This window comes from Triticum urartu, chromosome 4A (assembly GCF_056163025.1).
Source record: "Triticum urartu cultivar PI428250 chromosome 4A, HENAU_Tu73, whole genome shotgun sequence".
NCBI classification, from domain to species: Eukaryota; Viridiplantae; Streptophyta; class Magnoliopsida; order Poales; family Poaceae; genus Triticum; species Triticum urartu.
Window position 1 is genome coordinate 368267954 of NC_141876.1, and position 144179 is coordinate 368412132.

Consider the following 144179-nt stretch of genomic DNA (forward strand, 5'->3'; position numbering starts at 1 on the left):
GCGGGCTAGATTCAACGGAAAACATCCAAGACTCCAAACCTTCGAGTTCGGAAACTCCTTGGCCCCTGAGTTTCAGATTGGCTAAGGATTCGGATTCAATTCCACCCACCCACCCAAACATACGCGATCTATCCCAAATTAGGCAAGAGCCCGAAGAAACTGTACACCATTACTGGGCCAGATTCCTCCTGATCATGAACAGGATAAAGGAATGCCGTGAGGAAGATGCAATTTCATTCTTATGCAATAATTGCACGGACAAGGGCATCCTCAACGCCATAAGTCATCGCGAAATTACACGCTTTGCCGACTTGGTGTCCATAGTACGAAAGTACTGTGCGATGGAAAGCGCCTGGAAAACTGAAATAAAATTTTGGGATAATCCGGCCCTGAATACAAACCAAGTCCGAAATAAAAGGGTGCATTATCACAATTCACCCGGGTTAACTACCAAAAAGCAAAAGCCCTCTACAGGGCAAGGAACCGTACTGGAGGGATGGCTCAATGGACCCTGCAAAATTCATAGTATAGCGGACGCAATACCAACGCACAGCCTTAGAGCATGTTGGATACTCCGGCAGGTGGCCAAAACTGGTGAGGATCTACTCCTCCCAAAAACCGCAGAGCACCATCCCGTGGACAACAATGCGGTGTTAACGGTCTTTGAGACCTTCGCGTCAAATAATAGACGCAAGCGAACACTCCGCAGCATAGCCGAAATCTGCCACGTAGCAGAAATAAATCCTTGGAGTGACACGACTATTACCTTCACCGCTAGGGACGAACCCAAATTCTGAACAGCCCGAGCACCAGCCGCACTGGTCCTCAATCCAATCGTGGACGGCTTTCGACTCACCAAGGTACTCATGGACGGCGGCAGCAGATTAAACCTCATCTATGAGGAAACTCTTCAAAAGATGGAAATAGACTGGAGCCGCATTGAGCAAAGCAGCACAACCTTTAGAGGAATCATCCCCAGTCGGGAAGCACACTGTGCTGGAAAAATCACACTAGACGTGGTATTTGGCACGCTAGATAATTACAGGTACGAAGAAAGTACATTCCAAGTGGCCCCGTTCATCAGTGGATATCACGCTCTATTAGGGCGGGAGGCGTTTACAATCTTCCAAGCCGTACCCCATTACGGGTACATGAAGCTCAAAATGCCCGGGCCCAACGGAATCATCACTCTTGTTAGTGATCCGGACATAGCACTCCGCGCCAAAAATAAGACAGCTGCACTGGCCCTTGAGGCACTATCCGAGGCCCTAGCGGCCGAAGAACTAACTGCGCTGCGCTCCACGGTGAACAGGGACGATGTGATACTCGATAAAAGATCCAAGTCCACCTCCTTCAAGCTGGCAGATGAAATAGTCGAATTCCAAGTCCATCCAACGGACCCTACAAAAACAGCTTCGATCGGGGCACAATTAAACCCTGATGTCGACGCCGCACTGCGAGAGTTCCTACGCGAGAACTAGGACATTTTTGCCTGGCACCCTTCGGACATGCCAGGAATCCCACGCAGGCTGGCCGAACACAGCCTAAATATCCTAAAAGGATTCAAGCCAGTCAGGCAGGCTCTTCGACGTTTCTCCGAGCCTAAAAGACAAGCCATGGGAGAGGAACTAGCCAAGCTATTGGAGGCCGGATTCATCAGAGACATAAAACATCCGGACTGGCTAGCAAACCTGGTGAATGTACCAAAGAAGGACAAATCCTGGCGCTTGTGCGTCGAGTTTAAGGACCTAACAAGGCCTGCCCAAAGGATCCCTTCCCCCTCCCCCACATCGATCAAATCATCGATGCTACCGCAGGACACGATTCATTGTGTTTCCTCGACGCTTACTCCGGCTACCATCAAATCAAAATGGCAGAGCCAGACCAAGCCGCAACAGCATTCATCACACCATACAGCCCATTCTGCTTCAACACAATGCCCTTCGGGCTAAAAAACGCTGGTGCAACATATCAGTGCATGATTCAGACATGTCTGGCAAACCAGATCGGCAAAATAGTGGAGGCATACGTGGATGACGTGGTCATTAAAACCAAGCATGTCGAAACTCTAGTAGACGACTTGAGGATCACATTCGACAACCTCCGAACATATGACATCAAGGTCAATCCGGAAAAATGTGTTTTCGACGTACTAGTCGGAAAGCTCCTGGGATTCATCATCTCCATTAGAGGCATCGAAGCTAATCCTCCCAAAATCCGAGCGTTGTCACAGTTGGCTACCCCAACAGACCTCAAACAAATACAAAAAATTGACTGGATGCGTGGCGGCTCTAAGCCACTTTATCTCTCGCTTGGGAGAAAAGGCATTACCCCTTTATCGCCTCCTCCGGCGCACCGAAAACTTTGAGTGGACGGACGCCGCCATGGCCGGACTCAACGAAATAAAAGCCATATTGGCAACAAACCCAGTCCTGGCCGCGCCAAACATTGGCGAACCAATGCTATTATACATTGTGGCAACTCATCAAGTAGTAAGCCAAGTGCTCGTCGTTGAGCGAGAAGTGGACGGACACAAATTCCCCCTTCAAAAGCCGGTTTACTATGTGTCCACTATCCTTACTCCATGCAAATCACGGTGCCCGCATTATCAAAAGATAGCGTACGCAGTATTGATGGCATCCCGGAAGCTGTGACACTACTTTCAAGAGTGTTCGATAACGGTAGCCTCGGAAGTACCACTTAACAATATTATAAACAACCGCGACGCGACGAGACGGATTGCCAAATGGGCCATTGAACTCCTCCCGTTCGACATAACTTACAAGCCACGGCGAGCTATTAAGTCGCAAGTTTTGGCTGACTTCGTCGCTGAATGGACGGAAGCCGAACTCCCTAAAGAGTACAACACATATTCAAACTAGATCATGCACTTCAACGGCTCCAAAATGTTGGCCGGTTTGGGGGCTGGCGTCGTTTTGATGTCCCCAACAGGAGATACCGTTCGATACGTATTACAGATAATGTATACGGACTCCAACAACGCAGCCGAATATGAGGCCCTTCTACATGGTCTCCGGATGGCAGTATCCATGGGCATTCAACGCCTAGAGGTGCGCGGTGATTCGAACCTCGCGATATCCCAAATAAATGGAGACTTCGATGCCAAGGATCTGAAAATGGCAGCTTATCGCAATGTCGTCCTAAAAATGTCAGCTCGGTTCGAGGGGCTCGAATTTCACCATGTGGCTCGGGAAAACAATCAGGCGGCGGATATCCTCGCCCGCATCGGCGCAAAACATTATGTGGTACCTCCCAATATATTTCTGGAACGGCTCTTCAAGCCATCCGTAGCATGGGAAGGGGACACCGGTCACAACAGTCCGGACCCGACAAAAATACCTATAACCAAACTCTCTGACGCAATCGGAGGCTCCGCCACCGAAATAACACAATCAGCCCACAAAATAATGGCCATTGTTGCCCCGTGGACAGAACCATTCCTGACCAACTTAACTAGACAGGATCTTCTAGAGGACCAAAATGAGGCATGCTGCATAGTGCGGCGATCCAAGGCCTACAGGGTCCATGAGGGAGAATTGTACAAAAAAAGCGCTACCGGAGTCCTTCAACGGTGCATCTCCGAAGAGGAAGGGCGGAACCTTTTGGCAGAAATTCATGCTGGACTCGGCGGTCATCACGCCGCAGCCCGGGCTCTTGTAAGCAAGGCCTTCCATACAGGATTCTATTGGCCAACGGCCCGGGCAGACGCACAGGACTTGGTCCAATGTTTCGCCGATTGCCAGCTCTTTGCAAATCAATGCCACATGACACCCACCGCCCTCCGAACAATCCCCATTACATGGCCCTTTGTGGTCTGGGGGATTCACTTGGTTGGACCCCTTAAAGGGGGAACCCACAAGAAAAAATACTTATTGGTTATGGTGGATAAATTCACCAAATGGATAGAGGCCAAACCAGTTAAAACGGCCGAATCCAGACAGGTGATAGATTTCATATCCGGGGTTGTACACCGTTATGGCGTCCCCCACACCATCATCACTGATAACGGCACGAACTTCACGGCCGACGAGGTAGAACTCTGGTGCAGCAAAATGGGCATCAAGCTCGATTATGCTTCAGTCTATCACCCACAAACCAACGGTCAAGTCAAACGAGCAAATGGTCTTATAATGAGCGGCATTAAACCTAGACTAGTGCGCTCCTTAACAGAGTCTAACACACACTTGGTAGAGGAGCTCGACTCCGTACTCTGGGGGCTGCGGGCCACGCCGAATCGTAGTACCGGATACACACCGTTTTTATGGTGTACGGCGCACAGGCAGTTCTGCCCTGTGACATAATTCATGACTCACCTCGAGTGTGCATGTACGAAGAAAGAGAAGCTGAGCTCGATCGGCAGGACAGTCTGGACACCTTGGAGGAAGAGCGCGACGTAGCCAAAGCTCGTTCTGCATTTTACCAGCAACAGGCTCGCAGATACCAAAGCAGAGAAGTACGGGCCAAAACTTATAACGTTGGCGAACTAGTTCTCTGGCTACCGGATAAGAAAAAGAACAAGCTAGAGCCCAAATGGGAAGGTCCCTTCATCATCGACCAAGTTCTGGCCAGCGGAGCGTACCGACTGCGGGATGCATTGACTAGTCGACTCGAGACGAACCCATGGAACGCAGCCAGGCTCCGAAGATTCTACGCCTAGCACCGGACTTTATGTTAGTCCTGTCGGCGTTCTGGGAATGGGGGTCCCCATACTTGCCTGCCTGTGGCCTGCGGCGTGGCTCAAAGGAGGGCCCAGCACGGCCTGTCTTCACCAACAAAAACCCAAGACCCTTGCAAGGGGCCAAGCCTCGCGGGGCGGATGACGCGGAGCTTCCTCAAGCACAACCTCGTCGGGCTGGATCACGAGGAGGCGGAGAGATCAAGGTGGGGTACCTCACGAGGTGCCCGTGACGCAAGCCATGACGACTCAGGGCGCCAGGCGGGTCCCAGCCCGCGCAGCGTCCGCCTTCCCTCTTTGGTGCAAAGGGGGCAAGCGCAACCGCGGAGTACTGAAGCATCAGGCAAAGGTTGCCATTTCGGTGCAACAAGACCAAGACCAGGAGGACTACGAGACGGAGGTCACCGTGGAGCCCAAGACGGTGTCATCACCAGAGCTTTGCACAGGCGAAGACTGCTTTTGTCAGGATAGCTGATACTTGCTGTCCCCCTTCAAATTAGCCCGCCATTGTTGGCACCCTTCCCGCTCAATATTTGGGGAGAGGACCAGGGCCTCTATAAATAGGACTAGCCACCCCCAGGTTAGAGGGGATCGAGAATCAGCCAACCCAGAAACAAGTGGGGTCGAAATCAGGGTCGGTCAGTTGGAGGAAAGCAGACAGAGAGAGAGAGAAAGGTGACTGAACTCCTCCGAGCAGTTCATCCCCCCAGCCGAGAACAGACCCTCGCGAGGTTGTTCTCCCTTGTATTGTTCATCATCATCAGCCCAAGAGGCAATCCACCACACCACACACTGGAGTAGGGTATTACACCACAACGGTGGCCCGAAGTAGTATAAACCCTGTGTCTCTTGTGTTGTTCTTTCCTTAGTTTAGATCGTAGCATGGCGGAGGGGTGCAGGTAGGTAGGGGGCAAAATCTCCACGCGCACCCCAGTATTCAAACCTCACGGGTCTGCCGGAACCCGAAATCCGACATTTGGCGCGCCAGGTAGTGGTGCGCCGGGATTCGTCTTCCACCGCTCCGTGCCCCGTCGCGTCGTCATCTCCATGCCCGGCGACCAGGAGGGCAACCCAGACCCATGGGCGGCATGGCCCGCCCGCGTAGAGCCGCTCGCCTCAGGCGACCCCGTGCCCCAGGTAGCTCGCGGTCCGCAGGGTGCTGCGGGCCGCGGGCGATGCGGACAGGCTTCGACATCTCTCACACCGCGGCAGGCGCGGTCGGCAGCAAGGGCCTCCAATCACGCTGTGACCACGACACCGTGCACCTGCCGGGAGCAAGCGAACTCGAGGGTCGCGCTCACAGTGGCCCGAGAGCTGCTGCAGTGCAGACTGCTGGAGGGCAGCCGCGACGTGCTGCTGGAGTGGGTGGCAGAGCTCCTGGGTTTCGCCGCCTCGGGGGCTCACCCCTTCTGCACCCAGCTCCCATCTCCAACACAGGGCGGCCCGCGCGGGGGCCCCCTGCGCGCCCGTGGGCTCCAAGGCTACTCCATCACCAGCGAGGCTGTCAGCACCGGACCGGCGGCGGCGCAGCCCCCGCTCCTGGTCCGCGAAGAAGAAGGGCTCGACGCGACCCGCGGCCCTAGTGGACAGCCACGCTGCCACCCCACGGTAGGCGCGTCAGGCAGGACCGCGTGGCGCAGAGCACTGCGGCGTGGCCTTCGGGGTGGCGGCGCCAGAGGAATACGTGCCCCGCTTGATGGACCAAGGACACTCACACGAGGGCGAACCAGGCTCGCTCCTCAGCCCAAGCCGGGGGGACGAGGCGCCAGAAGCTGAGCCCTTCCAGGAGTCTCGGGACGGTCCCACTGGGCATGCTGGAAGCAACGATTATCGGGTACCGCTAATTCTTAAGCAGGCATACGCTAACCATGGATCGCAGGAGGTGCAGGTTGCCACAGCGGGCAGCTGCCCCGCTCCCACAGCCTCCTACCCCTCGGGAGGAGGGCGCAGGGGGCTGCAGGAGAGGGGCAGGGATTCGACATCACCACCGCGGCGTTCGGAGCAAGGTGTTCTCAGGAGGTAGGCCCTCCGCTGGGGAGGTGCCCCAGGGCCTGCCCCCGGCGGAGGACCCGTGGTCGTCGGGGGAACCGCTGGCGACCGCTCTACCCCATCGGCGGTGTCCTGGTTTCCGGTCGTCGTTGATGGCACTAGAGTGTGGCGCAAGGCGGGGCCCTCATCTGGCGATATGAAGCAAGGCCAGTACCTGTGAAGAAGGCCCAGTGCCTGTGAAGCTCGCCGCCCCATGACACTCTCACGTAATAATGAGTGGGGCTGTACACGCCCCGGAGTCTCAGGGGTGCTGGCCTCAGGCCCTGGAGCTCCCTCCCATGCCCAGTGGCAGCACTTAGCTTCGCGCTGGTGAGAAGACGTCCAAGACTAGACTAGGTGCCGGACACGGCCTTTTGTTTGCTTTCGTTGCTCTTCCCCTTGGTTTTCGCTTTCCCCCGCTGGATTCAAGTTGGATTCGAATTTGAGATTTGCGTGTGTTCGGGGAAGGGGTGCTTAGTCTCGTTCGAGCAATTTCTTGCGTTTTGGTTACCACTTCGCCTCAGCCGCCTCCCCTCGCGAGCCCCTCGCGAGCCGGGTCAGGCCTAGCTTGCGCGCAGCCCAGACTGCCGCCGCCGCGTCCTCTCAGGAGGGTGTTTTACTGCAGATCCTACGAATTCAATCAGGGGACACTCAGGACACCACAACCCCCCGCGGGCTGCCTTAGGGCCAGCGCGGAACAAGGGTATACTAGCCGACCAGCGCGTCGCTTAAGCCAGCCACTTGGCGTGGGCGCATGGACGATGTAGCTTCTACCGATATGATAAACACAAGTTTTACATGAGGGCCCCCCCCTCCAAAATGCTCTCACAGTCATCAGGCCAAAACCTGAGTTCTATTCATGCAGGGTAAGGAAGAAGGAATGATGTAAAGTCAGTCGGACGAATCCCCCAATGCGTCCTTAGGAGCACCACCTGAGCCGTTGCTGGCGTCGCTGAACTCACCATCGCTGTCCGCGTTGCCGCCAACGGCGTCAGGGCAGCCCATCGCGCCGCCCTCGTCGGCCGCCACGATCGCATCATCGTTGTCTGAGGCGAAGGCCCTGATAAGAGCATCCACATTGTCCTCCACCCTGTGCGCCAGGTCGCCTCGGACAGCCTGGGGGACTAGGGCGATGGCGGCATCAAAATCAAAATGGGGATCCATGTTCCGGAGGTGACTGAAGACGCAGGAAAAGGCGCGCCTGAGCAGGGCGTGGCTCCTTTCCTCCACCAACCTGTCAGCCCTGGTCGACCGCGCCTCCTGCTGCGTCACCACATCAGTGAAGAACTGGAGATTGCCCGCGTAGTTGACTGCGTGCGGCTCGCCGACGGCCTCCTTGCAGATGTTGCCCAAGGCCGCGTTGGCTCTCTCCCGGAGAGTGGTGAGCATGGGGCCGTGCTCATGGTCCAAGATCCGCCGCTGATGTATCTCGTCCGCATTCTGACGTGGGACGGCCTCAGCCTCCTCCACCCGCTGGCGAAGAAGGAGCACCTCATCCTGGGAGGTGTTTAACTCACCTCGCGCCACCTCAAGGGCGGCCCGGGAAGCATCGGCCCGCCGCGCCGCCTCCTCCAGCTTGGCCCTCAAGGTGGCAGTCCTGCCTTCAGCTTCGGCCCGGATCAACCCCAGCCTCTCTTCGAACTCATGCTCGAGGTTCAAATGTGCCATCGCCACTCGACGTCTGACCTCCTCTAGGACGCGGGCTTCCTGTGCAGCAACATCATCCTCCGCCTGCGTCACCAAGCGCTCCCTCATCTCCAGACGCTCGTACTCGCGGGTACGTTCGGCGGCTTCCAGTGTCAGCGCCTCCTCACACTTCTGGAGCTCTGCTGAGTCGCCAAAGGCCACCTTCATCGACGCGAGGGCTGCCTCGTGCAGCTCCACCTGCTCCTCCAGCGAGTGGCACCAGGCCAGAAGCTCTCGAGCCCGCTCCTCCGCAGCCGTTCGCCGCTGGTCAGCTTCCTGAGCCTCCTCAACAGCCCGAGACCGGGCCTCCCAAGAGGCCACAAACGACGCCTTGGCCTCTACTTCATCAAGATCACGCTGAGGGTGCGCAAGGGCGATGGCACCCTCCAGCTCACGCCTCTCTGCAGCCAGGCGCAGGCCCTCGGCCTCAAGGCACGCGTCCTCATCAGCAAGCTCCTCGCCAAGCAGGCTCACTGCGTCAGCCGCCCTTCGAAGGAATCCTTGGCGGAAAGCGCGACGCTCCCGAGCGCGCTCGAGCACGTCTTCCACACCATCATCCTCCCCAAGAAAGCGCCGGGGGCCGCGAGTCAGCACTCCCCCTCCGGGCTGGGGGCTGGGGGCTGGCACCCTCGTGACGGGCGGGCACGGTGCGTCAGAAGCCCGGCCTGGGGCCAGCCCGTCCTCAGGAGAAGAGCGCAGGAAGCGCCTCAGCCAATCGCAGTTCACGACCAGGCGAGAGGCCCATGGCAGGCTGGCTATGCCACGAGAAGGCCCGCGAAGGAGGATCGCAAGGTGCGTGGGGCCACAAGGGCTCCGCTGCTCAGAGCGCTCGAGGACAGTGGAGGGGGCGAAGCCAAGGGGGACGGCTCCTCGGCCGTCTCCGCAAGCTCGGCTGGAAGGGGCCTGCGGAGCAAGGGTCAGTACAAGTAACAGAAGGATCGGGAGCCGGGAAAGGAGAAGGCTTACTCATCAGTGGGGAAGTACTTCCTACGCTTCAGCAGGCGACAAGGGTAATCGTCGCCCAGGGCCTCCCTTCTCTTCCGGAGAGCCTTGAAGTTCACGCGGAAGCGGCCCAAGAGTTGGGCGCATGGATCAACCTTCAACGAAGACAGAGCGTCAAGGCGATCTGCGGCAGAGGCGCCTGCCTGATGTACGCTGCCAATCACCTCCCCAAGAGACGTAGCTGGAGCCTCAGGGGCCACGGTCGCAGGCACTGAGGGCAGCTGCTCGCCACCCTCAGCCTCAGCGGCACGGGCCCCAGGAGCTGCTTCCTCATGAGCCTCGCCCGGCGCTGTCACCGCGCCGGGAGCCCCCTCGGCCTCTGGCGCCTCGTGCCTCCCTGCTCCGCCATTCGAGGATGAGTCGCCCTGGCCGACTGGAAGGGCAGTCACCACCACTGGGTTCTCGCGAGGCCCCTGAAGGCCGGCGGGGAGCGGCCCCCACTCATCAAAGACAGGCATCTGCTTCACAAAGTCACCCCTGCTCTAGCAGAGGTACAGCAAGGCCCCTCCCTGCCGGACGCTGCCGGGGTTGGGGTCCCCAGCCAGGGTCAAGAGCGCCGTCCTCAGCACCTCGGGACTCAGGTCCTCTTCCTGGAGCCTCATACGATCCTCACGCCCGCGGAAGGCCCACATCCGGCGAGAGTGGCGTTGAAGAGGAGCAATGCGGCATAGCAGGAAATCCTTCACCACCTTGGGTGCTGTCACGCCAAGCGACCTCAAGAGCACGAAGCGGTGCCAGACGAAGACGAGCCGGGGGCTCTCAAGCATCTCCTGGCCCCAGCCTGAATTGGGGACAACAGTTGAGGTCGGCTCCAATAGCAGGGGGCTGGGCACCCCTGCGTCCACATACAGCCACCGCTCGCAGAACCCAACCGCGGGCAGGGGGAGCTTGAAGTCAATCCCAGAGGCCGCCGTCTCAGGCGCGGCAACGAAGCTCACGCAAGCCCAGCATTGGGTAGGGTCGACAAGATGCAACGAGAAGAAGTGGCGCAGCAAGGCAACCGAAGGAGGGATGCCCACCATAGCTTCGCAAACAAAGACGAAGACCGAAAGGAGGGTGATGGATTCAGGACCCAGATGCATCATGTGGATCTGATAGTGGGAATGCATGGCGTTGAAGAAATCGGAAAAGGGGGGAACCAGACCCGCTCACAGGGCGTCGGCAAGATACGGGACCTTGGTGGCTGTCCTGTCGATGGAGAAGTGGGACGCGGGCCAGGCCGTCGTCCTCCCGCATTCATTGAAGATAGTGGCCAGAGCCAAGCTGACCTTGCCCAAGCCCTCGGCGGGGGCCTCCGACGGCGGCGGGCAAGGCGGAGACACGGGTTTCTTCCCTCTCCCCTTCTTAGTCGGAGCCATGGCGATGGGAAGGGGGGAGGGAGGTTCGAGATTGAGTTGAAAACAGAAACCGGAGTTCGAGCGGAGGAAGGACAGAGGGTGCTCGAGCGATAAAAGGGGAACAGCTGTGTATGACTACGGGTCCGCCTAGCATGGCGCAAGATAAGGAGGGCGTGGGGGAACAGTGCCGCCCACGTCCAATCAACCGCGACGCGGTGCCCAAGGCCGCAGCCTGTTAGGGCCCGCGGCGCTTCGCTCTTGCCCTTCCGCCTCCCTACACGGACAAGCCCGGGCGCGCCTTGGGCCCGGGGGCTACTGTCGGCGTTCTGGGAATGGGGGTCCCCAGACTTTCCTGCCTGCGGCCTGTGGCGTGGCTCAAAGGAGGGCCCAGCTTGGCCTGTCTTCACCAACACAAACCCAAGACCCTCACGAGGGGCCAAGCCTCGCGGGGCGGACGACGCGGAGCTTCCTCAGGCACGGCCTAGTCAGGCTGGCTCACGAGGAGGCGGAGAGATCAAGGCGGGGTACCTCACGAGGTGCCCGTGACGGAAGCCATGACGACTCAGGGCGCCAGGCGGGTCCCAGCCCGCGCAGCGTCCTCCTTCCCTCTTTGGTGCAAAGGGGGCAAGCGCAGCCGTGGAGTACCGAGGCATCAGGCAAAGGTTGCCATTTCGGTGCAACGAGACCAAGACCAGGAGGACTACGAGACGGAGGTCACCATGGAGCCCAAGACGGCGTCATCACCAGAGCTTTGGACAGGCGAAGACTGCTTTTGTCAGGATAGCTGATACTTGCTGTCCCCCTTCAAATTAGCCCGCCATTGTTGGCTCCCTTCCCTCTCAATATTTGGGGAGAGCACCAGGGCCTTTATAAATAGGACAAGCCACCCCCAGGGTAGAGGGGATCGAGAATCAGCCAACCCAGAAACAAGCTGGGGTCGAAATCAGGGCCGGTCAGTTGGAGGAAAGGAGAGAGAGAGAGAGAAAGGTGACTGAACTCCTCCGAGCAGTTCATCCCCCAGCCAAGAACAGACCCTCGCGAGGCTGTTCTCCCTTGTATTGTTCATCATCATCAGCCCAAGAGGCAATCCACCACACCACACACTGGAGTAGGGTATTACACCACAACGGTGGCACGAACCAGTATAAACCCTGTGTCTCTTGTGTTGTTCTTTCCTTAGTTTAGATCCTAGCATGGCAGAGGGGTGCAGGTAGGTAAGGGGCGAAATCTCCATGCGCACCCCAGTGTTCGAACCTCAAGGGTCTGCCGGAACCCGAAATCCGACAAGTCCCCTCCCTTTGTCCATTTTCCGCATATGCGTAATCTGTCTTGTTTCCCTTTCTTTATTTTATTTCTTTAGGCCTCCAAGGGTCACCTTGTGCCTCACTTGTACATTATAGATATTCTAGCCGCACTCTATACACCTGGGGGCTTCTTTCATAGGAGCTTAAATTATTCACCTGGGCATCACGCCCAACACATGTGTTATACTTCCGCATGTACCTTTTTTCACCATTATATGCATCGATATGACTTAAGTTTTGGACAAGCTGGGTTGCCTGGCTCTTGTATTTATGCCCTACGTTCCCGTTAATTCGGCTAGGGCATAAGGGGAGCACCTCTGCGATTGTTACCGCTGGGTCAGGCGGACGTGTACCTGAGACTGGGTGAAGCTGAAAGCTAGCGTTCTTAAGAGAATATTCGGTCGGTGAACAAAAGATGACTTTTATTTACAATCCATATCTGCCCCGTGATGTTTTTTCTGTGCTTCTTGTCGCAGTCTGGACATGCACTTTAGGGCATGCCTACCCAAGGAAAGGAACCCTTAACGGAACTATTCTCTCTGGAAGATGTTTCTTACTACCCATGTAATATAACATAACTAGTTGGGCACTTGTCTGATAAAGCACTCATGACCCCTAAGCCTGGTCTCCACGCATGAACCGGTTCTTACATAACCGAAAGGGTATTCGGATACACTCTGGACTGTCAGGTCCCGAGGTTGAAGCAAAAAGGCCCGCCACGACAAACGATCTACAATCAGGCTAGAAGGCATCATACATGTCACTTTAAAATTACATAGTCAATTTGACTGGTTGAATTCCTCTTCAATGCCATCTAATAGGCTGTCTAGTCTACAGTCCTGTCGGGAATACTTGGCGGCTAATTCTACTTGGTTGTACACTAAACTGACAGGGATCTCCTTGCCATCAGGCCCCACAGGTCCGACTTCGGCCATGTGGTTCGTGTCAGCCTTCGTGTACCGTGTCTTCACCATTGCCCAGGCTTCCCTGGCACCCTGACGGCAGGCCGATATCTTCCATAATCGGAAGCGCCGCCGTGCTCCCTTTAGCCTTTCTGCAAGCTCTCCAAGCCCTTCGGGTATGGAGACAGACGACCACAAGGCCTCGGCAACGCCTTGCATCACCTGCCGAACTCGTTCGTGCAACTGCGAGAGCTCGGGAAGAAGATCACCCGTCGAACCAGGCATCTCTTCGGCAGGACGACCTGTAAGCATACCTACAAACATAACTTTGTCAGCCAGCTTCCTCGCCGAACTCTTTTTTCAAAGTTCATTCAAGCACTTACTGAATATGCCGCGTCGAAGCCGTCGATTCTCCTTAACAGAGTCCGACAGTTGGGCACGAACATCTTTTAGTTCCACGCCCAGCTTAGTGTTGGCATCTTGGAGATCATTCTTCTCATGCCTCACCCTCGTCAGCATGCTGTCACCGGCCTTCAGCTCGCGTATGAGCTGTTGCTTATCCGGATTTACTCCAGCGTCATCTGCAATTTTATCGTCAGATCTGCGTATACGCCGCACTCTAATACGATACTTATCATTTGAAGGATATGTTACCAGAGGGGGTCTTTTTGGGCTCCCCCGCTGCGGCTAGTGCGGCCTGCAGTTGGGCCTTGAACTCTTCCAGCTCCTGGGACAGTTGAGTATTCTTTTCTGTAAGAACCTGCATAACAAATGATCCTTAAATCTGTTATCCTAACTGTTTCAAGTCTCAGGGGCTGCTGATATATATAATCATCAAATTTTCTCACCCGTATGTCTTTTACATACTGCTCCATGGCTCTTGCTAGACCATTTTGAGCGACACGGAGGTGCGCGTCTCCCGAGTTGAAGGCATCCAATGCCTCTTGGGAGAAACAAGCGTCATGAAGAACAGTCCGGTGATGCATGTGGTTCATGGCACTTTCCACCTCGGAATGGATGGCGGACAGTTTATCCGCATCCTCTATCGGAGGAGCACCCGGCGCACGCCTTGTATTCGTTCCCGCCTCTGAATCCGGCCTTGGAGCCTGGCTTGTGGAGGCGCGATTGGTATCCTCTCCGGGTATAGTCCGCCGAGCTCTCTTTTTCCTGAAAAGAAGGCATGGGCATTAATATACCTCCGCAAATAATGTCTTGCAATAAAGACGGCGCGCCATACCACTGCGCCAGTGCCTCAATCCGGAGTGCAAATCTTTTCAGCTTGCCTGGCTTTGCGGCCCCTTGTTGGCTAGTTGCCACAGGCTAGACCTTCTGCCCCGAGGACCTCCCCTACAAAACACGGCTATTATACGACAGTCAAAAAGCGCAAGGACGGATCCCTTTTTACGTGCTGGGACTTCGGTCTCAGTCACCTGTGAGGCTGGAACTAGCCCAGGGTAATCGTCCGTAATGGCCACCAAGGCATTGTCATTACTCCGTTGGTAAAATACCCCATCGATCAGCTCCACAGATATGTCTGGATCCTCCTGGGAGGCGGGGTCAAGGGACCGTCCGGGGTCCTCGGGTTGCGGAGGAGGGTTGTTTATCTCCTTTACTGCCTGGCGCAGCTCCTGCGATAAAATCGCTGGAATAAATACTTAACTACGGGAATACGAAATGGATGGGCAATAAAAAGTCTCCGCTTACCCCGCTCGGAGGATTGTACATAGAAAATCCGCCCTCCGGGTTGACACGAAGGAATTCCTCCTCTTCTCCCTTGTACAAATTGGATAAGATCTTTATTAGATCGGCAGCTGATCCCGGCCCTTTGCGGCCGTGGCCAGTGGCGTCATCCTCCCCGTTGAAATCCCACATGGGGTGGCCTCTATACTGCAGCGGCTGCACCCCTCGCATGATGCATGTGGCCATGACCTCGATCATGGTCAATCTGGTTCGAGCTAAAAAACTTATCTGGCTCATCAGGTAAAGAATGTCCTTGTCATCTTCCTCTAGGGAGCTCCGTGGATGCCAGCTCCGCGCTTCTTCAAAGGGGCGTTGTTGAACTCCGGAAGGCCGATCCGAATAGGGTCCGGGAGGGGGACATCTTCTATATAAAACCATTCTGAAGGTCAGTCTTCGGACGTCTTCTTCGGGGTCCTGGATAGGTATTCGGTCCTGGCAATACGCCACACTTCGGCTCCGTCCACTTGATATATTGACCCCTTCTTAGAACGGGGCACAAGGCAGAACAACTTCTTCCACAGAGCGAAATGAGCCTCACAGCCCAAAAATAACTCGCAAAGGGCTACGAATCCCGCGAGATGCAGCAGGGAGGCAGGCGTAAGGTTGTGCAACTGGAGGCCGTAGAACTCCAGAAGCCACCGGAGAAACGGATGAATTGGGAATCCGAGCCCTCTTACCAAATAAGAGACAAGGCATACCCGCTCTCCCTTGGAGGGATTGGGACGGCTCTCTGCTTGCTCTCTGCCATTGTATGTGGCAAGCCCGGCTTGAACCGGGACCAGGTACGCTGGGGGAAGAAATCCCTTGGACTGAAGCATCACCAATTTGCTGTGCGGGACGGAACATCTCTCCCAATCTCCCGGTTTGGAGCTAGGGGTGCGAGAGGAGGAGATGCGTCGACCGGCCATGATGGAATGGATCTCTGTCGGGTGCGCTCCGATGAAGGCTCGCCAGGGGGGATAGTGTGATTTGGATTTGAATCCTCGTCTTTTTAAATAGGCGGCTCATTCACATAGCTAGGGGGGTAAATATGAAAACATCCTGGCTCTTCACATTCGCTCGACACGTGGAAAGTGGCCATTATTGGGCGTGGAATCCGAGGAGTACAAACATTCACAAGAAACCGGACATTATTTCAACAGGTACATAGAATTTGGAGAGGAACCCGCCTTGCAATGCCGAAGACAATACTGCGCGCCGGACTCGTCGTCATTGAAGCCTGGTTCAGGGGCTACTGAGGGAGTCCTGGATTAGGGGGTCTCCGGACAGCCGGACTATCTCCATTGGCCGGACTGTTAGACTATGAAGATACAAGATTGAAGACTTCGTCTCGTGTCCGGATGGGACTCTATTTGGCGTGGAAGGCAAGCTAGGCAATACGTATATGGATATCTCCTCCTTTGTAACCGACCTTGTGTAACCCTAACCCTCTCCGGTGTCTATATAAACCAAAGAGTTTTAGTACGTAGGACATCAATCACAACAGACAATCAGACCATAGGCTAGCTTCTAGGATTTGGCCTCTTTGATCTCGTGGTAGATCTACTCTTGTAACACCCATATCATCAATATTAATCAAGCAGGACGTAGGGTTTTACCTCCATCAAGAGGGCCCGAACCAGGGTAAAACTTCGTGTCCCCTGCCTCATGTTATCATCCGGCATAGACGCACAGTTCGGGACCCCCTACCCGAGATCCGCCAGTTTTGACACCGACAAGGTGACATTGGAGTATCTAGGTGACATTAGGGTTTTGGTTGATTTGTATCTTAAGGTGTTATTTTACTAAGAACTCTAGGGCTGTTTGTGACACTTATAGGAATAGCCCAATGGATTGATCGGAAAGAATAACTTTGAGGTGGTTTCGTACCCTACCATAATCACTTCGTTTGTTCTCCGCCATTAGTGACTTTGGAGTGACTCTTTGTTGCATATTGAGGTATAGTTATATGATCCAATTGTGTTATTATTGTTAAGAGAACTTGCACTAGTGAAAGTATGAACCCGAGGCCTTGTTTCCTAGCATTGCAATACCGTTTATGCTCACTTTTACCACCTGCTACCTTGCTGTTTTTTATATTTTTAGATTACAAAAACCTATATCTACCATCCATATTGCGCTTGTATCACCATCTCTTAGCCGAACTAGTGCACCTATACAATTTAACATTGTATTGGGTGTGTTGGGGACACAAGAGACACTTCGTTATTTGGTTGCAGGGTTGTTTGAGAGAGACCATCTTCATCCTACGCCTCCCACGGATTGATAAACCTTAGGTCATCCACTTGACGGAAATTTGCTATTGCCCTACAAACCTCTGCACTTGGAAGCCCAACAACATCTACAAGAAGAAGGTTGTGTAGTAGACATCAGTGCGCTGAAGCTTTCCTTTCGCTGCTCATGGAACGCGAGCTCCTACGGTACAGGCCGGTCGACGACCTCTACGAGGACTGGTTGGACCGCATCGCCGAGCTCGTCAGTGCCGCTGGAGGCTCTCCTGCACCATATCTCTCGCTGCCTCGCCCAGCTCCGGCCGCGGGCGATGTAGGTCACGGAGCGCCTCCGCCGCCTCCGCATCAAGACGGCGGCCTCATGCCGAGACGCGCAGCTCACGGAGCACCACCGCTCCTCTGCATCAAGATGGTGTCCTTGCCTCAAGACCCGCGGTCCCGCGGCATGATCCACCGCACCGTGTGCCCGCGCACGAAGAAGGAAGCTGCCAAGAGGTTCCCCGGCCGCAAGAAAATGCTCGAGCGCTCCCAGCACCACCACGACAAGACCGCGTGCCACCTGTTGCAGCGGTGTGCAGATATCAAGGGCAAGCTCCGCCCCTGCAGAGGGCCCCGGTGGCCACCGCTGGCTGCCGCGCCTTCACTCCCGAGCTGCGTAGTGTCGTCTAGATAGGCAAGTTCAAGCCGGATCTGCCTCCTCGCTACGACGGCATCCCCGATCCCGCGGAGTTCCTATAGCTCTACGAGCTGAGCATCGAGGCGGCCAACGGCGATGAAAAATTCATGGCGAACTGGTTTCCCATGGCTCTCAAGGATGGCGCTCGCTCGTGGCTCCTGAACCTGCCTCCAGGCTCGATCTCCTCCTGGGGTGAGATGCGCGACCGCTTCGTTGCCAACTTCCAGGGCACTCGCGACCACCCTCCAGCCACAGGTGACCTCTGCCGCATCAAGCAACAGCCGAGAGACACCCTGCAGAAGTACATCCAGTGCTTCAACATCGTGCGTCTCAAGATACCCAAGGTGACGGACGAGGCCATCATCTCAGGGTTTTCCGATGGCGCCTGTGACATCAATATGAAGGAGGAGGTCGCCATCCACGAGGAGCTATGCACGACTCTGGAGTTGTTCAACATAGCAACCAAGTGTGCAAGAGCTGAGGAGTGGCGTCTCTCCCTCCTTGAGCTCTCTGCCGCAGACCCAGAGGAGAAGAAGGCCAAGGTCATGGACGTGAAGCACAAGGGAGTGGCCGTACTCGTGGCAGAGCCAGACACAAAGCGCGACCGGGACCTCCCCGAGTCGCCCAAGGGCGGCCTTCCGTTCTGCGCCTTCCACAACGTGCGCAGCCACAACACCAACGATTGTCAAGAGCTCAGGGCCATTCGAGATGGACGCTTCGGTCGACGCCCAGAGCACAACAACCGGGGCTATGGCCGAGGAGGAGGACGAGGCGGAGGACGTTGGGATGACCGCGGCCCCCGCCAGGAGTGGCGCGACCAGCCTCGCGAGGACGCCTGGAGGGACCAGCCTCACAAGGACCATCCTCAGGGCAATCTTGGTCTCCCTCCGCTGCCGCCACCACCAAGGAGGAACGACGACCACCATCAGGATGTGGGGCTGGAGGCTTCCAGGAGCCGCGCACCATCGCTTGCATCTTGGGTAGTGCTTAGGCCCCGGCTTCCCAGCGCATCTTCAAGCAGTTCTCTCACGAGGTGAATGCAGCCCTCCCCAAGCTCGAGGCCATGCACCCACTCAGATGGTCCAAGTACGCCATCAGCTTCAGCTCGGCGGACCAGCTCAAATGCGCGGCGACCGCCGGCGTCCTCCCGATGCTCTGCTCACCCATCATCAGCAATGTCCAAGTCACCAAGACCCTCATCGACGAAGGCGCAGGGCTCAGTGTCCTGTCCGTCGAGACGTTCGGCAGCCTCCAAGTGCCATACGACCAGCTTCAGCCCACCAAGCCTTTCTCAGGAGTGACCCATGGCTCCACCACCCCGATAGGGCAAGTTCGCCTCACTGTCACCTTCGGTCAGCACGACAACTACCACACCGAGCTCATCGACTTCGACGTCGCCCATATCCGTCTTCTGTGCAATGCCATCCTCGGTTACCCAGCGTTAGCCAAATTCATGGCAATGACCCACCATGGCTACAACGTCCTCAAGATGTCGGGAAGCAGCGGAATCATCACAGTCCCCCGCGAAGAAAGAGACATGGTGTGCTCCCTTGAGCGCGCCTTCCAAGCCGCGGCAATCGAAGACCCTGACAGCGAGGGCGTGCAGTACCCTCCTAAGGCCACACCTAAGAAGAAGCAGCTACTCCGCACAGGGCCTCAAGGGGGCGGCACCTCTAGCGGTGCCACATCAGGATCGGCACCCGCTCCTGGGGCACCTCCCTCCCTCACATAGGAAGGCGCGCCCGGCGCCCTCCTCCGGCAGGGCTCGGGGGCTCTCTTCTGGACGGCCTCAGACCTGGCCAACATCACGAGGGAGGCGCTCGGGCACCACGTGGAGGCGTGCTTCGTGGCATGTTTCCCTCAGGAGGGCACCGGGCGAGGAGCGCCCGACGCTCAGGAGTTCATCATCAAGGCCACTCAGGAGCTTCACGAAGCAAGGGCAATAGGCAGCGACCGCCACCCACCTGGGCGAGGGTGGCGAGCTGCGCGTCTGCGTCGACATCCTAGGGATCAACATGGCCACATCTCAGCAGCGCTTCTGGCCTTCACGTGCTGGCCGGTGTGAGGGTCCACCACACAGCTACGTTCGCATGCCATTTGGCCTGCCGAGCATGCAGCCACCTTCTAGTGCAATCTACGGAGCATCCTGGCGACCCAGGAGCCAAGGCATCACGCGGTCCTGGCGAAGATGGAGATGGTCCTCAGGAGGCCACCTAAGCCCCCAGAGCCTCCTGAGACTCAGGGTCTCGACGGCTCGTGTGGAGCGACTTCTTCAGTGCACGCCTTCAGCTACCCCAACGCTCCTTCGACAACAAAACGAGGTGACATTTTCCAAGTCCATGCAGCTGGGAGTGCCCCTCGGGCTGCATTATTCCTAGGTCGCATGGGCATGTGCCTACGGCGTGTATCCTCCTGCATCTTTAGCTTACCCTACTGGGGGCGCCCCTCGGGCTGCATCATCCCCAGGCCGCCCGGGTCCGACCCAGTGGCATGTATCGTTCTTGCATTTACCCAAGCTTGTTTGATTTCCATGCATGAGTTATTTATAGTCATCACATGCTTGATTGCCACCCACCGCGGTAGCCATTCACGCCGGCACGGCGCTTGTGCTCGGGTCCGTCCCTGCAACACTAACAAATCTAAGCGGTCGAGTTCTGGCTCGCGGCACGCCCGCGCACATCACCTCACCAGGCCCTTAGTGCCTTAACCTTCTTGCGGAGTGACTAGTGGTAGACCGGCAATCGTAGTGGCAATTTATGTCCCTCCTCGCGCTAACCTGCAGGAGCCTCCTAAAGATAGCAACAGGCGGTACCGTGGGCTCCCACTTCTCCCATGCAATTCGCTTGCACGTTAAAAGGGGGGCTCCTGAGCTTCACGACTCAGGAGACCTTACAGGCACTCCAGCCCTCACCCCCTAGCCTCGACCATGCCACCGCGACCTTGCATACCAGCGGCGGCTGAGCTCGCTCGAGGGCCGAGACCTGAGGACGTAGAGCACACAGAAGAACGGGCCAAACCTGGCTACACTACGGCCGTGGGCACACGAGTCTGGCGCAGCACAAGTAAACAACTCCGGACTACCAAGATAAGTTTCGCACCCGGGTCGGCCAAGCTGTCGGATTTTGGGTTCCGGCAGACCCTTAAGGTTCGAACTCTAGGGTGCGCACGGAGATCTTTCCCCTACCGACTCGCGCTTCTACGGCTCGCAAGAAATCTAGGCTGGGAAGAAAAACACTCAAGGGACACGAGGTTTATACTGGTTCGGGCCACCGATGTGGTGTAATACCCTACTCCAGTGTGTGGTGTGGTGGATTGCCTCAGGGGCTGATGATGAACAATACGGGGGAAGAACGGCCTCGCGAGAGGTGTTCTTGAGCTGGTGCGGTGTGTTCTACTCGGACCGGATCTCCCTCTCTCTTTCTCTTCTGTCTGTTTCTCTTTTTTTCCTCTCCTCTTTTCTCTGGTGGTTAGTCCTATTTATAGAGGCCTTGGCCCTCTTCCCAAATAATGAGCGGGAAGGGCGCCAACAATTGGCCACTTTGTAGGGGAACATCTAGTACAAGTTATCCTGACCAAAGGTGGTCTTCGGCTGCCAAAAGCACTAGTGATGACGCCGTCTTGGGCTCCATGGTGACCTCCGTCCTGCTGCTCTGCCGGTCTTGGTCTCGTTGCACCGGAATGGTATCCTTTGCTCCCTTTGCACCGAAGGGGAAACAAGGACATTGCGCAGGCCGGCACCCGCCTGGCGCACGCCTAATCTTGATCGTCATGGCTTGCGTCACGGGCTCCTCGCGAGGCACCCCTACCTTGATCTCCCTGCCTCCTCGCGAGCCTGCCTGATGAGGCTGCTCCTGAGGAAGCCTCCTATCGTCCGCCCCGCAAGGCTTGGCCCCTCGCGAGGGTCTTGAGTTTGAGCTGATGAAGCTGGGCCGCACTGGGCCCCCACTCGAGCCACGCCGCAGGCAGGCAAGTCTTGGGACCCCCGTTCCCAGAATTGAGACAGTAGCCCCCGGGCCCAAGGCGCTCCCTGGCTTGGCTTAGCAGACAAGCGAAGGGGCAAGTGCGAAGCGCCGCGGGCCCCAATAGCCTGCGGCCTTGGGCACCACGTGGCGATTGATTGGACGTGGGCGTCTGCGCTTCCCCACGATGCCTCGGCAACCACTCGACTTGACAAGTCCCTGCATGCAGAGAAATGGGTCATAATTACCTGCGATCGTGGTGGCTGGCGGTTGGCCTTCTCCGACTATAAGTACAGGGTCGCGTGAGCCTCGTTAGCTTATCCCTTCCTGCTACTCCTTTCCTTCTTCTTCCTCGTCCTTGCTTCTCCCTACGCCAATGGCATCGATCCGCCAGTTTTCTGCAGAAGAGAAGGGAAAGCCCCCCCCCCCCCCCGAGAAGGTCCTGACCCTCTTCCGCCGAAGAAACGGCTAGTTCCCTACCGCTGAGATGAGGGTGCTTGGCAGGAGGCATCGAGGCCCTGGTACGAGCGGCCGCCGCCTGGGTTTCCACTGCCCTTGTACGCCCAAATCGAGGGCCCTGGGGAAGAGGGCGTCGAGCGACACCGACGGTGCCGCTGCCGATGCCGGCGAGTCACGGTGGTGCGCGTCGTTCCTCCTGGAGTCCACGCCAAAGGGCTCCTCCTATGAGCTCATGCTTCACGCCGCCATGCCCCCATGCTCTTGGATCCGCCTTCCTCCCTCCCTCGCCTTCGAGATGACACCGAGCGGGTCTCTGGAGCTTTGGCTGCAGCACGCCAACTGCAGCACCCTCGCGACCGTAGCGGAGGTCACGGTTGTCGCTCCGGGCAAGGTCTACATGACCCGGGGCTGGGGGTGAGATCGCCCGGGTCTATCGGACAGAGGGTGCCCTCGTAATTCATCTTGAATACGACGGCGCCTCACTGATGTTCTTCAAGGTCTTCGATGCTGAAGGACGCCGGTTGGAGTGCTGCCCCAAGGAAAGCGGCAGGGGTATCGGACTGGCGAGGACCTGGCCCGCCCATCGGCCCTCCGGCAGCTCTTCAGGCGGCAGAAGAGGAGCTGGGGAATCCAGCGGCTCCCCTGAGCTTCTCGTGACTCCCGAGAAGAGCGACGACAGCTACGAGCTTCCGAGCTTGCGCCGTGCTCGGAGTAGGGAACTGCATCGGGCCGCCGATGCCACTGATCTGGGTGGGGTTGGCGCCAGCGCCGGGCAGTCCACTGTTGATGATGGCGTCGCTTGCCGAGGTGCAGGCAATTAGCGTTCCTTAGGATTAGCACCTTTTGTTCCCTGCGAGGAATCGAAGCAACACCCCGCGGGGGTATGTAAGGCGCCTGCCATGTCTTTTGCGAACATTATATCCCTAATATGAATCGATGCGAGATGCTTGTCCTGTCCCGGATCAGCTCCTCCTTTCTATCCTCACGAGGACTTAGCGCTCTACGCTGACAGGTCCCAGTCCCCAGGCAGGCTTCAGCTGTCGCTGGTATGCCAGGTCGCGATGCCGTGGTCAAGGCCAGGAGGTGAGCGGCCCGAGGTCCAGTAAGAGCCCCCGAGTCACGATGCTCGGGAGGTCCCCTTTAGCGCTCGAGCAGCCCTCGCTGGGCGAGAAAGGAAGGCAACGTCGTCGTGACAGAGCTGCACTAGGCGAGGGTTTGGTGCTGCGTTGGTCCAGCTCTTGTAAGGGCGTGACTTATCTTTTGAGTTTGGAGTAGTTGTTCGACGGGGCGCCCAGCCCGAGTGGCGGTAGCTGAGGTGCTGCTGGGTTAGGTCCTCACGAGCTTCTTCCCACTTCCCCACACTTTCCTTAATGCTCTACATCCTCAGGTCCCGGCCCTCGAGCGAGCTCAGCCGCCGCTGGTATGACAGGTCGCAATGCCGTGGGTCAAAGCCAGGGGGTGAGGGCTGGAGAGCCAGTAGGAGCCCATGAGTCACGATGCTCAGTCGCCCCCCTTTAAACGTGCAAGCGGTCCGTGCCGGAGAGAGGGAGAGATAGCCCGCAATGTCCCCAATGTTGCTCCTGGAGTGGTTCCTGCATACCAATCATAAGGAGAGACAAGATCTGTCGCTACGGTTGCCAGCCAACCATTGGTCGCTCCAAGGGAGTGATTGGGGCACTGAGGGCCTGGTGAGGTGGCGCCTTGCGGGGCTGCCGCAGCTAGAGCTCGACCACTTAGATTTATCGATGTTGCAGGGACGGACCCGTACGCAAACGTCGTGCCAGGGCGAGCGGCTCCATGGGTAGATGTTAATCGAGCAGGCGATTAGGTCAGGTATGTTAAGTACGATGGAGCAAATCCGTTTCAGGTAGATGCGGAAAAAGTAGACGCCGCTGGGCCAAGCCCGAGTAGCTTGGGGATGATGCAACCCCAGGGGCGCCCCCAACAAGGCAGGTAAAGACCGTAAGCAAAACGGATACATGCTGCAAGGACGGACCCACGCGACCTGGGAACGACGCGGCCCTGTGGGCTCTCCCAGCTAAAAATGCAACTTGAAAGATGTCACCTGATGCCGTTGAAGATGAAGTGATGCCGAAGAAGTGGGCGCCGCGCGGTGAAGACGTCGACCCTGACGAGCCCCCAGGCCTAGGAGCCTCGGGAGGCTCCGGCGGCAAGGGTAGGTCTTCGAGGGCCATCTCCACCTCCGCCAGGAATGCACAATGCCTAACCTCATGAGCCTCCAGAATGCTCCTCAGCAGGCGCTGATGAGCGGCGACCGCGTTCGGCAGGCCGAAAGGCATGCGAATGTAGCTGTGAGGTGGACCCTCACAACGCCCCACGTGCGAAGGCCAGAGGTGCTCCTGAGACGCGGCTCGGTTGAGCCCTGGCACATCGATGCAGACGCGCAGCCCACCATCCTCGCCTGGATGTGAGGCCACAGCGGGCAAGCGGCGGCTCCCGCGCATGACTCTCGAGTCCTGTAGCTCCTGGGTGTTTCCTGTGATGAACTCATGAGGGTTTGGTCTTCCATGCCTCGTACCTTCTTGAGGGAAACGTGCCTGGAAGCACCCCTCCAAGTGGTGCCCGAGTGCCTCCCTCGTGACCTTGGCAAAGTCGGTGGTTCTCCAAGAAAGAGCCCCCGAGTCCTGCCTGAGGAGGGCACCGGGCGCACTTTCCTATGCGACAGAGGGTGGCGCTCCCTGAACGGGCGCAAATCCAGATGCAACACCTCCGGAGGCGCCTGCCTCCTTATGGCTTGGGCCAGGCGAAGCCTTCTTCTTCTTAAGGGTCGCCTTGGGAAGTCTTCCGCTCCTGTGATCTGGATCTTCGATTTCTGCGGCTTGGAATGCATGCTCAAGTGAACACACCGCATCCCTTTCCTCACAGGGTACGGTGATGACTCCACCACTTCCTGGCATCTTGACGACATTGTAGCCACGGTGAGTCACTGCCATGAACTTGGCTAGGGCTGGGTACCCGAGGATGGCGTTGTATGGCAGGCGAATGTGGGCGACGTCGGAGTCGATGAGCTCGGTGCGGTAGTTGTTGCGCTGCCCGAAGGTGACTGGCAGGTGAACTTGCCCTATCGGAACAGTGGAACCATCAGTGACTCCTGAGAAAGGCTTGGTCGGCTGGAGCTGATCATATGGGACTTGGAGATTGTCGAACGTCTCGACGGACAGGACGTTGAGTCCTGCTCCGCCATCAACGAGGGTCCTGGTGACCTGCACATTGCTGATGACTGGGGAGCAAAGCATCAGGAGGACTCCGGCCGTCGCCGCGCACTTGAGCTGATCCGCTGAGCTGAATGTGATGGCGCACGCAGACCACCTGAGAGGACGTGTGGCCTCAAGCTTGGGGAGGACTGCATTCACCTCACGAGCAAACTGCTTGAAGATGCGCTGTGATGCTGGGGCCTGGGCGCCACCCTAGATGCAACCGATTGCGCACGGCTCCTGGAAGCCCACAGCCCCCTCGTCTTGATGTTGGTCTTCGTTCCTTCTTGGTGGTGGCAGTAGAGGAGGGAGGCCTGCGTTGCCGTGTGGGCGATCCTCACGAGGCTAATCCCTCCAACCTTCCTCGCGAGGCTGGTTCTGCCAGCGATCCTTGCAAGTTCGGTCACGCCACCCTTGGCAAGGGCCACGGTCTTCACATCGTCCTCCACCTCTTCCTCCTCCTCGCCATAGCCCCTGTCGTTACGCTCTGGGTGTCGACTGATACGCCCATCTCGCACGGCCCTGAGCTCTTGGAATTCATTGGTGTTGTGGGTGTGGAGGTCATGGTACACGCAGTATCGGCTGCCCTTGGATGACTCAGGCTGATCCCTGCCTCGCTTGGTGTCTGGTTCCGCAGCGAGCACAGCAGCTCCCTTACGCTTCATGTCCTTGGCCTTGGGTCGGCAGCCAGGAGCTCAAGGAGGGAGAGCTGTCCTTCCTCAGCCCTTGTCGGGTGGTAGGTGCGACATAAGCCAACTGGTGGCTTATCATTGTGGGAGCCAGTAAAACATCGCCGGTGCCTGGAAACGGGATGAGGCGAAGACATGCACGCCGGCGAATCTTACCCAGCTTCGGGGCTCTCTATGGAGATAACACCCCTACTGCTGCTCTGCGGGGTCTGCGCACGGTCACTAGACGAACAAGTAGCTACACGATGCTCCTTGAGCTGTTTGGCGAGAGGAGGAAGAAGGGCTCTGCTTGCTCTCTTCTTCTCCCTACGTGGTGTCTAAAACTAGCAGGGATCCATCCCCTTTGCATGGGTGTCCCGAGGGGTTTCTATAAGCATACCCCCCGGGGGTACAATGGTAATCCGGCTGGGCGTGGGGCCCAGCCGTCTGTGTCTTCGCTCCCCGGCTTCTGCGCCGACTGCTGGGGCCCGCCAACTGGTGAGTCCCGCCGGCTGCCGGCTCCAGGGTCGACAGGCAGGCCCCACTGTCCAGGGCCTTGTCGGTGGCTAGTTACTGTTGTTCAATCTTGGTGACGAGGGCTTCGCCGAGGTAAGCGTGGCTACAGTGCTGCCGTCCGGCGGGCGATCACTGTAGCCCCTCCGCGTCTTGTCTCCTTAATGGGGCATCTTCTTCGAGGGAGGTGGCAAGCCGGCTGTGGGGAGCCGGCTCTATCTTGGGCCGACTGGGGGAGGTCTGGCCGCCTTCGGGTGTCTCTCTGCCCGAAGGGGCCCACCGCCCGTGGGCCATACTGGCAGCCCGTCGTGGATGACATCAGGGTCAACGTGGCAACAGTGCTGCGCCGGACGGGTCATGGCCACCCGTACGGTGCACTATGCCAGGCGTGCTCCGGGATTCAGGGGTGGCCAGCCTTACTGTAGCCATGCCCCGTCACATCGCCGTTATGTAGGTGCAGACTCCGAGGGTACGATCTCAACCGCTTTATGGGAGCCGGCTCCTTGGAGTCGGCTTTCTCGCAGCCAGCTCCTCGGAGCCGGCCCTCCCGCGGCTTTCTTCATGAGGGCTGAAGTCGGGCCGCCTTCCGATAGCCGGCCTGGGAGACAGCCGGCCAGGGGAAGGCGGCCCCATGTCTTGGATTCTTGAGAGCCGGATCGGCTCGTAAGTTTTTCAGAAAGGCCAGGGGGAGCCGGCTAGGCTACCCGTGGTCACTTACTCTGACAGTAGTCCCCGAAGCTGAGCGAGCTTCGAGGCTGATAAAGGGACAAGAAACTTGGTCAGCTTCCTATCATGAGGGGCCGACTTTGCTTGCGCGCGCCGACTTCGGAGGGCTCCGTCTCTCGTAGGCGGGAACGCGGTCGACCTGCGAGCTATCCACAGGCTATCCTGCGGGCCACGTGGCAAGGAAACCCTGCCAGTGCACGAACGGGACGGGACGCCGCCGCAGGCCCGGGCCCACCACTACTAGGCCTCGGCCCGACCGTGGATCTTCTGCGGCCCATGCGGACCGCTCTCCTTCCCGCAGCGATTTTATTATGCCATTAGGGCGTAATAATTGCGGGACGTGGGAGAGTGGGCACAGTTGATCCCCACGTTCCCCCACGCCACGCCCCCTCGGCTGCGCTGTGCGGTCTATAAGTAGGGGGAGGAGGGGGAGCGGCAGAGGCTCGCACGCTCTCCCTCGCTCCGCCCCCTCTCGTCTTCCTTCTTCTCCTTACGCCACCGCAGTAACTCTTTGCTGCGCCGTTCCGCTGCCGCATCGTCTTGCATCTCGCCGTGCTGCCCCATGGCGCTGTCAAGCTCGTGGGATGGCTCCAACGTCCATGAGGACCACGTCGCGTTCCTCCGCCAGACGCGATGCCTACCCGGCGAGGACTTCGTTCGGGTTCGTCTAGCGCCGAAGAAGGAGGTTTCGCCGGCACCGGAGGAGGGCGAGCGGGTGATCTTCCGCTCGCACTGTCTGCGCGGCTTCGGCCTTCTGGCGAGCGGGTTCCTCCGAGCCTTCCTCGAATTCTACAACCTCCGGCCGCATCACCTCATGCCCAATGCGGTGATGCTGCTGTCGGCCTTCGTCACGCTGTGCGAAGGCTTCCTTGGGGTCCTCCCCACGCTCGAGCTCTGGGCGGAATTCTTCCAAAGCAAGCTCGGCACCGTCGTCGCGGGCGTGCCCGCCCCTTGCGGAGCTTTTATCGCCATGAGGCGGGCGAGCGAGAACAACCCGTTCCCGCCCATCCCGCTGATCCAGTCGGTGAAGCTCTGGCAGAAGTCATACTTTTATGTGAAGAATGTCGCGCAGCAAGGCGACTACGTCAACCTGCCGGCTTATGAAGCCGGCCCGCCGGCTGGGAGGCGACCTTCGTGGAGCTACCGGGCCAGGTCGTTGTCTCAGGCCGGGAACGCAGCCGTCTCCCGGCTTCGGGTGATGATCCAGTCGGAGGGCCTGACCGGAGCCAACTTGGTGGCCGCCTTCGTGGAGCGTCGGGTTCTTCCCCTCCAAAGCTGGCCTCACATGGTTTGTCAGATGGGCGGCCGCTTCGACCCAAGCCGGCTGAGCACCAGGGAGATGCCTCATGCGGAGGTCTCCTACATGGTGAACTATATCTCCAACTGCAAGCTCGCCGAGGACTGGCGGTACGGCAAGGGGCCGTACTCTCGCGCCAACCCTCTGCCCGTCGTAAGTTCTTTCTTCTTTTCTTCCTTTGGTAGCCGGCCTCTGATCAGTCAGTTTGCCCCTAGCAGAACCCTCTCCTTTCGCCGACGACCGCGGCCGCAGGGGTAGAGCGCCAGCTCGTCCCTGACCACATGTTGGACGACGCCGATGACCCGGACTTGGGAGCGGCCTCCATGGAAGACGCCATCATGGGGGAAAGCGACGAGGCCGGAGGCGCGGGGCTCACGGCCGGCTTCGAGGACTGGCCGGATGATGCCGAGGTTGAAGTCGCCCCGCGCCGCCAGCCGGCGCCTGATCATCAAGGCGCGAGCTCGTCCGCCGCATCGGCTGCTGGCGGCGGCGCCCAGAAGTGCCGGGCCGTGTCGATCCTCTTCGGCAGCCGGCCGAAGAAGTCCAAGGCTTCCACAGCGGCGACCAAGCGAGATGAAGCGGCCGCGAAGGCGGCCCGCTTCCGCAAGGCGGTGAAGCAGCCACAGGCGATCTCAGCGTAAGTCGTCGAATGCTTGGATACATATTTTTTATTGTTCTTTTCGGTTGAAAAACTCTTCTAAACCTTTCTTTGCTCGCCGGACAGGGCGCCGCTTTCCCTTGAGTGGGGTCCGGGCGGCTCTGTAGTCGGGCCGACTGGAGGGTCTTCAGGCTCCCGCCGTGTGGATCCCCGCGCCGACCTCAGGGAGGCCACGGAGCATAACGCACGAGAGGTGCGGGAGGAGCGGGAGGCGGCGGAGCGAAGGGCTTCCCAGGCGACGAAGGAGCGGGCCGATGCAGCAGGCAAGGCCCAGGCGGAGGCGGTAGCTGCGGAGACGGAGGCGGAGGCTTCGCACAACCAGCCTCCGCTGCTAGCCATTCCCCTCCGCGCCGTGGCCCCCAACATTCATGTGCCTCCGCTGGAGGAGGTCAACCAAGAACCGCCGGTGATGGAGCGGAGGGAGGGGGCGCTGCCGGCAGCGCCAATCGGAGTGGGCCAAGGCGGCCAGTTGGCTGCGGCGCCAGAGCAGCCGGCTGGGGGTGAGCCGGAAGCAGGAGTCGGCCTCGAGGTGCAGCCGGCAATGCGCCGGCGCGTAGGGGGAGGCACCGCTGCACCGGAGCCGCACCGAGCTACGGATGCCAGTCGGACGGCGGAGTCCTTGGAGGCGGCCAGCACCGGCATGTCCGAGTGGACTCCCAGCGGCGGGACGGGCGAGCTGAATGTGGCAACCCAAGAGGTTCGGAACCGGCTTCAGGCCCAAGCCGCCTCGCTGCAGCAATACACCCAGGAGTTCCTTGCGACACGGGCCGTCATCCGGGTGAGTCTTCTATCTTTGGTTGTTTTGTTCCCTTGATTTCTTCTGTGGGGGCACGTCAGCGCACCCACTGGGTGTAGTCCCCGAGATTTGGGCCGACTGTTGAGCAGTCGGGTCGGATCTTCCTTTGACGACTACCTTATTCTCGCCTCCTGTCTAACCTTCCAAGAGTATCATAACCTCCGCGCTGCCGCCTTCAACTCCCAGGCTTAGGCGCTGGGTCAGAGAACTGAAGACCTGATCAGCAGCCGGAGTACGTACTTGGTTTCGTTCATCTACTGTGGGGGCGCGTCAGCGCACCCACTGGGTGTAGTCCCCGAGATTCGGGCCGACTGCTGAGCAGTCGGGTCGGATCTTTCCTGACGACTTCACCTTACTGGTTTTTCTTTTGTCTTTCGTGCTCGCAGAAGCCAATGCCGACTTAAGGGGGCAGCTCAGCGAGGCGCAGGCCGCCCTTCGCGCCAAGGAAACCGAGTACGACGCCCTGGTCTAGGAGCGTGACCGCCTAGCCAAGAAGCTGGTTGACCAGGAGGAGAGCCACAAGGCGGCTCTGAAGAAGGCGCAGGATAACGAAGCCGCCCTGAAGGCCGAGTTCGAGACTGAAGCGGCGGGCTGGGCTGAGACTAGGCAAGCGCTGAATGAAGGCTTCGGCCGTATTGAGGATTTGATCGATGGTAAGCCGCTTTCCTCGCTCCTTGCCTGCCCCTTGCCACCTGACTTGTGTTCTGACTTGAGCTGCTTTGTATTCTCTGTGCAGACTACTTTCCTGGCTACTCCGTCTTCACTGCCCAAACCATCGAGGCCCATCGCGAAGCGCGCCGGCAGGCGGGGGCTGAAGTCGCGCCGGACGCGAGTCGGTCGCTCGAAGAGCAACTCTTGGCGGTCCAAGCCGGCTCATCGTATGCTTCGCCGCCTCCAGCGCGCCGGAGCGCAGGTGTTGGCCGCCCTCTGGCCAAGCGAGACGATTCCCCGCACCCCGAGTCGGACAGCCGACTGGCTGGAGGTTGCGGTTGGCCGCTTTGAGGCCTGGAAGGCGTCGGCGGCCCGGCTTGGAGCTGGACGGGCGCTGGAGTTCGTCCGAGCTTGGTATCCGGGGCTGAACCTGGACCAGCTGCGCACCTGGCGGCTGGAGGCCGACGAAGAGCTAGCGGAGGTGCGGCCGGCTATCGCTCAGCGCGCATCAACAATCGCTGAGTGTACTGACATCAGCGTCTTCGCTCCCGAGATTAATGATGACGGCGTTGCCCAGCCGGAGGAGTGGTTCGGGCTGGACCCGGCGGTGGGTGAAGACTCGGGAGAAGAGATCGCCTCTAGCGACGAAGGCGAAGATGACGAAGGAGAGGAAAACGAAGACATCGAGCTGGCCGATGGAACAGCCAGCCAGCCTCAGCCTGACCGTGCCTCCAGCAACGAGGCGCGCGCAAGCGCGCCTTCTGCGGGAGGCGGTGATCATGGCGAGGTTCGCCAGCCGGCCACTCCACCAGCCGGCACTGCCATCTCCGCCGACCTGCCCGGCTCGTCAGTCGCTCCACCGGCTTAATCCGGCGTCCTTGTTTTTTCCTGCTTGTTGCCTTCTGAAAAATTTTGTTAAGCTTCCGCAGTTCCACCCACTGGGGTGTATCCAAACTATGTTGAATGTTGGCCTTTTGAAGGTCTTTTATGTAAATATTAACTTGTGCATGTTTGGTTTCCATTCACGTATGCGTTTTAGCCTTAGGCTGTTTCCTTTGCCGCCTTCCCCTTTTGGGGAGGCAAGTACTCGAGCTTTCTTGGATTGAAGTGAAGTGAATGGAAGCCGGCCGGCCGGCTACTCTGGTAGTCGGTCGGTGGTGGGAGAGAAACCGGCTTTTGTTATATTAGTCCATTAGTCCCTAGCCGTTTTTCGTGTGGGCGTCCTTTCCTGCCTTTAACTCTTGCCAGCCGGACAGCCGGTTCTTCGAACTGCGACTTTTGGCAAGAGAAGGCTTGGGTGCCGGCACACTACTTGTCTGACCGCGGGTAGGACTTCTAATATAACTCCAGTCGGCCAGTCCCCGGGCCGACTAGTCGAACCCGGTGCCGGACGGAACAAGTAAATGTAATGACAAGGTCATAAGCATGATACTCTTCATTCATAGATAAAAGATGGCAGTCCCCGAGCTCTCCTCGGGGGGCCTATTGTCTCGTACTTAGTACAAAAGTTAGCGTGATACATACTGCATTTCAGCTGTAAAACCTTCGGAGGAGGTTGGCGTTCCATGGTCGTTCCGACTCCTTGCCGGAGTCGTCTCTCTTTCGTGCCTTCGGCTTCTGCGCGTCGATCAGGTAGTAGGAGTCGTTGCCTAAAGCTCTGCTGATGACGAAGGGGCCCTCCCAAGGTGCCGAGAGCTTGTGCTAGCCTGCTGTTCGCTGGATCAGCCGGAGCACAAGATCGCCCTCTTGGAAGGATCTTGGCTTGACCTTCCGGTTGTGGTAGCGGCGCAGGCCCTGCTGATAGATGGCGGACCGGCTGAGGGCTAACAGCCGGCCTTCTTCCAGCAGGTCGACGCCGTCTTCTCATGCTTCCTTGGCCTCCGCTTCCGTGTACATGGTTACCCAAGGCGAGTCGAACTCGATGTCAGTTGGGATGACCGCCTCGGCACCATACACGAGGAAGAAAGGGGTGAAGCCGGTTGAATTGTTTGGTGTAGTGCGCAGACTCCAGAGGACAGCCGGCAGCTCATCGAGCCAACAGCCAGCTGAACGCTCCAGTGGTACGATCAGTCGGGGCTTGATGCCGGAAAGGATGAGGCCATTGGCTCGCTCGACCTGGCCGTTTGACTGTGGGTGGGCGACGGATGCTAGATCCAACCGGATGCCTTGCATCACGCAGAAACATGCCAAGGCTCCCTTGGCGAAATTTGTGCCATTGTCGGTGATGATGCTGTGTGGCATGCCGTACCGAGTTGTTATATCTGCGATGAATGTGACGGCAGTCGGCCCATTCAGCTTCTTGATCGGTTTTGCTTCAATCCATTTGGTGAATTTGTCCACGGTGACAAGCAGATGTGTCATGCCGCCGCGCGCCGTCTTGAATGGGCCCACCATGTCCAGTCCCCAAACGGCGAAGGGCCAAGTGAGGGGAATGGTCTTGAGTGCTGAAGCCGGCATGCGTTGCTTGGAGCTGAAGAGTTGGCACCCTTTGCAATGTTTAACTAACTCCTTGGCGTCATCCAAAGCAGTGAGCCAAAAGAAACCATGGCGGAAGGCTTTGGCGACGAGTGATCTTGAGGCCGCATGGTGGCCGCATTCTCCTTGGTGGATGTCTCTGAGGATTGCAATGCCCTTCTCTTGCTCAACGCATCGCTGGAGGACTCCAGTGACACTGCGCTTGACGAGTTCTCTGTTGACGATTGTGTATGCTCCGGCTCGGCGTTGGACTTGTCTTGCCTCTACTTCGTCAGCCGGCAGATCTTGGTTTATTTGGAAGTTGAGGATGGATTGAGCCCATGACGGAGCTACGACTTCTTCTATTGCCAAAACGGCTACTGCGACCAGGGCGGGCGGGCTGGGCGGTGAAATGCTGGAGTCGGCCGCCGCCTGTTGTGTTGGTGTAGTCTCCGGGCCGACTACCGCAGTCCCCGAGCCGGGTGAGGCAGTCCCCGGGTCGGGCGTAACTACGGAAGTCCCTGAGCCGCCTGCTGATGTCGTTGGGCCGACTATCGAAGTCCCCGGGTCACCTGCTTGGCTCTTCGAGCCGGACCCGGCCGCGTCGGGGTCAGGCGGCACGAAGATGGAATCTGACTCTGGAGACGGCTTGATAGACGAGGCGTTGTAGAGAGACGCGGGTTGGTATTGCTTGCCGGGTGGAGCCTATTCGAGCCAGAGCATTAGCTGGCTTGTTGTCGGCTCGCGGTACATGGAGGAACTCGCATCCTTCGAAATACCCACTGATGTGCTAAACGAGGAAGCGGTAGCTTGCCATATTTGCGTCCTTGGCGTCCCAGTCGCCGGATGATTGCTGGACCACCATGTCCGAGTCGCCATAACATAGGATCCAGCGAATGCCGAGCTCTTTGGCAAGCCGGAGCCCGTGTATGAGCGCCTCGTACTCGGCTACATTGTTGGAGCGTGTATCTGAGCTTGTTGCCTTTGGGAGAGGTGAGGACGATGCCGGCTCCCAAGACGGTGAGCATCTTGGACCCATCGAAGTGCATGCGCCAATGAGTGGAGTCGGGAGCCGGCAGCAGGTACTGGGTCTCGGCCCAGTCGACGAGGAAGTCGGCCAATGCTTGGGGTTTGATGGCGGTGCGAGGCTGGTAGAAGATCGCGTAAGGGGCCAGCTCGATGGCCCATTTCGCCACCCGTTCGGATGCATCCCGGCTTCCTATGATCTCGGCCAGCGAGGCGGTGCATACGACCGTGATGGGATGCTCTTGGAAGTAGGGCTTCAGCTTCTTGGCGGTGAAGTACACGCCGTAGCACATCTTCTGGTAGTGCGGGTAGTTCTGCTTCGAGGTAGACAACACCTCGCTCAAATAGTACACCGGCCTCTGGACCGGCTGGGCTCGGCCTTCTTCTGGGCGTTGGATTACGATGACGGTGCTGACCACCCGGCTGGTTGCGGCGATGTAGAGGAGCATGGGCTCTTTCTCAGTCGGCGCCACTAGGACTGGCGGTGTGGCCAGCATCTTCTTTAGCTCGTGGAAAGCTTGGTCAGCTTGGTCATTTGACTTGAAGTGAGTGGTCTTCCTCATGAGGCGGTAGAGGGGGAGAGCTTTCTCTCCGAGCCGACTGATGAAGCGGTTTAGGCAGGCCAAGCACCCGGTGAACTTCTGGATATCTCGAAGCTTGTGGGAATCGCCATTCTCTCAAGGGCCTTGATCTTTACTTGGTTGCATTCAATGCCGCGTTCGGAGACCAGGAAGCCTAGGAGCTGGCCGGCTAGTACTCCGAACACGCATTTCTCGGGGTTAAGCTTGATTTGGAACCGGCGTAGGTTCTCAAATGTTTCCTTGAGGTCTTCCAGCAAGGTGCCGCGCTTCTCCGTCTTCACCACAATGTCGTCTACGTAGACGTGAGCATTTCTGCCGAGCTGCTTGAGGAGACACTTCTGCATGCAACGCTGAAAAGTGGCACCAGCATTTCTCAAGCCGAATGTCATAGTCAGGTAGCAGAAGGCTCCGAATGGCGTGATGAAGGCGGTCTTCAGGCGGTCCGCCGGATCTAACTTTATCTGGTGGTATCCTGAGTAAGCATCCAAGAAACTCAACAGCTCGCATCCGGCCGTGGAGTCTATCACTTGGTCAATCCTTGGCAAGGCAAAGGGATCTTTGGGGCAGGCCTTGTTGAGGCTTGTGTAGTCTATACACATGCGCCACTTGTTCTTCTTCTTTAGCACGAGGACCGGGTTGGCGAGCCACTCTGGAAAGAAAACTTCCATAAGGAAGCCGGCTGCCAGAAGCCGGTCTATCTCCTCTCCCACAATCCTGCGTTTCTCCTCCGACAGTCGGCGGAGGGGTTGTTTGACTGGTTTGGCGTCTTCTCGGACGTGTAATTTGTGCTCGGGGAATTCCTTCGGAACACTCGGCATGTCCTTGGGGGACCATGCAAAGATGTCCCGATTCTCACGGAGGAAGTCGGCGAGCTCGCCTTCCTATTTGCTGTTTAGGTTTGCCCCGATGACGGCAAACCTCTCTGGGTGCTCGGGGTCAAGAGGTATCTTCTTCATCTCCTTGGCCGGCTGGAAAGATCCTTGGGCGTGATACTCCTTGGGATCGGGGGACAGGGCCGACTGCTTGCCAGCCATGGCCACGACCCGGTCCAACATCTTCTTCTCTTCAGCAATCACAAGGGACTCGGCCAGCCGGCTGCTGGCTGCTGCGCACTCGGAGGACTTCTTGTAATCGCCGGCTACGATGATGACGCCTTTGGTGCTTGGTATCTTCATCTTGAGGTATGCATAGTGGGGAACTGCCATGAACTTGGCCAAGGCAGGTCGGCCAAGCAATGCATGGTAAGGGCTCTCCAGGTCCACCACTTCAAACCAGATCGCTTCCCGGCGGAAATGCTCCTTGTCCCCAAAGAGTACATCAATGTTGATCTTGCCAATGGGGGTGCAGGACAGGCCGGGTACAATGCCGTGGAACACAGTCTGAGTAGGCATGAGTTGCTTCGTCTTGACATTCAGCTTCTCCATGGTGTCACGGTACAGGATGTTGATGCTGCTCCCGCCGTCTATCAGCACGCGGGAGAATCGGGCAGCGCGTCTGCCCGTTGCAAGGGTGGCATACAAAACCAATGCATAAGAGCCGGGAGATGGCATCACCTCTGGGTGGTCGGTCCGGCTCCAGCTGATAGGTTTTCCTAACCAGTGCATGTGCTCGGCGGGGTTGGCAGCAACCATGTTGACTTCTTAGTGCTCTCGGCGTTTGCTGCGCCGGTCTTCGGGCTGACTTGTAAAGATGATACAGGCGGCATGCTCGTCGGGGAACTCGTCGTGCACGGCTCCGACTGTGGGCCAAGCGGCCGGCGGCTGCGGAGCCGGAGGGGGCGGACCGGCAGGCGGAGGTGGTGTGAGCCCTTCGCCTTTAGAGATTCGGGTGAGCCAATGGCACTTCCGAGTTGTGTGGTTGGACGGCTTCGCGCCGCTGTGGAACTTGCACGGGGCGTCGAGAGTTTGCTCGTAGGAAAAGGCCGGCTGCCAAGCCGACCTGCCGCCCTTGGGATTCTTGGGCGCGGGCCGCCCTTCGGGCGGCACGTCTTCGACTGTGGCCACCTGCCGGCTGACCGGAGGCGGCGCGGGGCCCTTGCGCTTGTGGTCGTTCGAGTGTGGGCGTTGGCCGGAATCCCCAGCCGGCGTCTTGGGCGCCGGGTTGAGTACTTTCCCGGACGCGTCTACCCGGAGCTCGGTCTTCATTGAGGAGTCGGCGATGGCGTACTTGTCCGCTATGTCCAGAAGCTCGTCGAGGGTAGTCAGCTCGTCGTAGAGAAGCTTATGCTTGAGGAGGGTGCCTTCTCGGCACCCGGCTGTGAAGTATTCTATGGCTTGCACCTCGTGCACCCCTTCGCAAGAGTTGCGGAGCTCGGCCCAACGTGTGAGGTAGTCGCGAGTTGACTCGGCGGGGCCTTGTACACACAAGGAGAGCTGTCTGGGCTTGGGAGCCCGCTTGTAGGTGCTGGCGAAGTTGCGGACGAAAGCTTATGTGAAATCTAGCCAGCTATTGATGCTGTGTGGTTTGAGGCTGTTGAGCCAGGTCTGCCCCGTGCCCTGCAGCATGAGGGGCACGTACTTCACGGCAACACGCCTGTTGCCGGTGGCTATGCTTACCGCCGTGGAGTAGTCGATCAACCAATCTTCCGACTTCACGGAGCCGTTGTACTTGGGCGTGTCTCTTGGGAGCGAGAACCCTTTGGGGAAGGGCTCGTCGCGGATGCGGGGGCCGAAGCAAGGCGGACCGACATCGTCTTATTCTTCCAGCGCCGGGGGTCGCGCCAGGCGGTCGATCCGATGGCGGGCGTCGTTCTCGCTGACTCCTTCGCGGCGACCTAGCCGGCCGCTGAGAGTCGGATGCGCAACAGGCGGCAGGGTGGGATATCTCTCTCCACGGGGCCGGGGCGGAGGCGGGTTGCCCCGCCACTCCACGGCCCGAGGGTGGCCTTCTGCGTCTCGCTCGATGGAGATCCGGGTTTGGCTTCGGCTGGCAGCCGGCTCTTTCTCGCGCTACGCGCGGTCTCTACCCGCAGTCGGCGTCCGGGACATCGCGCCGTGATCTCGGCGCGGGGGAGGGCTTTCCGCGCGGGCGTCGGCTTCGTGCCACTGCACGGCTGCATCGATCAGCTGCTGGATGCGTCGGGTCATGTGGGGGAGTTCTTCGGCCCCCAGTCTGTCTAGCTCGTCTACGGCTGCCTGGGCGGCGCGAAGGTTTTCGAGTGGAGTGGCGTAGACTTGGCGGTCGACTCCTAACGTGTCGGCGATGACAGCGCCGCGCTTTCTGACAACATCGGCCCGGCTAGGCCCGCCTGGGGGCAGCGTGCCAAAGGCGGCGCGGTCGGCCTCGCGTTGGTGGGCCTCAGCGAGGCGTCTCATGGAAACCAACATCCGGCCCTCCGCGAGGAGGGCGAGGCGGCGAGCCTCCAGTGCTTCAGCGTCAGCGTCGGCCGGGAGGGGATGGACAAGTCGTGGACCGCTGTGTGTGGGGCGTCGTGGGCGCTCTCGTCAGCAGCGCCGTCGTGGCCGATGACCATCACCTCGGTGGTGACAGTGTCGCAGCCATCGGCTCGGGGGAGCGGGTCGTTGTAGATTGTGACGTTGATGGGGAAGGTGTCGAATGATGCCGTGTCGGAGTCGACGGGCATCGGATCGGTGGAGCCAACCGACTCCAAGTCCACCGCGGGCTCGCCGGAGACATGGAGCCGGCAGAGGAGGTTGAGGAGGTGGTCGGTGCCCGCGTCGGAGGTGAGCTCGTCGGAGATGAGGGTCTTGTCGAGGAGATCAGCGAGGCTGCTCGCTGCGCAGGCGTTGGTGATGCCTTGTAGCACGTCATGGCAAGCGCCATCGGGCGTGCCGGGCTGGCTACGCTCGCGGGGGAGGAAGAGGGTTCCCGTCCAGAACAGGTCTCCGGACGACGGTGCACCTGGCCCCACGGTGGGCGCCAAATGTCGGGTGGTAGGTGCGACATATGCCAATGGGTGGCTTATCATTGTGGGAGCCAGTAAAACATCGCCGGTGCCTAGAAACGGGATGAGGCGAAGACATGCGCGCCGGCGAATCTTACCCAGCTTCGGGGCTCTTCGTGGAGATAACACCCCTACTGCTGCTCTACGGGGTCTCCGCATGGTCACTAGACAAACAAGTAGCTACACGATGCTCCTTGAGCTGTTTAGCGAGAGGAGGAAGAAGGGCTCTGCTTGCTCTCTTCCTCTCCCTACGTGGTGTCTAAAACTAGCAGGGATCCATCCCCTTTGCATGGGTGTCCCGGGGGGTTTATATAGGCCTACCCCCCGGGGGTACAATGGTAATCCGGCTAGGCGTAGGGCCCAGCCGTCTGTGTCTTCACTCTCCGGCTTCCGTGCCGACTACTAGGGCCCGCCGACTGGTGGGTCCCGCCGACTGTCGGCTCCTGGGTCGACAGGCAGGCCCCACTGTCCAGGGCCTTGTCGGTGGCTGGTTACTGTTGTTCAATCTTGGTGACGAGGGCTTCGCCGAGGTAAGCATGGCTATAGTGCTGCCGTCCGGCGGGAGATCACTGTAGCCCCTCCGCGTCTTGTCTCCTTAATGGGGTGTCTTCTTCGACGGAGGTGGCAAGCCGGCTGTGGGGAGCCGGCTCTATCTTGGGCTGACTAGGGGAGGTCTGGCCGCCTTCGGGTGTCTCTCTGCCCGAAGGGGCCCACCGCCCGTGGGCCATACTGGCAGCCCGTCGTGGATGACATCAGGGTCAACGTGGCAACAGTGCTGCGCCGGACGGTTCATGGCCACCCGTACGGCGCACTGTGCCAGGCGTGCTCCGGGATTCGGGGGTGGCCAGCCTTACTGTAGCCACACCCCGTCACATCGTCATTATGTAGGTGCAGACTCCGAGGGTACGATCTCGACCGCTTTATGGGAGCCGGCTCCTTGGAGTCGGCCTTCTCGCATCTAGCTCCTCGGAGCCGGCCCTCCCGCGACTTTCTTCATGAGGGCTGAAGTCGGACCGCCTTCCGATAGCCGGCCTGGGAGACAGCCGGCCAGGGGAAGGCGGCTCCATGTCTTGGATTCTTGAGAGCCGGATCGGCTCGTAATTTTTTCAGAAAGGCCAGGGGGAGCGGCTAAGCTACCCATGGTCACTTACTCCGACAGCCCTGGCACACTTGGTCGCCAAGTTGAACAGCTCCAGGGATGTGCACAGGTCTTCATGGATTGCCATCTCCTCCTTCATCTTGATTGCTTCCTCAGTCACCCTGGGAATCTTGAGGCGAGCGTTGTTGAAGCGCTGGATGTATTTCTGCAGGGTTTCCCCTGGCTGTTGCTTGATGCGGCGCAGGTCGCTTATGGCCGGGGGCCGGTCGCGAGTGCCCTGGAAGTTGGCAATGAAGCGAGTGCGCATCTCATCCCAGGAGGAGATCGTGCTGGGAGCCAGGTTCAGGAGCCACGTGCGGGCGTCGTCCTTGAGCGCCATGGGAAACCAGTTCGCCATGATCTTTTCGTCTCCGTTGGCGGCTTCAATGCCCAGCTCATAGAGCTGTTGGAATTCCGCGCGGTCCGCCGTGCCATCGTAGCGAGGGGGCAGATCAGGCTTGAACTTGCCTATCCATGTGACGCTGCGTAGCTCGGGGGGTCAAGGCGCGGCAGCCTGCTGTGGCCGCCGTCTCCCTTTGCTGGTGCTGGGCCTGCTCCTGGTGATTACCACGCGCCGCCGCTTGGAGCAGCGCGGGGTCTCGGCGTGGAGGTGCGGGGACGCGATCTTGGCGCGCCGGTGCTGGGAGCGCGCGAGCACCTTCTTGGGGACGAGGGATCTCTTCGCAGCTCCCTTCTTGCTGCGCAGGCGCCGGACATGGAGGGTCTCGCCCTAGGGCTGCGCGCCTTGGAGCCAGGGCGCCTTCTTGGGGAGGAGGTGGCAGAGGCGCCTCCTGATCCTCGCCCCCTGCGCGGAATGGAGGGCGAGGCAGCAAGAAGGACGGGAAAGGAGAGCCCCCTGCGGCGCTGACGAGCTCGGTGATGCGGGCGAGCCAGTCCTTGTAGAGATCGTCGACGGGGCGGTAGTGCAGGAGCTCTCTTGCCAGGAGCAGCACGGCGTGCGCGTCCGTGGTGGCGCGACGGGCGTCGGACGGTGAACCGGCTGGAGTCAGTGACGGGGTTGCGGTGCGGCCCTCCCGCCGCACCGAAGGATGCTGGGATGAGGCCTACTGCTCGTTCCCCGCCAGGCTGGTGGCGGTGTTGGCGGCAGGCGACGGGGAACGACGAGGGCGTCCGCTGACGGGCGCTGTCTGGGCGACGCGGGTGGCGAGAGCAGCCCGGTGCTCGGCGCGAGCCCGACGAGCGTCAGCCATGGACACGACGGAAGATCACAGGCGAACAGCGGAAGAAAGATTCCGGTGCACCCCTACCTAGCGCGCCAAATGTCGGATTTCGGGTTCCGGCAGACCCTTAAGGTTGGAACTCTGGGGTGCGCATTGAGATCTTTCCCCTACCGACTCGCGCTTCTATGGCTCGCAAGAAATCTAAGCTGGGAAGAAGAACACTCAAGGGACACGAGGTTTATACTGGTTCGGGCCACCGATGTGGTGTAATACCCTACTCCAGTGTGTGGTGTGGTGGATTTCCTCAGGGGCTGATGATGAACAATACAGGGGAAGAACGGCCTCGCGAGAGGTGCTCTTGAGCTGGTGCGGTGTGTTCTACTCGGTCCGGATCTCCCTCTCTCTTTCTCTTCTCTCTTTTTTTGTTTTTTTCCTCTCCTCTTTTCTCTGGTGGTTAATCCTATTTATAGAGGCCCTGGCCCTCTTCCCAAATAATGAGTGGGAAGGGCCCCAACAATTGGCCACTTTGTAGGCGAACATCTAGTACAAGTTATCCTAACCAAAGGTGGTCTTTGGCTGCCAAAAACACTGGTGATGACGCTGTCTTGGGCTCCATGGTGACCTCCGTCCTGCTGCTCTGCTTGTCTTGGTCTTGTTGCACCAGAATGGTAACCTTTGCCCGATGCTTTGGGCTGCGCTTGCTCCCTTTGCACCAAAGGGGAAACAAGGACACTGCGCAGGCTGGCGCCCGCCTGGCGCCCGCCTAATCTCGATCGTCATGGCTTGTGTCACGGTCTCCTCGCGAGGCACCCCTGCCTTGATGTCTCCGCCTCCTCGCGAGCCTTCCTGATGAGGCTACTCCTGAGGAAACCTCCTGTCGTCCGCCCCGCAAGGCTTGGCCCCTTGCGAGGGTCTTGAGCTTGAGCTGATGAAGCTGGGCCGCACTGGGCCCCCACTCGAGCCACGCCGCAGGCAGGCAAGTCTGGGGACCCCCGTTCCCAGAACGCCGACACAAGCACCATGGCATAAGATTCCCACCTCTCACAGCCCTGTTGCAGCGGCGTCGCCCCCTTTCCCACCTTTAGGTAGCTGCTTGCGTGCTAAAGGGGACCTCGTGAGCATCGCACCTCAGGAGCTCTTACTAGACCTCAGGCCGCTCACCTCCTGGCCTTGACCACGACATCATGACCTGTTATGCCAGCAACGGCTGCAGCCTGCCTGGACACCGGGACCTGTCGGTGTAGAGCACCAAGCTGCCGCGGGGTTGGAAAGGGGAGACCGAGCCGAAACAGGACATGCGTTCGCAAATTTTCATAATAAGGACAATATCAACAAAAAAACATTACAGACCCTTTACACGCCCCCACGGGGTCCATCTTGATTCCTCGTAGGGAGTAAAAGAAGGAAGTTTTTAGGGGCCCTATCTACACGCGCCAAACGCCGCTGACGCCATCATCAACAGTGGGCCACGGGAGGCCGACGCCAACCCCATCTAGATCAGCAACGGCGGCGGCCGGATGTTGCGGCCTTGCTCCGGGCGCGACGAGAGCTCGGGGGCATGTAGCTGTCGTCGCTTGTCTCCGGAGTCTCGTCGGGCTCGGAAGAATTGCTGGACCACCATGAGTCACCACTGCCGCTGGAGGAGCTGCTGGCGAAGCCAGCAACAGGCTCGGCGTTGGCTGCTGCACCGTCCTGATGACCCCCTTCAGGGAAGCACTCCAAGCGGCGGCCTTCCTCGTCGAGACCTTGAAGAACATCGTGGAGGCACTGTCGTACTCCAAGTGTATGGCGAGGGCGCCTTCCACACGGCAGACTCGAGCAACCTCGCCCCAGCCATGGGTCATGAAGATCGTCCCTGGGAGACGGCTTCGACCTCCGCTCTAGTCGTCGGGCGGTCGCAGTCGGCATGCTACAGCCAAAGCTCGAGGAGGTCCCTCGGCAGCATCTCGGCGGAGAAGAACTGCGGGAAGCGAATAAAAGTGCACAGAGGCATCGCCGCCCACATCACGAGTTTGCGCGAGGAGTCCGCGGCGTGGGCTCTTGGGGTAACGACGTGCGTCACCACGGCGCGGCGACCACGGCCAAGGCGTGGGTGGCGCCGTTCACTGCCTCTCCCTCTGGAGCCCTCGGCCCGGGCGTACAGAGGCAGCGGATACCCGGGAGGTGGCCGCTCGCACCAAGGCCACGACACCTCTGGCCTCTTCTTCGGCGGAAGTGACTCAGGCTCGCGTAGCGGGTTTTTTCCCTTCTCTGTGGCCGAAAACCTCCGTATCGGCACCATGGTTGTCGCTGCTAGTGATGGAGCAAGGAAGAAGAATAAGCAGGAGGAGCGAAGGAAGAGATGGGTGACGGGGGCTCCGCTCCCCCCTTCCCATTTATACCCCAGGGGAGGCCAACCGTCGGCCTCCGCGATCTAAGGTAATAATGACCTTTTTTCGTCATGCAGCGGGGACTCGTCAAGATGGGCAGTTGCCGAGGCAGCATGGAGAAGCGGAGACGCCCACGTCCAATCAATCGCCACGTGTCAAGCGAGGCCGCAGGCTGTTGGGGCCCGCGGTGCTCCGCACTTGCCCCTTGCCTTCGCCTCGAAGCCAAGTTCGAGCGCGCCTTGGGCCCGGGGCTACTGTCAGCGTCATGCGAACGGGGGTCCCCAAACTTGCCTGCCTGCGGCCCACGGCGTGGCTCCACCAGTCGCCGTGTACGACCCATCTTCACTATCAAACACTCAAGACCATCGTGAGGTGGATGATGCAAGACCTCCTCGGGGTCTCACCAGGCTAGCTCGCGAGGGGCGGAGAGATCAAGGCAAGGGGCACCTCACGAGGTTCCTATGATGCAAGCCATGACGACCAAGGCCAAGCAGGCACCAGGTGGGCGCCAGCACACAGTGTCCTTGTTTCCTTTTTGGTGCTAAAGAGGCAAGCGCAGGCGCGGAGTCCTGAGACATCAAGCAAAGGTTTCCATATCGGTGCAACAAGACCAAGACCAGCAGGACGGCAGGACAGAGGTCACCATGGAGCCCAGGACGGTGCCATCACCAGAGCCTTTGGCCGGCGAAGACCATCTTTTGTCAGGATAGCTTGTACTAGCTGCCCCCCCCTTCAAATTGGCCGTTGTGGGATCCCTTCCCGCCTAATATTTGGGAAGAGGACTCGTGCCTCTACATATAGGACTAGCCATCATTGTAGAGAGGGGGAGAGACGATCTCATCTAGGACCGGATCCACTCCACCAAGGCCACACACAAACTCACGAAGCATAAGAGCACCCCTCCTGAGGAGGTTGTTCTTCCCTTGTAACTGTTCATCCTCGGTCCAAGAGGCAATCCACCACACCACACTGGAGTAGGGTATTACACCACATCGGTGGTCCGAACCAGTATAAATCTTGTGTCCCTTTGTTCTGGGAGTTCGACGCGCTAAGCCTTGAGATTGTGGTGAGGGCGCGAGTTAGAGGGAGGAGAGATCTTCATGCGCACCACGGTGTTCGAACCACAAGGGTTTTGCCGGAACCCAAAATCCGACAATACCCACGGCAAATGAAAATCAAATTGCAAAACTGAACCAAACAGTTAAATGGACAGCGGACCAAATGAAGCAAAATAGTTAACTGAACACGAGAATGCAGAATAGAAACATGTACTAGAAGATAAGACAGTTAACAAAACAAAGAATGCTTGAGAATAGTAGTAAGAAATGTAGCAATTGTTGGACAAAAGTGTTACCTGAACATTAATTTTAGAGGACCAAACTGTTAACTGAACATCAGATTGCATATTAACATTATAGAGGACAAATCACTAGAAGGCACTAGCAGTGGCCTTGAGAAAATAACATGAACTATATTTTAAAATAGATAACCGTGTGGCGGTGTCGACGGTGGCCTTGAAGATGAGGTGCTCCTCCAAGATCTGGCGGTCGACACGCATGGCTGCCATAGCGACCTCGTGCGCTGCTACCTCTTGAGCACTGCGTTGGATTTCCCCTGAAGAGGAAAGGGTGATGCAGCAAAGTAGCATAATTATTTCCCTCAGTTTTTTAGAACCAAGGTCTCAATCCAGTAGGAGGCCACACGCAAGTCCCCCGTACCTGTACAAACAAATAAGAACCTCGCAACCAACGGGATAAAGGGGTTGTCAATCCCTTCACGGTCACTTACGAGAATGAGATCTGATAGAGATAATAATGATAAGATAAATAATTTTGGTATTTTTATGATATATATTGAAAGTAAACATTGCAAACTAAAAATAGATTGGAAACTTATATGATGGAAAATAGACCCGGGGGCCATAGTTTTCACTACTGGCTTCTCTCAAGAAAGCATAAGTATTACGGTGGGTGAATGAATTACTATCAAGCAATTGATAGAAAAGAGAATAATTATGAAAATATCTAGGCATGATCATGTGTATAGGCATGATGTCCGTGACAAGTAGACCGAGTCCTGCCTGCATCTACTACTATTACTCCACACATCGACCGCTATCCAGCATGCATCTAGAGTATTAAGTTCATAAGAACAGAGTAACGCCTTAGGTAAGATGACATGATGTAGAGGGATAAACTCAAGAAATATGATATAAACCCCATCTTTTTTATCCTCGATGGCAAAAATACACTACGTGTCATTTCCCTTTTTGTCACTGGGATCGAGGCCGCAAGATTGAACCCAAAGCTACGCACTTCTCCCATTGCAAGAAAGATAAATCTAGTAGGCCAAACCAAACTGATAATTCGAAGAGACATGCAAAGATAACCAATCATGCATAAAAGATTTCGGAGAAGAATCAAATATTGTTCATAGATAGACTTGATCATAAACCCACAATTCATCGAATCGTGACAAACACACGGCAAAAAGAGTTACATCCAAAAGATCTCCAAGATGATCAAGGAGAACTTTGTATTGAGATTCAAAGATAGAGAAGAAGTCATCTAGCTACTAACTATGGACCCAAAGGTCTAAGGTGAACTACTCACACATCATCGGAGGGGCCATGGAGTTGATGTAGAGGCCCTCCGTGATCAATGCCCCCTCCGGCGGAGCTCCGGCCAGAAAAGGCCCCAATATGGGATCTCTTGGGTACAGAAGGTTGCGGTGGTGGAAATAGGGTTTCGTGGTGCTCCTGGATGTCTTTGGGGTATGAAAACATATATAGGAGGAAGAAGTAGGTCAGTTGAGCCATGAGGGGCCCACGAGTGGGGAGGGCGCGTCCAGGGGGTAGGCGCGCCCCCTGCCTTGTGGACTACTCGTCCGTTTCTTGACGTCCACTCCAAGTCCTCTGGATCACGTTTGTTCCAAAAATCATGCTCCCGGAGGTTTCATTCCGTTTGGACTCCGTTTGATATTCCTTTTCTACGAAACACTGAAATAGGCAAAAAACAGCAATTTGCACTGGGCCTTTGGTTAATAGGTTAGTCCCAAATATAATATAAAAGTGTAAAATAAAGCCCATTAACATCCAAAACAGATAATATAATAGAATGGAACAATCAAAAATTTAGATACGTTGGAGACGTATCATGCGCGCATGCGGACGCGTGCTACTGAGCTCCATGTTATACTGCATGCAAAATGGCTGTGGGTGGCGCTTAATTGGAGGAGGGGGCGGTGATTTCGGTGGAAGGTGTTGCGCCGTCGGTCGGGGCATGTGGGACGAGAAAGGAGGAGGATGGTGTGGGTGGGGTGTGGATTACCTGACCATATTGACGAGGCCACGGAACAAGAAGAAGGGTCAGCGGCAAGGAGCCGGTGCTGCAAGAAGAAGGGTCACTCGTGATGAGGCGGCGCTGCAAGAAGAAGGGTAGCCGGCGAGGAGGAGGCACCACAAGAAGAAGGGTCGCCGGTGAGGAGGCTGAGCTGCCAGTAAGGAGCAGTGAAGGTTTGAATTTGGAAAGCAAGGAGGAACAGTGGAAATGTGGCTTTTGGTGGGAGGGAGGGGGCGTGGAGATAGATATTTCCGCGGTGGCAAAAAAAATTCACTCGGTGCTACGAGAAACTGACGCGCAAGTTTGGTTCAAGCTGGGGCGGTGGACTGTAGGACAAAGCTTCCTGCGTAAGCCAGAAAAGACAGTGCGCCAAGATATTTTATATCGCATCCCACACGATTCTTTCTAGTAAACTGTTTGTGGTATACCTGATTTTTTAATTATGTTTTTAAAGACAAAATGGTGTGATGGAGGGAAAGGATGATGTTTGAATTGCTAGAACATTTACGTACAGTGAACATGCAACTAGTACATGAGTGTCGTGTTTAAATTTGGAATTATTCCGGGTTCCTTAGGCATTTTTATGCATTAATATAGTTTCTAGGCATTTAATGTGCATAATTAAAATTTGAACTACAAGCATGTGCTCCGATGCACCAAAGTTTGTTGAAAAATCACATGTGTGTGTCTTTGAGTGAATTTATATCTCCCATGCAAGAAATGGGAATGAAATTCAAACATGTGGGCATCGTGGCTCGGTCGGAAAGATTGAGAAACTTGGTCTTTTAATTCATGTAATCCAAAACACGCCTAAAAATCATGAAACTTGGCATGGTGTCATGACATGGCACCAACATGCTGCGGTAAATATCCTGTAAGCTTCGTGCAAACCGGAGCTTCCCTCAAGAAGGCTCGTGGTTCCAAGAGGGAACGTGTCACCTCCGTGTGCGAAACGACATACGTACACTGCCTTCTCCCGCCTTAATTTTTTTACACAGGAAGATTAGACCAAATAGAAGTATCATGCTAAATTTTGGAATTATTCCGGGTTTGTTTGGCCTTTTTTATACATTAATTGAGTTTCTGCGCATTTAATGTGCATAATTCAAATTTGAACTACAAGCACATGCTCTAGTGCATAAAAGTTGGTTGAAAAATCACATGTGTGTTTTTGGGTGAATTTCTAGGTCCCATGCAAGAAATGGGAATGAAATTCAAACATCTGGGCGTCGTGGCTCAGCCAGAAAGATTGAGAAACTTGGATTTTTAGTTCCTGTAAATCCAAAACACGCCTCAAAATCATGAAACTTGGCATGGTGTCATAACATGGCACCAACATGTTGTGGTAATTTTTTTGGCAGAATTGGGAGAAGATTTGGTGTAAGCTTGTTGCAAATGGAAGCTTCCCTCAAGAAGGCTCGTGGTTCCGAGAGGGAACGTGTCACCTCCGTGTGTGAAACAACATACGTACACTGCCTTCTCCCACCTTAATTTTTTAACACATGCAGATTAGACCAAATAGAAGTATTTCGTGCTAAATTCTGGAATTATTCCGGGTTCGTTTGGCATTTTTATGCATTAATTGAGTTTCTGGGCATTTAATGTGCATAATTCAAATTTGAACTACAAGCACATGCTCCAGTGCACTAAAGTTGGTTGAAAAATGAGATGTGAGTCCTTGGGTGAACTTCTAAGTCCCATGCAAGAAATGGGAATGAAATTCAAACATGTGGGCGTCGTGGCTCGGCCGAAAAGATTGAGAAACTTGGTTTTTTAATTCTTGTGAATCCAAAACACGCCTGAAAATCATGAAACTTGGCACGGTGCATGACATGGCACCAACATGCTGTGGTAATTTTTTTGGCCGAATTGGGACAAGCTTTGGTGTAAGCTTCTTGCAAACTGGAGCTTCTCTCAAGAAGGCTCGTGGTTCCAAGAGGGAATGTGTCACCTCCGTGTGCGAAACCAACGTATACTGCCTTCTCCCGCCTTAATTTTTTACACAGGCATATTAGACCAAATAGAAGTATCGTGCTAAATTTTGGAATTATTCTGGGTTCGTTTGGCCTTTTAATACATTAATTGAGTTTCTGCACATTTAATGTGTGTAATTCAAATTTGAACTACAAGCACATGCTCCAGTGCACCAAAGTTGGTTGAAAAATCACATGTGTGTCCTTGGGTGAATTTCTAGGTCACATGCAAGAAATGGGAATAAAATTCAAACATGTGGGCGTCGTGGCTCGGCCAGAAAGATTGAGAAACTTGGTTTTTTAATTTTTGTAAATCCAAAACACGCCTGAAAATCATGAAACTTGGCATGGTGTCATGACATGGCACCAACATGACGCGGTATTTTTTTTTTGGAGAATTGGGACAAGCTTTGATGTAAGCTTCTCTCAAACCGGAGCTTCCCTCAAGAAGGCTCATGGTTCCTAGAGGGAAGGTGTCACCTCCATGTGCGAAACGACATACGTACGCTGTCTTCTCCCACCTTAATTTTTTTACACAGGCATATTAGACTAAATAGAAGTATCGTGATAAATTTTGGAATTATTCTGGGTTCGTTTGGGCTTTTTTCTACATAAATTGAGTTTGTGTGCATTAGTGTGCATAATTCAAATTTGAACTACAAGCAGATGCTCCAGTGCACCAAAGTTGGTTCAAAAATCACATGTATATCCTTGGGTGTATTTCTAGGTCCCATGCAAGAAATGGGAATGAAATTCAAACATGTGGGCATCGTGGCTCGGCCGGAAAGATTGAGAAACTTGGGTTTTTAATTCCTGTAAATCCAAAACACGCCTGAAAATCATGAAACTTGGCATGGTGTTATGACATGGCATCGACATGCTGTGGTAATTTTTCTGTCTGATTTTGGAACAAGTGTTATCACGTTACATATCGAAAACACAAGTATTATTGAAACCGTGAGCGTTCTACGTACCGATTACATGCCGCCACGCGTCCGCTTCTTTTTTTGGCTAGGAGGTGCCATGCGGGGTAGCTATTTGAGGACGGGAGGCGTTCGATCAGACCCCTGCGCGTGCTCATCGGGAGGAGAGCCCTTTGACCTCTACCCACCGTGCACCTCCCTCCCAACATCTCCATTAATGGTGCCCGAGCCCTTGTTCTACGGCGTGCCTACATGTCTCACTAGACTGAGATTTAAGAGAGAAAAATGAAAATCTGAAAAGAAAGTTTTGCCCGGTTCTTGATGTAAGATCCGACAGACGTATATAGCATCGACTGCGACTTATAGCAAGCATGGACAATAATTTTCTTACATATTTAGGAACATAACTAAAATCCCTGCAAAAAAAAGGAATATAATTAAAAAAATCAACATGCGGCAACGCCCGAAATACACAAGGGCAAAAAAAGAAGGAAGACAACGATCTGGCTTGCTGATCTCTACTTTCTTGATGCGTCATTGCAGGCCGCAGGAACTAGTATCCGCAGCAAGCGGCGATGAGCTCTTTCTTGTCCTCAAGATGCTACTTGATAGCATCCATGGATTGCTGCACCAGCCTTCTGTGCTCGATGCGCAGCATGGCATTCTCATCCATAAATTTCTTAACGATGATGCCGGTCCTCTTCAACAAGGCAATGGTCTCCTCTTGCTGCTCCACACTTCCGATGATCTTCGCCCTCAGCAGGTTGCTCTCGGCCCGGAGCTTCGCACTGCTCTCATTTAGTTGCCAGATGACGCCGGCAAAAGAGGCTTTCATGTTGTCCTGCAACCTCGCCCAGTTGGAGATGTGATCCATCTGGCTATGGACGATTACATGCATGCACCTATAAGTGTCCTCGCCTACCCGCGAGACATTTTCCCAGGCTGCCGCGACACGGGAGGACATCTTTGCTACATTCGCGGTGCGGCGGGACATCTCTTCTGCTTCCGTGGCGCGGCTGGATTAGTCTGCCGCATCAACGGTGCGGCGGGACCTGCGTGCTGCTTCAGCGGCATGGCAGGACCTCTTTGCTGCTACGGCCACGCGGCGGGACATGCCGACTGAGTTCGCGGGGAGGCCGGACATCTTTTGTGCTTCCGCTTCCATGCTCGCATCTCTCTGGTGGCAATCTCTCGACCCAGAACTCACGCTGGCCATGGCTGACGCAAGGGGACGATGATGAATGACTTGTTTGTTTTTGTGGATGAGGAGTTGAGGAGGAATGTGCAGTCATCTTGGAGTAGTAGTATTTATAATCTAGTACTAATATGCTCCTAAATGGGAAACCATTTAGGTTTTGATCGGTGTGAACAGGTTTGCAATTTGCAATGTGATGGGATGCATGCTCAAAATTTAGTGACGCTTATAAGTGTGGCACTATTCTCGGAAGGCGTAACATGGGCACGTATGCCTTCTCGGCCATGTACGTGGCGTTTGCACCATAGGGAGCACTGCAATAGGCAATGTCAGCACACGTCTTATTCCAATAACCGTGCGCGCTTGTCATTACCATCGCACGCTTCTTTTAATTAGAATGTGTGTGTCCGTCTAGCGCACACATGTTGATCTATCTAACTGTTTCTGTTTATTGTGGCTAATCACAAAAGTTCATCCGTGTGATGTGTATGCCATCAATTGCAGACAAGATGTGTATGCCATCAATTGCAGACACTTTGATCTGGGTGACCCATTTCTATTCTTTTGCCTAATCACAAACAATTAATCCTTCTGAACCATATGCCCTCAATCGCACACACCTATATCTAGCTGCCCATTTCTATTATTCCTCCTCATCACAAACAGTTCATCCGAGTGAACCGTATGCTGTATATCGCACACGCGTTCATATGGCTGCCCGTTTCTTTTGTTCTGCCTCATCGCAAACAGTTCATTGAACTGAACCGTTTGCCCTGAATCGCATACGCAACTAAAATCTGAACCGTGTTTGATGGCTCCGCCATCACAAATGTTTTGCACCTTTTTTGACGGTTCTTTTACACCAACATTTGCAATTATTGCATCGCACACAGTGTCGTCGAAGGGTCTCTAATCATAGTGTCGCGTTAGCAGCATCCTGCAGTAGTGTTCCCATTAGTTATAGATGTTTTTGGAGGAACTTTTATGCATTATTTTGAGTAGAGTAGCAAATTTCACGTGGCCACGGGTATATCAAAATGCAGGGCCCATGCATCATTGCCTTTCGGTCGAACCTACGTCCACAATTTTTTGTACGTATATCTCCACTGGTCCCTGAACCTAAAATGTTGCCTTGTTCCCGTCAAACCAAGCGGCCCACACATATTAAGGCGTCGACTCAAACTCAATCCCTCTCCCGTTTACTATGACGTGGCCCCGCACGCCGTGGTACTCCTACAAACCCTACCGCCGCACGCAGCATCGATTTTCTTCAAGAGGACGAGGGAGATGCGGATTTGTAGTGGAGGCCCTTTCAGAAAAAGGATTTGTAGTGGAGGCTCCTACCCTAGGGTGCCCTCAGGTAGCTGCCGCGCGCATCATTGGTTTTCTCTTTTCGGTATACTCTTGCGCCCAAGAGTGAAATGATGGTTGCTTCGTCCGTCCAGCTTAATGCGGGAAAGGTGGGGCTTTGGGATTTGACCCCTCGTCGCTCATTTACTACTACTGCAGCGCTACGACCGGGGTGCCTCCAAGTCTAACCGCTGCGCAGAAATATAATTTGGTTCATCACACGTGGAACAAGATGGTGGATGAGCCACATGTCGGCCAAAGGGGTCCTGTTAAGTGTGTCGCCATTTCGTGTGCGGACTGACCCTGCTTGAGTTGCTAAACCAACACGACAGGAGCAGCCTACCACTTGGTTTTGCTCCTTGGTGAATCCCGACTATATTAATATAAAAAGATACTACTCCTCCGTCTTGGTTTATAGGGCATGCATGTAGTTCTAGGTCATCCATTTGATGAACTAAATATGAGTTACTATGTCACAAAAAGTATATCATTGGATTCTTAAGAGGATGGAGTTTCTAAACATATATTGTTCATCACATATATAGCTAGTTAAATTCTCAACCTAGAACGACATGCATGCCCTATAAACCAGTATGGAGGAACTAGTAAAAATGAGGTGATTTTACTGAGCGGTGGGCAGGGGAGCATGGACTGTCATGTGGTCCCACGTGTCATTACTACTACTGGGGCGCTACGACTATGGTGCGTCCCTTGCTGTTCTGCACTGTTATTTGGTGCATGACACATCGACCCAGTTGCTATATGTCCCACATGTTGGCAAGTGGAAGTACAGAATTCATGAAAGCGAGGGTTGACGGAGGAGAACAAGACACGGCTTGGTTTTTGCTACTTTGCGTGATCCATCGATACAAACCCGGACTAAAAAGGCGAGGGCGGGTCTTTTCCCGTGCGGCAGGCAGCGGAGTTTGCCATAGTCTGTTCGAGGCAACGAGGCAGGAAGGGAAACAAGCAAATAAAGGTTGAGCGACTTAGTTTTGGGAAAATCTGATTTTACGGAGTACGTACCCACTATGGAGGTCGTACTACTTACTAGTCCCTCCTTTCCGGTTTATAGGGCTCATCTAAAAAAATCGTTTTTCTGTCTTATAAATCTGATTTAGTAGTAGTACCATCACGTGTTTGGATTTTGAGGTGCGTTAAATCACCTGATGCAAGCAGTGTCAAGGGAAAACTCACCAATGCATGTAGAAGTTCATGGAAATTTAGTGGTTATGCATGCATTCGTTGTAATTAATGCATCGGTAAACGTAACTTCTTGAGAAAAACGAGCGTACTAATTACTTGTGCAAACTATGAAATTAATTCCACCACTCGCCATTTATCTTGGTTGGAGAGATTTTGAAATTGAGCCATAAACCGGAAAGGAGGGAGTAGTAACATAGCCTAGGATAGCTTGCTGCACCACGAACTCCAAGGAAATTGTTGTAGTACTACTCCTATGTACCAATGTACTACTCCTACTACTAATAGACATATTTCAAACAATATGATAATCTCTCCAACCAAGGTAGGGACAAGGAGTAAACGAAGGGAGTAGTAAAATTTGCTCCTCGTCCTGTGAGCCACCGCGTGCGTGGGCGAGGGAGCGGGCATAGGCGTAGTAAGCAAGCTTCTCCTCATCCTGCGAGCCACCGTGCCTGTGGGCGGAGGAGACGGTGTACTAAGCAAGCTTCTCCTCATTATGCGAGTTGACGAGACTCATCAAAAGTACAGAGCATCTACAGTGTATATAGCCTTGCCTCTAAGGTAGGCCCCACATGGCTTGCCTCTTATCAAATGAACAACTGAGCATGTGAGATGGTGAATGGAGGGAGTACGATACCATTAGTACTACAGTTCTTTTGGAAGGGTTGTAGTAGTCCCTCCCATTCACATGAACGGGCGTGTGTCCAGAGTGGGTTTCTCGGCTTCCACATGGGTTTCATCGAGGCCTTTGAATGCGGCAAGGAGGCATGTTCAACTGGGCATGCAGTGAGTGGCGCCCTCGACTCTAACGTACGACACCATGTCGTTCTAATGTGTGCGCTCTTTGGGTACCTGGCCTGCATGGCAATGACTCAACACAGGAAGCGCACGGCATCGGAGCTTTTGGGGGGCCAGGGCGGTCAGAAGCGGGCATTTCATAAACCGATGATTGTTCATTGAGTGTGACGTCATCTATTTCATGTAGATAAGCCTACTATATAATAGAGAATTTTAAAATCTTCATATATACGTTGATAGCCCATTCGATATGTTGTGATTCATAAAGACCGCTGCAAACATCAATGTTCTGCTTATCACAGATAAGATTGATTAATACCCGTAAAAATCCATGTCCTTACAAAGGGTGCATGCACATATAGGTTGAGCATGTGTGTTGCGTTGTGTGATGTGTGCATGCAGGCGTGCGAGTGTTGCAGGCGTGCATGCGTATGTTTCAGTGTTGCATGCATGTGTGCGTGCGTGCGTGTATTCGTGAGTGCATGTGTATGTGTCAGTGTTGCATGCCTGCATGCGTCCGTGTGTTCCTGAGTGCATGTGTATGTGTCAGTGTTGCTCGCCTGCAGGTGTGCGTGTGTTCGTGCGAGTGTTGCGTGCGTGCATGTGTACGTGCGGGGTGAGGCTAAACGTCAGTCGGCGGACTTTTTCATCTCTGGTCAGTAGATTTTCCAGCCATTGGATACGAAATCAAGGGCCTGCAGTTTATCTTCAACCTCCACCCCCCTGAGACGCCCCGACCGCCCCGAAACCACTCCCCACCACCGGTCCGCCGCTGCCCCGGCCATCCCTCTAGGCCCCCGCGCCAAGCTTTTTCTCCGGCGATCCCCACACCACCGCCCAATCACCGCCCCCCTCCCACCGACGGCGACTACCAACCAGAGGTCTCACGACTTCGAATCCCCACCGACCACTAATTAATTTATTACCATTTATGTCTTTCATATATGCGCTGACGGGTGGGCCCTATGGTAATGTGCACTGCTGAATGTGGATCATTTGACTGGTCAATTGATCGTGTCATCAACAAATTACGGAGCTGTATGGTGAGCCAGTGACCGCATGACCACCATAAAATGTATTTTATGAACATTGTACAGACTCAAACTACCATTTCTTTCTTTCATATACGCGCTGACAGGTGGGCCCGACGGTTACGTGGGCCGATGATGCAACACTAGTTGTGGAACATTTGACTGGTCAATTGATCGTGTCATCAACAAAATACGGAGTTCTACAGGTGAGCGAGTGACCGTATAATCATGACATGTATTTTTTAACACGGTATAGACGCAAGTTCTCATATATACGCGCAAGCACTCACCGCTATAAGCGCGCACACGCAGACCCTACCCCTATGAGCACCTTCGAGAGAGTGAGCCAGCATATGATCTTCAGATTTCACGAAGTCACCATAGGTGCCTCATAGTATAGGGGAATGTGTCCTCCCACTAAACGCACATCGCTGGAAAATACTGAAATTAATCCAGGATAAATGCAAGCACCAGGACTTTAACCCTAGTGGGCTCGGGAAACCACTGTCCTCCTAACCATCCAACCACAGGTTGGTTAGCACCACAAAATGTATGTGGTGATAGTGATGAGCTTATTCTGAAGTCTAGTGACCATATCGTGCTTTCGCTCCAAATACAATGACCGTAAGTGTCATCAACAAAATACGGAGCACACATCAAATATAATGTCCGTAAGTGTCATCAACAAAATACGGAGACGTATCGTGAGCTAGATACCATATGATCACCACGAGAATGTTTATGGTGACCGTAATGATCATATTCTGAAGTTCGGTGACTGTATAGTTGTCAGGACCCCGATTCCAAGTCACATCGATCTAGCCGGTAATGCCTCATATCACTTTGCGGCCTCACGCACGGTATCCCCACGGGTGTCGCCTTACCATGGCCCGGGGCCATTTGCGCCTTTTGGCTCACGTATATGATAGTGTCGCTAGTATCCATATGACAGAGAACCCGGGCCGACATGGCTAGTCGTGAACCCAAAGCGGCACTAACCTATGGGGACAGGCATACATGAATCACATCGAGCATGTCGGTCATCAGCGAGTGAATCCGGGCTGTAGCACTGGGCTAACAGGACTCCGGATGTCACCGCGTGACATTTCCCTGAAGGGACAGACATAGGAATGAAGTGAAACACATGCCGGCTAGTCAAGTGTCCTGAGCAGTAGTGTTGGGCTAGCAGGACTCCGGTGAACCGGGCTGTAGCGGACTACTATGGCTCAAGGGGCACTAGACTACATTTCCCCATAAGAGAGGCTGCCAATGATAAACAACTAGATTGTCGGATCCCACACATACCAAGAATTTCAATCATACACACAATATGCTTGATATGTGCAAATACAACATGGCATCACAACAAAACTGTACAACTCAAGTACTTTATTTAAAGGCTCCAGAGAGCCATACATAACATGTTCATACAGGTAGGGGTCACATGACCTGACACTCAAGTCATAAAAGCATACAAGCATACAAGCACATGCGGAAGCAAATAGTCTGAGTACAGACACTATAAAGAAAGAAGGCTTGTCGAAGCCTGACTATCTACATAGGGCCCTCCATGGCCAGAATCACCACCTGGGTGGCAAGTTACTCATCGTCGTCGAGGTCTACATAAAACCCATCGGAGGGGGCGGTGTTGTCGTCTGAAACGGTAAATAAGCAACATGAGTACAAAGGTACTCAGCAAGTCTTACAACAGAACCTACTATACATGCTCATTCTCAAGAAGGTGGGGGAGTTATTGCAGCAAGCCAGCTTTGACTCTTGGCTAAGCTATCCTACGAGACACCACTGTAAAATAGTTTCCGCACACGAGTCCACTAATCACCAACACAATACTCCATCGGGGATCCTCCCTCGTATTCCTACGAGAGGGCCATCCTCGGTACTCACACTTATCTTGAGTCTTTTAGTAGAAACCATTAACTTGTCTGTGAACTGTATAGGCAACCAAGTAGTCCTTTACCGTGAACGCGGCTATTCGAATAGTTTTATACCATGGAGGGGTGTACTTCGTCACACATGTTTCCACTACTTAGCGTCTGCACATGACATGTGCTCGGCAGACTTCATGCGAAAGCCGATGTGGGTGTAGACCACGACTTAACTAACCGCACAAGATTCTAGTCCAGGTTTATTGCCTATTCAGGTTCCATCCGCAAGGAAATTCGGCAAGGGTGTCCTCAACGGCCCCAAACGATGTGTGCAGGGTTCCCGAGACACCAAACGGGTGACTCGGTACACTGTGCCATGGTGTATCTACCGCATCATAACCCACCCTTAGGGTTAGCACTACGCACGGCTGCCAACACATAACCTACAAACACCAGAAACTAGTTGCAACTCCTGGACAAAGGATGAGAGGGGTCAGTAAGTCGAGCGGGGTCATATTTCAGGGCCCAATGTGTGGTAGTAGCCGAATCTGAAATCGCGCATACAGATCTCAGTTCTTATGGACGGCCTCAATGAAACAACCCACCATGTACTCCTACATGGCCTCTCATCGATACCTTTACCAAGACATGCTCAACACATCCCTCACATTACCGACATAATCATTTCACTCTAGCCCATCACCCAGATGAACCAGACCTAACACAACTCTAAGCATAGCAGGCATAGCAAGGGAAGAAACACATACATGGCTCAATCAACTCCTACACATGCTAGTGGGTTTCATCTAGTTACTGTGGCAATGACAGGTCATGTAGAGGATAAGGGTTCAACTACCGCAGCACACAGCAGTTTGAAACGTTGTTGTCTTAATGTAGTAAGTGAGAGCAGAAGCGAGAACATGGGATTGTATCGATATGATCAATGGGGCTGCTTGCCTGATGGAGTAGTAGTAGGGTACTGCCCTTTAGTTCGATATTCGGAGATATCCTCGGAGGCAGAACCTACCATGAAAGACAACACAGAGCACAATCATCACATGGCAATATGCAACAATATGATGCATGCTATGACATGGCCATATGAGGTGTCCTGCCTAATGTAATGTGAAACAAGTTGAAATGGGTCCATTTGAATCAAGGATTCAAATGGGAGCTTACGTTCTTAAGCATTATAAGTGTATTATCTTGTTTCACCTAAACAGCAAGGTTAAAGTGTTTTGTCATGCATGAAACCATTATAGATGGAAATATTGAATTTTTCTGATCAAATTTCATATATAAATTTTTCAATCTGAGTTATAGATTATTTTCTATGATTTTAAGAAGTTTTGGTTATTTTCTGGAATTCCCTATATAAGAATAAATCCAGAAAAGGATTTACTGCGTCAGCCTGGCGTCAGTGTGACGTCAGCGGGTCAAAGGCGCCAGCCCAGGTCAAACCTGACCGGTGGGCCCCATCTGTCAGTGTAACATCTAACTAACAGAGTTAGTTAGTGTTTCGTTAGCACTAAACTAGGTTAGTTAGGCCCTGGGCCCACATGTCAGTGAGACGGAGTTAGTTAGCGAGGTCATTAACCCCTAACAGTGTGATTAGCACTAACTAAAAATCAAACTAATTTAGTTAGGTGCCGGCCCCACATGTCATTGACTCAGGGGGGGTTCAAACTGGGGTCAACCCGGGTCAAACTCGCCGGAGTTGACCCGGGGCTCGTCGCCAGCAAGGCCAGGGACGGCGGAGGGGTGCGGGTTTCCTTCTCCGGCGACCATTTGGCTGGCGGAGGGCATCTACGTGATGTGGGCACTCGTCCGCATCGAGTGGTGTAGGTGGTTGGGCCTGGGGTGGCCGGAGTCGTCGCCGACGTCAACCTTGGCGGTCGCCGGGGCTCGTGTGAGGTCGGGGTCGTCGTTGTGATGGCCGTGGTGGCTCATGTGGGGCACGTACATGCTCTACGCGGCGCGGGGAGGAAGCTGGGCACGAGGGCCGGACCATTAGATGGCCGGAGACTCATCGGCGGCGAGCACAGGCGGCGGCGTGTGCGGGGTGAGCATGGTGCGGTCGCTATGGCGCACAAGGGGAAAAACGGAGAGGGGGAGAAGGTTCAGTGGCTCACGGCGGTTGCGACGACCGTCAAAGTGGGCTCGGGGAAGGTCGGAGCTAAGCGAGGCGGCGAGGGGGATCTTCGGCGATGGCGGATCGGGAAGAGCTCGGTGCAGCGTCTCCGGGGCGAGCGAGCGCTCGGGGATGGGTCGAGGCGAAGCAGTGGACGACGGCGGAGCTTGTTGGCACGGCGAGGCGACGAGTGGACGGCGGTGGCTGCAATTTTCACGACGGTGCGGGCGCGACTGCGTCGGCCATGGCGTCGAGGGAGCGAGTGAGAGAGAAGGGGGAGTGTGAGGTGTCGGGCAGTCCGGGGCGGCACCGAGGAGACATGCACGGTGTCGAGGCGGTGACCAGGTGAAGCAGGAGAGCAGGGAGCTGGCGTGGCAAGCTCGGGCGCGTGCGCCGTGTCCCTCCTCTGCCTACTGGCAGAGGTAGGCGGTGACTGGCACGGGCCAGCACAGTGCTGGGCCGGCCAGTGGGCTGCCAGGTGGGCTGCACCAGGTTAGTTCCTATCCCTCTCTTTTTCTGTTTTTATTTATTTTCTATTATTTCTGTAACTTCAGGGCTTAATAAAAATGCCAGGGCATTTCCAAAAATCATAAAACTAGTCATGGCTACTGCTTAGAATATATCCAACAGTAAACATTTTAGTTTATGATTATTTGAGCATTCAAAATATTTTATAGCATTTAAATGCCCAAATGCAAATACTATATGAATTAATCCAATGACCTTAAGATGTCCTAGAAAAATGTGCACCATTTTTGTCTAGGGTTTTAACCCAAAATAAATAGGGTGGGCTTTTTAGAAGGGCATTTCAGGTTCATTGAAAAAGTTTTTAGTAAACCCTAGTTGTTCCAGGGGGGTGCTGGGGGTTCTGTCATCCCCAATTCAGTTTTCTGGGAAATTAAACATGATGCAACACTCTAATGCATGAACTAGCTAGGGTGTGACAATAGTGCTTTCGCTTGAAATACAATGACCGTCATGCGTGAATGTGTCAGGGGCATGCATACTTTTAGAGGGCCGAGAGATAGTTTGTGTGCGTACGTGAAAGTTGTGTAGAAAGAGGCAGTGTCCGGTGGAGACAAGGAGAGATATACCCTTCGTTTCTCTTTCCCGTGACTAATATTTAGGAGAAAATATAAACATTCACAATGCAGAACAAAAAAAATTGGATGCACCATGCAATTAACTTTCATGTATAACATTGTACTATTGTATATGCTTATTTTCTTAGTGGCCGATTGCGTGTGTGGTGTGGTGGGCACATCATTTCTAGTTGTGGTGGGTGTCAGTGTCAAAACTGGCGGATCTCGGGTAGGGGGTCCCGAACTGTGCGTCTGAGGTTCATGGTAACAGGAGACAAGGGACATGAAGTTTTACCTAGGTTCGGGCACTCTTGATGGAGGTAATACCCTATGTCCTGCTTGATTAATATTGATGAGTATGGGTGTTACAAGAGTTGATCTACCACGAGATTGTAATGGCTAAAACCCTAGAAGTCTAGCCTATATGATTATGATTGCATCTATGGACTAAACCCTTCGGTTTATATAGACACCGGAGGGGACTAGGGTTGTACAAAGTCGGTTACAGAGAAAGGAATCTTCATATCCGAATGCCAAGCTTGCCATCCATGCCAAGGAGAGTCCCATCCATGCCAAGGAGAGTCCCATCCATGCCAAGCTTGCCATCCAGGAATAGCCAAAGGTTGAAGGGTGCCAGAAGGCCATTGATGCTCTGCTTTAACACGATGACAGACGTCCCAACTAGCAATGTATTGAGCAATTTCTCTCTTCATCCTAGTCCACCAAAACCTCTGGCGTAGGTCTTGATACATTTTAGTACTACCAGGATGAATGGTGAGAGGGGAATCATGAGCTTCCTTAAGAATCAACTGGCGCAGATGTTGTTTCTTGGGAACCACCAAGCGGTTCTCAAAGAAAACAACACCTCGCTCATCCATGGAAAAACATTTAGCAACTCCGCTAGCGATGTTTTCCTTAATCCGGGATATGCCCTTATCACGCTTCTGGGCAGCTATGATTTGATCCGTAAGGTTAGGCTTCGCCACCAGGGTGGATAGGAATCCTCAAGGAACAATGTGAAGATTAAGCTTACGAAATTCCTCATGGAGAAGTGGTTGACTTTGTTGTAACATCAGGTTGTTACAATAAGATTTATGACTTAGCGCATTAGCCATGACATTGGCTTTGCGCGGGCTGTAAGTTATTCCTAAGTCGTAATCCGAGATCAACTTGACCCAACGTCTTTGCCTGAGATTTAAATCCGGTTGGGTGAAGATATATTTTAAACTTTGGTGATCGGTGGAGATCTCGCAACGATTATCGAGAAGGTAATGTCGCCAAGTTTTAAGTGCATGGACTACAGCTGCAAGCTCTAGATCATGTGTGGGATACTTTTCCTCATGGGGGTGTAATTGCCGTGAGGCATAGGCAATTACCTGACGATCTTGCATGAGTATGCAACCTAGTCCTTGTCGCGAGGCGTCGCAATAGATAATAAAGTCCTTGGAGAAATCTGGTGGTACCAGTACGGGAGCAGATGTTAGGCGTCTTTTCAGTTCCTGAAAGCTGAACTCACATTGTGGGGTCCACTCGAACTTTTTATCTTTCTTGAGGAGTTTAGTTAGAGGTTTAGCAACCTTGGAGAAATTCTCGACGAAGCAGCGACAATAGCTCGCTAAGCCAAGGAAGCTCCGAACTTGCTTGACCGTTTCAGGTGGAGTCCAATCAAGGACGGCTTGAACTCACTCGGGATTGACAACAATACCCTTACCAGAGATTACATGGCCTAGATAGGTCACTTCTGGCAACCAAAATTCACACTTGAAGAATTTGGCATAAAGGCGATGCTCTCAAAGTTTCATCAATACCAGCCTTAGATGTTCGGCATGTTCCTCCTCACTCTTGGAGTAGATGACTATATCATCAAGGTATACTACGACGAATTTATCCAAATACTCCATGAAGACTGAGTTCATTAACCAAGAGAAGGTGGCTGGGGCATTGGTTAAACCGAAGGACATGACGGTGTACTCGTATTGGCCATAGCGAGTAACAAAGGCCGTTTTGGGAATGTCCCCGTTTCTGATTTTGATTTGATGGTAGCCCAACCTCAAATCCATGTTTGAAAAGACTGAGGATCCAGCGAACTAGTCATACAGATCGTTGATCCTACGAAGCGGATACTTGTTCTTGATAGTGACCAAGTTGACAGGTCAGTAATCTACAACCATCCGATCCGTTCCATCCTTCTTCTTGACGAAGAGGACGGGGCAAGCCCAAGGAGAGGAACTAGGACGGATGAAACCCTTTTTCAAGGAGTCATCGAGTTGGTTCTTAAGCTCGGCTAGTTCTAAAGGTGCCATCTTATAGGGTCTCCTAGAAATTGGGACGGTTCCTCGAACAAGGTCTATCACAAACTCAACATCCCTGTCAGGTGGAACACCTGGCAGTTCTTCTGGAAAGACATCCGGAAAGTCTCGGACTATCGTAATATCTTCAAGGTCTGGAAGGGGGTTGGCATTTAGGGAGTAAAGCTGGCGCTTGGCCACTCGAGTTAAGACATTGATTGTCTTGCCCGATGGGTGAGTAAGTTGAACGGTTCTAGTGGCACAATCAATCTTAGCATAATGAGCTGACATCTAGTCCATACCCAAGATGATGTTTATGTCCGAGGACTTGAGAGCTATTAAAGATGCAAGGAAGACAAGTCTATCGACAAGAATTTCATTCCCATGGCTTACTCTAGAAGTTTGCCATTTGGAACCCGGAGTTTGAATTACCATGGAAGTGGGCATGTCATAGAATGTCGTGTTATGCAATCGAGCATAGTTCTCAGATATGAATGAATGAGATGCTCCGGTATTGAAAAGAACATATGCCGGATGGCAATTAACAAGGAGCGTACCAAGGACGACATTAGGATCCTCATGAGCCTCCTCAGCTGAGACATAGTTGACATGGCCACGTGCAGTGGTGGCTGGCTTGGCGTAGAATGTCTTTTCCGCTGGCTTACCACGGCCAACGGACTTTCCCGACTGATTGGGCTTGTTGTTCTGGGGACACTCTCGACTATAGTGACCCGGCTCTCCACACTTGAAACATGTCACAACATTGGGGCGTGGAGCAGCACTAGCAGCGGGGCCACCATAGGGTTTAGGCGGTGCAAACTACTGGTTGGGGCGAGGCGCCTCAAAGGATGGCCTCGGAATGAACCTGGGTGGCAGCGCTGTGCTTGGAATCCACACCCGGCGCTTCTAAGATCCAGAGCCGGATGAAGAGCCAAAATGACGAGAGTGCTTGTGTGAAGCGTCATAGTTAGACTGGCCTGTCTCAGCACTGATGGCCTTATTGACCAACTTCTGGAAGGAGGTGCACTCATGCAGACGAAGATCACGGCGAAGCTCAGAGCTAAGTCCCTTGCGGAACCTTGCCTGCTTTTTAGCGTCGGTGGATACCTCTTCAGGAGCATATCGTGCCAGATTCCCAAACTCACGACTATATGCATCTACAGTCAGTCTGCCTTGAGTAAAATTGCAGAACTCTTCCCTCTTGCGATCTATGAGACCTTCCGGGATGTGATGCTCATGGAAAGCCTCACTGAATTCAGCCCAAGTAGTGATTCGACCGACCGGGCGCATAGCCTCAAAGTTTTCCCACCAAAGGCTAGCATGGGCTTTGAGGTGATAGGCAGCATAGGTAACCTTATCAGCTTCGGCTATGTTGGCAGAACATAGCTTGTGGGTGATGCTGCGAAGCCAGTCATCCGCGTCGTGGGGCTCGACGGAATGATTAAACTTTGGTGGGTACAACTTGATAAAGTCATTGATTGACACCAAGTCGTTTCACTGATGACGTGCAGTGTTCTGCTCAATCTGCTCCAGCAAGCGGTTAGTCTCACGCTTGTTTCTTTCTGCCTCTAGCATAACTTCGGCCAGAGAAGGCGGGTGAGGCAGATTTTCACCCCTAGCTGCACTGGCTTCTCCCTGCTCCGGGGCAGCAGGGTTGCTGTGGGTGTTGACCATCCTAGGAAAAACAAGACAACGATTTAGACAAGGATGGCACAAACTTGGCAAGGAAGTGCAGAATGTAATGGATAACATGGAATGCTAAGATGTTCATTGCACGACATGGTAATATAGACACTGCCATATATATATCATTGGTCATACACACCGTACATAGTTTAGTACAAGCCTAGGCTAGAGTACAACTACGGTGAAAGACATTACATCTCATCGGAGGCATTCCAAGCTCCTATACATTATTTTTCTACACCTCCGGAGCGTGATACACACCAAGTCGTATCCCACGGTCACGCAGGACTGTGGAGGATACAACTATTACAAGTACTAGTGAAACTACTACTAGCTCAGACGGCTCCATAGTAATCCTCATAAAAGTCACCACCAAAGCCTGGAAGTGGAACATGATCATCTGGGAATAGACAGTCCTGCGGAGCCTGCGGACCATAGGGACTCGGATGTGGCCTTGGTCCCACAGACGGTGGCAGACAGGGACCACGAGGAGGGGTGATGCCTCCTACATCACGCCACTCCATACAATCTGGCAATCCAAACCGTACAGGGTACAAGTCCCTCAGGTCCATGTATCCTGCCTGCACCGCAGGTGCAAACCGACTCAAAGTGGCCCAATGATCAGCTCGAGAGTTGAAAATCTCCATACGCATGGCCTTCGCTCGTGTTAAAGCATAGGTCGAATGACTGCTGAGCACTACTTTGAAGAATTTCTTGAGGTTGCTCGTTTGATAGAGACCCAGTGCTTGAAAAATTATTATGTTTGAGTGATATGTAATCTCATTGTAAGCGAAATGCTTTTATAAATTTTTATAAGGCTATTTTTATACTTTTGCTTGAAAGTAATATGATGCCTCCTGGGCGGCCGTTTACGTATACATGTGTATAACCTGAAAGATTGCAGCCGTCAGCTTCGACCCCCACGCATATAATGCGGAGGTGCTCGCAAAAAACACGCGTTCACACTTAACCCAACGTCTTGGTCCTACTAAGGAGGTGATAGCGGAGCGAGCGAGGCAACCGGACTATAATGCTTTAACACTTTCACTTAGCCATAGGAGTTTGACAGTGGGGCTACTAGATAGCCCCTGGTGGCTCCGCACTCTCCCGATCCCAGGGTGCGTACATGCCTGGCCGGAAAACGGCCCTTCGTTAAGGCGGAGGAATTCTAACATTCCAACAGGTCATCGAGTGGTTGACCAGTCTCACGCTATATCATGACAGTCAGTTTTCGGCTTTCTCTACTAAGGTGCTCGTCCGGATGAACTAGGGCACAATAGCAGTAGTTCTCCTGGTGCTACCTTAGCCAATAAAGCGGAACGTAAGGCACCAAAACACAGGAGCCGGGCAAACCCAACATTTGACCAAAGACAATGATTCGGAGCTGATGCATACAGGGCCAAACTCACGACGCCGAACACTCCCTAAGGTATTCGGTCTTTGTGGTATAAACCGGGCCTAAACAATGGCCTTTGTAAGAAGCCCCTTGTGTCCAGGTACGTGCATTGTTCTGGCGTGGCCACATGCCAAGACGTCAGCATACTTCTCAACGGTGGATATGCATCAACAAGAGACGGTAAAAAAGGTTTACGCAGGGTCTTAATCTAAAAAGAATCCTTGGGACGGGTCCCTGCTGCATGTCTGCGCCTGTGTCTCCATTGTGCCGTATCCTGGACGGGTGTAGCACGATGATCGTCTGTAAAAGAGAGGAATTTAGGTGAAAAAGTTGTCGTGTAAAAAGGATAGTTTTTAAAGAAACCATGTATAATTCAAGATGAGAAGAAATTGCCACTTGTCTGCGCGCGTTGAGCCCCTTGTATTGACAAATAGGGGTGTGACCATTTATTCGGTATAAATAGCGGCGCTGGACTTGATTAGTTGTGTCTGAGGTCTTGACGACCTATTGGATGCTTTCGCTGGTCCGGGCGCCTTTAGTGTGCGGCTGCCAAGGCAGCCGCACTCTCTTCGACGCGCAGAGATCGCTTGAGTGTGAGGGAGGCGTAGTGTGGTATTGCATTAAAGCGAGCAAAGGCTTCGCGTCCGAGCAGTGCTTGATAGCCACTTTGGAACGGAGCGATGTGGAAGGTTAAATGCTCGCGACGGAAGTTATCGGGGGAGCCGAATATAACTTGTAGTAGGAGGGAGCCCGTACAACGAGCCCCTGAGCCTGGCGTTACTCCTTTAAGGGTAGTATTGCTGTGGCGAATTTTTGTTGGGTCTAACCCCATCCCGCGGATTGTATCCTGATATATTAGGTTTAGACTGCTGCCATCATCCATCAAGACTCGTGTGAAGTGATATCCGCCAATTACTGGGTCTAATACTAGGGCAGCCCATCCTGTGTGTCGGATACTTGCTGAGTAATCGCGATGGTCGAAAGTGATCGGTTGAGACGACCAGTGGCAGGACTTCGCGGTGACAGGCACTTGGGTATGTTTTCCTGGGAGTGCCGCGTTGTTTTTTCCCTTGATCACGTGTAACACGTTTACTGTTTTGACTTCTGGTGGAAATTTCTTTTGTTCCCCAGTGTCTTTCTTGGGAGGCTCGTCCTCGTCTTCACTTGGTGTATCCTCCCCCTTGTGTACGGCGTTGAGCTTGCCGTACTGCTTGAAGACCCAACATTCTCTGTGGGTATGATTAGCCGGTTTACCAGGGGTACTATGGATCTGACATACTTGGTCAAGAATTTTGTTGAGGCTGGACAATTCATCCCTGGTGCCTTTAGAGGGCGGCTTTTGCTGACCTGGCCGAGAGCTTTTGAATCCGGCGTTTACTACCGTGCCCTTCGTGTTGTCTTCTTTATTCCGGCATTTGTTACTGTTGTTGCGCCGTGATTTCCCGTTTCCATCTCTAACTTCAGATGTACTGGGGTCGCTGGTGCTGCATCTGGCTAGCCAGCTATCCTCACCCGCGCAAAACCGGGTCATGAGGTTTATTAATGCGGCCATCGTTCTCGGCTTATTTTGGCCGAGGTGTCTAGCGAGCCATTCGTCACGGACGCTATGCTTAAAAGCTGCCAAGGCTTCAGCGTTCGGACAGTCGAGAATCTGGTTCTTTTTAGTAAGAAACCTGTTCCAAAGCTTTCGGGCTGACTCTCCGGGCTGTTGAGTTATAGGACTCAAATTGTCCGCATCCGGAGGTCGGACATAAGTCCCTTGAAAATTTGCCCGAAAGGCGTCTTCGAGCTCTTCCCAACTTCCAATGGAGCTTCCGGGGAGGCCTTTAAGCCAGTGACGAGCTGGCCCTTTGAGTTTGAGGGGTAAGTACTTGATGGCGTGGAGATCATCTCCTCGAGCCATATGGATATGAAGGATGTAGTCCTCAATCCAGACCCCAGGGTATGTTGTTCCGTCGTATGCCTCTATGTTTACGGGTTTGAATCCCTCTGGAAATTCATGGTCCAGCACCTCATCGGTGAAACATAGGGGGTGTGCGGCACCCCTGTAGCTGGGTGTACCACGTTGGGGCACGCTTGCGTGGTCCATAGATGGATCTTGTTGCGCCGTCCTTTGGGTGCGAGCCCTCGCATGGGTCGCGTGTTGTATTGTGAGTGGCGTTGTATGCCGCTCTGTGTTGGTAGAGGGGTCGTCTATCCGGCCAGGTGGATGCTTTGATATTTGGTTGTGGGGGGTCTGAGGCCTCCTCATCGAATTCAGGTAGCAGCTTCCGCTTTGGGTAGCTCTTGGAGGGGCGATTGTCGCCGTACCTCGCTGCTGTGTTGAGTATTTCACTCCATCTGATTCGGAGTGTGTCTTGCGTAGCCTTGAGCCTTTTCTTCTGCCTTTTAAGAATATCACCGAAAGGCGACTGCTGAAAGACGTCCGCGGCGGTAAACTCCATGATCGGTGCCCAATCGGATTCAATCGGCAGGGGCACGGAGGGTTCGGAGTCCGGGGATGAGTCCGGCTCCTTGGAGTCACGAGTCTCGCGGAGTCTGGGGCTGGTGTTTGGCTCGATCGCCGTTGGGATCGCAGCCCCGAGGCAGCGTCCAACCACCCATCCAAGATCGGCGTAGTTGGCTCCGAATTAAGGGTCGAATCCGATGCGGGTGCGGCCTCCAGGGCACTGTTCGGCGGCAGAGCTAGATCATGCTCGTCGTGACACTGCGGCACGCTCGGCAGTGTCTCGAATCCGTCGAAGATCAAGTCCCCGCGGATGTCAGCCGTGTAGTTTAAACTTCCAAATCTGACCTGATGGCCAGGGGCATAGCTTTCGATCTGCTCCAGATGGCCAAGTGAATTGGCCCACAGTGTAAAGCCGCCGAAGACAGAGATCTATCCGGGGAGATAAGTTTCACCCTGGACCGCATCACTATCGATGACAGTAGGAGCCATCAAGCCTGGCGGCGACGACATAGAGGAACTCTCAATGAAAGCACCAATGTCGGTGTCAAAACCGGCGGATCTCAGGTAGGGGGTCCCGAACTGTGCGTCTAGGCCGGATGGTAACAGGAGGCAAGGGACACGAAGTTTTACCCAGGTTCAGGCCGTCCAATGGAGCTTTCGGGGAGGCCTTTAAGCCAGTGACGAGCTGGCCCTTTGAGTTTGAGGGGAAAGTACTTGATGGCGTGGAGATCATCTCCTCGAGCAATATGGATATGAAGGATGTAGTCCTCAATCCAGACCCCAGGGTTTGTGGTTCCGTCGTATGCCCCTATGTTTACGGGTTTGAATCCCTCTGGAAATTCATGGTCCAGCACCTCATCGGTGAAACATAGGGGGTGTGCGGCACCCCTGTAGCTGGGTGTACCGCGTTGTTCGGATGTTTGTTGTGTTGCATTGTATGCTGGGGCGCGCTTGCGTGGTCCATAGATGGATCTTGTTGCGCCGTCCTTTGGGTGCGAGCCCTCGCATGGGTCGCGTGTTGTATTGTAAGTGGAGTTGTATGCCGCTCTGTGTTGGTAGAGGGGTCGTCTATCCGGCCAGGTGGCTGCTTTGATATTTTGTTGTGGGGGGTCTGAGGCCTCCTCATCGAATTCAGGCAGCAGCTTCCGCTTTGGGTAGCTCTTGGAGGGGCGATTGTCGCCGTACCTCGCTGTTGTGTTGAGTATTTCACTCCATCTGATTTGGAGTGTGTCTTGCGCAGCCTTGAGCCTTTGCTTCAGCTTTTTAAGACTTCTCACAGTGGCAACAAGCCTTTTACGGCATTCTGCTGCTCCGGGTGCCTGTCCGGCGTTATGTCATCCGGACTATTATCCTTGATAGAATTTATTTGTTCGGTTTGATTATCCGGATTGCCATTGTCCGGCAGTGGTTCGCCCTGCTCCAGTGCTGGGTCTGTGTGATCGTTATTTCTGTCGAGGCGGGATTTGGGGCGGCGCTTGCATCGCCGCTTTGACTACTTCTCGAGGTAACAAGCCTTCAGTGCGTCCTTCCGCTCCTCGTCGTCACCTTTTGGTGCGTCCACCATGTATACGTCATATGGTGAGGTGGGCGGTGGTTCTTCTTTGCCTCCCGCATCGTCATCCATACCGTCGACGTTTTCAGAGTTGAAGTCGAGCATATCGGTTAAATCGTCGACAGTGGCTACAAAGTGGGTGGTGGGTGGGCTTTGAATTTCTTCATCGTCCGTATCCCAACCTTGCTAACCGTAGTCCGGCCAGGGCTCTCCTGATAAAGAGAGAGACTTTAGTGTCTTTAGAATATCGCCGAAAGGCGAGTGCTGAAAGACGTCCGCGGCGGTAAAGTCCATGATCGGCGCCCAATCGGATTCGATCGGCAGGGGCGCGGAGGGTTCGGAGTCCGGGGAGGAGTCCGGCTCCTTGGAGTCACGAGTCTCGCGGAGTCTAGGGCTGGTGTTTGGCTCGATCGCTGTTGGGATCGCTGCCCCTGAGGCGGCGTCCAACCACCCATCCTCGATCGGCGCAGTTGGCTCCGAATTAAGGGTCGAAGCCGATGCGGGTGCTGCCTCCAGGGCATTGTTCGGCGTCTGAGCTAGATCATGGTCGTCGTGATAGTGCGGCACGCTCGGCAGTGGCTCGAATTGGTCGAAGATCAAGTCCCCGCGGATGTCAGCCGTGTAGTTTAAACTTCCAAATCTGACCTGACGGTCAGGGGCATAGCTTTCGATCTGCTCCAGATGGCCAAGTGAATTGGCCCGCAGTGTAAAGCCGCCGAAGACAGAGATCTGTCCGGGGAGATAAGTTTCACCCTGGACCGCATCACTATCGATGATAGTAGGAGCCATCAAGCCTGACGGCAATGACACAGAGGAACTCTCAATGAAAGCACTAATGTCGGTGTCAAAACCGGCGGATCTCGGGTAGGGGGTCCCGAACTGTGCGTCTAAGCCGGATGGTAACAGGAGGCAAGGGACACGAAGTTTTACCTAGGTTCGGGCCCTCTTGATGGAGGTAAAACCCTATGTCCTGCTTGATTAATATTAATGATATGGGTAGTACAAGAGTAGATCTACCACGAGATCAGAGAGGCTAAACCCTAGAAGCTAGGCTATGGTATGATTGTTGTTCTGTATGTTGTCCTACGGACTAAAACCCTCCGGTTTAGATAGACACGGGAGAGGGTTAGGGTTACACAAAGTCGGATACAATGGTAGGAGATCTACATATCCATATCGCCAAGCTTGCCTTCCATGCCAAGGAAAGTCCCTTCCGGACACGGGACGAAGTCTTCAATCTTGTATCTTCATAGTCCAGGAGTCCGGCTGAAGGTATAGTCCGGCCATCCGGACACCCCCTAATCCAGGACTCCCTCAGTCCTTATCCTCGAGCATCTCGGCAGTGGTGCGGAGTAGTGACTCCTCATGTGTAGAGTCATAGTACAAAGCCTGATAGTACCCCTATGCTCTAGGAAGTGAGGCTGGCATGTAGTGGAAATCGGTGTTCTGAAGCAAGGCAGTCCTGGCTCGAATGATAGTCATCATTGAGTAAGCAGCATCCTACACAGACATCTCAATAGTGACCCCAAGTCCATAGGAACAGTGAAGGGGCTCAGTGGCTCTAGGATAAGAGGGATATATCCTGACGGTACAAAGGTACTGGCTCTGGTTGAAGTCTCGGAACTGCTCCTCGACGGTATATTCCGGATACCACCGATAGCCTGACTCGACCATCACTCGAACCAACATGGCCATATGACCGGGTACATCGAGGCATCGGGTCAGACAAACCACTTGGTTCTGGGAACGGTTGGCCATCTGAAAGCACAGAATAATGCAAAGGCATTAGAATGTCCTAGGAGAAACCGGACAGCATAAGGGCTGTAAATGCTCAGAAAAAAGATTTGAGACATCCACAACAGTTTGCAACACCACTCAACAACATCATATCAAGGTTCTGGTTAACTGACAACGTACTAGAAGTAGTAGAAACTTCACTGAGGCTTATAACAACAATCCTATAAGCTACTACGGATTAGTAACACGTGAACCTGATAGAAGGAAGAGAACCTAGTCCTTAACCCACGTAGAAAAAGAAGAGAATGACTTAGATCTGAGGGCATAAGGTAAAGGAGTAAAAGAGCCTTACGTTCCCTCCCACAATCAATTCCCCTACATATAACTAAAGCATTTCTAGACTCGACATCGACCAGTTTGGCTCAACGAACCTACAGGTAGTCCGGCTCTGATGCCAACGTTGTCAGGACCCCGATTCCAAGTCACATCGACCTAGCTGGTAACACCTCATATCACTTTGCGGCCTCACTCACGGTATCCCCACGGGTGTCACCTTACCATGGCCCACGAGTCCACTAATCACCAACACAATACTCCACTAGGGATCCACCCACGTCATCCTACAAGAGGGCCATCCTCGGTACTCACTCTTATCTTGAGTCTTTTAGTAGTAACCATTAACTTGTCTATGAACTGTATAGGCAACCAAGTAGTCCTTTACCGCGGAAGTGGCTATTCGAATAGTTTTATACCCTGCAGGGGTGTAGTTCGTCACACATGTTTCCACCACTTAGCGTCTGCACACGACATGTGCTCGGCAGACTTCAAGCGAAAGCCGACGTGGGTGTAGACCACGACCTGACTAACCGCACAAGTGTCTAGTCTAGGTTTATCGCCTATTCGGGTTCCATCCGCAAGGAAATCCGTCCGGGATGTCCTCAACGTCCCCAAACGATGTGTGCAGGGTTCCCGAGACACCAAACGGGCGACTCGGTACACCGTGCCACGGTGTATCTACCGCATAATAGCCCACCCCTAGGGTCAGCGCTACGAACGGCCGCCAACACATAACCTACAAACACCAGAAACTAGTTGCAACTCCTAGATAGAGGACGAGAGGGGTCAGTAAGTCGAGCAGGGTCATATTTTAGGGCCCAATGTGTGGTAGTAGCTGAATCTTAAATCACGCATACAGATCTCAGTTCTTATGGACGGCCTCAATGAAATAACCCACCATGTACTCGTACATGGCCTCTCATCGATACCTTTACCAAGACATGTTCAACACATCCCTCACATCACCGACACAACCATTTCACTCTAGCCCATCACCCAGATGAACCAGACCTGACACAACTCTAAGCATAGCAGGCATAGCAAGGTAGGAAACACATACATGGCTCAATCAACTCCTACACATGCTAGTGGGTTTCATCTAGTTACTGTGGAAATGACAGGTAATGCAGAGGATAAGGGTTCAACTGCCGCAGCACACAGTAGTTTGAAACATTGTTGTCTTAAAGCAGTAAGTGAGAGCAGAAGCGAGAACATGGGATTGTATCGATATGATCAATGGGGCTGCTTGCCTGATGGAGTAGTAGTAGGGTACTGCCCTTCAGTTGGATATTCGGAGATATCCTCAGAGGCAGAACCTACCACGAAACACAACACAGAGCACAATCATCACATGGCAATATGGAACAATTTTATGCATGCTATGACATGGCCATATGAGGTGTCCTACCTAATGCAATGTGAAACAAGTTGAAATGGGTCCATTTGAATCAAGGATACAAATTGGAGCTTATGTTCTTAAGCATTATAAGTGTATTATCTTGTTTCACCTAAACAGCAAGGTTAAAGTGTTTTGTCATGCATGAAACCATTACAGATGGAAAGATTGAATTTTTCTGATCAAATGTCATATATAAATCTTTTCAATCTAAGTTATAGATTATTTTCTATGATTTTTAGAAGTTTTGGTTATTTTCTAGAATTTCCTATATAAGAATAAATCCAGAAAAGGATTTACTGCATCAGCCTGGCGTCAGTGTGACGTCAGCGGGTCAAAGGCGCCAACCCAGGTCAAACCTGACCGGTGGGCCCCATCTGTCAGTGTAACATCTAACTAACAGAGTTAGTTAGTGTTTCGTTAGCACTAAACTAGGTTAGTTAGGCCGTGGGCCCACATGTCAGTGAGACGGAGTTAGTTAGCGAGGTCATTAACCCCTAACAGTGTGATTAGCACTAACTAAAAATTAAACTATTTTAGTTACGAGCCGGCCCCACATGTCATTGACTCAGGGGGGTTCAAACTGGGGTCAACCCGAGTCAAACTCGCCGGAGTTGACCCAGGGCTCGTCACCGACAAGGCCAGGGACGGCGGAGGGGTGTGGGTTTCCTCCTCCGGCGACCATTTGGCCGGCAGACGGCATCTACGTGACGCGGGCACTCGTCCGCGTCGAGTGGTGTAGGTGGTTGGGCCTGGGGTGGCCGGAGTCGTCGCCGGCGTCGACCTTGGCGGGCGCCGGGGCTCGGGTCATGTCGGGGTTGTCATTGTGACGACCGTGGTGGCTCATGCGGGGCGCGTACGTGCTCTACGTAGCGCGGGGAGGAAGCTGGGCACGACGGCTGAACCATTAAATGGCCGGAGACTCATCGGCGGCGAGAACAGGCGGCAGTGCGTGCGGGTGAGCATGGTGCGGTCGCTATGGCGCACAAGGGGAATAACGGAGAGGGGGGAAGGCTCAGTGGCTCACGGCGGTTGCGACGACCGTCGAAGTGGGCTCGGGGAAGGTCAGGGCTGAGCGAGGAGGCGAGGGGGATCTCCGGCGATGGCGGATCGAGAAGAGCTCGGTGCAGCGTCTCTGGGGCGAGCGAGCGCTCGGGGATGGGTTGAGGCGAAGCAGTGGACGACGGCGGAGCTTGTTGGCGCGGCGAGGCGACGAGTGGACGGCGGTGGCTGCGGTTTTCAGGACGGCGTGGGCGCGGCTGCGTCGGCCATGGCGTCGAGGGAGCGAGGGAGAGAGCAAGGGGGAGTGTGAGGTGTCGGGCAGTCCGGGGCGGCACCGAGGAGACGTGCGCGGCGTGGAGGTGGTGACCAGGTGAAGCAGGCGAGCAGGGAGGTGGCTTGGCGAGCTCGGGTGCGTGCGCCGTGTCCCTCCTCTGCCTACTGGGAGAGGTAGGCGATGACTGGCACGAACCAGCACAGTGCTGGGCCGGCCAGTGGGCTGCCAGGTGGGCTGCACCAGGTTAGTTCCTATCCCTCTCTTTTTCTATTTTTATTTATTTTCTATTATTTTTGTAACTTCAGGGCTTTATTAAAAATGCCAGGGCATTTCCAAAAATCATAAAACTAGTCATGGCTACTGCTTAGAATATATCCAACAGTAAACATTTTAGTTTATGATTATTTGAGCATTTAAAATATTTTATAGCATTTAAATGCCCAAATGCAAATACTATATGAATTAATCCAATGACCTTAAGATGTCCTAGAAAAATGTTCACCATTTTTGTCAAAGGTTTTAACCCAAAACAAAAAGGGTGGGCTTTTTAGAAGGGCATTTCAGGTTTATTGAAAAAGTTTTTAGTAAACCCTAGTTGTTCCAGGGGGGGTGCTGGGGGTTCTGTCATCCCCATTTCAGTTTTCTGGGAAATTAAACATGATGCAACACTCTAATGCATGAACTAGCTAGGGTGTGACAATAGTGCTTTCGCTTGAAATACAATTACCGTCACGCGTGAATGTGTCAGGGGCATGCATACTTTTAGAGGGCCGAGAGATAGTTTGTGTGCGTACGTGAAAGTTGTGTAGAAAGAGGCGGTGTCCGGTGGAGACAAGGAGAGATATACCCTTTGTTTCTCTTTCCCGTGACTAATATTTAGGAGAAAATATAAACATTCACAATGCAGAACAAAAAAAATTGGATGCACCATGCAATTAACTTTCATGTATAACATTGTACTATTGTATATGCTTATTTTCTTAGTGGCCGATTGCGTGTGTGGTGTGGTGGGCACATCATTTCTAGTTGTGGTGGGTGTCAGTGTCAAAACCGGCGGATCTCGGGTAGGGGGTCCCGAACTGTGCGTCTGAGGTTCATGGTAACAGGAGACAAGGGACATGAAGTTTTACCTAGGTTCGAGCACTCTTGATGGAGGTAATACCCTATGTCCTGCTTGATTAATATTGATGAGTATGGGTGTTACAAGAGTTGATCTACCACGAGATCGTAATGGCTAAAACCCTAGAAGTCTAGCCTATATAATCATGATTGCATCTATGGACTAAACCCTTCGGTTTATATAGACACCGGAGGGGACTAGGGTTGTACAAAGTCGGTTACAGAGAAAGGAATCTTCATATCCGAATGCCAAGCTTGCCATCCATGCCAAGGAGAGTCCCATATGGACACGGGTGAGAGAATCTTTGGTATTGTATCTTCATTGCCCAACAGTCCGGCCCATGTCCAACAGGCCGGATGCCCGAGGACCCCTTAGTCCAGGACTCCCTCAGTAGCCCCTGAACCAGGCTTCAATAACAAGGTGTCCAGTGCGCATATTGTCTTCGGCATTGCAAGGCGGGTTCCTCCTCTGAATACTCCAAAACAGCCTTGGAACAAAAAGAACGTGTCCGTCTCTGCAAAACAAGCACCGCACACAACCGCAGAGAGTATAATATTTCACGAGTCCAATCTACAGACAACCTTTTTCTAGCGTGACACCACATCACCGCCCGGTCATTATTTCGAACCATTTTTAAGCCCGCCGCTTCATATTTCAAGATGCGGTTTTACTGGCACGTCTTTTCAAAGCAGAGATCGTGTCCCCTTATTATGGGATTCTCATCAATACGGGCGTGGGTAATCCAACTGTGACGTCTGCACAGCCGTTGGGAAGCAGGCGAGTTTTAAGGCAAGTGGTGAGGCGCTTGATATTCGCTGCCTTTACAAAGGGATAAAGACTCACCCCCTTTCACCCATGCCTTCTCTCTCTGCCCACCCATTCTTGAGCTACAGTACCCAAGTCCTCATCTCTTCCGCCTCAAGAAAGCACTCCGGTCATGTCCGGCTTCGGAGCACAGGGCAAGGGGATGGTCTCCTCCATTAAGGAGAAGGACATCACCCAGCTCTGGGAGGCTAGATACTTGGCCAAGGAGGTCACCCACCGGCTTCCAGCCGAGGGACAGATCGTCCCTACCCCGGAGCCCCATGAGAGGGTAGTGATCATCCCTCACTTCATCCGCAGGCTGGGATTTCCACTCCACCCATTCGTCCGCAGACTTATGTTCTACTATGGGGTGTATTTCCATGATCTGGCCCCCAACTCCTTCCTCAACATCTCGGCAGTTATTGTCGTGTGCGAGGCCTTCCTCCGCATCTCACCCCACCTAAGCTTGTGGCTGAAGATCTTCAATGTGAAGCCGAAGGTGGTGGATGGCCAACACACAGAGTGCGGAGGTGCAATGGTTAGAAAGATGCCCAACGTCGAATGGCCCAAAGGTACTTTCGTGGAGACTGTCAAAGGGTGGTAGAAACAGTGGTTCTATGTCACAGAGCCCCGCGACACCACCTGGGCCGATGCTCCCGAGTTTAGGTCTGGGGCCCCCATGCGGCTCACCTCCTGGCTAGAGAAGGGCCTAGACTGGGCCTCGTCGGACAAGCTAACAGCGCAGCAGACGCGCATAAAGAGCATGGTCGATGTCGGTGTCAAAACCGGCGGATCTCGGGTAGGGGGTCCCGAACTGTGCATCTAAGGTTGATGGTAATAGGAGGAGGGGGTTACAATGTTTACCCAGGTTCGGGCCCTCTAGATGGAGGTAATACCCTACTTCCTTCTTGATTGATATTGATGATATGAGTATTACAAGAGTTGATCTACCACGACATCGTAGAGGCTAAACCCTAGAAGCTAGCCTATGATTATGATTGGTGTTGTCCTACGAACTAAACCCTCCGGTTTATATAGACACCGGAGGGGGCTAGGGTTACACAGAGTCATTTTCAGAGAAGGAGATCTACATATCCGAATCGCCAAGCTTGCCTTCCACGCAAAGGAGAGTCCCTCCCGGACACGGGACGAAGCCTTCAATCTTGTACCTTCATAGCCCAACAGTCCGGCCAAAGTATATAGTCCGGCTGTCCGAGGACCCACCAATTCAGGACTCCCTCAGTAGCCCCTGAACTAGGCTTTAACGAGGATGAGTCCGGCGCATGGATTGTCTTCGGCATTGCAAGGCGGGTTCTTCTCCAAATCCCGAGTACCTGTCATAACGAGTTGTGTCCGGCTTCCCATGAATGTTGCACTCCTTGGCTTCTGTGCTTTAAAAATGGCTATCTTCCACGTGTTGAGCGAATGCGAGAAGTCGGGGCATTTTTATATTTTCCACCCTAACCATGTAAGTAAATCATCTATTTAAAGAGTCGGGGATCTTTAGATCCAGATCACACCATCCTCCCGCAGCGAGTATCCAACGGAGCACGCCCGGAAAATTCCATCCCATCATGGCCGGCCATCGCAGCTCCTCCTCTCGCTCCCATAGCACTAAGCCAGGAAAGTGGGAGAAGTGTTCCGTCCCCCACAGCCAAATAGTAGAGTTGCAGACCAAGGGGTTTCTCCCTCCTACGTATATGGTCCCCGTCCGAGCCGGACTAGCCACTTATAATGGTGGGGAGCAAGTGGAGAGCTGTTGCAACCCATCTAGGGGGAGCGGGTATGCCTTGTCCCTTATTTATTGAGGGGACTCAGATTTCCAATCCATCCATTCCTCTGCAGGCTCCTAGATTTCTATGGCCTCCGGCTGCATAACTTTACTCCCGCCTCCATATTACACATCGCCGGCTACGTCGCCTTTTGCAAGCTGTTTCTGGGCTGCGAAGCTCATTTTGAGCTATGGAAGAGGCTATTCTGCCTCGTACCCCATACACAGGAGGTGTCAATATATCAAGTGGGCGGAGCCGAAATATGGCGCATCACCGTGACCGAATACCTGTCCGGTACTATGAAGATGACATCCGAAGACTAGCCTTTGGAGTGGTTTTATATGGAGGACATCCCCCTTCTGGACCCTATTCGGATGGGCCTTCCTGAGTTTAATAATTCCCCTTTGAAGAAATGCGTAGCTAGCGCCCTCGGAGTCCCCAGGAAGAAGATAATAGAGAGGTCCTTAACCTGTTGGGCAGGATAAAACGCTGGCCAAATCAGGACTGACAATAGTCGAGGTTATGTCAATATGTATAATGCGGGGGGTGCAGCCACTTCAGTATCGTGGGAAACCCATGTGGCACTTCAATGGAGATGATGATGCCACCCGCTGCGGTCGTAAAGGTCCGGACTCCGCCGCTGCTCTAGCAAAAATACTATCCGATTTGTACAAAGGAGAGGAAGAGGAGTTCATCCGCATTACGCCACGGGATGGATTCTCCATGTACAACCCCCCAAACTGGGTGAGCTGCTACCTTTTACTCCAGACCTTCCCGCATTCTTCACCATAAATATTTACCTTGCTATTTCATAGCAGGAACTACGAAAAGCTGTGAGGGAGGTCCATAGCCCGTCTCTACAGCCAGAGGACCCTGACCGGGCCGTCGACCCTGGACTCGAAGAAGATCCAGACATATTTCTGGAGCTCATCGACAGGACGTTTTATCAGTTAAGCTACGATGGTGCCTTGGTGGCCATCATCGCCAATTATCCTGGCCTGCTCCCTGCATCGCATGTAAGTAAAACCGGAGTCCCAACTTCCGAGAAGGATCCCTTTTTTGCACTTCACCCACCGGACACGTATTGCGTCTTATAGGGAAGGCCCTCGGGGCGCCATGCCGAACCCGCGGTGACTCATTAGCAAGGGGCACCGAAGCCGGGTAGGCTTAAAAGGAAGGCGGTCAGGACTGAGGCGCCGTCACAGAGGTATGAAAAAAACCCATCTCCGTGGTTGTCGTCTTTAAAATATAATAACGTCCATGGTTCATGGCAGAAAAAACGCTCGCTGGACCCTTTCCGGAGAACCTGCCGGCCATGCCTCCACCAGCCGGACTCCAGAGCCAGACTTAGGGGCAGATGCTAACGTGGGGACAACACCGGATGTTCCTCCTACAGAGGATGCGGATAGGCTGTCCGCTACGAATTCCGAAGTGGAGAGTGCCATGAATCAGAGGCGTCGCCGGGCCGTACTCCGCAACCCTGGTTTCTCCGATGAGGCGTTCGATGCCTTCAACTCAGGAGACGCGTACATCCGAGCTTCTCAAAATGGCCTTGCCAGAGCCACAGACCGGTATGTAAAGGATATACAGGTAAGAAAGTCTAATAATTATGTATATCAGTAGCCCCCGAGACATGAAACAATTGGCACAACTGATTTAAGGATCATTATATGCGTAGGTTCTTACGGAGAAGAATACCCAGTTGTCTCAAGAGATGGAGGAGTGCAAAGCCTAGCTACGGGCCGCCGTTGCCGGAATGGAGGAGTCCAAGAAGGCCCCATCTGGTAATACTTGTCTTGATCGAAAAGAATGAAATGACATGTACCAGTTAGTATTCGGCATGCATGCAAATCTAACAATAGATGCTGCAGATAATCTCGGAGTGAACCTGAAGATCGTGCAAGGGGATGAGCAACATGCTCAACGATAGCTAGAGGCTGGCGAGCGCGTGCTTACGCGGGTTAGGAGGGAGAAAAACGATCTCCAAGATGCCAATACCCGGCTGGGCGTTGAACTGAAAGATGTTCAGGCCCAGCTCGCTGACTCCGTAAAGGAGAATAAGAGGCTTCGACGCAGCATTTTTAGTAAGTGCTTGAACGAACTTTTATAGAGTTCGGCGAAGAAACCAGCTAATAGAGTTATATCTGTAGGTCTGCTGATGGGTCGTCCCGAAGAGGAGATGCCCGGATCTACGGGCGATCTTCTGCAAGATCACTCACAACTGCACAAACAAGTTCGGCAGGTGATGCAGGGCATTGCCCAGGCCTTTTGGCCATCCACCTCCCTGCAAGGAGGCATGGGGGAGCTCGTAGAGATCCTCAAGGCAGCGCGGCGGCGCTTCCGATTATGGAAGATATCTGCCTGCCGACAAGGTGCAAGGGAAGCCTGGGCCATGGTGAAGACGTGATATACCAAGGCTGACCCGAACCACATGGCCGAGGCCGGACCTGTAGGGTCTGATGGGAAAGAGATCCCCGTTAGTCTGGTATATGACCAGGTAAAATTAGCCGCAAAGTATTCCCAACAGGATTGTAGGCTAGACAGCCTGTTGGATGGTATAGAAGAAAATTTTAGTCAGTCTAAGTGACTATGTACTTCAAGTGACATATTTTGTCCCTAGACGGATTGTAAATCATTTTTCATGGCGGACCTTTTCTCTTCGACCTCCGAACCCAACAGTCCGGAGTGTATCTGAATACCCGCTCAGTTATGTAAAAACCGGGGTATGCGTGGAAACCAGTCATAGGGGTCATAAGTGCTTGAATAGACAAGTGCCCAACTAGCTATGTTATATTAGATGGATAGTAAGAAACATCTTCCAGGGAGAATAGTTCCGTTAAGGGTTCCTTTCCCTGGGTATGAATGCATTAATGTGCATGTCCGAACTGCGAAAAGAGACGCAGGATATAAACATCTAGGGGCATGTATTGCAATAAGTAAAAGTCATCTTTTGTTCACCGGCCTAATATTCCCTTAAGAATGCTTGGTTTCAGCTTCACCCAATCTGAGGTACACATCCGGCTGACCCGGCAGTAACAATCGCAGAGGTGCTCCCCTTATGCCCTAGCCAAATTAACGGGGACGTGGGGCATAAACACAAGAGCCAGGCAAGCCAGCTTGGCCAAAACTTAAGTCATATCGATGCATATGATGGCAAAGAAAAGGTACATGTGGAAAAGTAACACATGTGCAGGAGGCATAGAACCCGGAACATAATTATATTAAGCTTTTGTATAAGAAGCCCCCAGGTATAATGAGCACACATGGCATGTCAAGATTGTGTAGTCAAGACACATTTTAACCTTTTAAGGCCGTGAAGAAAAAGGGAAGAAAGAAAGAAAGATAGCGGATATATATAAAAAAGGCAGAGGTAAGGAGACGAACATAGAGTCTGGCACTAGGCGAAGAACCTTCGGAGTCTGGCCGCCTTCCATGGGTTTGGCTCGAGTCGATTGTCCGATGCATCACGCAGACGATACGCTCCACCAGTTAGAACTTTGTCGATGATGAAGGGACCTTCCCATTTGGGCTTGAGCTTGTTCTTTTTCTTCTCTAGTAGGCGTAGAACGAGTTCGCCAATGTTATAAGTTTTGGCTCGTACTTCTCTGCTTTGATACCGTCGAGCCTGTTGCTGATAGAATGTGGAGCGGGCTTTTGCAACGTCACGCTCCTCCTCCAGGGCGTCTAAACTGTCCTGCCGATCAAGCTCGGCTTCTTTCTCTTCGTAAATGCGCACTCGAGGTGAGTCATGAATGGTGTCGCATGGCAGTACCCCCTCTGCGCCGTACACCATAAAAAACGGTGTGTATCTGGTAGTGCGATTCGGCGCAGTCCACAGCCCCCATAGTACGGAGTCGAGCTCCTCAACCTAGTGCGTATCTGATTCCTTCAAGGATCGCACTAATCTGGGTTTAATGCCGCTCATAATAAGACCATTTGCTTGTTCGACTTGACCATTTGTTTGGGTGTGATAGACGGAGGCATAATCTAGCTTAATGCCCATGTTGCCGCACCAAGTTTTTACCTCGTCAGCAATGAAGTTCGAGCCGTTATCGGTGATGATGCTTTGGGGGACACCATAACAGTGTACAACCCCGGATATGAAGTCTATCACTGGTCCAGACTCGGCCGTTTTAACTAGTTTGGCTTCTATCAATTTGGTGAATTTATCCACCGTTACCAATAGGTACTTTTTCTTATGGATTCCTCCTTTAACGGGTCCGACCATATCAAGCCCCCAGACCGCAAAGTACCAAGTAATGGGGGGGTTTTGGAGAGCAGTAGGTGGCATATGGCTTTGGTTTGCTAAAAGCTGGCAACCAACGCAATGTTCGACAAGATACTATGCGTTTGCTCGGGCCGTCGGCCAGTACAAACCTGTACGGAAGGCCTTGCTTACAAGGGCCCGAGCTGCGGCATGATGGCCGCCGAGTGCAGCATGAATTTCTGCCAAAAGTTGCCCTGCTTCCTCTTCGGAGATGCTCCTTTGAAGTACTCTGGTAGCACTTTTCTTATAAAGCTCTCCCTCGTGGACCTTGTAGGCTATAGACCACCGCACAATGCAATGTGCCTCGTTTGGGTCCTCGGGGAGTTCTTGCCAATTTAGGTAAGCCAAGAAGGGTTCTGACCACGGGGCGATGACAACCATAATCACGTGGGACGAAGGTGTTATTTCGGTGGCGAAGCCTCCGATTACGTCAGACTGTTCGGGATCTAGTGTTGTGGCCGGATCCGGACTGTTGTTGCCGGTCTCCCCTTCCCACACCACGGATGGCTTAACCAGCCTTTCCAAGAAGATCTTAGGTGGGAGAGGGTGGCGCTTAGCGCCAATGCGGGCAAGGATATCCATCGCTTGATTGTTTTCTCGGACCACATGGTGGAATTCGAGCCCCTCGAACCGAGCTGACATTTTGAGGACAGCATTGCAGTAAGCCGCCATTTCTGGGTCCTTGGTGTCAAAGTGTCCATTTATTTGAGATATTGCGAGGTTCGAATCCCCATGCACCTCTAGGCGTTGAATGCCCATGGAGACTACCATCCGGAGACCATGCAACAGGGCCTCATATTCTGTTGCATTGTTGGAGTCTGTGTATAATATTTGGAGTACGTATTGGACTGTATCTTAGAGCCGTCAAAGTGCATGATCCAATTGGAGTACGCGCCGTACTCTTTAGGGAGTTCGGCTTCTGTCCATTCGGTGACGAAATCATCCAGTACTTGCGACTTAATGGCTTGATGTGGTTTGTATGTTATGTCGAACGGTAGGAGCTCAATAGCCCATTTAGCAATCCGCCCCGTGGCATCGCGATTATTTATTATGTCATTGAGCGGTACTTCAGAGGCCACCATAATTGAACATTCTTGAAAGTAGTGTCGTAGTTTCCGGGATGCCATGAAGACCGCGTATGCTATCTTTTGATAATGCGGGTACCGTGATTTGCATGGGGTGAGGACGATGGATACGTAGTATACCGGCTTTTGAAACGGGAACTTATGTCCGTCCGTCTCTCATTCGACGATAAGCACTGCACATACAACCTGGTGTGTTGCCGCTATATATCACAACATTGGTTCGCCGATATTTGCGGCGGCCAAGATTGGGTTGCCAACCAAGAGGGCTTTTATTTCTTCCAATCTGGCCGTGGCCGCATCCGTCCACTCAAAGTGTTCGGTGCATCAAAGAAGGCGATAAAGAGGTAATGCCTTTTCTCCCAATCGGGAGATAAAGCGGCTTAAGGCAGCCACGCATCTGGTTAATTTCTGGACTTTCTTGAGGTCTGTTGGGATAGCCAACTGTGACAGAGCTCGGATTTTAGCTGGATTTGCTTCAATTCCTCTATTGGAAACGATGAAGCCCAAGAGCTTTCTGGCGGGCACGCCCAAAACGCATTTTTCCGGATTGAGCTTGATGTCATATGTTTGGAGATTGTCGAACATAAGCCTCAAGTCGTCTATTAAAGATTCGACGTGTCTGGTTTTGATGACCACATCATCTACGTATGCCTCCACTGTTTTGCCGATTTGTGTTTCCAACCATGTCTGAATCATGCGTTGATAGGTTGCACCGACGTTTTTGAGCCCGAAAGGCATGGTGTTAAAACAGAAGGGGCCGTATGGAGTGATGAATGGCGTTGCGGCTTGATCGGACTCCGCCATCTTGATTTGATGGTATCCAGAGTATGCGTCGAGGAAACACAATGAGTCATGTCCTGCGGTAGCGTCGATAATTTGATCGATGCAGGGGAGGGGGAAGGGATCCTTGGGGAAAGCCTTGTTAAGGTCCTTGAAATCGACACATAGGCGCCAGGATTTGTCCTTCTTTGGTACCATCACCAGGTTTACTAGCCAGTCTGGATGTTTTATTTCTCTAATGAATCCGGCCTCGAGTAGCTTGGCTAGCTCTTCTCCCATGGCTTGTCGCTTAGGCTCTGAGAAATGCCGAAGAGTCTGCTTTACCAGCTTGTATCCCTTTAGAATGTTTAAGCTATGCTCGGCCAGCCCGCGTGGGATTCCTGGCATGTCTGAAGGATGCCAGGCGAAGATGTCCCAATTCTCGCGCAAGAACTCCCGCAGTGCGGCGTCTGTTGTGGGGTTCAGCTGTGCCCCGATGGATGCTGTTTTTATAGGGTCCATTGGGTGGACCTGGAATTTGACTATTTCATCCACTGATTTAAAAGAGGTTGACTTGGGTCTTTTGTTGAGTATCACGTCATCCCTGTCCACTGTGGAGCGCAGTGCAGTTAGTTCTTCGGCCGTGAGGGCTTCGGATAATGCCTCGAGGGCCAGTGCGGCGGTTTTATTTTCGGCGCGGAGTGCTATGTCCGGATCACTAGCTAGAGTGATGATTCCATTGGGCCCGGGCATCTTGAGCTTCATGTACCCATAATGGGGTATAGCTTGGAAGATCGTGAATGCCTCCCGCCCTAAAAGGGCGTGGTATTCGCTACTAAACGGGGCCACTTGGAATGTGATTTCTTCGGACCTATAATTCTCCGGCGTGCCGAATACCACATCTAGTGTGATTTTTCCCGCACATCGTGCCTTCCGACTAGGGATGATTCCTCTGAAGGTCGTGCTGCTTTGCTCAATGCGGTTCTTGTCTATTTCCATTTTGCTAAGAGTCTCCTCGTAGATGAGGTTTAATCCGCTGCCACCGTCCATGAGCACTTTAGTAAGCCGGAAGCCGTCCACAATTGGACTAAGGACCAAAGCGTCTGGTGCTCGGGCTGTTCGGATTTGAGGTTCTTCACTGGCATTGAAGGTTATGGCCGTATCGTTCCATGGATTTATTGTTGCAACATGGCAGACTTCGGCGAGGCTGCGGAGTGCTCGCTTGCGCCTATTATTTGAGGCGAAAGTACCAGAGACTTTCAATATTGTATTGTTGTTTTCCACGGGATGGTGCTCTGTGGTATAGCTGATGAGGAGATCCTCGCCGCTCTTGGCCACCTGCCGAAGTATCCAACATGCTCTAAGGCTGTGTGTTGGCATGGTATCCGGTGTACTGTGAATTTTGCACGGCCCATTGAGCCATCCCTCCAATACGGTTCCACGCCCTGTAGTGGGCTTTGGTTTTTTTGTAATTGGATCGGGTGACTTACGAGAGTACACCCTTTTAGTTCGGACGGGGGGTTTAGTGAGAGCCGGAGGATCCCAGAATTTTGTTTGGGTTTTCCAGGCGCTTTCCGTCGCATAGTACTTCTGTACTATGGCCGCCAAGTCAGCGAAGTGTGCTATGTCACCGCGACTTATGGCATTGAGGATTCCCTTGTCCGTGCAATTTTTGCAAAAGAATGAAATTGCGTCTTCCTCGCGACAGTCCTTGACCTTGCTCATTACACGGAGGAATCTGGCCCAATAGTGATGTACTGTCTCTTGGGACTCTTGTCTAATGTGGGAAAGATCACTTATGTCAGGGTGGGTGGGTAGATTTAGGTCCAAACCCTGACCCGATCTGAGACCCAGGGGCAGAGGAGTTTCCGAGCTTGGCAGTTTGGGCTCCAGGACGTTGCCCAATAGTTCTGGCCTGTTGTCCGATTCTAGGTTCGAAGCTTGGGCCATGTCCTCCAGTAGACGGGTATCCGGCTCGGAGAGCTCGGGAATCCGGACATAGTTTGTCCTCAAAATAGAGGAAGAATCGCTGCATTGCTCCTCCACCACCGCTATCTGATGGGTGACCGGCGGAGAGTTAATCTCCCTTTGGTCGGGTTTAAGCCCGATCCGATCATAGTACGTAGCGACTCCCTAGGCGGCGATGCGATCCAAGAGCTCATTCAAGGAAGAGAGCTCCATTGGATCCATCTGCTCGGTGAATCCCGAGCCGATGTGGAGGCTTTTTTTGATGACCCGAGAAGTCATCGTCGGCGCGACGGCAGAACGGGCGGTCATGACGAAGCCACCTAGTCAGAGAGTTTTCCCTACAGCCAGGGCTCCCCAGAGGTAATGTTGTCCTTCACAATAAGATGAGCCATCAAGCCTTATCGTGACGGCACAGTGGAACTCTCCATGAAAGCACCAATGTCGGTGTCAAAACCGACGGATGGTGGGTAGGGGGTCCCGAACTGTGCGTCTAAGGCTGATGGTAACAGGAGGCGGGTGAGGGAGTCCTGGATTAGGGGGTGTCCGGATGGCCGGACTATACCTTCAGCCGGACTCCTGGACTATGAAGATACAAGATTGAAGACTTCGTCCCGTGTCCGGAAGGGACTTTCCTTGGCGTGGAAGGCAAGCTTGGCGATACGGATATGTAGATCTCCTACCATTGTAACCAACTTCGTGTAACCCTAACCCTCTCCGGTGTCTATATAAACCGGAGGGTTTTAGTCCGTAGGACAACATACAGAACAACAATCATACCATAGGCTAGCTTCTAGGGTTTAGCCTCTCTGATCTCGTGGTAGATCTACTCTTGTACTACCCATATGATCAATATTAATCAAGCAGGACGTAGGGTTTTACCTCCATCCAGACGGCCTGAACCTGGGTAAAACTTCGTGTCCCTTGCCTCCTGTTACCATCCGGCCTAGACGCACAGTTCGGGACCCCCTACCTGAGATCCGCCGGTTTTGACACCGACATTGGTGCTTTCATTGAGAGTTCCTCTATGTCGTCGCCGCCAGGCTTGATGGCTCCTACTATCATCGATAGTGATGCGATCCAGGGTGAAACTTTGCAGATCGAAAGCTATGCCCCTGGCCATCAGGTCAGATTTGGAAGTTTAAACTACACGGCTGACATCCGCGGGGACTTGATCTTCGACGGATTTGAGACACTGCCGAGCGTGCCGCAGTGTCACGACGAGCATGATCTAGCTCTGCCGCCGAACAGTGCCCTGGAGGCCGCACCCGCATCGGATTCGACCCTTAATTCGGAGCCAACTACGCCGATCTTGGATGGGTGGTTGGACGCTGCCTCGGGGCTGCGATCCCAACGGCGATCGAGCCAAACACCAGCCCCAGACTCCGCGAGACTCGTGACTCCAAGGAGCCGGACTCATCCCCGGACTCCGAACCCTCCGCGTCCCTGCCGATCGAATCCGATTGGGCACCGATCATGGAGTTTACCACCGCGGACGTCTTTCAGCAGTCGTCTTTCGGTGATATTCTTAAAAGGCAGAAGCAAAGGCTCAAGGCTACGCAAGACACACTCCGAATCAGATGGAGTGAAATACTCAACACAGCAGCGAGGTACGGCGACAATCGCCCCTCCAAGAGCTACCCAAAGCGGAAGCTGCTACCTGAATTCGATGAGGAGGCCTCAGACCCCCCACAACCAAATATCAAAGCAGCCACCTGACCGGATAGACGACCCCTCTACCAACACAGAGCGGCATACAACGCCACTCACAATACAACACGCGAACCATGCGAGGGCTCGCACCCAAAGGACGGCGCAACAAGATCCATCTATGGACCACGCAAGCGTGCCCCAACGCGGTACACCCAGCTACAGGGGTGCCGCACACCCCCTATGTTTCACCGATGAGGTGCTGGACCATGAATTTCCAGAGGGATTCAAACCCGTAAACATAGAGGCATACGACGGAACAACATACCCTGGGGTCTGGATTGAGGACTACATCCTTCATTTCCATATGGCTCGAGGAGATGATCTCCACGCCATCAAGTACTTACCCCTCAAACTCAAAGGGCCAGCTCGTCACTGGCTTAAAGGCCTCCCCGGAAGCTCCATTGGAAGTTGGGAAGAGCTCGAAGACGCCTTTCGGGCAAATTTTCAAGGGACTTATGTCCGACCTCCGGATGCAGACGATTTGAGTCCTATAACTCAACAGCCCGGAGAGTCAGCCCGAAAGCTTTGGAACAGGTTTCTTACTAAAAAGAACCAGATTCTCGACTGTCCGGACGCCGAAGCCTTGGCAGCTTTTAAGCATAGCGTCCGTGACGAATGGCTCGCTAGACACCTCGGCCAAAATAAGCCGAGAACGATGGCCGCATTAATAAACCTCATGACCCGGTTTTGCGCGGGTGAGGATAGCTGGCTAGCCAGATGCAGCACCAGCGACCCCAGTACATCTGAAGTTAGAGATGGAAACGGGAAATCACGGCGCAACAGCAGTAACAAACGCCGGAATAAAGAAGACAACACGAAGGGCACGGTAGTAAACGCCGGATTCAAAAGCTCTCGGCCAGGTCAGCAAAAGCCGCCCTCTAAAGGCACCAGGGATGAATTGTCCAGCCTCAACAAAATTCTTGACCAAGTATGTCAGATCCATAGTACCCCTGGTAAACCGGCTAATCATACCCACAGAGAATGTTGGGTCTTCAAGCAGTCCGGCAAGCTCAACGCCGTACACAAGGGGGAGGATACACCAAGTGAAGACGAGGACGAGCCTCCCAAGAAAGACACTGGGGAACAAAAGAAATTTCCACCAGAAGTCAAAACAGTAAACGTGTTACACGTGATCAAGGGAAAAAACAACGCGGCACTCACAGGAAAACATACCCAAGTGCCTGTCACCACGAAGTCCTGCCACTGGTCGTCTCAACCGATCACTTTCGACCATCGCGATTACTCAGCAAGTATCCGACACACAGGATGGGCTGCCCTGGTATTAGACCCAGTAATTGGCGGATATCACTTCACACGAGTCTTGATGGACGGTGGCAGCAGTCTAAACCTAATATATCAGGATACAATCCGCGGGATGGGGTTAGACCCAACAAAAATTCGCCACAGCAATACTACCTTTAAAGGGGTAACGCCAGGCCCAGGGGCTCGTTGTACGGGCTCCCTCCTACTACAAGTTATATTCGGCTCCCCCAATAACTTCCATCGCGAGCATTTAACCTTCCACATCGCTCCGTTCCAAAGTGGCTATCAAGCACTTCTCGGACGCGAAGCCTTCGCTCGCTTTAATGCAATACCACACTACGCCTCCTTCACACTCAAGATGCCCGGTCCACGTGGCATCATTTCAGTGAAAGGAAATATCAAGCGATCTCTGTGCGCCGAAGAGAGTGCGACTGCCTTGGCAGCCGCACACTAAAGGCGCCCGGACCAGCGAAAGCATCCAATAGGTCGTCAAGACCTCAGACACAACTAATCAAGTCCGGCGCCGCTATTTATACCGAATAAATGGTCACACCCCTATTTGTCAATACAAGGGGCTCAACGCGCGCAGACAAGTGGCAATTTCTTCTCATCTTGAATTATACATGGTTTCTTTAAAAACTATCCTTTTTGCACGACAACTTTTTCACCTAAATTCCTCTCTTTTACAGACGATCATCGTGCTACACCCGTCCAGGATACTGCACAACGGAGACATAGGCGCAGACGTGCAGCTGGGACCCGCCCCAAGGATTCTTTTTAGATTAAGACCCTGCGTAAACCTTTTTTACTGTCTCTAGTTGATGCATATCCACCGTTGAGAAGGATGCTAACGTCTTGGCATGTGGCCACGCCAGAAAAATGCACGTACCTGGACACAAGGGGCTTCTTACAAAGGCCATTGTTTAGGCCCAGTTTATACCACAAAGACCGAATACCTTAGGGAGTGTTCGGCGTCGCGAGTTTGGCCCTATATGCATCAGCTCTGAATCATTGTCTTTGGTCAAATGTTGGGTTTTCCCAGCACCTGTGTTTTGGTGCCTTACGTTCTGCTTTACCGGCTAAGGTAGCACCAGGAGAACTACTGCAATTGTGCCCTGGTTCATCCGGACGAGCACCTCAGTAGAGAAAGCCGAAAACTGACTGTCATGATATAGCGTGAGACTGGTCAACCACTCGATGAACTGTTGGAATGTTAGAATTCCTCCGCCTTAACGAAGGGCCGTTTTCCGGCCAGGCATGTACGCACCCCGGGATCGGGAGAGTGCAGAGCCACCAGGGGCTATCTAGTAGCCCCACTGTCAAACTCCTATGGCTAAGTGAAAGTGTTAAAGCATTATAGTCCGGTTGCCTCGCTCGCTCCGCTATCACCTCCTTAATAGGACCAAGACGTTGGGTTAAGTGCGAACGTGTGTTTTTTGCGAGCACCTCCGCATTATATGCGTGGGGGTCGAAGCCGGCGGCTGCAATCTTTCAGGTTACACACATGTATACGTAAACGGCCGCCCAGGAGGCATCATATTACTTTCAGGAAAAAGTATAAAAATAGCCTTATAAAAATTTATAAAAGCTTTTCGCTTACAATGAGATTACATATCACTCAAACATAATATTTTTCGAGCACTGGGTCTCTATCAAACGAGCACCCTCAAGAACTTCTTCAAAGTAGTGCTCAGCAGCCATTCGACCTATGGCCGAATCCCGCGCTGCAATAGTGGTAGCATCCATCTCCACCCAGTATGCTTTAACACGGGCGAAGGCCATCCGTGAGCACTCTATTCACACTGACCTCTTCACCGCATTAATGCACGGCGCCACGTCAAGGAGCTGCTGCACGAAGCTGAAATAGCTGTTCGGTTTTGGCCTTTCCGGCCATAGCTGATCCACAACAGACCTCATGGCGAGTCCGGACAACCTATTCAGTTCGGCCATTCGGCTAATTGGTCAGTCAATGAAAGCGGACGCTCGGGAGAATGGAATTGTGTCCAAAACAGCTGGTCCACTTCATGGTCCATCTGACCCTGGAAGTACTTGGCCGCATCGGCAGCGCTCGCCGCCAAATCCATATACACATCCTCCGAACTCCACAGCCGATCCAGAGAGGCATACCATGGATCTCTGAACTTCCTCCGCAACGTAAAGGATTTCCCAGCTACAATATCCCCGGCTTCCCGCAGATCCTCCTTCTTCGCCCTCATAGGAGAGCGGATGTATTTTCTCGTCGCAGCAGCCTTCTCAAGGTCCAATGCCTTCGCTAGGTTTTCCTTTTCAAGAACCCGGCAACGGTCGGCGGCGGCTTTTAATTCTATGGCCATCTTGGCCATCTTATCTCGACCCTCGCCATGCGTGGCCTTCTCGGTTTTCAACTCTTCGGCCGCCTTCAAAGCAGCCGCATTACTAAACCTCGCTTGTTCCTTGGCTCAGGCAAGTTCTGCCCGCAAGGCTTCAACAGTGGCATCTCCATCTGCAGTCACAACATATTAAAGATACTGGCATCATGCTGCTCTTACTATGTGGTGTTTACCAGATAATGACACTTACCATGTGCCTCGTCAAGCCTTTGGTTAATAAGCTCGATGTCAGCGTCTGCCGCATCCAACTGCCGTTTTAAATGGGCAAACTCTCTAGTCCGGCTAGCCACCGGAGCTTCCATCACCTGCACATAGAGGCAGTATGGCTATTACCTGGGAATATGATCCTCTGTTCGTCGTCGTTTCTGACGACAACTAGAGTCTCAGGGGCTACTAAATACATAGGGCACACCTAGCATGTGCAGGACTATCATACATTATTTTACGTACCTCAAAGCCTGTCAGTAGACTCATAAAAGTTTCATGCAATCCACTTTCAGTAGACGAGATTCTCTCCATCACCGTATTCATCAGCACACGGTGTTCATCTGAGATAGCCGCTCGCCCTACCAACTCCCTCAGAACATCCGTTCGCACACCAGACGGTGCCGGACTCTTTTTTCCGCTCTCTTCAGGAGCCGGACACTGGGAGCTTCGGGGGTCAATGGGATTATCTTCTGGCCTCACCGGACCCGGAGAGGCCTCCGCGACGACACTTCGGGGTCGCCCGCTTCCAGAGCGGAGGAGTCCGGAGGGGGCGTTTCGCTCTCCATCATCTCTGGAAGAAGATCCCCTGAAGACGAGCTCATTTGAGAGGGGCTAAGACCGGAATAGCAAAGATATATGCGGTGGTTATTTTCTCAGAAGAAAAAGATGGCATACCTGTACTATTAAAGTATTTTGGGTCACTTACGACTCGCTGGAGGATTGATCCCCCCGCAGACTTTGTGCGACAAAAGCACCCCCCGAGGTAGGACCCTCTGTGGGAGACTTCTTCTCCCGTTTGGAAGCTTCGGCTTCCGAATTCCCGGGCGCAGTCCTTTTCCTCCTCCGGTCGTCTTCCTTCATGGAGACACTCGCTCCCTCGGTTAGAATGGGCAGCGTTGGGGGCCCGCGTCCGCCTGTATTATCCTCCCCAGTATCTTCCTTCAAGGGCTCCAGTCAAGGTGTGTCCTGGAGCATCTTTTCCAATACCGGAATCTCCAAACCCTCAGGGAGGGGGGCCGAACACTGAATCAACTTCGCCTTTGTCAGCTAGTCCTGGTCAAAAAGCGAACTCTTAGAAATAACTTCGTAACAAGTGAGAGATAGTATGTTCGGCCGGAAGATTCCTTACCTGCTCGGCGGCGCGGTTACTGCTCAGGCCCACGTCCTCGGTAATTTCCGGACACTCTACCTGAGGTCCGAAGAATGACTTGTACATCTCCTCATGCGTTAAGCCGAGGAAATTTTGAATGACACGCGGCCCCTCGGGATTGAACTCCCACAAGCGAAGGGGCCAGCGTTTGCAAGGCTGGATTTGACGAACCAGCATAACTTGTATTACCGCAACCAAACTAAGATCTCCATTGAAGAGATCTTGAATGTGGCTTTGCAGTATAGGCACGTCCTTGGCTGGACCCCAGCTCAGACCTCTATTGATCCATGACATCAGTTGTGGTGGAGGGCCCGAGCGGAAAACTGGGGCGGCCGCCCACTTGGCACTTCTAGGAGCCGTGATGTAGAACCACTCCTGTTGCCACAATTCAGACACCTCTGGAATGGAACCTTTGGGCCATGGGGCTCCCGTCATCTTGCATATTGAGGCACCTCCACACGCTGCATGTTGCCCCTTGATCATCTTCGGCTTTACTTCAAAGGTCTTGAGCCACAGGCCAAAGTGAGGGGTAACCCGGAGGAAAGCCTCACACACGACAATAAATGTCGTGATATGAAGAAAGGAGTCCGGAGCTAGATCATGGAAATCTAGCCCGTAATAAAACATCAAACCCCTGACGAAAGGATCTAGAGCAAGGCCTAGACCTCGGAGGAAGTGGGAGACGAACAAGACGTTCTCATTGGGTTTGGGGGAGGGGACGGCCTGCCCTCGGGCGGGCAGCCGATGCACAACCTCGGCGGTCAGATATCTGGCCTCCCTCAACTTTTTGATGTCTTCTTCCATGACAGAGGAAGGCACCCATCGGCCTTGAAGGCTAGATCCGTACATGATTGAAGGTTCGGAGCACCTGACCTGAACCTTGGGTGTTTGAGCTTGAGGTGGGGGAAGGATTCGATTGAGCACGGGAGGGAAAAAAGTAAGAGCCTTGTCCCTTTATAAAGATGGTGAATATCAAGCATCCTCTCCGTGACCGTTTGGACTTGCCTATAGTCTAGGAGTCCTAGAAGCGGTTGGGTTACCCACGCCCGTATTGATGAGAATCCCGGAATAAGGGGACACGATCTCTGCTTTAACAAGACGTGCCAAGGAAACCGCCTCGCATGACGCGCTGAGGTGGGATAATAAAACGATTCGAATAAAGGCTTGGCCGTGGTGCGATGTCGCACTATGGAATACGTCAGCGGATTAGATCTGTGTAAATATTATTCTCTCTATGGCCATATGTGGAAACTTATTTTGCAGAGCCGGACACTATCTTTGTGTTCAGAATCTTCTATGAAGTACTTGGAGGAGGAACCCGCCTTGCAATGCCGAAGACAATCTGCGTTCCGGACTCGTCGTCATTGAAGCCTGGTTCAGGGGCTACTCAGGGAGTCCTGGATTAGGGGGTGTCCGGATGGCCGGACTATACCTTCAGCCGGACTCCTGGACTATGAAGATACAAGATTGAAGACTTCGTCCCGTGTCCGGAAGGGACTTTCCTTGGCGTGGAAGGCAAGCTTGGCGATACGGATATGTAGATCTCCTACCATTGTAACCGACTTTGTGTAACCCTAACCCTCTCTGGTGTCTATATAAACCGGAGGGTTTTAGTCCCTAGGACAACATAGAGAACAACAATCATACCATAGGCTAGCTTCTAGGGTTTAGCCTCTCTGATCTCGTGGTAGATCTACTCTTGCACTACCCATATCATCAATATTAATCAACCAGGACGTCGGGTTTTACCTCCATCAAGAGGGCCCGAACCTGGGTAAAAATTCGTGTCCCTTGCCTCCTAGTACCATCCGGCCTAGACGCACAGTTCGGGACCCCCTACCCGAGATCCGCCGGTTTTGACACCGACAGCGGGGGCACAATGTTTACCCAGGTTTGGGCCCTCTCGATGGAGGTAATACCCAACTTCCTGCTTGATTGATCTTGATGATATGAGTATTACAAGAGTTGATCTACCACGAGATCGTAGAGGCTAAACCCTAGAAGCTAACCTATGATTATGATTGTTGTTGTACTATGGACTAAACCCTCTGGTTTATATAGACACCAGAGGGGGCTAGGGTTACACAGAGTCGGTTATAGAGAAGGAGATCTACATATCCGAATCGCCAAGCTTGCCTTCCACGCAAAGGAGTGTCCCGCCCGGACACAGGACGAAGCCTTCAATCTTGTACCTTCATAGCCCAACAGTCCAGTCAAAGTATATAGTCCGTCTGTCCGAGGACCCCCTAATCCAGGACTCCCTAATCAAAGCGGCGCCAGAGGCTGAAGCCTCGGCTGTCAGAAGCCTGGCGGAACGGATCCCCCTGGATACTAGCGATGGGGGCCATATCCAACTCGGCCCCCAGCCAAATACTATTCCGGAGACCCATAAGGCACCGGAATCAGGTAGGCAGCCTCCTTCGAAAGAAGGAGGTGCACCTATACCCCGGTGGCCTCTGTCCATCCAAAGGGCACTGGGTACTTTAATGGAAGCGCTGCAATGCGCTTCTATCAAGGAAGAACACCGCACCCTTATGGGTACGGTAATTGAGAGGGTTCAGTCCGTCAAGAGCGGACTGACCGAAGCCTGCACCAGCCATCTGACAGGCTTTGAGGTAAGCGACGCAATTTGATAGAAAGTCACAGTATAGACAGTAGCCCCTAAGACTCTGTCCAATGTTCGGAAAGAAGAGCCGAGTAGAGGATCAAATAGTTTTTCGTAGGAGACTAACCATATATGTCTGTGTGAATAAGCAGGCATCGCTGGTAGGTGCGACTTCTCATGCTGCCGAAGTCTCCGGACTGAGGCAGAGGCTGGAGCGGGCCGAGGAGGAGCTCGGCCAAGCAAGGAAACAACTTGAGGATAAGCAAGGTATGTAATGGCCTGCTGTATATCAGAAATGATTGATAATTTATGTTGACTATAGTGTCATGCTGTTTGTAGGAGCGGCGACCGAGGTAGAGACCCTCAAGAAGGCGCTGGCCGAGGCCGAGAAGAGAGCGGCCTAGGAACAAACCGTGTGCGAAAATCATGAGGCCAGGGTCGGTGAGGTCCAGCAAGAGCTCCAAGACACCGTGAAGAAATGTGAGTCCTTGGAGCTCAATATTGGGGATCAAGAGATCGAACTTGCCAAGGCTCGCCAAAGCACACAAGATGCCCGGGCTAAAGCCCACGGAGCTCTCCAGGAGATTCAAGAGGCCAAGAAGATTGTGGCGGGTAAGGCCTTCATTATGCAGAGCAAATATGTGAAGAAGAGGTATCTCTTACTAACCTGGATTTGGAGTTCTCCGGGAGCGTTTGCGGATTTGCCGCGTAGTGTAGCCGACGCTGCGGGGTTCTTCCGAGCCAAAGAGGGGAGCTCGACGGAGAAGTTGTTCTGGTCGCAATACCTTGCACCATAACATCCGGTGCCCTTTAGCAACCAGCTAAAACAGCTGGTCGAACTGCATAGGGTGGTTGAACTAGCCATGAAGGATTTAACAAAATGGCTGTGACCTGCCGAAGCTATACCCAGCAGCTATTTTGGGCTCGTGAAGTAGCTGGTCAGTGCCTGCCCCTAGCTTGAGGCCTTCAAGCAGTCGGTCTGCATCGAGGGTGCGCGGATGGCCTTCGCCCGCGTAAAGGTGGAGTGGGCGAAAATGAACGTCGTCAAGCTCGTGACTGAGGGACCGCCCGCCGGCAAGGAGCACCGCATGCCCGAGTGGTATTTTGAAGATGTCCTGGAGGGGTTCTGCATTGTGGCGGCGCAATGTGCAAAAGACATTATCTTCGAATGAATACATTCGTGTTGTCACAGCCTTGTAAAGCGAGATTGTTATGTAATATAATGCTTGTAATTATTTATTTAAAATGTTACCTCCTATGCGGCCATTTTTATTAAATCTGAGAGTTGGCCAGTCGTCGGCATTAGCCCCCACGTAGGTAGGACGGGGCTGTTCGGGATGGAATCTAAACACTCTTGATCCAAAAATTTGGTCCTTGAAGGAGGTGTTTAGCGCAACGAACCAGTCAATCGGACTATGTGGCTTTATCACCCTCACTTAGCCATAGGAGTTCAACAATAAAAATGTAGGCGCAACCCCTAGTTAGCATTTAATCCGGACTAGGGTGATGTAAACACCTGATCGGACTGAGGCCGATCCGTCGCATAGTGCGGGAAAAATCGCAAAAGATTTGTAACCTCCGAACAGCTGACCGGCTCATGCCGCATCATGACAGTCAGTTTTCGGCTTTCTCTACTGAGGTGCTCATCTATATAAACCAGGACACAATCGCAGTAGATCTCCCTTTACTACCCTAGCCGATAGAGCGGAACGTAAGGTAGTAAGCACAGGAGCTGGGAAACCCAACTATTGACCAAAGACATGATTCGGAGCCAATGCATATAATGCTAAATTCGGGGTGCCAGACTATAGTGTCAAAAGTGTTCGGACTTTATTGCCGTAATATGGGGCGCAATGAAGCCCCAGGCGATTTAAGGCATACCAAAGTGTACAAGTGCAATTGATAAGATTATCAGGAAAAAAATGAAGTAGTAAGCTAGAGCCGCAAAAGTTGGGCCACAAACTGTTTCCATTATAGTTTGATTAAAGCGTATTTTGTACAAATAGTGCAATAAGCAATAGTGGTTATTTAACATGCCAAGACCAAGGAGGAGCTGCGTATAGGTCCTGAAAGAAGGTAGAATGATCGTTCAAGAAGAACGTCTAGAGATTGCCCCACACGTCTGTGCTACATGCCACCTTGGTGTACCTGTCCCTCTAAAGGACCGATTGCCATGTCGTTGAGAGGGGCTTGTGGAAAAGAAACCTGAAAAGGATAAACAGAAAAGTAAAAGTATGTGTGTCCAGAAGGTCAGGCCATATTGTGGACTACAGTCTGGTTATGCCTCCGTCTCTGCCCATGGTATTTTTAGTGCGTAATTATGTACGCGCGGTACATATGCCGCCACTTGGTCGGGGTTGAGACGGAGGTCGAATTGCTTGTCTAACTCCTGGTGAGCCGGACAGTCATGCTGCCGAGTAGTCCGGACTCGTTTGATAGTGTATGGGGGCTTGGCCGCTGAATTAAAGTTCTGCCTAAAAAGGCCGCTCTGTACTTCCGCTGCCAGGGCCGCGATGTGCTCCTCAGTACGGAGGGAGTGCTCCATGTTTCCAATGACTGTTATGATGCCGCATGGGCCGGGCATCTTGAGCTTGAGGTAAGCATAGTGTGGCGCCGCATTGAATCGAGCGACTGTGGTTTGTCCGATCAGTGCATGATAGCCACTGCGGAAGGGGATGATATCGAAGATCAACTCTTCGCTTCTGAAGTTGTCCGGGGATCCGAAGACAACCTCCAATGTGATTGAGCCCGTGCAGCGGGCCTCTACACCTGGTATAACTCCTTTAAAGGTAGTGTTTTTGGGCTTGGATGGATCGATGCCCATTTTGCGCACTGTATCCTAATAGAGGAGGTTGAGGCTGCTGCCACCATCCATGAGGACTCGCGTCAGGTGGAATCCAACAATTATTGGGTCGAGAACCAGTGCGGCTGAACCGCCATGACGGATACTGGTTGGATGGTCCCTATGATCAAAGGTGATCGGGCATGACGACCATGGGTTTAATTTTGGGGCAGCTGGCTCTCTCGCATAGACGTCCCTGATCGCGCGCTTGTGCTCCCTCTTGGGGATATGGGTAGCGTATATCATGTTCACCATTTTGACTTGAGGGGGAAACTTCTTCTGTCCCACTGTGTTCGATGGACGGGGCTCCTTGTCATCATTCTCGCTTTGCGACCCCTTCTCCTTGTCTTCGGCATTTAACTTGCCAGCCTGTTTGAAGACCCAATAGCTCCGGTGGATATGATTGGCTGGTTTATCAGGGGTGCCATGGTTCTGACATGGACGATCGAGTATGCGGTCCAGGCTAGAAGGGCCATTATTATTCCTTTTATATGGCTTCTTCCGCTGTCCGGACTTGGAGCCACTGAATCTGGCGTTGACCGCCGTGTCGTCGGTATTATCACCGTTGCTTTGATGCTTGTGTCTGTTGCGTCGGGCATGCCATTGCTATTTCTGGCTTCCGAAGCGCCAGGTTCGCTTGCATTGTTATTGCTACGGGCTAGCCAGCTATCTTCGCCCACGCAAAAGCGGGTCATAAGCGCCGTGAGGGCTGCCATGGACTTCGGCTTTTCTTGGCCGAGGTGTTAGGCGAGCCATTCGTCCCGGATGTTGTGTTTAAAGGCCGCTAGGGCTTCGGCATCCGGACAGTCGATGATCTGGTTCTTTTTGGTTAAGAACCTACTCCAGAATTTCCTGGCTGACTCTCCGGGCTGTTGAATTATGTGACGTAAGTCGTCGACATCCGGAGGTCGAACATATGTACCTTGGAAGTTGTCAAGGAAGGCTTCTTCCAAGTCCTCCCAGCTGCCAATGGAGTTTTCGGCAGACTGTTCAACTAGTGTCGAGCTGGTCCTTTGAGTTTTAGTGGGAGGTATTCGATAGCATGGAGATTATCACCGCGGGCCATATGAATATGGAGAAGAAAATCCTCGATCCATACCATGGGGTCTGTTGTCCCATCATATGATTCGATACTTACGGGTTTAAACCCTTGGAATTCGTGCTCCATACCTCATCAGTGAAGCAGGTGTGCGGCGCCTCTATATCGGGCCACGTCGCGACGAAGCTCGGATGGAGTCCGTCTGTGGTTCTCGGCCCGGGCGTGATTATGATTGTTGCGTCCAGCTAGGTAGCCGTTGTCGCGCGCCAGGGCACGCCCCTGTGATACGTCTCCGACGTATCTATAATTTTTGATTACTCCATGCTATATTATCTACTGTTTTGAATGTTTATGGGCTTTACTATACACTTTTATATCATTTTTGGGACTAACCTATTAACCCAGAGCCAGTGCCAGTTTCTGTTTTTACCTTGTTTTAGGGTTTCGAAGAAAAGGAAAATCAAACAGAGTCCAATTGACCTGAAACTTCACAGAACTCATTTTTGGAAGGAAAGAATCCCAGAAGACTTGGAGTGCACGTCGGGGGGTCTGCGAGGAGGTCACGAGGCTGGGGGGCGCGCCCTCCACCCTCGTGAGCCCCTCGTGGCCCCCCTGACGTACTTCTTCCGCCTATATATCTCCATATACCCTAAAAACATCTGTGAGCACAATAGATCGGGAGTTCCGCCGCCAGAAGCCTCCATAGCCACCGAAAGCCAATCTAGACCCGTTCCGGCACCCTGCCGGAGGGGGCAATCCTTCTCTGGTGGCCATCTTCATCATCCTGGTGCTCTCCATGACGAGGAGGGAATAGTTCTCCCTCAGGGCTGAGGGTATGTACCAGTAGCTATGTGTTTGATCTCTCTCTCTCTCTCGTGTTCTTGAGGTGATACGATCTTGATGTATCATGAGCTTTGCTATTATATTTGGATCCTATGATGTTTCTTCCCTCCTCTACTCTCTTGTAATGAATTGAGTTTCCCCTTTGAAGTTATCTTATCGGATTGAGTCTTTAAAGATTTGAGAACACTTGATGTATGTCTTGCTGTGGATATCTGTGGTGACAATGGGATATCACGTGATTCACTTGATGTATGTTTTGATGATCAACTTGCGGGTTCCGGCCATGAACCTATGCATAGGGGTTGGCACATGTTTTCGTCGTGATTCTCCGGTAGGAACTTTGGGGCACTCTTTGAGGTTCTATGTGTTGGTTGAATAGATGAATCTGAGATTGTGTGATGCATATCATATAATCATACCCACGAATACTTGAGGTGACATTGGAGTATCTAGGTGACATTAGGGTTTTGGTTGATTCGTGTCTTAAGGTGTTATTCTAGTACGAACTCTAGGGCTGTTTGTGACACTTATAGGAGTAGCCCAATGGATTGATTTGAAAGAATAACTCTAGGGCTGTTATCATAAGTTGTTTGCTCACAAAATCCCTATGCATAGGAAGTGGGTTAGACTTAAATGTGCTAGTCATATTCTTCATGATGCTCTCTTTATATTTCAATCCTTATCTTTTATGTGAGCATCATTGAAATCATCATGCCTAGCTAGGGGCGTTAAACGATAGCGCTTGTTGGGAGGAAACCCAATTTTATTTTTATTACTTGCTTTTTGCTCCTCTTTAGTAATAAATAATTCATATAGCCTCTGTTTAGATTTGGTTTTATTGTTTTTGTGACAAGTAGAACCTTTGGGAAGACTCGGGGAAAGTCTTGTTGATCATGCTGTAAAAAACAGAAACTTTAGCCCTCACGAGAATTGCTGCCATTTTTATTTGGAGAGTGCTATTTAGTTAATTCTTTTTGCAGATGATTAATAGATAAATTCCTCAGGTCCATCAATTTATTTGAGAATTTTATGAGTTCCAGAAGTATACGTTTGATCCAGATTACTACAGGCTGTTCTGCTTTTGACAGATTCAGTTTTTCATGTGTTGTTTACTTATTTTGATGAATCTATGGCTAGTAAAAGAGTTTATAAACCATAGAGAAGTTGGAATACAGTATATTTAACACCAATATAAATAAATAATGAGTTCATTACAGTACCTTGAAGTGGTGATTTATTTTCTTATACTAACGGAGCTTACGAGTTTTCTGTTAAGTTTTGTGTTGTGAAGTTTTCAAGTTTTGGATAAAGATTCGATGGACTATGGAATAAGGAGTGGCAAGAGCCTAATATTGGGGATTCCAGAGGCACCCCAAGGTAATATTTAAGGATGTCCAAGAGCCTAAGCTTGGGGATGCCCCGGAAGGTGTCCCCTCTTTCGTCTTCGTTCATCGGTAACTTTACTTGGAGCTATATTTTTATTCGCCACATTATATGTGTTTTGCTTGGAGCGTCAATTTATTTTGTTAGGATTTTCTTGCTGTTATTTAGAACAATGTTTTGCATCTTTTATTTCAATAAAAGTGGCATTGATAGCCTTTACTATGCCTATGTTACAAGTATACATGTTGCTGTTTGAAAATAGAAAGTTTACCGCTGTTGCAATAATTCCCTAGAAAAGTCAGAATGTGATAAAATGTTAAAACCTTTTGCATATTAAGATCTGATAAATTTACTACAGTGGTAATTTTCTTTCATAATTTTTTGAGCTAGGGAATTATGGATTTTGCTGCATTCTGTACAGATTGTCCTGTTTAGGCAGATTGCTGTTATGTTTGCATATGTTTGCTTCTTTGATGATTCTATTTGAGGATAGGACTATTAAATATGCAGAGGCATTTAGTATGCAATGTTGAATAATAATTTTAGTGATTTGCTACAGTAGAGTATGATAAGGTTTTTGCAATGGTTTATACTAACTTATCTCACGAGTCCTTGTTGAGTTTTGTGTGGATGAAGCGTTTGAGATTTAGGGAGACCGTGATATGAGAGGAATTAAGGAGACACAAAAGCTCAATCTTGGGGATGCCCAAGGCACCCCAAGATAATATTTCAAGAAGTCTCAAGCATCTAAGCTTGGGGATGCCCCGGTTGGCATCCCACCTTTCTTCTTCAACAACTATCGGTTAGTTTCGGTTGATCCTAAGTTTTTGCTTCTTCACATGATGTTTGCTATTCTTAGAATGTCATTTTATTTTGCTTTGCTTGCTGTTTGAATAAAATACCAAGATCTGAAATTCTTAAATGTTAGAGAGTCTTCACATAGTTGCATAATTATTCGACTACTCATTGATCTTCACTTATATCTTTCGGAGTAGTTTGTCATTTTCTCTAGTCCTTCACTTATATCTTTTAGAGCATGGTGGTAGTTTTATTTTGAAGAAATAGATGAACTCTCATGCTTCACTTAGATTATTTTGAGAGTCTTAAATAGCATGGTAATTTGCTTAAAATCCTAATATGCTAGGTATACAAGATTAGTAAAAACTTTCTTATAAGTGTGTTGAATACTAAGAGAAGTCGTGCTAGTTGAGTAGTTGTGAAATCGGGAAAGACTTGTGTTGAAGTTTGCAAGTCCCGTAGCATGCATGTATGGTGAACGTTGTGTAACAAATTTGAAACATGAGGTGTTATTTGATTGTCTTCCTTATTAGTGGCGGTCGGGGACGAGCGATGGTCTCTTCCTACCAATCTACCCCCCTAGGAGCATGCACGTAGTGCCGAGGTTTTTGATGACTTGTAGATTTTTGCAATAAGTATGTGAGTTCTTTATGACTAATGTTGAGTCCGTGGATTATACGCACTCTCACCCTTCCATCCTTGCTAGCCTCTTTGGTACCATGCATTGCCCTTTCTCACATTGAGAGTTGGTGAAAACTTCGCCGGTGCATCCAAACCCCGTGATATGATATGCTCTTTCACACATAAACCTCCTTATATCTTCCTCAAAACAGCCACCATACCTACCTATTATGGCATTTCCATAGCCATTCCGAGATATATTGCCATGCAACTTTCCATCATTCCGGTCTTCATGACACATTCATCATTGTCATAATGCTTAGCATGATCATGTAGATGACATAGTATTTGTGGCAAAGCCACCGTTCATAATTCTTTCATACATATCATTCTTGGTTCATTGCATATCCCGGTACACCGCCGGAGGCATTCATATAGAGTCATCTTTGTTCTAGTATCGAGTTGTAATCATTGAGTTGTAAATAAATAGAAGTGTGATGATCATCATTATTAGAGCATTGTCCCAAGTGAGGAATAAAAAAAGAGAGAAAGGCCATAAAAATAGAGAGAAGGCCCAAAAAAGGAGAAAGGCCATAAAAAAGAGAAGGCCCAAAAAATGAGAGAAAAAGAGAGAAGGGACAATGTTACTATCCTTTTACCACACTTGTGCTTCAAAGTAGCACCATGATCTTCATAGTAGAGAGTCTCTTGTTTTGTCACTTTCATATACTAGTGGGAATTTTCATTGTAGAACTTGGCTTGTATATTCCAACAATGGGCCTCCTCAAGTGCCCTAGGTCTTCGTGAGCAAGCAAGTTGGATGCACACCCACTAGTTTCTTTTGTTGAGCTTTCATACATTTATAGCTCTAGTGCATCCGTTGCATGGCAATCCCTACTCCTCGCATTAACATCAATCGATGGGCATCTCCATAGCCCATTGATTATCCTCATTGATGTGAGACTTTCCCCTTTTTGTCTTCTCCACATAACCCCCCTCATTATATTCTATTCCACCCATAGTGTTATATCCATGGCTCACGCTCATGTATTGCGTGAAAGTTTATGAGTTTGAGATTACTAAAGTGTGAAACAATTGCTTGGATTGTCATCGGGGTTGTGCATGATGAGAGCATTCTTGTGTGACGAAAATTAAACTTGACTAAACTATATTATTTTGTAGGGATGAACTTTCTTTGGCCATGATATTTTGAGAAGACATAATTGCTTAGTTAGTATGCTTGAAGTATTGTCATTTCTATATCAATATGAACTTTTGTCTTGAATCTTTCGGATCTGAATATTCATGCCACAATTAAGAAGAATTACATTGAAATTATGCCAAGTAGCACTCCGCATCAAAAATTCTGTTTTTATCATTTACCTACTCAAGGACGAGCGGGAATTAAGCTTGGGGATGCTGATACATCTCCAACGTATCTATAATTTTTGATTACTCCATGCTATATTATCTACTATTTTGAATGTTTATGGGATTTATTATACACTTTTATATCATTTTTGGGACTAACCTATTAACCCAGAGCCCAGTGCCAGTTTCTATTTTTACCCTGTTTTAGGGTTTCAAAGAAAAGGAAAATCAAACGGAGTCCAATTGACCTGAAACTTCACGGAACTCATTTTTGGAAGGAAAGAAGCCCAGAAGACTTGGAGTCCATGTCAGGGGATCTACGAGGAGGTCACGAGGCTGGGGGGGTGCGCCCACCCCCTGGGCGTGCCCTCCACCCCCGTGAGCCCCTCGTGGCCCCCCTGACGTACTTCTTCCGCCTATATATCTCCATATAGCCTAAAAACATCTGTGAGCACAATAGATCGGGAGTTCCGCCGCCAGAAGCCTTCATAGCCACCGAAAGCCAATCTAGACCCGTTCCGCTACCCTGCCGGAGGGGGCAATACTTCTCCGGTGGCCATCTTCATCATCCCGGTGCTCTCCATGACGAGGAGGGAGTAGTTCTCCCTCAGGGATGAGGGTATGTACGAGTAGCTATGTGTTTGATCTCTCTCTCTCTCTCTCGTGTTGTTGAGGTGATACGATCTTGATGTATCGCGAGCTTTGCTATTATATTTGGATCCTATGATGTTTCTTCCCCCCTATACTCTCTTTTAATGAATTGAGTTTCCCCTTTGAAGTTATCTTATCGGATTGAGTCTTTAAAGATTGGAGAACACTTGATGTATGTCTTGCTGTGGATATCTGTGGTGACAATGGGATATCACGTGATTCACTTGATGTATGTTTTGGTGATCAACTTGCGGGTTCCGACCTTGAACCTATGCATAGGGGTTGGCACATGTTTTCGTCGTGATTCTCCGGTAGGAACTTTGGGGCACTCTTTGAGGTTCTATGTGTTGGTTGAATAGATGAATCTGAGATTGTGTGATGCATATCGTATAATCATACCCACGAATACTTGAGGTGACATTGGAGTATCTAGGTGACATTAGGGTTTTGGTTGATTTGTGTCTTAAGGTGTTATTCTAGTACGAACTCTAGGGCTGTTTGTGACACTTATAGGAGTAGCCCAACGGATTGATTGGAAAGAATAACTTGGAGGTGGTTTCGTACCCTACCATAATCTCTTTGTTCGTTCTCCACTATTAGTGACATTGGAGTGACTCTTTGTTGCATGTTGAGGGATAGTTATGTGATCCAATTATGTTAGTATTGTTGAAGGAACTTGCACTAGGGAAAGTATGAACCCTAGGCCTTGTTTCAACGCATTGCAATACCTTTTACACTCACTTTTATCACTTGGTACTTTGCTGTTTTTATATTTTCAGATTACAAATACCTTTATCTACTATCCATATACCACTTGTTTCACCATCTCTTCGCCGAACTAGTGCAGCTATACAATTTACTGTTGTATTGGGTGTGTTGGGGACACAAGAGACTCTTTGTTATTTGGTTGCAGGGTTGCTTGAGAGAGACCATCTTCATCCTATGCCTCTCACGGATTGATAAACCTTAGGTCATCCACTTGAGGGAAATTTGCTACTGTCCTACAAACCTCTGCACTTGGAGGCCCAACAACATCTACAAGAAGAAGGTTGTGTAGTAGACATCAAGCTCTTTTCTGGCGCCGTTGCCGGGGAGGTTAGCGCTTGAAGGTATATCTTTAGATCTCGCAATCGATTCTGTTAGTTTCTTGTTTTATCACTAGTTTAGTTTATAAAAGAAAATTACAAAAAAATGGAATTGAGTTTGTCTCATACGCTTCACCTTTTTAATATCTTTCATGAGTATGATGGAAAGGATAATTGTACTCAAGTGCTAGAAGAAGAAATCTATAAAATGTTTGGCACTAAATATTTGAATGATGAGCATGATTGCAATGTTGTTAGTATGAATTCCTTGAATATCCATGATGCTAATGATATGCAAAGCCACAAGCTTGGGGAAGCTATGTTTGATGAAGATGATATTTTTTGTCCCCCAAGTTTTGATGAGCAAATTTATTATGATGAAAGCATGCCTCCTATTTATGATGATTATATTGATGAAAGTGGTTTCGGAGAGGTCATGACTTTATTTTGTGATGAATCCACTATTTCGGAAGAGGTTCCAATTGATTATGAGAACAAAGTTGCTATCTATGATGATTATTGTGATGACTTCTATGCTATAGAAAATAATGATAACCATAAAACTTGTCATCATGATTTTAGTTTTCAATTGGATTATGCCTCATATGATAATTATTTTGTTGAGTTTGCTCCCACTATTATTCATGAGAAGAATTTTGCTTGTGTGGAGAGTAATAAAATTTCTATGCTTGTTGATCATGAAAATAATGCCTTATGTGCTGGTTATATTGTTGAATTCATTCATGATGATACTAAAAATTATTATGAGGGAGGAATATATGCTTGTAGGAAGTGCAATAATATCAAGTTTCCTCTCTACGTGCTTAAAGTTTCAAAGTTATGCTTGTTTTGCCCTCCTATGCTAGTTGATTATTGTTCTCATAAGTTGTTTGCTCACAAAATCCCTATGCATAGGAAGTGGGTTAGACTTAAATGTGCTAGTCATATTCTTCATGATGCTTTCTTTATATTTCAATCCTTATCTTTTATGTGAGCATCATTGAAATCATCATGCCTAGCTAGGGGCGTTAAACGATAGCGCTTGTTGGGAGGAAACCCAATTTTATTTTTATTACTTGCTTTTTGCTCCTGTTTAGTAATAAATAATTCATATAGCCTCTGTTTAAATGTGGTTTTATTGTTTTTGTGCCAAGTAGAACCTTTGGGAAGACTCGGGGAAAGTCTTGTTGATCATGCTGTAAAAAACAGAAACTTTAGCGCTCAGGAGAATTGCTGCCATTTTTATTTGGAGAGTGATATTTAGTTAATTCTTTTTGAAGATGACTAATAGATAAATTCCTCAGGTCCAGAAATTTATTTGAGAATTTTATTAGTTACAAAAGTATACGTTTGATCCAGATTACTACAGGCTGTTCTGCTTTTCACAGATTCAGTTTTTCATGTGTTGTTTACTCATTTTGATGAATCTATGGCTAGTAAAAGAGTTTATAAACCATAGAGAAGTTGGAATACAGTAGATTTAACACCAATATAAATAAATAATGAGTTCATTACAGTACCTTGAAGTGGTGATTTATTTTCTTATACTAACGGAGCTTACGAGTTTTCTGTTAAGTTTTGTGTTGTGAAGTTTTCAAGTTTTGGGTAAAGATTCGATGGACTATGGAATAAGGAGTGGCAAGAGCCTAAGCTTGGGGATTCCCGAGGCACCCCAAGGTAATATTTAAGGATAGCCAAGAGCCTAAGCATGGGGATGCCCCGGAAGGTGTCCCCTCTTTCGTCTTCGTTCATCGGTAACTATACTTGGAGCTATATTTTTATTCGCCACATGATATGTGTTTTGCATGGAGTGTCAATTTATTTTGTTAGGATTTTCTTGCTGTTATTTAGAACAATGTTTTGCATCTTTTATTTCAATAAAAGTGGCATTAATAGCCTTTACTATGCCTATGTTACAAGTATACATGTTGCTGTTCGAAAATAGAAATTTTACCGCTGTTGCAATAATTCCCTACAAAAGTCAGAATGTGATAAAATGTTAAAACCTTTTGCATATTAAGATCTGATAAATTTACTACAGTGGGAATTTTCTTTCATAATTTTTGGAGCTAGGGAAGTATGGATTTTGCTACATTCTTTACAGACTGTCCTGTTTAGGCAGATTGCTGTTATGTTTGCATTGTTTGCATATGTTTGCTTCTTTGATGATTCTATTTGAGGATAGGACTATTAAATATGCAGAGGCATTTAGTATGCAATGTTGAATAATAATTTTAGTGATTTGCTACAGTAGAGTATGATAAGGTTTTTGCAATGGTTTATACTAACTTATCTCACGAGTCCTTGTTGAGTTTTGTGTGGATGAAGCGTTTGAGATTTAGGGAGACCGTGATATAGAGGAATTAAGGAGACACAAAAGCTCAAGCTTGGGGATTCCCAAGGCACCCCAAGATAATATTTAAAGATGTCTCAAGCATCTAAGCTTGGGGATGCCCCGGTTGGCATCCCACCTTTCTTCTTCAACAACTATCGGTTAGTTTCGGTTGATCCTAAGTTTTTGCTTCTTCACATGATGTTTGCTATTCTTAGAATGTCATTTTATTTTGATTTGCTTGCTGTTTGAATAAAATACCAAGATCTGAAATTCTTAAATGTTAGAGAGTCTTCACATAGTTGCATAATTATTCGACTACTCATTGATCGTCACTTATATCTTTCGGAGTAGTTTGTCATTTGCTCTAGTGCTTCATTTATATCTTTTAGAGCATGGTGGTAGTTTTATTTTGAAGAAATAGATGAATTCTCATGCTTCACTTAGATTATTTTGAGAGTCTTAAATAGCATGGTAATTTTCTTAAAATCCTAATATGCCAGGTATACAAGATTAGTAAAAACTTTCTTATTAGTGTGTTGAATACTAAGAGAAGTCGTGCTAGTTGAGTAGTTGTGAAATTGAGAAATACTTGTGTTGAAGTTTGCAAGTCCCGTTGCATGCACGTGTGGTGAACGTTGTGTAACAAATTTGAAACATGAGGTGTTATTTGATTGTCTTCCTTATGAGTGGCGGTCGGGGACGAGCGATGGTCTTTTCCTACCAATCTATCCCCCTAGGAGCATGCGCGTAGTGCCGAGGTTTTTGATGACTTGTAGATTTTGGCAATAAGTATATGAGTTCTTTATGACTAATGTTGAGTCCATGGATTATACGCAATCTCACCCTTCCATCCTTGCTAGCCTCTTTGGTACCGTGCATTGCCCTTTCTCACATTGAGAGTTGGTGAAAACCTCGCCAGTGCATCCAAACCCCGTGATATGATACGCTCTTTCACACATAAACCTCCTTATATCTTCCTCAAAACAGCCACCATACCTACCTATTATGGCATTTCCATAGCCATTCCGAGATATATTGCCATGCAACTTTCCATCATTCCGTTCTTCATGAAACATTCATCATTATCATAATGCTTAGCATGATCATGTAGCTGACATAGTATTTGTGGCAAAGCCACCGTTCATAATTCTTTCATACATATCACTCTTGGTTCATTGCATATCCCGGTACACCGCCGGAGGCATTCATATAGAGTCACCTTTGTTCTAGTATCGAGTTGTAATCATTGAGTTGTAAATAAATAGAAGTGTGATGATCATCATTATTAGAGCATTGTCCCAAGTGAGGAATAAAAAAAGAGATAAAGGCCATAAAAAAATAGAGAAGGCCCAAAAAAGAGAAAGGCCATAAAAAGAGAAGGCCCCAAAAATGAGAGAAAAAGAGAGAAGGGACAATGTTACTATCCTTTTACCACACTTGTGCTTCAAAGTAACACCATGATCTTCATAGTAGAGAGTCTCTTGTTTTGTCATTTTCATATACTAGTGGGAATTTTCATTATAGAACTTGGCTTGTATATTCCAACAATGGGCCTCCTCAAGTGCCCTAGGTCTTCGTGAGCAAGCAAGTTGGATGCACACCCACTAGTTTCTTTTGTTGAGCTTTGATACATCTATAGCTCTAGTGCATCCGTTGCATGGCAATCCCTACTCCTCGCATTAACATCAATCGATGGGCATCTCCATAGCCCATTGATTAGCCTCATTGATGTGAGACTTTCTCCTTTTTGTCTTCTCCACATAACCCCACTCATTATATTCTATTCCACCCATAGTGTTATATCCATGGCTCGCGCTCATGTATTGCGTGAAAGTTTATGAGTTTGAGATTACTAAAGTATGAAACAATCGCTTGGCTTGTCATTGGGGTTGTGCATGATGAGAGCATTCTTGTGTGACAAAAATTAAACATGACTAAACTATATGATTTTGTAGGGATGAACTTTCTTTGGCCATGATATTTTGAGAAGACATAATTGCTTAGTTAGTATGCTTGAAGTATTGTCATTTCTATATCAATATGAACTTTTGTCTTGAATCTTTCGGATCTGAATATTCATGCCACAATTAAGAAGAATTACATTGAAATTATGCCAAGTAGCACTCCGCATCAAAAATTTTGTTTTTATCATTTACCTACTCGAGGACAAGCGGGAATTAAACTAGGGGATGCTGATACATCTCCAACGTATCTATAATTTTTGATTACTCCATGCTATATTATCTACTATTTTGAATGTTTATGGGCTTTATTATACACTTTTATATCATTTTTGGGACTAACCTATTAACCCAGAGCCCAGTGCCAGTTTCTATTTTTACCCTATTTTAGGGTTTCGAAGAAAAGGAAAATCAAACGGAGTCCAATTGACCTGAAACTTCATGGAACTCATTTTTGGAAGGAAAGAAGCCCAGAAGACTTGGAGTCCACGTCAGGGGATCTGCGAGGAGGTCACGAGGCAGGGGGGCGCGCCCACCCGCCTGGGCGCGCCCGCCACCCTCGTGAGCCCCTCGTGGCCCCCCTGACGTACTTCTTCCGCCTATATATCTCCAGATACCCTAAAAACATCTATGAGCACAATAGATCGGGAGTTCCGCCGCCAGAAGCCTCCATAGCCACCGAAAGCCAATCTAGACCCGTTCCGCTACCCTGCCGGAGGGGGCAATCCTTCTCCGGTGGCCATCTTCATCATCCCGGTGCTCTCCATGACGAGGAGGGAATAGTTCTCCCTCGGGGATGAGGGTATTCCCGAGTAGCTATGTGTTTGATCTCTCTCTCTCGTGTTCTTGAGGTGATATGATCTTGATGTATCGCGAGCTTTGCTATTATATTTGGATCCTATGATGTTTCTTCCCCCCTCTACTCTCTTGTAATGAATTGAGTTTCCCCTTTGAAGTTATCTTATCCGATTGAGTCTTTAAAGATTTGAGAACACTTGATGTATGTCTTGTCGTGGATATCTGTGGTGACAATGGGATATCGGGTTCCGCCCATGAACCTATGCATAGGGGTTGGCACATGTTTTCATCGTGATTCTCCGGTAGGAACTTTGGGGCACTCTTTGAGGTTCTATGTGTTGGTTGAATAGATGAATCTGAGATTGTGTGATGCATATCGTATAATCATACCCACGGATACTTGAGGCGAAAGTATGAACCCTAGGCCTTGTTTCAACGCTTTGCAATACCGTTTACGCTCACTTTTATCACTTGCTACTTTGCTGTTTTTGTAATTTCAGATTACAAATACCTTTATCTACTATCCATATACCAATTGTTTCACCATTTCTTCGCCTAACTAGTGCACCTGTACAATTTACCATTGTATTGGGTGTGTTGGGGACACAAGAGACTCTTTGTTATTTGGTTGCAGGGTTGCTTGAGAGAGACCATCTTCATCCTACGCCTCTCACGGATTGATAAACCTTAGGTCATCCACTTGAGGGAAATTTGCTACTGTCCTACAAACCTCTGCACTTGGAGGCCCAACAACGTCTACAAGAAGAAGGTTGTCTAGTAGACATCACCCCGCGATCCATAGATCGATCTGTTCTGACCTGCACTCCTATCCGAGTCCTGTCGCAGGTCATATGTATGTCCCCGAGCTGTTTTTCCTCTGCCTTTATGGTGAGGTAGTACGGGCTGGTGTTCGGCTTGAGTTGCCGCTTTGTCCCGGCCACGTGGTGGTCGGTTAGCCACATTGCGCGATGATGGTACAGGCTCTAGTGCCTCGTCATCGAACTGAGGTAGCAATTTGCGCTACAGATAACTTTTGGCTGGGCGCTCGAGGCCGTATTCCTCGGCTACCAGGACATGAGTCCATCTATCATTGAGCAGATCTTTGTCAGCTTGAAGCTGCTGCTGCTTCTTTTTCAGGCTCCTTGCAGTGGCTATTAGCCGGCGCTTCAAGCGCTCTTGCTCAAGAGGTTCCTCAGTCATGATAAAATCCTCGTTGCCGAGGCTCACCTCATCCTCAGAGAGTGGAATATAATTACTGTCCTCCGAGTCCTTGTTTATGGCCTGTTGATCAGGGCTAACTTGCCCGTCTTCCTATTCGTCCAGTTCTGAAGTTGGTTCAACGGGGTCTTCATTGTCTTCGGCATCGTTCGGGGTATTGTTTTCTCCCGTGCCTGTATTGCTGTCTTTTCCATGGCATGACTTGGAGTGGCGCCGCTGACGTCGGTGCCTTGGTTGTATCTCAGGAGGTTTATCCTCGTCTGGGTCTTCCTTGTCGTCGCCGATATTCTCTTTGGGTGTATCCACCATGTACATGTCATATGAGGAGGTGGTCGTCCAACTCTGGTAAGCGGAGGGTTTTGGGCCTCCTCTTCTCTGGCATCATCGTCCATACCATCGATGTCTTCGGAGTCGTAATCGAGCATGCCGGTTAAGTCCTCGACAGTGGGTATGAAGTGGGAGGTGGGTGGGAAGCGAAATTCCCCGTCATCAACCCCTAGTTCGAGCCGGATATAATTCGGCTGTGAGTCCCCTGCTAAGGAGAGGGATTTTAATGAGTTCAGCACATCTCTTAAAGGTGAGTGCCGGAAGATGTCCGTGACACTGAATTTGACGACCGACGCCTGATCGGGCTCGACAGACGCGGGCTTGTGGAGTTCGGAACCTGTGGCCGGAGACGAACCCGAGGTTCCAATGACGTAGGTCATGTTCGAGGTTGGGTCTGTGCGCGTCTCCAGCGCCTCTAAGTCTGCGGATCCCGTGGTGGGGTTGAGCTTCCCGTCCTCGGGTGGCGCAGTCTACTCCGGATCTAGGGCCGGAGCACTCACAAGTGCTATCTCCTGGGTATGGTCCGATGACAGATGTAGGTCATGCTCATCGCGGTGGTAGGGAGCGACTACCGTGGGCTCGAACCCGTCGAAGATCAAGTCTCCGCGGGTATCAGCAACGTAGTTCAAGCTTCCAAACCTGACCTGATGGCTAGGGGCGTAGCTGTCGATCTGCTCTAGATGGCCAAGCGAGTTGGCCCGTAGTGCGATGCCGCCGAATGCGAAGATCTGTCCGGGGAGAAAAACTTCTCCCTGGACAGCATTGTTGTAGATGATCGATGGGGCCATCGAACCTTTTGGCGGCGACACAGTGGAACTCTCAATGAAAGCACCAATGTCGGTGTCAAAACCGGCGGATCTCGGGTAGGGGGTCCTGAACTGTGCGTCTGAGGTTCATGGTAACAGGAGACAAGGGACACGAAGTTTTACCCAGGTTCGAGCCCTCTTGATGGAAGTAATACCCTACGTCCTCCTTGATTAATTTGATGAGTATGGGGGTTACAATAGTTGATCTACCATGAGATCGTAATGGCTAAAACCCTAGAAGTCTAGCCTATATGATTATGATTGCCTCTACGGACTAAACCTTCTGGTTTATATAGACACTGGAGGGGAATAGGGTTGTACAAAGTCAGTTACAGAGAAAGGAATCTTCATATCTGAATGCCAAGCTTGCCATGCACGCCAAGGAGAGTCCCATCCGGACACGGGTGAGAGAATCTTCGGTCTTGTATCTTCATAGCCCAATAGTCCGGCCCATGTCCAACAGGTCGGATGGCCGAGGACCCCTTAGTCCAGGACTCCCTCAGTGGGTCAACATCAGGACTCATGGGTTGGTTCCATCCTACACCACATAGGTTGGACCAAGACGCATTATACGAAGACCCATGTGGAGGACTCAGCATACAAGACGAAGCTACCAGAGTCATGGAGGACTCTATCCCCACTGATGATAAGCCGACTATCTATGATTTGTAACCCTAGGCCCCGAGTATGTTATAGAAGCCCGGGGGCTAGTTCGTCGATAGTATACACACACGCACAATGCCTTGTATTCACATGTACTTTGTACACACCCCTATCACTAATATACAGTACCAGGAGTAGGCTTTTTCCTCAACTGCAAGGGCCTGGACTTTGGTAAAACTTTGCCTCGTATTACCATCCAGCATAACAGTTAGGGATATCCTACCGAATGATCTGATGGAATCATATCTGCCAACTACTAAGAGGGAGGTGTGTCTCTAGGGGGGTGCAATGTGTGCGAGAGAGGCCTAAAGATAATGTGCATGCGGGAGACACGTAGGCCCATATATGTGCGTATAGAGGGCTAGTAGAGACCGTGCATGTGTATATATGCATGTGAGAGAAATAGTGAGATTTTTTTGCTTGCAATGATAGGAGTGATCTTAAGAAATTATTAGCTAAGCTGAAACAAAAAACTTTAAATGCTAGAATGAAATATGATCCTGCTTATGCTACTTCACCTATCTTTGTTACTGATAAGAATTATGATTTCTCTGTTGATCCTGAGATAATTACTTTAGTTGAATCTGATCCTTTCTATGGTTAGGAATCTGAAACTGTTGTGGCACATCTTACTAAATTAAATGATATAGCCACCCTATTCACTAATGATGAGAGAACTCGCTACTTTTATATCCTTAAGATATTTCTGTTCTCATTAAAGGGTGATGATAAGATATGGTTTAATTCCCTTGATCCTGGTTGTGTGCGTAGTCCCCAGGATATGATTTATTACTTCTCTGCTAAATATTTCCCCGCTCATAAGAAACAAGCTTCTTTAAGGGAAATATATAATTTTGTGCAAATTGAAGAAGAGAGTCTCCCATAAGCTTGGGGGAGGCTTCTCCAATTACTTAATGCTTTGCCTGATCATCCTCTTAAGAAAAATGAAATACTTGATATCTTTTATAATGGACTAACCGATGCTTCCAGAGACCACCTGGATAGTTGTGCTGGTTGTGTTTTCAAGGAAAAAACACCAGATGAAGCTGAAATTCTATTGAATAATATGTTGACTAATGAAAATAATTAGAACCTTCCTCATCCAATTCCTGACCCAATTCCTGAACCAACTCCTAGGCCAACTCCGAAAAAGAGGGGTATTCTATTTCTCAGTCCTGAAGATATGCAAGAGGCAAAGAAATCTATGAAGTAAAAAGGTATTAAAGATGAAGATGTTAAGAATTTACCTCCTATTGAAGAAATACATGGTCTTAATTTACCGCCCGTTGAAGAAATACATGGTCTTAATAACCCGACACAGGTAGTAAAGGTAAATTCTCTCTATAGATATGATAAAGCTGAAATCCCATTTACTAAGTTTGCTAGCCCATGCTTGGATGAGTTTGATGACTTTATGGTTAAGCTAGAAAACTTCAATGCTTATTTTGGTAGAGAATTAAAACGCAATGCTGATATGCTTGAACACTTGGGTGATTATATGGCTAATGTTAAAGGTGAACTTAAACTTATTAGTAAACATGCTTCTATGGTTACTACTCAAGTAGAACAAGTACTTAAAGCTCAGAATGATTTGCTCAATGAATTAAATAGTAAGAAGAATGATAATGTTGTTAGAGTTATCACTAGAGGCGGTAAAATGACTCAGGAACCTTTGTATCCTGAGGGCCATCCTAAGAGAATTGAGCAAGATTCTCAAAGAAATATTATTGATGCACCTAGTCCTTCTAAAAGGAAGAAAAAGAAAAATAATAAGACTTTGCATGCTTCTAGTGAACCTGTTATTGACACACCTGAGAATCCTAATGATATCTCTATTTCTGATGCTGAAACACAATCTGGTAATGAACATGAACCTAGTAATAATGTTAATGATGATGTTCATGTTGATGCTCAACCTAGCAATGATAATGATGTAGAAATTGAACCTGATGTTGATCTTGATAACCCACAATCAAAGAATCAACGTTATGATAAGAGAGACTTTGTTGCTAGGAAGCACGGTAAAGAAAGAGAACCATGGGTCCAGAAACCCATGCCTTTTCCTCCTAAACCATCAAAGAAAAAGGATGATGAGGATTTTGAGCGCTTTGCTGAAATGATTAGACCTATCTTTTTGCGTATGCGTTTGACTGATATGCTTAAAATGAATCCTTATGCTAAGTACATGAAAGATATTTTCATAAATAAAAGAAAGATACTGGAAGCTGAAATTTCCACCATGCTTGCTAATTATACTTTTAAAGGTAGAATACCTAAGAAACTAGGAGATCCCGGAGTACCAACTATACCATGCTCCATTAAAAGAAACTATGTTAAAACTGCTTTATGTGATCTTGGAGCCGGTGTTAGTGTTATGCCTCTCTCTTTATATCGTACACTTGATTTTAATAAATTGACACCTACTGAAATATCTTTGCAAATGGCTGACAAATCAACTGCTATACCTGTCGGTATTTGTGAGGATGTGCCTGTTGTGGTTGCAAATGTTACTATTTTAACGGACTTTGTTATTCTCGATATTCCTGAGGACGATAGTATGTCTATTATTCTTGGAAGACCCTTTTTGAGTACTGCAGGCGCTGTTATTGATTGCACCAAAGGCAATGTCACTTTTCATGATAATGGTAATGAGCACACGGTACACTTTCCGAGGAAACAACCTCAAGTTCATAGTGTAAACTCTATTGGAAAAATCCCATCGATTATTTTTGGAGGTTTTGAATTTCCTCTTCGTATTGCCAAGAAGAAATATGATATTCTTATTGTTGGGGATGTGCATATCCCCGTTGAGGTAACCTAGTGTTATTCGGAAATTCTCTGGTTCCATGTTATTCGGAATGAGTTTGTTAACAAGACCTGATCAACCTTGTTCGTGGATACCTTTTGATGAGCATGAGACGGATGAATTTAGAAGACACAACTCTATGTACCCTCTTTTTACTTTCTTTTATTTATATTAAATAAAGCAAAAATAGTAATTTCTATCTATTTTCTGAATTATCAATGCAATAAAAAATACCCCGAAAATAAAACTTCTCCAAATGCCCTGAAAAATTAAATATGATTTTTTCTAGAATATTTTAGAATATCTGGCACTGAGAACACAGCATGGGGAGCAAGCACCTGGCCACGAGGGTGAAGGGTGCGCCCTATCACCCTCGGTACGCCCCCTGCCTCGTGGGCCCATGGTGGCTCCCCTCCACTTATTCCAGCTACCACACATTCCTTCTTCCTCCCACAAACACCACTAACCAGCTCAAACCCGAGTCCAAGCTCATTTTGCTGCCATTTTCGATCTCCTTGCTCAAAGCACCTCTCACAAAACTGCTTTGGGGGATTGTTCCTTGGTATGTGACTCGTCCAATGGTCCAATTAGTTTTTGTTCTAGTCCTATATTCATTGCATATTTTTGCTGCTTAGGTGACCCTGTTCTTGAGCTTGCATGTCAAATTTATATGGTCAAAAGTAGTTTTAATGCATGATATTGCCTCTTGGCACTTGTAGGAGTAGTTGCTATCAATATTGTTGAGTTTGGTTCACTTTTATTTTGAAGTTACTAAAATTTCATAAATTTTTCAGAGGAAGAAATATGTTTACAAAAATGTACCAAGGTGGTCCTTCAAGGAAGCAAGGACCCAGGCTCGCAATGCGCGATGCTGATGAAGAACAACCGAGGAAGCTCGAGTGCGGGCTTGTGAATGGCCTTCAGAGGACTTTATGGATCGAGCAGGAATCAAGGAAGAATTTAACGCATATGTGTGTAATGCTGATCTTGAGTGCTTCGAGGCAGACAAATGCCGCCAGTACCACCATCTCACTGATTCCTTTGTGAGGAGGTTTGAATTTTCATCATCACGCAATTCTCAAACTGTCATGTTTGATATGTATGAAAATTCTTATACTATGGACTTAGATGATTTTGACACTTCTTGCAAACATCCGCAATGGGGTAGTCCTAATGAACCTCGCAAATCTGAATTTAGAGATTTTCTTGCTAGTATAACTATGGGTGAATCTAGAGACATAACACAAGCTACCATAGGGAGCATTCATTTTCCTGCTATACATTACTCTGCTCTCTTCATAGGTAGGTGCATAAATGCTAAGGATGAAGCATGTCACATGTGTGTCCCTGACCTAAGTGTTCTCAGGAGTGCTGTATTTGAAGATAGACATTATTATTTGGGAGCCATCATTGCACATAGGTTACATGATAATAAATTTAGTGGAGATTTCTTCGGTGGAATTTATGCAACCCGTCTAGCTAATTTTCTTGGTGTACCCATACGTGGGTATGATATTGAGTTGCCTCTTGTTTATTTGTATCATGCGGCCATGGTTCGTCATCAGTTTGTTGAGAGGAATGATCAGTTCCTCCAGTACCGACTAATCTTTGACAGATGACGCACCTATCACGTCGCTCTCCCTGCTCCTGCTTTCTTTGACTTTCAGGAAAAAGGGAGATATGTTATAACTAGGGAGGAGGCGGATGAGTATAAGAGGAGGACGAAGACGGCCCGTCTCCAAGCAGTAGCTCATGAGGCAATAGCAGCTGCATCTCAGTATGACCCCAGCTACAACTTTAGATATCCGCCAGGCCAGCCATGGCCATAGACCAACTTAGGCCAAAAGCCTAGGCTTGGAGGAGTATGTATTTCTCACCGACATTACATTCATGTTCACACACTCATTTCCAGTTGTCAGTGCTCATAACTTTTCATTGTATCATCCATGCTAGTTTATTTTCCTTTTTGTATGCTTTTCTTCTTGTGTGTTTAATAAACCTTAAGAAAAACAAAAAAATTACTTGTAACTTTTAGTTAGTTTACTTTCCATGCTTGTAGTAGTAATTAATAAGAAAACCCAAAAAGATTTCTCGTTCTTCTTTTGCTTGTTGGGAGCTTTCTGTCACAACCCTAGCTTAGCCTATGTTTGTCCTTGCATGATCATCATGTCAAAATTTCATTTAAATATGAAATGGGGATCCTCAAACCCTAGCACCAAATGAATTCGACTAGGGTCAAACCTAAAATCTTTTCATTGAACTCAAATGCCCTTTAAAAATGTTCAACATTTCTGGTTTGAGGTGGAAGCATGCACCAAAAATGGTTTACAATTTTGCAGGACATATTTGGGCTTTGAATTAATTCAAATATATTTGAATTGGAGCTATTTAAATGCTATATATATTTTAGGTGCTCCAAAAATGTTGGAAATTGTTATGGGTCACTGGAATAATTCAGACAGCACCCCTAATTGTTTCCAGGATTTTCTAAAATGGTTTAGTATTTTACTAAATCAAAACAAAACAGAATAAATAGAAAATAGAAACAATTTATTTAAATTAGAAAACAGAGAGAGAGAGAGAGAGTTACCTCGGCCTTACCTGTAGCCGGCCCAACTAGCTGCCAGGCCCACCAGGGGCAGGGGCGTCTTCCTCCTCGCGCCAGTAGGACGCCGCGCGCCTGGTCGCCGCACGCCGGCACACGCTCGGCCACCTCCTGCTTCCGCCGCTGCCCCGACGCGTCTGGACGATGCCACGCATCACCCTGAACCCCCTGACCCCTCTCACTCTTCCCCGTGGCCCTCCTATCATCCGCTCTCGCTCTCTCTTCCGAAGCCGAGCGGAGCCGTCGCCGCCACTCGTCGTTATCGTGGCCACCAGCATCCCCACGCCCGGCCAGCGCCCCACGAGCTCCGCCTCGACACCGTAGAGCCGCACACCAAGGCACGCGACCCCGGGAGCCCAGCAACATCGTCATCGCCGTCGTCTTCCACCTCGGGCTCCGGCCACCATCGTCGTCGATTCGCAGCAACCCGGCCTTCCCCGAGCCCGCTTCGACGCCTGCTGCAACCTCTGTGAGCCCCTGAGTCGAACCCCCCTCTTCTCTGCTTCGTTTGCTCGCCGTAGTGTCACACCCTGCATTTTGTAACATTTCATTTGCATTAATAAAGCATGAAAATTTGTACCAACAAAAACTTTTGCATTATTTGGCTTTTTATTTTGGAGTTGGTTTTCTCTCTGTGATTTTCAAGTGCTCTTTAAAGTCAGCTACTCCACCTTCTGTACTTCATCTCCCTGATCCAACTTCTTCCCAATGATCATGCCATCTGTATAGTGCAATATAGTATTTTCTTACAAAAATAATTTGGCCAAATAGTACTTTCAAAAAATTAGTTTTCCAAAAACCCCTGAATTGAGGTTTGCACTACAAGTACTTGATTTGGGGTATGAAAAATATTTCAAAGAGTATATTTGAAACCTATTAGATATAGGATTCCCATAAACCACAAAAATATAATTTTAGAGTTATTTTCCTATTTTATTTAAAAGCTTTTTCTTAAGTCCTGAAATGGTCTTTAATAGGGAAAAATTATTTTATTGTTTCAAAAATATTTGACAAAAATCAGGGAAACTCAGTGGACATATATCTTTCCATATATAAGAGTTTCAACACATGGTCATGTTCAACATATTGGACAAAACCTTCCAAAACCATTTCTGCCCATTTCAAGGATTTGAAATATTTCTATAAGAAATATTTTCATAAAAATCCAAGGCAAATCCAGCAAGTCACAAATGCATATTTTTATCACCTTGCAAAGCCTCATGTCAATCAAGGTCATTTTGGTTCACCAAAATGCCCCAAAACCCTCTCTGACCAGAATCAAATTTTAACAATTTTGTACTACCAACTTTCTCTCCTTGATCCCAACTTTTGTGATCATGTTCACATGACCAAATGAGTCCACTACACCAAGTGGTGCATCAAGGAGAAGTGATTTGCTCAACTAGATCTACACAAGTTCATTTCTGCTAATTTCTAGGGTTTACAAAAGTTGCACTGGCAACTTTGCCCAAATAAGCTCCAAATTGGTGGAAGGCCCTAATTATATGTGTTATTACACCCTGTGGAGTCTCATGGCAATTGGAAATATTTTTCTTGCCCAAACCATTATCAAACACCTTCTGCCACTTTTCAAAAATCACCATTTTGACCACTAACACTATTCTCCTTGAGCTCAACTTTTTACCACAGCTCCTCCTAGTCCTCTCCTACCTCCAGTAACTCTTCCCTGGCCTCAGCTCAATGATTGAAGAGTGAAACATCCCCATTTACCCTTCTGGACAGCAGCATCCTTCTCCTTTCTCACCTCCCTCCTCACCCCAGTGGCCACCCAGGGCATCCAATGCCCCTCCCCCATTCTTTACTCCCCCCTAGAGCCACCAGACACCTTTGGCCCGTGCCCACACTGCATAGAAAATGGCCATGCCGGCCATTTGGGCGCTCTGGAGCGCGCTACAGTGCGCTCCCGCACTGTAGCCGCCTCGACGTCCCCCTCCTCCTTCTCCCTCCTCCCAGCGCGCCCGACGAGACGCCTTGACGTCCGCAACACGGCAGCTGGTCGGCCCCCTCCTGCTTCTCCCTCCTCTCGCCCCAGCTCGCACGCGCGCCGGCCGCCCGAGCGCCCCAGTGAGCGCGCTCGCACGCGCGGTTCCCTGGCCCCCCTTGTTTTCCCTCTCTTCTCTCCCCACACCCTAGACCAACCCCACAAGCACCCCAGACACGCCCACACGCGCCCCCGTGACCCGTAGCAACCGCAGAAGGCTCGCTGGCGCACGGGTCCTCGGTGAACCGTCGCCCGCCTATTTAAGGGTCTCCCTGAGCTCTCCTCTCCTCACCAGTCGCTCTCTGCACCACCGAATCATCCCCCTGCACCCCCAGTTCCTCTCCAGAGCCACCCGAGCTCGAGATCGAGCTCTAGCTCCGCCACTTCGGCTCGCCGGAGTTCGCGAGGTACATGCCTCCCCCGCTCCTCCTCTGCCTCGATCTGGAACCCCCGAGCACCCTTGATCATTTCCCCTTTCTCCCCCGCTTCTTTTGCAGCCTGAAACGGCCGGAACCGACGACGCCCGAAGCTCCTCCGCCGCGAGACCTCATCGCCGGTGAACCAGGCCACCCCGGCGACCGCAACCACCTCCACCCGAACGGCGACTCGATGCTGAGTCCATCGGTACCCTCGCCCGACCTCGCCGTGCCCTACATCGACGCCGGTGAGCTTGCCGGCCCTCTGTCGCAGGGTTAGGGATTACAGGCGGGCCCCGCGTGTCAGCCTCGCCTCTCCATCGCCCCGCTCTCTCTCGCTGACGCCTGGCCCCCGCCCGTCAGGTTTAAACCTGGCGCGCGCGCGTGCACCAGTGCGCTGGGCCGCCTCTCTGGCTAGGCCTGCTGCGCTGTGACTGTTCTGGCCTAGCAGGCACAGAGCCCTTTTTCCTTTTCTTTTTCTGTCACTTTTCCAAAAATTCCTATGGAATAAATATCAATCCAAATGCAATAATTCCAACTCCTAAATTCTTGTAATAATCCCACCTATTTATTGGTGCAGGTTTCATTCTTATCAAACCAACTTTTCTTCACTGTTCAAATTTAAATTTGAATTTGAGCATTTATGCCTGTCATTTAAAATTCCTAGCACTATTTCCATGACTCCAAATCCAAAACTAGGAATTTTCCCCTTCTTAGTTCTCACCCTAGTATTTAACAAAAATAAGTTGACATTTTTCTGAGCATTTTGGTTTTTTTGTTTTATTATTGCCTTATTTTTCTCGTTATTATTTTGCGACGATAGATTGCGTTGATGACGAGGGAGTTGGACCAGAAGACTTTGAAGACCCAGAAGACTTTGTTGAGCCAGGAAAGCAGCCCTTTGACCATGTCTATGAAACCCCTTTTTATGCATGTCATATAACACTTTTAATGCTTGCATCGGAGTCATGATACCGTGGTAACCACATGGGGTGGTTTGCCACCGTTACTTCCTCGTTGGTACTTGCATTGTGCATGACCCTACCTTCTTATGAGGGATATGCTGGTGGGAGTAGATAGGATGCTAAAGTAGTTGCTACGCAAAAAGGGACGGGAATATGCATGGTGATGGAGGCAAAGTATCTTCAAAAGACTTTTCAAAAACCCCATTGGGTGCCACTTATGCCCGAGGGACATAATGAGTTGGGTAACAACTTGATGACGAAGTGGTGTACTGAGGCAAGTGTGTGTGTTGCTTTCGAAAACGGATTAGATTTAAGATTTGTCGACTGTCCCAACCTCACATGCGCAACCACTCTACCCTTGTATGGGAAAGGGCATTATTGATTACCTAAGCCGATACTAGCTTGGAGCCCGCATTACTAGTGACGGGGGAGAGTTGGTGCTCTCTCTCGGGACGGGGTCGTGCCAGGTAGGGCGGCCATGACTGTCTTCACAGGGCACCGGATACACCGTTGTGTCCCCTCTCGGATGTTACGATCTCGAGTGAGTCTCATATGATGTACATCGTGAGGATATGGAACAACGAGTGGACTCCTTGTTAGTGTCGTCTAGGGAAAGATAGTGATCGGGTGCTTACCCCGGGTACTTGAGGTACCGCGGGTTGTGAATGACACGGAAGTTCCCCGGATCTTGTGGGTAAAGCGTGCAACCTCTGCAGAGTGTAAAACTATTCGAATAGCCGTGTCCATGGTCAAGGACAGTTGGGCAGTGCTGCTTAAACTACGTCCAGAATTTTGCAAACCACGTGTGTGTGTGAGTGTGTTGATGAAGCTAAATGGGTTAAGTCAGATGACTAGACACGATGATCTAGTTGGATTGGTGTCCAACTCTGTTTATGTTGATATCTCTAAGTTGTTCATACGGATATCTATACTCTCATGATGCATACTTTACAGGTTGATAGATCATGCCATTGCACTCAAAACTAGCTTTCTACAAACTACCTACTTAGTGCTATATCATTGCATTATTGTGCCTTGTTCCAATCATGGGTTGCTTGCGAGTACATTCAAAGTACTCATTGGCTTGCCACTGGTTATTTAATTGGCCAGGCATGGAAGAACAGGAGTTCGAAGAAGAGTTCTTTGGGGACGAACATGCGAACTAGGACGTTTCCCAGTCAGAATGCCTTTGGGTTAAGGCAGATGGCATAGGTTCTACTTATCGACGAAGAATTTCCGCTTCTTAAGTTTATTCGATATTCAACCCTTGTGGCTTTATCTTTGTAAGACTTAACAATAATGGTCATAATTTGTGTAAGACGATATGTATGGATGTAAGACTCTTGTTATTCAGCTTTTGTGTGTTCAGTGAGCATTGATCTCTGGGATCACTGTACACGTGCATTCAGTGATCACGACTTATGAGTCGGGGTCCCCACACGTAGACGCTGCCCCTTTGCTCACCGTAGCACGCCGCCGCGCGAGCTCGATGCTGGCACCACTCCGGTGACCATTTGGTCAGGCGCGGGTGCCTAACGCACTCACCGCACCTCGTAGCGCCTCGCTAGTGCATCCGTTTCCCCGTTAGCTTGCTGCAGCAGCAAAACCACCAACGGCCGAGCTCCGGCCGCCACCCCGAAATTGTTTCCGACGAGCTCCGGCCACCCCAGCTGACCTCGCCTGCTCCACCAGCCGCGGCGCACTCCCAAGAACTCATAGGAGCAAACCACGCATCAAACCATGGTCGGAGCAGCATTTCCGCAGCACTCCGCCGCGTCCGGCCACGCCGGCAAGTTTATCGCTTTGACCGGCAGGGGTTTGACCCCGTCTGACCAGGGGTTTGACCTCTCTCTCTCTCTCACTGACATGCGGGCCCCGCCTGGCTAACAAAGTTAGTTAGTGATAATCCTATTTAGGTTAGTTAGGTTAGCAGCTGACATGTGGGCCCTGGCCCCTGTTAATTAGCTAAGTGTTAAATTAACTTAATTTACAACCCACAGTCAATGACGTGTGGGTCAGGGACTAATTAGCCTAGATTAACTGTTAGTTAGTGCTAGTTAACCCTGTCAGTTGACTGAGTCACTGACCAGTGGACCCCACTGGTCGGGTTTGACCTGGACGGCTCCTGTTGACCTGCTGACATCGGCATGACCTAATGCTGACGCAGTATTACATTTTCTAGATTTATTACTAACCAGGAAATTCTAGAAAATAGTAAAAACTTCTAAAAATCATAGAAATTCAACCATAACTCCAAATGAAACAAATTATATATGAAAAATGATTAGAAAAATTGAATCTTTCCATCTGTAATGGTTTCATGCATGACAAAGCACTTTAACCTTGCTGTTTAGGTGAAACAAGCTAATGCACTTATATGGCTTAAGAACATAAGCTTTCATTTGAATCCTTGATTCAAATAGACTCAAACCAGCTTGTTTCACAATGCATTAGGCAGGACACGTCATATTGCCATGTCATAACATGCATCATATTGTTGCATATTGCCATGTGATGATTGTGTTCTGTGATGTCTTTCGTGGTAGGTTCTGCCTCCAAGGATATTTCTGAGTATCCAACTGAAGGGCAGTACCCTACTACTACTCCATCAGGCAAGTAGCCCCATTGATCATATCAATACAATCCCATGTTCTCGCTCCTGCTCTCATTTACTGCATTAAGATAACAATGTTTCAAACTTCTGTGTGCTGTGGTAGTTGAACCCTTATCCTCTGCATGACCTGTCATTGCCATAGTAACTAGATGAAACCCACTAGCATGTGTAGGAGTTGATTGAGCCATCTATGTGTTTCCTACCTTGCTATGCCTGCTATGGTTAGAGTTGTGTCAGGTCTGGTTCATCGGGGTGATGGGCTAGAGTGAAATGATTATGTCGGTAATGTGAGGGATGTGTTGAACATGATTTTGTAAAGGTATCGATGAGAGGCCATGTAGGAGTACATGGTGGGTTGTTTCATTTAGGCCGTTCTTAAGAACCGAGATCTGTATGTGTGATTCAAGAATCAGTTACTACAATGCATTGGGCCCGAAACCAATGGACCCTCTCTGCTTCTTAATCACCCTAGTACTTTGTCCAGGAGTTGCAACTAGTTACTGGTGTTTGTAGGTTATGTGTTGGCGGCCATGCGTAGCGCTGACCCTAGGGGTGGGCTATGATGCGGTAGATACACCATGGCACGGTGTACCGAGTCACCCGTTTGGTGTCTCGGGAACCCTGTTCACATCGTTCGGGGCTGTATGTGGAAACCTCGGCCGGACTCCCTGTGGATGGAACCTGGATAGGCGATAAACCTAGACTAGTGACTTGAGTGTTTATGTAGGCCGTGGCCGACACCCTCGTTGGGCTTCCGCTTGAAGGTTGCCGAGTACATTTCATGTAAACGACGGTAAGTGGTGAGAGCGTATGTGAAGAAGTACACCCCTGCAGGGTTAACATCATCTATTCGAATAGCCACGTCCGTGGTAAAGGACTACTTGGTTGCCTATACAGTTCATAGACAAGTTAATGGTTACTACTAAAAGACTCAAGATAAGTGTGAGTACCGAGGATGGCCCTCTCGTAGGATGACGAGGGAAGTTCCTCGGTGGAGTATTGTGTTGGTGATTAGTGGACTTGTGTGCGAAAACTATTTACTAGTGGTGTCTCGTAGGATAGCTTAGCCAAGAGTCAAAGCTGGCTTGCTGCAATAACTCCACCACCTTCTTGAGAATGAGCATGTATAGTAGGATCTGTTGTAAGACTTGCTGAGTACCTTTGTACTCATGTTGCTTTAATTACTGTTTTCAGACGACAACACCGCCCCCTCTAATGGGTTTTACGTAGACCTCGACGTCGATGAGTGACTTGCCACCCAGGAGGTGATTCTGGCCATGGAGGGCCCTATGTAGATAGACAGGCTTCGTCAAGCCTTCTTTCTTTCTAGTTTCCGTACTCAGACTTATTTGCTTCCGCATGTGCTTGTATGCTTGTATGACTTGAGTGTTGCGTCATGTGATCCCTACCTTTATGAACTTGTTATGTATGGCTCTCCGGAGCCTTTAAATAAAGTATTTTGAGTTGTAGAGTTTTGTTGTGATGCCATGTTGTATTTACACATATCGAGCATATTGTGTATATGATTGAAATGCTTGGTATGTGTGGGATCCGACAATCTTGTTGTTTATCCTCGGCAGCCTCTCTTATGGGGAAATGTAGTCTAGTACTTCCATGAGCCATAGTAGTCCGCTACAGCCCGGTTCACCGGAGTCCTGCTAGCCCAGCACTACTGCTCCGGAACACTTGACTGACCGACATGTGATTCACGTCATTCATGTGTCTGTCCCTTCGGGGAAATGTCACGCGGTGACATCTGGAGTCCTGCCTAGCCTGCTACAGCCCGGTTCACCGGAGTCCTGTTAGCCCAGTGCTATAGCCCGAATTCGCACGCTTCTGACCGACATGCTCGATGTCGATTCATGTATGCCTGTCCCCGTAAGTTAGTGCCACCTTGGGTTCACGACTAGTCATGTCGGCCCAGGTTCTCTGTCATATGAATGCTAGCGACACTATCATATATGTGAGCCAAAAGGCAAAAACGGTCATGGGCCATGGTAAGGCGACACCCGTGGGAATACCGTGCGTGAGGCCGCAAAGTGATATGAGGTGTTACCAGCTAGATCGATGTGACTTGGAATCGGGGTCCTGACAGCTTTGGTATTAGAGCCTGACTGCCTATAGGATTGCCAAGCCAAACCGGTCGAAGTTGTGTCTAGAAATGCTTTAGTTATGTAGGGCAATTGATTGTGGAAGGGAACGTAAGGCTCTTTTTACTCCTTTACCTTATGGTCTTATGATCTGAGTCATCCTCTTCTCTTCTACGGGGTTTAAGAACTAGGCCTTCTCATCTATCTATCAGGATGACGTGTTACAAATCCATAGACTTATAGGATTGATGGATTCAATTCTTAGTTCAGTTCCTACTATTTCTGTGTGTTGACAGTTGATCTCGGAACATTGATATTGTGATGTTAAGTGGTTATGCCACCATTTTGCAGGATGTCTCAAATCATTTTGAGCATTTACAGCCGTTATGCTGTCCGAGTCATCCCAGGTTTCTAAATAGTCTGATGCATTTGCAAATCCCTTCTTTCCGTTCCCGATGTTCCTTTGGGCCAGTTCAACCACACTAATCCGTGAGTTGAGGTACTCTATTGCCTCGACATATATGTTGGAGCTATTATTATGACCCTAGGTGTTTTAGGGAGTCACCTAGTAATCCAGCCAGGTTTTGTGTTCCGGTGTGATGATTCTGGCCACCATTCTCGAAAGCATCCCGTGATGCCATTTAGTAGTAGGTATTCTATACCTGGGTTCTTGAACCCGAGATTCACCCTACTTACCTCCTGTTGATAGTGTTTGCTCGTTCATTTAGGATATTAGTAACCTTTGCATTAGTCCTCGGGGTCTATGGTATTTCCTTCTTCCAAATACTATGAACCGCTTATGGAAGAAGTTCTTTGAACCAAAAGATCACAACCAGAGTGCTCTTAATGAGTTCTCCATTCTATATTGTGAAACTGCCAGTTCTATCGTTCTACATGGGTTATCCGGAAGAAATATTGAGCTTTACTCGACAGGCTAATCCATGCATCCATAACTCAGAAAATTATATGTTCCTTTGAGTTGTCCCTCTTTAGTTGTATTCTGACCCTCGTCCATCAATTGATAGTCAGGAGTAGTAGTGCATTCGTGTTATCGATGCTTATTATTCTTGTGGTCCGTCGAGCCATTCTATTTCAGAATGACTAGGAGAAACAAACTCCAGTACCTCATCCATATCTAGGATTGGGTCAAAGCAGTTGTATTCCGTAGATCAAAATGCCAATCCAGCTTTTGATTCTATTCTACCCTGAAGTATTACCCTCTTTATGTCAGGAATATCATAGGAATTGCACAACCTCCTATGAACTCTTGATACAGTGATACTGCTCGCCATCATTATTCATTCCTCGGTCCCGTGTTGTTGCAACCAGAATGCCGACAAGTAAACTGTGATTTGTGAAATCAATACTCCTAGCAAACTTGTTGCTTGGTAGATAATGGACAATAATCTTATCCTTAGCATGTTGATTATTGAATCATCACCCTAAGGTTTATGGTGCTACCTATTCCTTACTTCCGGTGCACTTTTCGACCAATGAGTTAGGATAGTGTCAATCCTTGCTTATTTGATCATATCGTCTTGCCCTGAAAAGCAAGATTGTTCTCGAGCTTAGTAACATATCGGTGGTTCATAACGTTCCTGTTATCTTCTCGAAAGTATTACTAGGTTGTCACCTGACCGCTATGTTGAGTTCGTGATCATGTTAGTTTCCCCCCAAACCACCCATTCTCCAAAAATTTGTGTTGGATACCCCTGAGCTAGTTGGTTAAGCCAAACAACAACTTGGAGAGTTGGAAGATGAAAGCTTGTCCAACTTAGTTCATCGCTAAGGGATATCCTTGAGTGTGTGTGTGTTGAAGAAAGATGATATTTTCATCGACTGATCCCCGTGATCAGTTGTTGAATCTATTGCCTTGTCAAAACTTTGACTTGAGTATGGGCCATCGTCAAGTCAAATCAGAACCAGCGATGTTCATAATGTTGTCTTACTCGTGCTTGATGCCTCGAGCATACACCATTACATCTTTTGGTCTGACCAATGCTATCACCGTGTTCACATGATGGTGGAAGTCCAGTGATATGGACATTCCGATGAGTTGTTGTTGAGCCCATCAGCATCATTTTGTCTCCCCCATGATTCATGTTGAACATCAACCTAGTGTTGAAAACTTTGTAAGCAATGCCTTCGTGTTCCGTTCATGAAGCTTATGCTTGGATGAAAGAAGTGACTTTCTCCAAGTTCACGTGCATTAGGTGTAAGTTGTCGCCATGAATTTGAAAAAGGTTTGTTTTGTTTCCCTTGGAATCATTCCAAATCCGTCATGCATACATGCGAAGTATTCAATGGTTTGGTAGATTAATTACCTCCACTCCATATGTGTTCCTAGCACACCAAGTCACTGATTGGTTTGTTCAAGGAGAAGAAGTTTCTTCTTAAGAGCTAGACTTACGCAAGGACCTCGATATCCTCGTTGATGGTTCCCCCCCCCCCCCCGAACTAGGTAGTGTTTCATTGTAAGACTACCAGGGGACCATGCTTGTTTAGGACAATGTGTTCACATGCTTGTAGCAGAACCGGCTCATATTTTGGAGCTCACTACCATAGTTCATTCCCCGAGAGTCTCGCAACGTCATCTCATCGATTTGTGTTGCTACCTTTCTTTTCCAGACATGATGTCTGAAATATCCCGATACCAACCAGATCTGAATATCAGGCAGATATGATGGTTGGAACATTCCCAACATTTTCATTTTGTTCCCAGCTTGCACCGCCATTGTGCCATTTTCTATGGTCTTCCTTCTCAGTAATTAATGTCTAGGATCATCTTCAAAAGTGGACTTCCCATGAGTCACATCCATTTCCGGTGATAAGCAAAAATAATCCATTGCCTTGTCTTCAACAAGGTAGTCCACATCGTCCATTCTAGTCGATATATGCCATTCTTTCGAACCTCCTTGAACGATCGTTTGTGATTGTCTTAGGCTGGCATAAAGAGTTTCAATGATCATTATATCAAAAGTAATTCTTTTTGCCACTTAAGGGAATATCTCTATGAGTCACCTTCCTTGAGGTGCCCCATTAGGTAATCATGGCAACTTATCTCCTCGCTACTTTGACACTCACTCACCTTCTCACCTAAGCGTGGGATTGCTGCCTACCAATTTGGACCTTCGTCATATGTGCCTCTACATCCCTCTTGATACGTGTTTTGTGTCTCAGTTCGCGAGATGTTTCTACGCCTCACTCCGTGAATTGATCGTAAGTTGCTCGACCTTCGAGAAGATCAACTTTTTAGGGTTTCCCTTCCTTCTCATTGTCATGATTGGATGGATTCCTCGGAGCAAGATGTCAAGACTATATGATGAATGGATCAACATATTCGAGAAGAGCAATTGGATCATGGAGATCATGTTAGCTTTGTGTCCCATCTGTCTTCTTACCTCACGTCCTGAATCTCGGGACGAGATTCTTGTTTAGTGGGGGTGAGTTGTCACAGCCCTAGCTTAGCCTGTGTTTGTCCTTGCATGATCATCATGTCATCATGTCTAAATTTCATTTAAATATGAAATGGGGATCCTCAAACCCTAGCGCCAAATGAATTCGACTAGGGTCAAACCTAAAATCTTTTCATTGAACTCAAATGCCCTTTAAAAATGTTCAACATTTCTGGTTTGAGGTGGAAGCATCCACCAAAAATGGTTTACATTTTTGCAGGACATATTTGGGCTTTGAATTAATTCAAACATATTTGAATTGGAGCTATTTAAATGCTATATATATTTTAGGTGCTCCAAAAATGTTGGAAATTCTTATGGGTCACTGGAATAATTCAGACAGCACCCCTAATAGTTTCCAGGATTTTCTAAAATGATTTAGTATTTTACTAAATCAAAACAAAACAGAATAAATAGAAAACAGAAACAATTTATTTAAATTAGAAAACAGAGAGAGAGAGTTACCTAGGCCTTACTTGTAGCCGGCCTAGCTAGCAGCCAGGCCCACCAGGGGCAGGGGCGTCTTCCTCCTCGCAAGCTGGCACACGCTCGGCCACCTCCTGCTTCCACCGCTGCCCCGACGCGTCTGGACGATGCCACGCATCACCCTGAACCCCCTGACCCCTCTCACTCTTCCCTGTGGCCCTCCTATCCTCCGCTCTCGCTCTCTCTTCCGAAGCCGAGCAGAGCCATCGCCGCCGCTCATCGTTACCGTGGCCACCAGCATCCCCACGCCCGGCTACCACCCCCACGAGCTCCACCTCGACGCCGTAGAGCCGCACGCCAAGGCACGCGACCCCTGGAGGCTAGCAACATCGTCATCACCGTCGTCTTCCACATCGGGCTCCGACCACCATCATCGTCAATTCGCAGCAACCCGGCCTTCCCCGACCACGCTTCGACTCCTGCTGCAACCTCTGTGAGCCCCTGAGTCGAACCCCCCTCTTCTCTGCTTCGTTTGCTCGCTGTAGACGCTGCCCCCTTGCTCACCGTAGCACGCCGCCGCGCGAGCTCGACGCCGGCGTCACTCTGGTGACCATTTGGTCAGGCGTGGGTGCCTAACGCACTCACCGCACCTCGTAGCGCCTCGCCAGTGCGTCCGTTTCCCCACTAGCTCGCCGCAGCAGCAAAACCACCAATGGCCGAGCTCCGGCCACTGCCCTGAGCTCGTTTCCGATGAGCTCCGGCCACCCCAGCTCACCCCGCCTGCTCCACCAGCCGCGACGCACTCCTAGGAACTCATAGGAGCAAACCACGCATCAAACCGTGGCCAGAGCAGCGTTTCCGCAGCACTCCGCCACGTCCGGCCACGCCGGCGGCTAAACGCTGGCAAGTTGATCGCTTTGACCGGCAGGGGTTTGACCCCGTCTGACAAGGGGTTTGACCTCTCTCTCTCACTAACATGCAGGCCCCACCTGGCTAACTAAGTTAGTTAGTGATAATCCTATTTAGGTTAGTTAGGTTAGCCGCTCACATGTGGGCCCTGGCCCTGTTAATTAGCTAAGTGTTAAATTAACTTAATTTTAAACCCACAGTCAATGACTTGTGGGTCCAGGGACTAATTAGCCTAGATTAGCTGTTAGTTAGTGCTAGTTAACCCTGTCAGTTGACTTAGTCACTGACTAGTGGACCCCACTGGTCAGGTTTGACCTGGACGGCGCCTATTGACCTGCTGACGTCGGCATGACCTAATGCTGACGCAGTATTACATTTTCTGGATTTATTAATAACCAGGAAATTCCAGAAAATAGTATAAACTTCTAAAAATCATAGAAATTCAACCATAACTCCAAATGAAACAAATTATATGTGAAAAATGATCAGAAAAATTCATATCTTTCCATCTGTAATGGTTTCATGCGTGACAAAACACTTTAACCTTGCTGTTTAGGTGAAACAAGCTAATGCACTTATATGGCTTAAGAACATAAGCTTTCATTTGAATCCTTGATTCAAATAGACTCAAACTAGCTTATTTCACAATGCATTAGGCAGGACACCTCATATTGCCATGTCATAGCATGCATCATGTTGTTGCATATTGCAATGTGAAGATTGTGTTCTGTGATGTCTTTCGTGGTAAGTTCTGCCTCCGAGGATATTTCCGAGTATCCAACTGAAGGGCAGTACCCTACTACTACTCCATCAGGCAAGCAGCCCCATTGATCATATCGATACAATCCCATGTTCTCGCTCCTGCTCTCATTTACTGAATTAAGACAACAATGTTTCAAACTACTGTGTGCTGCGGTAGTTGAACCCTTATCCTCTGCATGACCTGTCATTGCCACAGTAACTAGATGAAACCCACTAGCATGTGTACGAGTTGATTGAGCCATGTATGTGTTTCCTACCTCGCTATGCCTTCTATGCTTAGATTTGTGTTAGGTCTGGTTCATCTAGGTGATGGGCTAGAGTGAAATGATTACGTCGGTAATGTGAGGGATGTGTTGAACATGATTTGGTAAAGGTATCGATGAGAGGCCATGTAGGAGTACAAGGTGGGTTATTTCATTGAGGTCGTCCTTAAGAATTGAGATCTGTTTGTGTGATTCAAGAATCAGTTACTACCATGCATTGTGCCCGAAACCAATGGACCCTCTCGGCTTCTTAATCACCCTAGTACACTGTCCAGGAGTTGCAACTAGTTTCTGGTGTTTGTAGGTTATGTGTTGGCAGCCGTGTGTAGCGCTGACCCTAGGGGTGGGCTATGATGCGGTAGATACACCGTGGCACGGTGTACCGAGTCACCCATTTGGTGTCTCGGGAACCCTGTTCACATCATTCGAAGCTGTATGTGGAAACCTCGGCCGGACTCCCTGTGGATGGAACCTGGATAGGTGATAAACCTAGACTACAGACTTGAGTGTTTAGGTAGGCCGTGGCCGACACCCCCGTTGGGCTTCCGCTTGAAGGTTGTTGAGTACATGTCGTGTAAATGACGGTAAGTGGTGAGAGCGTGTGTGAAGAAGTACAACCCTGCAGGGTTAACATCATCTATTCGAATAGCTGCGTCCGCGGTAAAGGACTACTTGGTTGCCTATACATTTCATAGACAAGTTAATGGTTACTACTAAAAAACTCAAGATAAGTGTGAGTACCGAGGATGGCCCTCTCGTAGGATGACGAGGGAGGATCCTCGGTGGAGTATTGTGTTGGTGATTAGTGGACTCGTGTGCGAAAACTATTTACTAGTGGTGTCTTGTAGGATAGCTTAGCCAAGAGTCAAAGATGGCTTGCTGCAATAACTCCACCACCTTCTTGAGAATGAGCATGTACAGTAGGATCTGTTGTAAGACTTGCTGAGTAGCTTTGTACTCATGTTGCTTTAATTACTGTTTTCATAAGACAACACCGCCCCCTCCGATGGGTTTTATGTAGACCTCGACGTCGATGAGAGACTTGCCACCCAGGAGGTGATTCTGGCCATGGAGGGCCCTATGTAGATAGACAGGCTTTGTCAAGCCTTCTTTCTTTCTAGTGTCTATACTCAGACTTATTTGCTTCCGCATGTGCTTGTATGCTTGTATGACTTGAGTGTCCAGTCATGTGACCCCTACCTGTATGAACTTGTTGTGTATGGCTCTCCGGAGCCTTTAAATAAAGTATTTTGAGTTGTAGAGTTTTGTTGTGATGCCATGTTGTATTTACACATATCGAGCATATTGTGTGTATGATTGAAATACTTGGTATGTGTGGGATTCGACAATCTAGTTGTTTATCCTTGGCAGCCTCTCTTATGGGGAAATGTAGTCTAGTGCTTCCAGGAGCCATAGTAGTCCGCTACAGCCCGGTTCAGCAGAGACCTGCTAGCACAACACTACTACTCCGGAACACTTGACTGGCCGGAATGTGATTCACGTCGTTCCTGTGTCTGTCCCTTCGGGGAAATGTCACGCGGTGACATCCGGAGTCCTGCCTAGCCTGCTACAGCTCGGTTCACCGGAGTCTTGTCAGCCCAGTGCTATAGCCCGGATTCGCACGCTGCTGACCGACATGCTCGATGTCGATTCATGTATGCCTGTCCCCGTAAGTTAGTGCCACCTTGGGTTCACGACTAGTCATGTCGGCCTGGGTTCTCTGTCATATGGATGCTAGCGACACTATCATATACGTGAGCCAAAAGGCGCAAACGGTCCTGGGCCATGGTAAGGCGACACCCGTGGGAATACCGTGCGCGAGGCCGTAAAGTGATATGAGGTGTTACCGGCTAGATTAATGTGACTTGGAATCAGGGTCCTGACACTTTACCATGTAAATTGTTTTATTTCTTTCTTGTTCTTTGGGGGTCTGGAGGAGAAGACCATAATTAAAATGTTGAGTGGCTCTTATATGCATTATTGTTGATCTAACAAAGATCCCATATTACCTTGTCTTCTCTCTTGAATTGAATGCTTGCAGATTACAGCTTAGTCCAATGCATGTGCACTATTATTATTATCCACACTATTTGGTCGTGCAAGTGAAAGGACATAATGATGATTATATGATGAACTTATTAAGATGAGAAAAGCTGGTATGAACTCGACCTCTCTTGTTTTTGTAAATATGATTAGTTCATCGTTCCTGATTCAGCCCATTATGGATAAACATGTTTGCAATGACAATTAGAGATCATAGTTGCTTATGCCATGCTTAATTAGCTAGGAGCTTATAATGGTTTACCTTGCGTGCCAACATGCTATTAAAATGGTTGTGATGAGGTATGATAGGGTGGTATCCTCTTTTGAACGATTCGAGTGGCTTGACTTGGCACATGTTCACGCATGTAGTTGAAACAAAATCAACATAGCCTCTATGATATTTATGTTCATGGTGCATTATATCCTACTCATGCTTGCATTCGGTGTTGATTAATTTTAATGCATGTTCATGACTGTTGTCGCTCTCTAGCTGGTCGCTTCCCAGTCTTTTGCTAGCCTTCACTTGTACTAAGCGGGAATACTACTTGTGCATCAAATTCCATAAACCCCAAAGTTATTCCATATGAGTCCACCATACCTACCTATATACGGTATCTACCTGCCGTTCCAAGTAAATATGTATGTGCCAAACTCTAAACCTTCAAATAAATATCCTGTTTTGTATGCTTGAATAGCTCATGTATCAACTAGGGATGTCCATATCTTCCATGTTAGGCGGGTTATTCTCAAGAGGAGTGGACTCCGCTCCTCACTCACGAGAAAATGGCTGGTCACCGGGATGCCCAGTCCCATGCTTTATGCAAACCAAATCAAAATAACTGCAAACAGAACTCCCCCAGGACTCTTGCTAGTTGGAGGCACTCGTTGTTTCGAGAAAGCCATCGATTGATGCTTGTTGGTGGAGGGGGAGTATAAAATTTACCATTCTGTTTGGGAACCGCCTATAATGTGTGTAGCATGGAGGATATCGCCATATCTTGGTTGTTATGTTCACAATGAAAGTATACCGCTCAAAATATTATTCATATCTATTTCAAAACCGAGCTCTGGCACCTCTACAAATCCCTGCTTCCCTCTACGAAGGGCCTATCTATTTACCTTTATGCTGAGTCATCATCCTCATATTAAAAAGCAACAGTTGGAGAGCACCACTATCATTTGCATCCATTATTGTTAGTTTACCTTCAGTGTGACTTGACTGGATCTCTTTTACCATGAATTACAATGTCCAGTTAGTCCTTGATCTTTAAAGGTGCTCTACATTTATGTTTTGCGGTCTTAGAAAGGGCTAGCGAGATACCATCTTGTTATATCATATTATGATTGTTTTGAGAAAGTGTTTTCATCCGAGATTTATTATTATTGCTCGCTAGTTGATTATGCCATTGATATGAGTAAACATGAGACCTAAATGTTATTGTGAATATGGTTAGTTCATAATCTTTGCTGAAAACTTGAATGATGGCTTTACATATTTACAACAACAAGAGCAAACAGAGTTTGTAAAAGGTTTTCATTATCACTTTTAGTTTATCAACTGAATTGCTTGAGGACAAGACAAGGTTTAATCTTAGGGAGTTGATACGTCTCCGTCATATCTACTTTTCCAAACACTTTTGCCCTTGTTTTGGACCCTAACTTGCATGATTTGAATGGAACTAATCCGGACTTATGCTGTTTTCAGCACAATTGCCATGGTGTTATTTTTGTGCAGAAATAAAAGTTCTCGGAATGACCTGAAAATAATGAAGCATTATTTTGGAATATATAAGGAATATTGGAAGGAAGATCCACGTCAGGGGGTGCCCCACCTGTCCACGAGGGTGGGGGCACGCCTGCCCTCGGGCGTGCCCCCCTGCCTCGTGGGCCCCCTGACGCTCCACCGACTCAACCTAGACTCCATATATTCACTTTCGGGGAGAAAAAACTGAGAGAGAAGGATTCATCGCGTTTTACGATACAGAGCCGCCGCCAAGCCCTAAACTCTCTCGGGAGGGCTGATCTGGAGTCCATTCTTGGCTCCGGAGAGGGGAATACGTCGCCATCGTCATCATCAACCTTGCTCCATCACCAATTTCATGATGCTCACCGCCGTGCGTGAGTAATTCCATCGTAGGCTTGCTAGACGGTGATGGGTTGCATGCGATTTATTATGTAATCGAGTTAGTTTTGTTAGGGTTTGATCCCTAGTATCCACTATGTTCTGAGATTGATGTTGCTATGACTTTGCTATGCTTAATGCTTGTCACTAGGGCCCGAGTGCCATCATTTTAGATCTGAACCTATTATGTTTTCATCAATATATGAGAGTTCTTGATCCTATCTTGCATGTCTATAGTCACCTATTATGTGTTATGATCCGTTAACCCCAAAGTGATAATAATCGGGATACTTACCGGTGATGACCATAGTTTGAGGAGTTCATGTATTCACTATGTGTTAATACTTTGGTCTGGTACTCTATTAAAAGGAGGCCTTAATATCCCTTAGTTTCCGCTAGGACCCCGCTGCCACGGGAGGGTAGGACAAAAGATGTCATGCAAGTTCTTTTCCATAAGCACGTATGACTATATTTGGAATACATGTCTACATTACATTGATGAACTGCAGCTAGTTCTGTGTCACCCTAGGTTATGACTATTACATGATCAACCACATCCGGCATAATTCTCCATCACCGATCCATTGCCTACGAGCTTTTCATATATTGTTCTTTGCTTATTTACTTTTCCTTTGCTATTGTTATCCTCACTACAAAATACCAAAAATATTACTTTTGCTACCGTTATCTTTGCTACCGTTATCACTACCATCATATTACCTTGCTACTAAACACTTTGCTGCAGATATTAAGTTTCCAGGTGTGGTTGAATTGACAACTCAGCTGCTAATACTTGAGAATATTCTTTGGCTCCCCTTGTGTCGAATCAATAAATTTGGGTTCAATACTCTACCCTCAAAAACTGTTGCGATCCCCTATACTTGTGGGTTATCATCACCGAACTGTCACTCAGTCTGACCGAGTTCACTAGTTTAGGTTCCAAAAATTGCTTCGGTATCACCGAGTTTAACAAATCGGTAGCTCCGAAGTGCTTTCCGTGGAGAACTAAAACCAAGTTTTTAAGTCATCTATTTTGCAAAAACTCTGCATTTTCTGATGCTCATCTTTTCTACCTCATCTATATCTATTCACAGGGTTTGTTGTCAGTATGATTGCCAAGATGTCAGACCAGAGTGATAGCCAGAACAGATCTCAAGAGAAAATACAATTGAGTGAGGACACTAGTCCCTCAAGCAGTTATGATGAGGGCAACAGGAGCACACCAAGTAACTTGCCCAAAGCAGCCACCAGGTCAAGGAAGAAGAAAACCTCAGATTCTGAAGATGAGGACTATGTGGCTGTTGAGGAGGATGTCAGCTCCAAGAAGAAGGTGCTCAAGAAAGAGTATGGTACTGCTGCAACTACAAAGCCTGGTCTGGACAAGAAGGCCCCAGATGTCGGTGTCAAAACCGGTGGATCTCGGGTAGGGGGTCCCGAACTATGCGCCTAAGGCTGATGGTAACAGGAAGCGGGGGACACGACATTTACCTATGTTCAAGCCCTCTCTATGGAGGTAATACCCTACTTCCTACTTGATTTATCTTTATGAATACGAGTATTACAAGAGTTGATCTACCACGAGATAAAGATGGCTAAACCCTAAAAGCCTAGCCTGTATGACTATGGTAATGATTGTCCTTCTATCAGGACTAAGCCCTCCGGTTTATATAGACACCGGAGGGGACTAGGGTTGTACAAGGTCGGTTACAGAGAAAGAAATCTTCATATTGGGTCGCCAAGCTTGCCTTCCACGTCAAGGAGAGTCCCCTGGACACAGGAGAGAGTTTTCGGTCTTGTTTCTTCATAGCCCATTAGTCAGGCCCATGTCCAACAGGTCGGATGCTCGAGGACCCCTTAGTCCATGACTCCCTTAGTAGCCCCTGAACCAGGCTTCAGTGATGAGGTGTCTGGCGCGCAGATTGTCTTCGGCATTGCAAGGCGGGTTCCCCTTTCCGAATACTTCAGGATAGTCTCCGGACGAAATGACAGTGTCCGGACCTACAATACAAGTACCATAGTCGTAGAGTATAGTATTTTAGAAGTCCAATCCGCTGATAATTTTTTATAACGTGACATCATGCTCGCCTGGTTATTTATTTCAAACCGTTTCCTATCCCATCGTTCCACGTTTCGAGGCGTGGTTGTTATTGGAACGTCCTATCGAAGTAGAGATCGTCTCCCCTTATTGCGGGATTGTCATCAATATGAGCGTGGGTAACCCAATCGTTCTGTTCGAAAGATTCCTTAGGAATAGGTAAGTCTTCAGGCTCAGGAGGAGGCGTTCAATACCCGATGCCTTCATAAAGGAACCAAGGGCCGTCTTTTTACGCCAAATCTCTCCTCAGCCTTTCGAACCTCGAGTTCTAGAACCCAAGGTTCGACTCCATTGCTCTAAGCTTCCCCATCATGTCCGGACCCAGCCCTCAAGGTCGATATGTGGCTTCCTCCGTTACAGAGGAGGATATCGCAAAGCTTCGGGCGGCCAGATACCTGACCGCGGAGATCCCCCATAGGCTTCCTGCTCAAGGACAGGTTATTCCAACCCCCAGATCCGGCGAGAGGGTCGTATTCATCTCTCACTTCCTTCGAGGGCTAGGGTTCTCTCTCCACCCCTTTGTCCGGGGGATAATGTTTTATTATGGACTAGATTTTCATGATCTAGCTCCGGATTCCCTCCTCCATGTCTCAGTGTTTATCATCACGTGCGAGGCGTTCCTCTGAATCCCCCCACACTTCGGCCTATGGCTCAAGACCTTTAGTGTGAAGCCGAAGGTAGTCGATGGGGAACATGCGGAGTGCGGCGGTGCTGCAGTAAGCAAGCTTACCAACACTCTCTGGCCGAAAGGCTCTTTCACCAAAACTTCCAACCAATGGCAGCGAGAGTGGTTTTACATCACGAAACCCCGTAGTACCAAGTGGGCAGCTATACCTGCGTTCCGTTCCGGCCCTCCATTACAGCTTGCATCATGGATCAATAAGGGGCTCGGCCGGGGATCAGTTGATGAAGTGCAGACTCTACAGAGCCGCATCTGAACCCTCCTTGAGAAGGACATCGATCTTGTCAACGTGATTCAAGTAATGCTAGTTCGCCGAGCTCTGCCATGCCAGCGTAGTCCTCTCCGCATGTGGGATTTTAATCCGGAAGGACCACGAACCCTCCAACACTTCTTCGCCATTACGCACAAAGGGATGTGGAAGTTGTTCTTCAGGAAACGAAAAAATTGGCCGGACACCACTGAGGACGCCGGCCTCGACTGCAACCGTCTAGATACCCCGGTAAGCACTTGACTTCTGAACACTTTGTATTTAAGTATGCCGTAATACATTACTGAGCAAACTATCTTCTTCTAGGGATGGATAAAGAAAGCGGAACTAATTAGGTGTTCAGCCCCCCTTCCCGAAGGCTCAGCGGATCCCGTATTAACAAGGATGGTGGCCCCGGTTCCATACCAGATGTGTGTGAAGGAGAGCAAGGTGGAGAGTGGGAGGACCAAAGATGGCCTCCATCCCGAAGGTATATCAGATATTATGTCCGGGAGAATCAAGATTCCATTGTTCGAAGACAAAAATGAAGGGGAAGTAAACGTCTCTTCCCCCCATGGAAAGAGAAGGGCCACCTCCGAAAATTAGGAGGAAAAGGCTCCTAAGTGAGGCAAGATGCCTCTGTCGGGTGGCTCGGGCTTGGAGGACAACGTCATCACGCGGTCCCATGACGAGGAGAAGCCTCAGGCCAAATCGTAAGTGAACAAGGGTGTTTTAAATATGTCTCGTTCCTTTCTTGTAATGTCTAGAATATATGTTTTTTGTAGTTTGGCACGCAGTCTTCTTCAACAATCCTCTTCCTCAGGGGACCTTCTCTCAGAGATGATGGAAAGTGAGACGCCACCACCGGTCGCCTCGCCCAATAGGGCGGACGACTTCGAGGTGTCGTCGCGGAGGGTCTCCCCCAATTAACAAGTGGCCCAAGGGATGATGAAGACACTACCCGAAGGTGATACTTCGGTGGCCCAGGGTCCGGAGACCAACAATGGAGGTCCCGAGCAGTCCGGTCTATAGCCGGATGCGAATAAACATATTCCTTAAAAGGGAGGCCGTATTCCTTTAGCAACTTCCGGAGTCCAGGAAGCGTCGGATATATTGACGAACATGCTGTGGCAGGCGTCTGTCTCAGAGGAACATCGTACCTTGATGGGCACAGTGGTTGAAAAGGTACTGTCCGTGAAAAGCGGATTGAATGAGGCCTTCATGAGCCTGCTAAGAGGCTTCGAGGTTTGTACTGTAACAAGTTCGATTGTATTTTATTCATGAAATACACCTGTGTATAGATAGTAGCCCCTGAGACTCTGATTGGCTTCCCGAGGAAGGCGATCAGAGGATCAAAAGATATGCCCAGGAAATAACCTGATCAATTGGAACACAGGCTGTGACCTCCCTGATAACTGCCCGGACTACAGAAATTGCGGATTTGCAACACAAGATTGATGAGGCAAAAAAAGACATCGCGCTTATCAATAGGCGACTTGATGAGGCGCAAGGTATGTTTTCGAGGCAGCCATACTATGCACGTTTTACAATATAAGCATGATGTGAAGATTTGTGTAATAAGATGTACATATCTGCAGATGGTGCTGCCGCCGTCGAGATCCTTTGAGCTGAGCTAGCCTGGGCCAAGGAGCAGGCCCGGATTAGTAATGTGGTTGCCGAAAAGGCATCTGCCAAGTTAAAGGCCGAACATGCTGCTCGGCACCAATACGAGGAGAAAATATCCTCGATGACGCTTGAACTAAAGGCCACTAGCCGCTGCGGATTTCTCGAGAGGGATAATAAAGCCAAAACGGTTGATCTTGACAAGGCCTTGCAAGAGGCAAGATAAGTCCGGTCCAAATCGAGAGCGGCCTGGGAGGAGATCCGACAAGCTGGGGAGATCGCGGCTGGTAAGCCCTTTTTATTGCAAACTAAGTTCGGCGATCCGAATTATGCCCCACTTAATCAAGTGTGGAGTTCTCCAGATGCTTTGTTGGATTTGCCGAAGAGTGCTTCCGATGTGGCGCGGTTTAACCAAGTGCAAGAAGGGTATGCAATGGAGAAGCTTTTCTGGTCGCAATTTGGTGCGTCAAAGCGCCCACTGTTGCTAAACGAGCAGATGACCCAATGTGCAGAACTACAACGAATATCCGGCATTGCCATGAAAGACGTCGTAGTCCGGCTGTGGCCGACCGAGTCAATTCTGGATAGTTATTTTGGTTTGGTGCGGCGACTTGCTGCCACGGTGCCGCGCATCGATGCCGTTAAGCGATCAACGTGCATTGAAGCTGCATGGATGGCCTTTGCCCATTTGAAAACATATTGGACGAAGACGAAGGCCATCGATGTTGCAGCGAAGAGTCCACCCAAGGGCAAGGACCATCAGGCACCAGAGCATTATTTCGAAGATGTCTTAGAAGCTGCCCGGTTGATAGAGGGTCAGTGCTCGAAAGATATGATATTCGAGTGAGATGTATTGACATTGTGAAAAACGGTTTTATGAAATAATAAAGTTTATTTTAGAGTTGCTTAAATGCTTTAAATCCTCCTGTGCGGCCGTTTTTATATGATCTGAAAGATTTCCAGTCGTCGGCTTCAGCCCCCTCGTAGGAAATGCGGGTGTCGGTGTCAAAACCGGCGGATCTCAGGTAGGGGGTCCCGAACTGTGCGTCTAGGCCGGATGATAACAGGAGGCAGGGGACACAATGTTTTACCCAGGTTCGGGCCCTCTTGATGGAGGTAAAACCCTACGTCCTGATTGATTGATATTAATGATATGGGTAGTACAAGATTAGATCTACCACAAGATCAGAGAGGCTAAACCCTAGAAGCTAGCCTATGGTATGATTATATGTTATGGTTGTTGTTCTACGGACTAAAACCCTTCGGTTTATATAGACACCGGAGAGGGTTAGGGTTACACAAGGTCGGTTACAAAGGAGGAGATATCCATATCCGTATTGCCTAGCTTGCCTTCCACGCCAAGTAGAGTCCCATCCGGACATGAGACGAAGTCTTCAATCTTGTATCTTCATAGTCCAACAGTCCGGCCGAAGGATATAGTCTGGCTGTCCGGAGACCCCCTAATCCAGGACTCCCTCAGTAGCCCCTGAACCAGGCTTCAATGACAATGAGTCCGGCGCGCAATATTGTCTTCGGCATTGCAAGGCGGGTTCCTTCTCCGAATACATCATAGAAGAATTTGAATACGAGGATAGTGTCCGACCTTGCAAAATAAGTTCCACATTCCACCGCAGAGAGAATGATATTTTCGCAAATCCAATTTGCTGACTTGTTTTGGCAGCATGACGCTATGTCATGGCCCGGTGATTATTTGAACTGTTTTTCTTCAACCAGCTCCACACATAACGCGATTTCTTGACACGTCTTGTGAAAGCAGAGATCGTGTTCCCCCAATTACGGGATTCTCATTAATGCGGTCATGGGTAACCCAACTGTGTCTAGGACTCCTAGATTATAGGCAAGTCCTAAACGGCTACGGAGAGGACGCTTGATATTCACCCTCTTTATAAAGGGACAAGGTTTTCGCTTTTTCCCTCTCGTGCTCAATCGAACCCTTCCCCTGCCTCGAGTTCCAACACCCAAAGCCCAGGTTAGGTGCTCCGGA